Source organism: Esox lucius, chromosome 17, assembly GCF_011004845.1.
Source record: "Esox lucius isolate fEsoLuc1 chromosome 17, fEsoLuc1.pri, whole genome shotgun sequence".
In the NCBI taxonomy this organism is placed as follows: domain Eukaryota; kingdom Metazoa; phylum Chordata; class Actinopteri; order Esociformes; family Esocidae; genus Esox; species Esox lucius.
This window is the reverse complement of record NC_047585.1, coordinates 13602272-13717246: the sequence shown is the minus strand read 5'-3', so window position 1 is coordinate 13717246 and position 114975 is coordinate 13602272. Positions and strand designations below refer to the sequence as shown.

Here is a 114975-nt window from a genome sequence, read left to right as displayed (position 1 = left end):
TGCTGTCTGGCAAGCTGCCAGAGGTTGTAAGTTCCTCCGCGACAACAAGCTGCGTCTCACTGAGGCTTTATCCCCAGAGGACAGGATGGCAAGAGAAAAACTATGGCCCTTAGTCAAGAAAGCCCGAGATGAAGGGAAAAAGGCTTTTTTCCGTGGATCGTTTGCTCTGATTGACGGGAAGAGATTTGATTTTGCCAATGTGAAGTAGTATGCATTGCATTCTTCCATTCTTTCCAGGTTGAGGTGAAATTCAGCTATTGTATTTTAGCTGGTTACGCTTGTAAATTAATGCCTAATATTTAGTCAAAGACTGATTTATTAATGTTTCAGTCTTCAATATTCATTTCTAAGCATGACTTGTTAAGTCTTGTTTTGATTTTTGGTAGCACTGATTAATATCTTTGCACAATTTGCCAGTTCATTTGGCATTTTCTTATTTTTATTTTTCTCTATTTCCATAAAGAATGTTCATTTTTGAATTTTTGGGGGAGAGTCATATTTAAGAAGTGATTATCTGTGTTCAAGATGAGTCATTTGGTTTGTTCTATGACCTCAGTGGGTTGTATATCATTCCTTCCTTTAAAGTAAAGTTTCCGTACAGTTTCTTCAGTTGTTGGTACCTATCATCTTTTCTCTTTTTGTCTTTTTCTACTTGTTATGGATTTCAAGTTTAGTTCATTCTCTGTTATGTCCTTAAATGTTAGAGGTATGCGGGATGTGGTAAAGAGGAAAGCTATTTTTTTTATTTTGTAAAAGATGCAAAACTGATTAAATTTTTCTTCAGGAAACACACTCGTGTGAGTCAGATGTTAAATTCTGGAAGAATCAATGGGGAAATGTAATCTATTGTAGCCATGGTTCTAATTACTCAGCTGGGGTTTCAATTCTTTTACACAAATTTAAGGGGCAAATTCTGGAGGTAATAACTTCAAGTGAAGGTAGATGGATTATTATGACGTTAAAACAAGATAATTCAACTTTTATTATTTGCAATTTATATGGCTGTAACTCCCTCTCTGCTAACTAAATTTTATTTTCTCAAATTACTTGTAAATTGACAGAATTGCTGAGTAAATACCCGGGCTCCTTTCTAATTTTAGGCGGTGATTTTAATGAATGTTTAGATAACACACTGGACAGATTTCCTCCTAGAAGCAATGAAGGTCTCAATATTAATCATAATTCTAATAATATTTTATCAATATGTTCTTCTCTCTCCCTCACAGATCCTTGGCGTTTTTTTCATCCTGACACACAGGACTTTACTTGGTCAAATGATAAAATGTCTTTAAAATCTAGAATTGATTTCTTTTTAGTTCCCTCATCAGCCCTGCAATTTGTTAATAGTGTAACTCATTCGTTCGCTCCCCTTTCTGATCACAAGCAAATCATTTTAAAATTAGGCTGTAATGATGAAAGTCGGAAGATACGTGGTTATTGGAAATTTAATAACTGTCTTTTAAATGATAATATCTTCAATGACAATATAAAAAAATTAATTAACTGTATGTTCTCTGATAAAATTCATGAGTACAGAACCAATTGGGATTTTTTTAAATACAGAGCTAGACAAATGGCTATAAAAATAAGTAAAGATTTAAAAACATCAAAAAAATTTAAATTAACTGAACAAATGGAAAGAATAAATTCTTTATTGATAAGTAATTTATCTCAGGAAGAGGAGTTAGAATTAAGGCAATTATATCTACAAATTAATCAAGCATATCTAGATATTGCCAAAGGTCCCTTTGTTAGGTCCAGGGCTAAATGGCTGGAAGAAGGAGAGGTGAATTCTAGTTATTTTTTCGCTTTAGAGAAGAGGAACTGCAAACGAAATTCTCTGACTGTTCTTAATGTTAATGGTGTCCACTGTATAGATCCCAATTTGATATCTAATTTTGTCACAGCCTTCTATAAAAACATTTACACATCTGTGTTTGATAAACACAATTTCGATAATTTTGTTAAGAAAGTGCAAGCTCATGTTCCAGTTATTGATCCTGACTTTAAAGCCTTATGTGACTCTGATTTGACTATTGAATAAATTCGGGTAGCACTTCACTCAATGAAGAGAGGAAAATCTCCAGGGAGTGATGGATTAACTGTTGAGTTTTATATTCATTTTTGGGAGTTAATCAAACATCCATTGCTTTGTATGTACAAAGAATGTATTGATTTAAAAGAAATGACGGCATCAATGAAACAAGGCATTATCTCCCTTGTTCCCAAACCGGACAAGGACACTCTTTTAATAGATAATTGGCGTCCAATTACACTCCTGACTATTGATTATAAAATCTTAGCCTTGGTTTTTGCTAATAGACTAAAGGTAAAACTTAATCAGTTGATTGCAGAGACACAATCAGGTTTTTTAAAAGATAGGCATATCTGTAACAATATAAGACTTATTTTAGATCTTTTGGACTATACAGATTTTATACATTCTAAAGCTGAAATTCTTTTCTTAGATTTTTATAAAGCTTTTGACACCCTTGAGCATGAATTTCTCTTGCAGACGCTTGGTTTTGGTGAATTTTTTGTTAAAATTATTGAAATGTTTTAGATATTAGCAGCTCTGTCTTAATTAGCTTGCATAAAAGAGATTTTTCATTACCCGCGGTGTCAGACAGGGCTGTCCAATTTCCCCCTTTTTGTTTTGTTTAGTTACAGAACTTTTATCATTAAGTATTATCCATGAAAAAAGCTTGGAAGGTATATCCATCTTTGATAGAGAAATTTAAATATCCCAGTTGGCTGATGACACAACTCTCTTTTAGAAAGATAAGAGTCAATTAGCAAAGGCTATAAATGTAATTGAGCAGTTTTCATGTGCATCTGGGTTGAAACTGAATATGTCCAAGTGTGAGATAATGACGCTCTATAAAAGTGATGATTCTTCAATCGATGGTATCTCTGTAAAAGAGACTGTAGGGTATCTTGGTATTTATTTAACAATAAATGTAACAGCTCGACAACAGCTAAATTTTTCTGGACGGGTCAAGAAAACCAAAAACATCTTTAATCTTTGGCTCCAAAGAGACCTTTCCCTTTATGGGAGGGTTCTTTTGTCCAAAGCTGAAGGGTTATCTCGTTTTGTATATCCTTCACTTTCTCTTTTTGTCCATGACTCTACTGCTAATGGAATTAACAAAAATGTTCTAGACTTCATATGGAAAAACAAACCTCACAAGCTAAAAAAAACAGTTCTTTCAAATTGTCGAAAAGAACGTGGACTTGAAGTCTTAGATTTTAGTGATACAGTGAACACCTTTCGGATAAATTGGATCAAAAAGTGCTTAACAAATCCTAATTCTATATGGTTTTTTTTATCCTGAATCATATATTTACCAAAATTGGTGGCCTTCCCTTTATATTGAAGTGTAATTACTTGTCGGACAGATTGCCAGTTGCACTTTCTAAATTTCATCAGCAGGCCCTTCTTGCTTGGAAGTTATGCTACACCCACAATTTTTCACCTCATAAGACCTTTCTATGGAACAACTCTAATAAAAGAATTAGGAATAAATCTGTTTTTCTCTCTTCTTGGTTTAACAGAAATATAATTGGAAAACTTTTGATAAATCTGGTAATTTTTTATCTTATGAAGAATTTGTCTGTTCATAATTTCCCTTTACCATTTAAAGAATATAATGCAGTGCTTAAAGCAATTCCTTCTGGTCTAAGTCAACTTGTTAAATCTCATCTAACCTTTAATAAGAGTGTCACCAAAGAACCTGATTTGATCTTAGATGGTATAAATATACTTAGTAAGAAATGTAATAATAAGCATATTCGACATATTTTTCAGAGTAAAAAATATAATGTTGCTAAAGGCAAATTTTATTGGGCCTCTTTTATTGAACATATAGACTGGAAGGAAGCCTGGATGTTACCTCATACGTATTGTATCTCAAATAAGACTAAGGAAGTTCATTTTAAGATCTTACATAAAATATACCCAGTGAGCGATACTGTTGCAAAATATATGGATGTTGACAATTCTTGTTCATTTTGTGGGAATGAGGATGAAACACTGATTCATTTATTTTTCCAATGTGAAAAGAACTAAAAACTTCTGGAATGGGTAATATCTTCATATAGGCAAGCACCTTGATTCTTCCAAATCCTTTCAATTAAAGGATATAATCTGTTACTATAAAGAAGATAAAGCTAGCACTTCAATTAACTACATTGTTAATTTTTTTATTTTGTTTGGGAAGTTCTTTATTCACAAGCAAAAATTCTCTAAATCGCAGCCTACTTTTCCTAATTTCTTAACTGAAATTGATGCATGTCTGAAATCTCTAAGGTTAATTAAAAACAAGAAAAGTGACAGATTCCTGAAATATTATGATGATAATTTTGGTAATACCACTGATGGATAATGTTTCCTCTATGTACGTCTTTTATTTTATTTTATAATTTTTTATCATATTTGTTTTATATATGTGAAGCTTTACATATACTTGATTTAATTTAATTCCTGTATATGTTATATTTGTTCTGTTCTTTATATGTCCTTGTTATCTAATGCATATTCAATAAAAAAAATTAAAATAAAAAAGATTTATAATCGCAGTTTATTTCTTTCATTTGAGTTTTGAAAATCCATCACTGGTCGCCGTAATAATCGCTGATTACATTCGCGCGGGTACATAATTTTTTTTTATATGCGTGTGTTCACATTTGCATTCGCGGGCGGGAGGTTACTGCAACATTTTTACAATGTTGGTTGTGGAGCAAATCATCAGACTACTGTAGATTTAGTTTATGCGCGAGAAGGTACAGATATCATAATTTTTATATACAACGTCAGTACCCTTTTCAAATAATTGCCATTTATTTTTCAACAATGTTCTGAAGCAATTAAAAACATGAATAAAACACAAATAACGCAACAGGCTTAAGCATCATTAGATTTTGGGTTATGTTCAGATAAAAAGTTAGATTCTGGAAGATCAAGGTTTATTGAATTAATTGGAATGACTGAATATTTGACAGACCTTTAGCGTGTAATGTAGAAATGTAGCCCAATCATACTGAAGTAGAAAACAATGGTTTAGAAACCCATTTCCAAAGGCACTGTAGCCTACACAACCCATAAGGTAAAATTCGAATTCCGTTTTTGGCTGGCTATGTAAACTCTAACATTGATTGATCCCGCAAAAGGTTTTCAGTTGGTTATAGGCTATTCCTATTTGTTTTCCAATTTCCTCTTAATATGAAGGTAGTCTAAAAGTAATTCAAAGTAATCAGATTACGTTACTGAGTTTGAGTAATCAAAAAGTTACATTACTGATTACAAATATGGACAGGTAACTTGTAACTGTAACGGATTACATTTAAAAAGTAACCTACCCAACCCTGCCCGCACAATATTTACATGTAGTTTGTAGTAGGCAATTTGAGATTCAGACTTAGTTGTTATTTAAATGTCGTATTTTTGATTCTCTCAAACAAAGCTAGTATCTTTCATCTGTCCATCCTTCCTCCTTACTACATTTCCTATGTTCTGTTTTGTTGGGGAGTTCCTCTTTCTACCCACTCCATTGTAATATCTGCAACACTGTCAGGATATAAAGCAGTCTGGAACACCTATTGACCAAATAAATCACAAATATTAATGTTAGGCTTTTGTTTATTTATTCTGAAACCCAAAATATAGGTATAATACAGTTTTTAATGAAATTGATAAATATGCCCTTCTAAAGGGTAATGTTTCATAGGCTATAATGCTTTATTTACATATTTCTTCATAGCTGAGCGAAACCGTTAATGCATTACATTACATTACATATACTGTAAAACTGTTCAAAAGTTTGGGGTCACTTAGAAATGTCCTTAGTTTCCATGAAAACATACAGTAGATGTAGCAACTGAAAGATGAATGATAGAAAATGATAAACATATCAAAAGACAATGAAATGATATCTGGTTGACTGACACCATGCTACCGCTGAATGAATTGCTTCCCCGTTAGATATCACACAAAACAGTTGCTCTCTGTCGACAGCAGACTCTGGTTGCTGTAGTTATCACTTTCAGTTGGCTGGATGTGCTGGCCCACACTCTCCTCCTTTGAAAGTGGGCAGCCACATACATCTTGAGGGGCAACAGAAACACTTATAGTAGGGCTGTTTGCTGTGGAAGAAAGATTAGTTGAAAGTCCTTTGTTAACACATCACTAACTTAACATTTCAGTTCTAAATAGTCTGACATATAGACTCCAAATTGACTTGCATACAGAATCAATGATTTAAAGGGGCACTGTGTAGAATCCTGCCATTTAGAAGACTGAATTTAAACAACAACACAACTTGGCTCCTCCTAGTCTTCCCTTTCCGAACAAGACCGGAATAGTATAAACTAGTCCAGGGTGGTTTAGGTTAGGGACATAGTACTGTGAGTGTATAAATTGAATATGAGGAGACTACAAATTAATACATTTATAGATGGACGCTGCGAGAAAGTTAAAATTGGGAATATCTCAGGCACCCCAAACAATCTTGTACAAAAAATATTGGAAGCATTAAAAGCTTAAGCTTAAAACATTAACTACAGATGTCTTATTGGTATTTATGCTTGTATTTGTACTAGTAGTACAGTAGAAATCTCACATATGGCCCCTTTAACCAAAGGGAATACTCACTAGCTCTAGCTTTTGGCTTTTGCTTGCTTATCCAGAAACAGGCACAAGTAAGAAACATCAGTAGGGAGAAACCGAAGAAGAAGAAGCCAATGGCCATAATCAGCTTAATGGCATCCAGCTTTTCTTTTTTGTCTGAGGTTAAACAGTAAAAATAATGAGAACCCAAATTAATTGGTAATACCTATGAATAGTTTCAGCATATTCGCAAACATGCAATACCATACCATGCAGGCCACATTGGGCGTTGTGTGTCTTGTTCCCAGGGAAGATTGGGACATAGCCACTTGCTTCACACCTGTTGGTCACATTGTATTGCATGTTATGCTGGAGCCTCTAGAAACCTTTTACATGACAGAGGTGCTCTGCTAAAATTGATCTTATACTATTTTTTACATTCCTACCTTGTCAGTGGTTTGCAGGGACCTTCTTCCGTATCAGAGTATGTGTTGTTCGGACAGACAACACATTTATAAGTGTATTCTATGGAACCTGCAATCGGAAAACATGCTTTAGGTTAGCAGTGGTGTGGACATGCCTGTTCATTTGGCTGCATTTGTAAACAGTCAACAACATGCTGTGTTGAACAACAAATATGACCTGTCCGTTTCACTTCCTCCCCCTTGCTGCATTTCTTTTGTTCACATTTGGTGCAGTCAAGGTTTGAGCAGAGGAAACCAGGGTGACATGAACATTTTGCGTTTGCGGTTTGATTGCATTTACTTGTAAAGACTGAAAGAAAAGAGAGAGAGACCATTAGAGGAGAGTCCAGTGATTCAGTAAAGGAACTTCCAAACAGTGACATGAAGTGTGAACCCCAGACAGCACCTCTCTGTCTTTTGCTCTTAACATTCATCATTCCCTTACCCTGTTGACATTCGTGGCATGGTGAACACTCCTTCAGGCGGTCAATGGAGTCAGAGAAGGAATTCTCTGGGCAGTCTCTACAGTCAGTTTCAAGATCAGCTGTACAGTCATTCTTTACAAATTTGCCTGTGAAACAAGACAAGACATAAGAATCACTTCCAGTCACAGAAACGCAATATTTTATTTTAGATTTTATCATCACGCGCTGCACAAAACCACATTTTCATTAAATATATACTTTTGAATTGATCCTACGATTAAAAATACACATTAACTTGATGTCATTTTCAGTTGTTTAATACAATAGTTGCTATGGTCTACTAAGTTGTTGTTAGAGCTTAAAAACTTACCTCGTGGACAAAGTTTACAACATTTTTTTTCTTTCTCATAAAATACAGTTTCATTGCATAGTGAAGCGAATGCTAAACCCATAATCCCAAAATACAGAAGGCAGGTCAACAGGACATACTGAGTGTCCATACTGTCTAGTGTCCTCTGCTTTCTTTCCAGTGATTTTTATTAATGATACATTGATTTCAGACACTCCCCTCTCTGTGATTCTGTCGATGTGTGTATGTGTGCGTGCATGTGTGTGTGTATGTGTGCGTGTGTGTCTGTATGTGTGCGTGTGTGTGCATGTGTGTGTGTATGTGTGCGTGTGTGTGCGGTAAGGTTTCAAGGAAGCTACATTTTCTGTGAAAAGGTGTAGGGTAAATCCATTTGAATTCAATCTCTTTTTGACAAGCCCCATTTTGAACAAAACCTTACATAAATATTTGCAAGTTGTCTATGGGCTCAGAACATTATGTTTCAGACCTAAATGCCAAAACATTAAAGAGGAAAAGTTAAGGTGTTTGGCGTATACTCAATGTTCCAGTAACCATTAATGTGTTTATCATGAGAAAACAAAAATAGCTGAGAATGAATAATTCTATATAATTTAATAATTTCTTAAAAATGAATGACACATTCAGTATTCTTGTTTGTTGTTGCATTGACACCATTTTAAATTAACAGAGACTTTTGTGTTGTGCCTGCCATAAGCTGTGAAAAAACATGCTTCTGAATATGCTGTGGGTGTAATTTCAATCATGGAAAAACAGTAATAGAATGGACATATCTATACAAACGATTGCAATTTAGCTGACAATTCAATTACTTTTACATTTATTTGGCATCAACCCTGGATGTTTTACAGGGATTATCACATAGATCTAATAAAAATCTCTCCATCTTCTGAGTACTTTTACAATGGGCCAATATTTGTATGGGAGATCATAAAATCAAAAGGGGTGGTGTCAATAAAGTATTGAGATTAAATGGATTTACTATGCATTGAAGATGGTTTCAAGACAATAATGTGTTGACACATTTGTAACCACAATGCACTGATAAAAAGATTTTTAGTTTTCCATATTCAGATATTTAAGGTTGTCAGAAGATCAACAGAGTGGCCTTGCTGTTAACCACACGGAGTAAATATTTTAAGAAGTCAGGCTTTACTGCTGCCTATTTTTCAACCCTCATCTCTATCAGTGGTCATTGAAACTATGGACAGTTCTGTAAAATGGTCAACCAGAACACACAAATAAAGGACAGTTTTTTTTGTTTCTTGCGGAAACATTTATTGTTTTTGTCTTACATGAACAAGCTTTCTCTGTAAATGTATCATTAAATCAGCCAGGTAACATTGGCATCATCTGCTTAGTGGGGACAAACAAATGTGGATACAATATTGTGAATGAAGTCAAGATGATTTAACAAGTTGTTTACAACATGAAGAAGAGAATGGCATTGGCTTTTCACCAGGAGGGTTATTTGAATGTGTTTCTTACTGTGCAACATGCACACACTGTGGCCTACGAACACAATGAGCAGTTTTGTGATGACTGTGCGACTGTTGTCTCCTAGTCTCGGCCGTACAGTGGGGTACCTTAGGCTAGGAACAACGGTTTATAGGTGCTGTCATATAAAAAAAAATCCTGGCTTGGTTTTCACACACGTTTTGTGTGATTGCTGAGAGGCTTAGAGGTATTCTTCAAACTTTTATGGAACCTATGTCTTGTTGATGTCTCAAACATTTATGCATTTTCCTGATATTAATGTTATTTAACTAGGTGAATCAGTTAAGAACCAGTTGTCATTGTTGAGGACTTCTGCTCCTCTGGAATGAAATGACCAATCTGCACTATTATTTTACATTTCTTAAACCATTTCATATAGAATGGGAAAATAATGCACAAATGCTCAGTCATGTAAGTCTAGCTAAACTCTAAAGTGGGGTTTTGTTTGTACCAGAGGTGACTTTCTTACATGGGAAAAACATAATGTTTGCAGCTTTAATTTACTTTGTTTCTGAAGGATTAATGTGTGATGAAAGTATCAAGCTTTAAGGTCTTCTGTCATTCATTCAATTCACTGTTGATGGCAAACTGAAATGACAGCCAAACGAAGTTTAGGTTTTTGGAGTTTTTTACCAGATATTTACCAGAGCACATATTACTAGTGGATTAGCACATGTGGAAAGCCTGAGCTGAGATATAGGGGAGATGTACCTAAAATAAAGTTACTTTGGTACCCCTCCTGAATTATTGGCGCTCTTGGTAAATATGAACAAAAAAGGCTGTGAAAATGTTTTAGTAGTGTATCAGCTTGATCTTAAACTCAAAGTATGAATCTAACCTTAAATTGAGTGAACATTTTTCATAGAAAAAAATCAACAAATACTTATTTTCCCAAAAACATGACAGCTGTAATTATTGTCTCACAGGGCTGCACTGCCATTTTCAAGCTCCAGAGATGTTCAGTCTGGTTTAAGTCCAGGATCTGGCTGGGCCACTCAAGGACATTTACAGACTTATCTTGTGTTTCACCATAGGAATGGTATTGGCCAGGTGATGACTAGTGCCTGGTTTCCTCCGTGACGCATGGAATTCAGAGCATAGTGTTCAATCTTGGTATCATCAGACCTGAGAATCTTATGTCTCATGGTTTGACAGTCCTTTAGGTGCATTTTGGCTCTGCCAGAGCGACCCATCAGGTATAGGACGAGTGGTGGTGGTTCCAAACTTTGATTCATGAATGATGAAGGCCATTGTGCCCAGTTCAGAAGTATTGTTTGGGTATCCTTCCCCAGATCTGTGACTTGATACAATCCTTTCTCAGAGCTCAATGGACAATTCCTTCAACCTCATGGCTTGGTTTTTACTCTGACATGCACTGCCTACTGACACATCCTTATATAGACAGGCACAGAGGTGGGGGACTCGAGTCACATGACTTGACTCGAGTCTGACTAGTCACAATTTTCAGGACTTGTGACTTGCTTGATTAAAGTATGAAAATGACTTGACTTTGACTTGAGAACAAGTTACTTGAGACTTGACTTGACTTGAAGTGGAAGACTCGACAATGACTTGAACTTATAATAAACAAACAGCAATCAAATTATTTTATATGTTGTGACATCAGCAGCACTAATCAGCGTATGTGCCTTTAACGCTGCACAATTCAAACCGCGCCAAACATGGCAGACAGTAACATTAGTCAAGCTCCACAAATAGTATCGTTTGGATACAAGGATTTTGAACTGGACCGTGTGAATAAAAAAATATTTGCCAGATGCAAAATATGCAACAACGTCAAATTTCATTCGTCATTTTAAGAACCACAAGGAAAGGTAAGAAAGTAATCTCAGTTTCACTAAGATCTATAACGATTAAGTAATGAATTAATCTTTTGTTTGTCATAATTTGGCCTTGGTTGCATTTTTTATTTTTTTTTCTTGTTAGAAATGTGACCATTATCATTACAGAATACATCTGGTAAATAGATGTAAGAGAATTTGACTATAACAGTGGCATAGCCTGAATTTTAATGTTGATGGGCATCTTAAAATGAGCGGGCATGTATATTATTACACGTAGGCCATAATGTCTGTATTAAATGTGCGCATTTTCAAGTGTTTGTGGACTGCGTGTGGAAACTAAAAAGCATTGTGCTTACACCATAACAGTTACCTTTACTGCATGAAAGGCTAACATGGAGGCGGCGATGTGATTACTAGCACCTAAACATTTCGAAGAGTTTTTTTATTTTTTACTCATACAGACAAGAATAATTACAGCGTAATTATATATTAGGCAGTTTTTCAGTCACAATAATTAGTTGTTATTATTAGACCTTATTACATGTATTGGCTGAATTCCAGTGCAGAATGCGTGTTATTTCTTGATAACAGACCGTTGCCATGAAAAACGGCGCGTTGCTATGGACGCAGTAGGATTCTAACCAGAGACGGAACGGACTATTTTCTTTAGAGGAAGCAATACAATCGTTTTTATATCAATAAATTCCTTTTGAAATCAATATTTTGTGTCAAATTATTGATTTATTTGGAAGGTAGCCATGTAATAAGCGGGATAAGGTATAGCGAGGCGGTTGTTATAGCGAATACAACCCCTTCAGGCTGATTCAAGATCCCCCCAAAAAATTGTACCGCGGAGGAGAAAATTATTTGATTTTGAAATCGAGCTTCGCACCAAGCACGTCAGAAACAGAGGACATTGTGTGTGTGTTCATCTCTTTAGTACTGTGACTTGACTTGACTTGAAACTTATAAGGACTCGACTTGACTTGCTTAGGGTGAACCCTTGACTTGACTTGACTTGCTTGATTTATCTGAACTGTGACTTGAGACTTGACTCGAGACTTGATGGTTAAGACTTGAGACTTGCTTGGACTTGACCATGTGTGACTTGTCCCCATCTCTGGACAGGCATGTACCATTCCAAATTCTGTGAATTCAGTTTAATTTATTGCAGATGGACTCCAATCAAGGATGATCAATGGAAAAAGGATTCACCTCCATTTCCAGTGTCATAACAAAGGGTCGGAATACTATAGAAAAGTGATATTTCTGTATTTTATTTTGCCAAGATGAGCAAATGTATGGCCAAGAAAAGCAAATGTATCTTACTGACTGACTGACTGACTACCCTTTGTTAAATAGTGTAGTGGTTAGAGATGCGAACTGCCATGCAGGCAACCGTTGTTCGAGCTTTGCTGCAGCCAAAACAAATTATGCATTAGGATTTGTTCAGGATAGACAACAACTTTGCTGGCTACAACCTTTAGTAGCTATGCTATTGTAAGTCTAAAATAAAACTTTGCAGTTATATTACGACTATTTCTGGTTGATTTTCAAAGTATGCATGCTTTTTGGAGTAATATAGATCACAATTCCTTGCGCAGTAAAAGAGGAGGGGTTTCCATGATTCTCTCGTCTTTTAACTTGATGACGAAGTCACTTATCGTAAACTTTATTGATAGTTTTTGAATCAATGTCATTCACAAATTAAATAAAAATGAACGTTGTTGTGCCATGAAATGAAATAGCTTTGGCAGTGTAAAGTTAATCTTCAGTCTCGCTAGCAATTGCTAAATTCTTAAGACTATTCCAAGTAGTAAATCTATTACTGATTAATTAGCTGTTAAAATGGACAGTGGCAAAATCCATACAGTTCATAGATGCTTTTTGTAGTTGAAGTAAACTTAACAAGAAATGTAGAATAAGGCTGTAATATAACAAAATGTGGAGAAAGTGAAGGGGTATGAATACTTTTCTGTATGCACTGTATAAAAATAATCATTTTAACTAACAATAATTAATAAATATAAAATATAATGCAGACGTTGAGAAATCCCACATCATCCTAGTACAGTATCATAATGCTGTGAAGTGAGTCAGAGGTTCATGTCAACCCCTCAGAGCAAATTGAAACTATGACAGAGCCACAACTTTGAAAGCAGAGGGAAATACTGTCTCACACTTTCATGAAGAGGCAATCCCATTGATGCGATCATACACTTCTGCTCAAATCCTCTAGACACCCTCCTTAAATGTCTCTAGCCCCCATTCATTTCTAAACCACCTGGGTTAACTGCATCAGATAGGTGCTATGGAAACGTCACTGCTCAAAGTGATGATCAGGAATGCGGTGAGCGCGTGGTGGGTGGGTGTGTGGGGCTCTAAATGTCGATTTGCTTTCGTAAAAAGTTCCCCTGTCTGTGGCGTCAAAGGAGCTCTGTATGCCAGCACACACGTTTACCCACATATACCGAACACTTCCCACAGTAACACGTCACTTGGTCAAAATACCAGCGAATGTGTCTCACATGTTCAGCACATGCACAATATATATTGCTTCTTCCACTTTTTTTTCACAGAGGGGACATGAACAGAAGACATGTCTATAACTTATGTCTTTTGCATTTTGCGTTTTGACTGGCTACAGCAGTAAACCCAAATTTAAAGCTTTTCGAGATCTTGTGAGCAGAAAGTTCTTCATGCATAAAGACTAGCTCTGGGTTACTGGAGATGTTTGCAAATATCCATATTTTATATGTATATATCATCAGTATTTCTATTTAGTATTTGCATTAGCAGTTGTTTAGTGGCAGTTAGTGTCTGATATAACCTTGTAGTCCAAAGGACACAGTTCATTTTATATTCTTTAAAAATCTGTTGATAAACATTAATTATTATAAATCCAAAAATTGATTAGAAACTCTGTTTCACAGAATACCACAGCATAGAATAATGTTTTTATAAAAACCAGACTGTCAGAAAAGCTTGTTGCTGTAGCAAGTTTCCGCTAGGAAATAGCTTTAGTCTGTGGTGTTTCTGAGAAAAGGTGCAAAAGGAAGGAAGCAAGCTTTTCAAGTATTTGATCTGCCAAAGAGTTATGTGTAGCATGTGATCGGAATGGGGAAACTACTGCATTAAGGTCTGGGCCAACAGGGTTCATTGCTACTTTTGATGAGCTAATAGCGTAGGTGCAGTGATAGCATCACTGTACAAGAAATGTTCTTTTTGTTAGATGAGATAAAATACATGTGGCGGGATTGCAATGTGTACTCTCTAGAACACAGGCTTTCACTAAATTGTTAAGAAAGAGTTTCATCAGATCTCTCCCACTCTGGTCACCTGATCTCAGCTCTAATATAGATGATTCTACAACTCACTTCTCTTCAGCATTGAAGGTCATCATCCATGTTTTTATAGAAATAGCTGGCGGGAAGGTGCTCCTGAGGAATTTAAATAAAGTTATAGAATCAAGCCTACTGTAGATTTAGAAATCCACACAAAGAGTAGTCCAATCATTTAGCATTACAGGATCAATAGCTTCTTTTAAAAAGTAGCATACATAGATGTGAATTTAGTGTAGCATGAAGGCTTACAGTTGGGAGCCCAGACCAGCCAATCAGTGTTCAGCCAAAACAGACTTTGCATTGTTGTACAATTGTGGGAAACCTAAACCTAACCTCTTATCTGTCTGCTTAGTGAGAAAAAATAAAGAAAAAAACTGTCTGGCAGGTAAGGAACTCTCATCGCCAGATAGGCATGAATATGTCAGCCGCTACCATCCACAAAAGACAGATCTATTGAGGCTACACTACAAGATTCAAGTCAGTTAAAAACAGGATAGCCAGGTTACAGTTTGCTAAAAAAGTTACTCAAAGAGGCAATAGACCTCTGGAATAAAAGTGTTGGGAACAGATGAGACACAATTACCACACTTTTAAGCACAATTTCCGCAGTCTTAAAGTAAGCTACAACAGTACATGTTCTTTTGTAGAAAGTAGTGCTTTTGCACCGCTGCAATGATCAAGTCATGTCAGTCAGTAGGTGTCTATATGACAATAATACACTACATGTGAACAGATGTTTCAGCATAGCTTGCTTATAAAGCAATTCACATTTCTTGCTGGCTGTTGAAATAAAGGGCACCTGCTTATCTATGCCAGCTTAAGGAGCCAGGAGATTTCCCAGCGTAGAGTCTACGGCATATCTAGATGTACAGTAGCCACCGAAAACTACTAAGCTCATACCTTTTTGTGTAAATTACTAAATATTTTTAGACAAATATAATCTAGTCCTGTTATTGCTGTATTATTACCATAAACCATTTTGTACTTAGACTGTCATTTTTAAGGACGTATCTGGGGGGTCCTCCCTACTTTTTTCAAGATTCAAACATTTTCTAGGGCCCCTCTACACGTTAGGGCCCTATACACTTAGTACCCCCTTTGCCCCGGTCTGACACCTCTGCATATGTGTTTGGATGGGAAAGATCTCAAACAGGTCCCACATTCTGGACCCATAAATACCACTACTCCACCTTGAAAATGTATTGGAAAGTTGGCTAGGAAGGAGGTTGCATGCACTGTGGAGCAAAGGACTACCGGTTTGTGCCATGTGTGGGCATCAACTATTCTATTAGCAGTAACACGTTGATGTTGGTTTCATCACGTTGGCTTATTTTAACATTTTCACCTAGGTTGTAATGTTTAGGCAGATTATATTTTCAAATACACGGGAGGGTAAAGTGGAAATATCTTTTGGGGTGGAGGGTGAGTTTTCTATCTATCCCTAGAGTTTGACCATCCCACCTCCCCCACTAAATAACAAACTATCCCAAACTAATGCTCAATGCCTTCTAATGCTGAATGTTCTGTTTTCATCTTTTTTCAAAATCATTGCTGAATTCTCTTGAAAGTGGTGTTTTATGAATTAAATAATTCTGGAGCCTTTCATTTCCACCTGAATGATAGGTGAAATACCTCTGCTCAAGGGGAAATTGTGAGATGAAGTATCATAACATTAAAGTCATTAACATTGAATCTTTCACTTGGATCTTTCCATTCAAACCTAAATTGAGACTGGGTATTTTACTCTTACAGAAAACAATATGCAGATTATCCACAAGGGGTAGCCCCTAATCATTGCCTGATATTTAGCTTATTGCAGAGTATATTTCAAAATAATTTCTCAACAGTTTTCTTCTTTTAGGCTTTTAAAATGTTTTATTTGCAAGGACTTCAACAACAAAATAATTTAACGCTATATGCATTGTAAACTATTTCCAATATATTTTCATCAATCTTCCCTATAGATATTTACCAAATATATAAAGGAAGTAACATTTCAAATACTTGTTTTGAGAATAACTCAAAACTCATCATTTTCACAAAGCAACCAACAGCCAGAAAAAAGTATTTGTAACTTACTCTGTAAAAACAGAATACAAGGTAATCAAATATTGATAGACACGACAAAGAGGTCAATGGAACTGAACACAAACGAATGAAATGTCATGGAAACATGTGGGGGAAAGATGCCGTTGGGGAAAGATGTGAATCTCATTGAACCCCATCTAAATAAGCCTACATTTAGGCTTATGACAGTCTATGTTGAGGTAAAAATCAAATTATGATGCTGGGGGTAAATGTCAATCGCAATATATTCATATCATCGTCTCCAGTCCTTTACACTGTACCTAGAAATGACCTATCTGAACAACTTGTCTGAATAGGATAAATTCTAAATGTTATGTTGCATAACAAGCGAAATATATCAGAATCGGACTTGGGTTACTACATTGTGGGCATGTTACAACCCATAATTTATGACAGATTTAAAAATATGCACTTTGTAAGTTCTGTTGTGTATCAATGACAGCCCTTTTCTTCTTTACCCCATAGTCTGGGTTCCATTCACCTCTTTACCAGATATGTTTTGCTGTGACACAGATAGCGGTGTCTCCTTCATGGCTCCTCCAAGGTTGGTGGTTTTACCAGGGAGGACAGACTGCTGTCCCCACTTTCTTCCACTGGCTTCCGACACAGTGACTCTTGAGCTGGGGGATAAACAAAATCACAATCTGAATAAACAAACAAAACTACAAGCTCACTATACACTTAATTATATTTCAGATTCAATTCAAACTACAAAACACTTTGCTAAAGAAACTGCAATTTTGTGACCAGCTTTTGTGACCAGCTTCGCTTACATTTTCACATACCTGTTATGATAGTTGGGTTTTTGTAGTCCTTGATGCAAGGAATGATGATCAGTTTGCAGGTCACAGCAGTTAACAGAACAGTAAGCAGTAGGACGACTCCAATAAGAGTAATTACTGAAAGATGAAATATTGGCATCAGTCATACAATGCCCAATAATTATGAGCTGTAACACAATGTTCATCATGGGTCTGTAATGTCATGGTGAGTAGTCAAGAACATCATGCCACCATTTTCATAGTTTTCTGTTGACTTGGGAGCTTTGGGACCCTCGCTGGTAATGACTGGTGTGACAGAAGCAGCAGTGGGATGAGGCGTTGTCATGGTTGATACGGTCTGGGGGGAGGCTGTGGGGGATGTGGGGTGTATTGGGGGGAACTTAGTCCCATTTGACTCTGGGTCATCATTACAGATCACATCTGACGTTTTGTTACCCACAGTCTTCACCCCACTCCTACACCTAAGACACAGACAGACAGGTAGCCCTGAGACAAACTGCAGTTCAAATGTTTCTACATTAAGGACAAAAAAAATAAATCCTTTGAACAAAAGCTAACTAGTTCTTCCACATACGTTTTCCATGGCACACATTCAGAATCATATCTGGCGGTAAAGGATCCCTGCGGACATGGATGGCAAACTTTTTCTGAACCTAGAAATGAAGCAGAATGACACATATTTTCAGTTATTTTCAGTTAGTTTTGAATCAATCCATCAAAACACATTTGTATTAAGTGATTCTTCCCTACCTGATTGTTCCAGGCCAGAGCCTTCTGGACACTTGCAGATTGAAGAGACTGAATCCCTGCTAATGAATCCGCTACGACACTGACATATAGTGTCAGAAGTCTTTGAACAGTTTATCACTACCTTACTTCCACGGTCTGTATCGAAACAAACAAATTGTTTGTGTTACACTGACATATGTTAGATTCAACTCCAGATTGGGTGTGTGATCCTTATATATACAAGACCAACAGGACATTGTTCATCCATCACAATGACAGGTTTCTTTACATAGTTATGTATTAACACTGACTATAACATCTTACAGTTTTAAATTGAACTTACCTACTTTACATTTGGTGCAGGGTTGACATTGCTGAGAGTCATTTGGTCTGTTACTAAAGTAATTCTCAGGGCATGGTTCACAGCCTCTATTCTGTCTACTCATCCTTTCACCTTGAAAATATAATTATTGTTTTCAAAACAGTAATTCTTTCAATTTAGGATTTCAATTATTTTTTAAGTAACATTAATAGTATCATAGGGAAAGGACAAAGGAATTCAAGATACGTTTGCATCTACATACATCGGATTCATACAGAGGGAAGCTATAACACCTAATAATCAATAAAACATACTTTACCTTCTTTGCATGTATTACCAAAAGTAAAAACATCCAAGCAGATTAGCATCCAGAATCTGAACAGGATCATGATATCACTCACTCTGTTATAAAACAGCACTTCTGTCTGACAACATGTAGACTGGAGTAGACTTCTGATATTGGAAAGCCACTGGGGGTTCCCCCACCCCTGAAGAACCCTGATTTTCAATGTTTCATTTGGTTTATTCTAAAAGAGATTCAATTAATTTTGTTCCCCATCAACCTACACTCATTACCCCATAATGATAAAGTAACATTTTTTTTTTTTAAATGGAAAAATGTCTATGTTTGGGGCCATTGTTCTGCTGGAAGTCCCAAGCCACTAGCACTTTAGTGTTTTTCATCCCAGCTCCTGGAGGCACAACGCCCTGCATGTTTTAGAGCTCTCCCTGCCTTATCACACCTGATTCAAATGATTATTATCAGAGATCTAAAACAAGCAGGGTGGGGTCCTTCCAGGAGCAGGGTTGCAGACTTTTTCAGGTTTTGTTCCAGTATTTCTTTGTACTTTGCTGCATCCGTTTTGCCGTCTGTCTTCCCAAGCTTTCCAGGACCTGATGCAAGAGAAGTGATGTTGCCATCACCATTCTTCTGGGTAGGGATGGACAGAATTGGGAATTGTACTAACCAACTCTGGTACCTCCCAGAGACAGCTGTATTTTACCTGTAGTCATGTGAACATATTTCCTGCAGTCAAATCAATCAATAACATTTATTTAATAAAGCCCTAGTAATCAGCGGTTGTCACAAAGTGCTCGTACAGATACCCAGCCTGAAACCTCAAAGAGCAAGCCAAATCGAATGCACAACGGCTATGAAAAACTCCCCAGTAGGGTCCAAACTTAGCATGAAACCTAAAGAGGAACCAGTCTCTGAGGGTTGGCCAGACCATTACTGCTGACGATAAGCATATGGGTTGTGTTATAGTTACTGCTTTAAGCACAATGTATTACCATTTTACAGTCAGTGTCAGTGGTGTAGTGGAGAGTAAGCACACATAAACACTGTTTACCAGCCTCTTGCATTGGAAGTAGAGGGAATGTTCCTAGTTTACCCTTTTCATGGTTGCTTAGTGCAATCACCCTTCTACGTCACTGGTTTAGAATTTCAATTAGCTCAATGTCAACATGTCAGATATGGCCCTGTACATTTAATACTGTAATCCTTCTGTGACAGACCTGTTTTACCTCATTGTTTTCACAAGATTTTTAACTGAGATAATTACAAGATGGTTTCTGGGGAAATAAATACCCAGGACTGTGGGCCTTAATGGAAACTGCGCTGTGCACCATATATTTACCAGTAAGTTGTCTTTGAAATGATCATGCCTTGTTCATCTGCAAGATAAGCTTACAACCACGTAACTTCCTCTACGGAGTTTCTCAACATCTGCCAGACATTTTTAGATTTCTGAGATTGCTCAATGTTTTTCGTGATTACCAACAGATAGAAAACATATAGTTGATCGTGAAAGTATTCACCCCTTGGAAAATAAATCTTAATAAAAAAATGCATCTAAATGAATTACAAATATGAAGCAGAAAATAATTGATTGCTTAAATATTCACCTCCAATTGTCTTTAAACGTCAAATAATTAGTTGAATGGACCCCACCTGTTAGGGTCTTTCACATGATTGTACGTTAATTACACCTGTCTCTGGGAGGTCTCACAGTTGCTTAGTGCAATTCCTAACAGTTCATCATGAAGACAAAGGAACATTGATTGCAAATCCAAAATAAGGTTCTTCAAAAGCACCAATCAGGGGTATGATATAAGAACTTTTCCAAGGCATTGAATATACCTAGTAAAGTTCATCATTAAGAAGAATTGGAGAATCAGTGAACCTGGCCAGAACAGGGTGTCGTACATTTTTTTTTATCTAGGCAAGGCCACCAAGAGGCCCATGGCAACTATAAAGGGCTGACTTGTGATGTGCATGCTGCAGCAATGGCCCGGGTTAATCTATTTGAAAAAAATCTTTGGCCTCAGCGTTAAGGGGTGTGTTTGATGTAAGCCTAACACAATACATCATTCTGAGAAGACCAACCTTACCATGAAGCATGATGGTGTTAGCATCATGCTATGAGGATGCTTTACTTCTGAAAGCTCATGTGTTCATGGTTAAACATTTGCTTTGCAACCACTTCCCGACTGAGGCAACCTACGGAGACATTTATAAAATATTTTGAAATTATGTGAATTTCAACGTAACACAGACAAGCTAATTAACTTGGAGTGGGTTTATGAAGGTTAATGGTTACACCGAAGTTTGGATTGCTATTACAAGGGTGTTTTAATTTAATGTATGCATTTTTTTTTAAATACGTTTTCATTTCACAATAGTTTAAAAGTAAAACGGTGGAGTATGGTATGTAAATAAGTGAGAGGGGGAATCGTTTAAATCCATGAAACTGGTGAAAACATTATTACATTGTTAACCTGGCTTATCTCTCATACTGTAACAAAATTTGTTTACAACTATCATGACTACCAGTCTCACATCATTCCAACTAGTTATGTCCAAACTGTGGTCATCCCTTTTGCTTGTAGGCTGTAAGCACCCCGGAAAAAATAACGACAACAGTTTCAAGAATACGGCAGTGAGAAATTGTTCTTCACAACGAACCCAAAGCTAGCTCTTAGGTAGCTAGTAGTATTTTAGAAGTAAATTGTCATTCTTATCTACATAGAATAGTTAATCAATGTGAATATCTAATGTATAATATTAAGTGTTCTTTATTTAGTGTGTTTATTTAGTGACAAAAACAGAAGTTTGTTCGTACTGAAATTATTTCCACGACATATACTAGCCAACTTAGGTAGCTAGCTAGCGTCAACAAACTTCAATTGACTAAGCCTGGATAGCGTAACGGGTTCGAGAGACCCTGTCTAAACGTGCGATGCTGTTAACCGTTTTCTGTGCGCCGAATGATCGCCCTGAAATCACATTTGCTCTCGATGTGTCTCCAGAACTTGATCTGAGAGATTTTGTGGCTCTATGTGAACTGGAATCTGGAATACCTGCTGTAGAAATCCAGGTGAACCACTAACGTTAAACATGCTACATAGCTAAAACATGCTACATAGCCAATTTAGCATAGAGTGGTTAGCAGACAAGTTGGGTAGCTTGTTAGCTACAACATTACATCTTTAGCCAATATTATTTTATACAGCTAAACTTGATTTGAAATAATCAACAAACCCATATTGATTTCACCTTATGTATTGACTGATCATGTTAACGTTATGTGTCTTGTAGCAACTATCTGTCGTAATTAAATAGCTAGCTGTAGTGCTACACGCTTAGCTAGCATGCTATTATATCAACCGCATGAAAACAACTTTTACTGAGTCATGTAACAATCTGTTAAGCAATCATTTGATTTGCTGGCCAGTATATGGTAACGCAAGGAAGTAGCCAATTTATCTGGTTTTGCAGTCGGATATTTGTCCGCTATTTTTCGTTTATTGTGTAGAGGAAATATTTCTAAATTTGCGTCATTATCTCATTCAGATCACATATGCAGAACAGCCCCTGAAAGACTTGACCCGTGCATTAGGGACCTATGGATTAAAGGATGGAGATGTGGTGGTGCTTAGGCAGGCAGAGAGACGGCCACCGCAGACACAACCAGCTTTCCCAGGTAAGTGCATTTGGGCCTTACCGAACAAGGAATGTGTTCAATGCTAGGGTTGGAATAATTTGAGAGATTGACTGATATATTAAACCATCAAAAAATAAACAGCCCACATTAGTACTTTTTTTTTTTTCTCTCCCTTTCAACTGTTTTTTTCTTCTTTCTTTCAAGCATCATCTCACTAAACCTCTGTCATGTTTGCTGTCTCTTCGCCCCTCCCTCTTTGTTCTCCAGGTCTGCCTCGTATCGACTTCAGTTCCATCGCGGTCCCCGGCACCTCTTCCGGTCCCAGTCAGCGTTCGACCCGCAGGCAGCAGCAACCAGCTGCAACCCCGCGGCAGCAGCTCTCATCCCCGCCTGCCGCGCCCCCCTCCCTACCCGGTTCTTCCCCTCAGGGTCTGGATGACCCTGCCTTACTGCAGCAGATGCTCCTGGCCAATCCCCACGAGCTGTCGCTTCTCAAGGAGCGCAACCCACCGTTGGCCGAGGCCCTGTTGAGCGGAGACCTGGGTGCGTGTGCGACGGGGGGGGGGGTGGCGTCCAACCTCGCTCCCTCTGTGTCGTGTGGCTTGTCATTGTGAAGGCTTTGGTTAGACGGGTGTGAAGTGTTCACCTAGGAGACTTAACCGTTTCTCTGGCTACCTCCCGTAGAGCGTTTCACCAAAGTGCTACTGGAGCAACAGCAGGACCGGGCTCGCAGAGAGCAGGAGAGGATCCGGCTTCTGACTGCTGACCCGTTTGACATGGAGGCCCAGGCCAAGATCGAGGAGGACATCAGGTACACACGCACGCTGTCTCACACACACAACAACCACGCTGTCACCCAGCCAATAAGGGAATGGTTTGGACCGAAGTCGAACACTGCCTCAGGTGGTCTCTTCTGGAAACTGACCTACTCCCGCCAAACTATTCCAGACACCTAGGTGTTTTACGTCAGCGCGCTTTCCAATGGTATATAACCACACAGCGTTTGTGCTGCAGGCAACACAACGTGGAGGAGAACATGACCATTGCCATGGAGGAAGCCCCGGAGAGCTTTGGCCAGGTGGTTATGCTCTACATCAACTGCATAGTCAACGGCTACCACGTCAAGGCTTTTGTGGACTCTGGTAATGCTTGCCCTTCTGTCTTTCTCTGTAGAAGCATAGGCTTTTTTTAGGGCGATGGGGTGGAGCCATTCCGGCAAACAGATCGTCTGTCTTGCAGTGTCCGTTTTAGTTTTGGCATGGCTTGGCTGTCACGATCATGTGTCTACTAATTCACCCCGACATCGTTTGCAATAACCTGTAGGTTGCCACACAGACAAGACGTAGACCCTCTGTGCTCCTCCCTCCTGCTTTATCTCTACAGCACCTCTGACATGTCTTGAGCTAAACGTAATATACTCCAATCCGCTTGCCTGTTCTGAGTAAATGCGAGTCAGGAGCTTGAGCTCCACTGTAAGAAAAGCATCTAGTATATCATTTGGCTTGCAAAAATTAAATGCAGTTTATTTGGGGTTTCAATTCCTGCAGGTTGAACGTTATTAGGTGTGAAGATGTGTAACGTCAGTTTGCTTGTGTAAAGGGTTAGAATTTGGGTACTGAATTATTGGGTGATTAGATCTATGTAAATCCTCATTAAATGCACTGCGTATCCTAGCTAGTCTATTAGGCAGACCGAGTTGAATGGGAGATATCATACATGATGTTTGACTTGGGAAACGATAAAACATCAACATTTTAATGTCTTTGTCTAAAGTCTGGCTATACCAGACTCCTCTTCCTTCGCAGATTAGCCCGCTTCACCATCAGCAGCATATGCAAATAGCATATAGCTTTACATTGAGAATTTTCAGACAAACTAGTTTGAAGTTATGCAAAAGAAAGGACCAAACCATTTTTGATGTTTTAGTATCGGAAAAGTATCAATGCAACACTAAATGTAACATTTAGCTGACGCTCGTCAACGCCTTCCTCTCGACCCTCTCCCGCGGCCTTCTCCCGCTCTCACAGGGGCTCAGATGACCATCATGAGCCAGGCATGTGCCAAGCGCTGTAACATCATGCGTCTGGTGGACCGGCGCTGGGCCGGCATCGCCAAGGGAGTAGGAACCCAGAAGATCATCGGCAGAGTCCACTTGGGTAGGTACCGACGCCTTTCCATTCCAACACGGTGTGAACACCTTGCGCAAGTTTGGCAATCTATCAAAAGACCAGATGTATCCAAACCGGTGTTGACCCAACCCAGCTCAGGTCCAGATTGAGGGGGACTTCCTGCCTTGCTCTTTCTCGATCCTGGAGGACCAGCCTATGGACATGCTGCTTGGACTGGACATGCTGAAGAGACACCAGGTCCAAATCCACACACGCCGCCAGATATCGCACGACCCCATATTGAAACGAGACCTGCTTTTAAACCACCGTTTCCCTCCCACTTGCCTCAGTGCTCTATCGACCTGAAGAAGAACACGCTGCTGATCGGGACCACGGGCACCGAGACCCGCTTCCTGCCCGAGGCCGAGCTGCCGGAGTGCGCCCGCTTGGCGTACGGCCCGGAGGGGCGTGACGACGCCCAGCCGGACGAGATGGCCGACAGAGAGCTGGCCGAGGCCCTTCAGAGATCGGTCCAGGAGAGTGGTAAGTGCGAAGGCGGTGGTCTCTGCCCGGACACGCTCGCGGTGCGGTGGAGGCCGGAGCCTGAATGCACATCTCGCATGGGCCTTTTTGTTAGCTTCTTTACTCCCAAGCCCCGTCTGTGTCACATGGTCACTGCACGTCATCATGTATACGCTCTAACCAGACTAGCTATGAAAGTAAAACCAGATCTAAGGTTGAATTAGCTGTGGGTAGTGCTACTCTTTCAGGTCTGGTCCTGTGAATGTATTTAATTGAACAGTTCTTTAACTAAGTTGAAAAAGAAAATTGAGCCCCCACCCCCAGCCCGATTTACCCCATTATAGGAGGTAAGATTACTGGGTCGCCCTATGACCTTTCCAGGGGTCAGTCACTGTTATATGGGCTGACGCGCTCTTCACCGTAGTGTGACAGCATGCGTTGTGTGCGAGTGCTAACTCTCTGCGTCCCTCTGCATGATGTGTGGTGTGCCGCCTAACTCTGAGCAGGACAGCACTGATGCATTTGGAGAAACAGCTGGAGAGGGAAGCTCTGCCAACCAGGTACTGCAAACCTACACACATCGTCATTGTCCCGTCAACATGTTCCTCTCCGTTTGCTGATTTTGTTTTTGTAGCGCAATCTATTATTTTTGCCTTCGGAAAAACATGATAATGAAGCTCAGTGCGAAAATCGGTTAGAAAGAAAAAAGGCATTTGTCTTTACCGTGTTTTTCCCAGGCTTTACATTTTTTTTTATACTTGGCGACGTAATCACTGATTAAGGTCTCTGCATTTCGATTTCATGTTGGATTTCCGAAGCTGGCATGGACAGAAACAATGCATGTTGTGTTTTGGTTTTAAGCGTGTCCTGATTATGGTCTGACCAGTGTTTGATTTTAACACTCGTCTTTTCCATCAGATACTGCAGATGGACAAACTACCTCACCGGAATCCCAACCATTCCCAACTCCAAGAGCCCTCAGCAGCACGCCCATGTCGCCGCCCCCTCCCCCCGGCCCCCCACGGAGCCTGACCCTGGACCGCTCTCAGTCCGCTCCAGACTACGTGCGCCGGGCCGGTGCCACAACACCTGTTCCGACCCGGCCTGATTTCCAGAGTCTCCCCGTCCCCGGGTCCTCATCCAAGGCCCAGAACGCTGAAGCTCCAGCCGAGCAGCCACCGCTCTCATCCCCTAGTCTTACCGACCTGCCGGAGCCCCTCCCGACCCTGGAGCCCGCAGCTCAGGATCTGTCCGAACCTGCCCCACTTGCTGACAAGACTGGCACTCCTGGCCCGGGTTGTTCAGATGACACAGTCGCTCCTGTCACGGAGATGGGTTCCGGCACTAGGACGGAGAACGACCCCCTGATCCCCCACCCAGAAGACGGCCTCCCCGCGCAGCCCATGGAACAGGAGGAGGACACGTCCGACCTCCCCACAGATCACCAGGCCTGTCTGAGCTCCCCGTGCCAGCCCGGTGGTGACGGGGAACGGGGCCATCTGAGCCCCGATCCCCCTCCGGTCACCCTGGAGCCTTGTCCTTCCGGATCAACCCCTGCCGAGATGGAGTCCCTGCCGTCCCATTCGCGGAGCTCCGCGCCATCGGAGAGGGACCAGCCGGATGGGGAGCGCGGCCCCAACTCGGACCCCATCCCCTCTCTGGCCCAGGCCCTGCTGGAGCTCCACGAGCTGCTGGTGTCCAACCGCTGCGATGTCTCTCGCTCCCCCTCAGACAGGCAGGACGCCGACGGGCTGGACGGCAGCCTTGACCCGCCAGCGGCGCCTGGAACCCCAGCACCCGACGCCACCAGCCAATCATCCACGTCGACTGCTACCGCAGCCGGTGAGGAGAGCTGTGAAAACGAACCTGCCACTGACTCTGGCAGGGGGACGCCTCCTGAGTGTGACCTATCCGGCTCCTATATCCAGGAGCCAAGCCTGGGGGCCAAGGCCGAACCCGGAGATGGGCCGCGAGAAGCGGAACTGCTGTGTCCAAGCAGCTCCAGGAGGGAAAATACAGCCGATGGCTTTGGGTTGGAAGACGTAAGTGAGAGCAGAGGCACTGTGCCGGAGGTCGAGGGTTTTGCTCCGTCCTCGCTCCAAGCAGACCTGGAGGTCAGGGAACCCCCAGAGGGGCATCAGGGAAGGGGCGTGGCCGACGGGAGGGCCTCTGGCAACGACAACCTAGACAACGTCAGCCTCCAGCCTGAGCCGGCCCAGCAGAGCCCCCTGGCTGTAGCTTCGGGCTTGCCTGACGAGGACGTTTCGCCCTGCACCTCACCACCTCAAACTCAGGCCTCGGTCCTCCATCAACACCCCTCTTCGTCCCCGGCCCCCCTCTCGCCCACTCCTCTTCCACTCCCCTTCGCCGGACAGTTTCCGTCTGAGCACATCCAGAGGATCCTGGCGTCTGGTTTCTCTGCCAGGGAGGCCGTGGACGCGCTGGAACAGGCCCAGGGCAGCGTGGAGCTGGCTCTGCTGGCGCTGTTGGCCCGCAAGATCACTGTGCCCACCTAGACCCGTCGTTGCCAGCGTGCGGGCGTCCCTGCCTCTTCGACATCGGTCTCATTCGTACTGTTGTCTTATTGTCAAAGGTGACATCTGGTGAAACTGGGCCTCTTGGCTTCTACCTGGGGATGGGGAAATGCTTTCTGTCCGTTGGCCTCTTGGTTCAGATTCTTTCTTCATTTTTTTTATTCCTGGATTTAGCCAAATATGACCTAAGGTGTGTTTGCATGCAGCAGCTGTTGGTGCCTGAAAATGAACCCGATTTGTCGGTTTCGTAAAATGGGATGTGGTCAAAGAATTTTATCTCCCCCAAAATAACCCCTTGCATATTTCATTCTAAACCCTGATTGAACTGCCCCCTTGGAGAAATCATATAGGTAAATGTTTACATGTGTGAAATGGCATTTTAAAAAGGGCTTAGGGTAACCTAAAACAGTATGTTTAAGAAATAAAATGTCAGGTTTGCGAGGAATGTTATCGATCTGGGAAACTATTCTTTTGTTTTTAATTGATGTTTATTTGAAGTGGATTCAGATTCTGAATTATACCCATCAGACAGTTATACACTGGGAAATGGCTGCATCTGAAACCATTGCTAACTGGTGATCTGTCTTTCCCTGCCAGAGTTCTTGTTAGATTTTTGCCAATCCTGGGGCACTTGATGGCTGTTTACCTTTTTAGACAGCTAACATGAGGTGAAAAATCAAGCAGCACTATTTTTCAAATTACCTTTAATTTCCCTTATTACCTGGTTTATGGAGCAACATCCAAAAAGCTGAGGACTTATTCAGCAAAGAATTATGAGATCAGTACATTGAATATTTCAGAGTAATGTAATTGAGAGATTTTGCAGGTAAAGCATAAGGTCTTCAAACATAACCACATGTTTAATACAAACATCTTTGGAAATGTGATGTGGTCATTTTACATAAAAGGGGTTTGGTAGCTACTGGTGAAACCTCTGTGTCCGATATCTACAACGTCTTACGTGTAGATTTACTCTACAGTATCTGTGTAGATTTAATCAAGCTGCTGGCCGTCAACTGGTAATCTGTCACAGTCCAAGTCTATCCAGCTGTCAGAGCCTTTGCTATCATTTGTCAGTCATATATCCATTATCCAACTTTTTTTTTTAATTGTATCTGGGTCATATTCATATAACATCTAGGCAGATGGAATTATTTAATTTGATCTTGTAATCATTTTAAAGTCCAAAATAAAATTAAACTGGTTCTTTGTATTGTATGTGTGTGATTGTGTGGTTTCTAAAGAATGGGTGTTAAAGATTGTAATTAAAGCCATTTTTTGCTAATCTGCCTTCATTTTTTTTGCCTTCTTGCTCCTATATTTGCTTTCATATATTACGCAAACTGTAAGTAGGCCTATTAGTTGAGTGGGCAAACTACTTTTAATGTCAGGTTCTTTGAGTTGTGCAGATGGGAAGTCGGGTCGCATACAGTCGTATGAAAAAGTTTGGGCACCCCTGACAATTTCCATGATTTTCATAAATAATTGGGTGTTTGGATCAGCAATTTCATTTTGATCTATCAAATAACTGATATGCATCAAAATGAAAGACAGGTGCATACATTTGGGCATCCCAACTGAAAAATCACATCAATATTTAGTAGAGCCTCCTTTTGCAAAAATAACAGCCTCTAGACGCTTCCTATAGCCTCTAATGAGTGTCTGGATTCTGGATGAAGGTATTTTGGACCATTCCTCCTTACAAAACATCTGCAGTTCAGTTAGGTTTGATGGTTGCTGAGCATGGACAGCCTGCTTCAAATCATCCCACAGATTTTCAATGATATTCAGGTCTGGGGACTGGGATGGCCATTCTAGAACCTTGTACTTGTTCCTCTGCATAAATGCCCAGGTAGATTTTGAGCAGTGTTTTGGGTCGTTGTCTTGTTGAAATATCCAGCCCCGGCGTAACATCAACTTTGTGACTGATTCTTCAACATTATTCTCAAGAATCTGTTGATATCGAGTGGAATCCATGCGACCCTCAACTTTAACCCGATTCCCAGTACAAGCACTGGCTACATAGCCCCACAGCATGATGGAACCTCCACCAAGTTTTACTGTGGGTAGCAAGTGTTTTTCTTGGAACGCTGTGTTCTTTTGCCGCCATGCATAACGCCCCTTGTTATGACCAAATAACTCAATCTTTGTTTGATCAGTCCACAGCACCTCATTCCAAAATGAAGCTGGCTTGTCCAAATGTGCATTTGCATACCTCAAGCGACTCTGTTTTTGACCATTCTCACCATCCTTCGCCTTTGCCTCTACGATATTTTACTTGGCCTGTCACTTCTGGCCTTAACAAGAACTGTACCTGTGGTCTCCCATTTCCTCACTATGTTCCTCACAGTGGACACTGACAGCTTAAATCTCTGCAATAGATTTTGTAGCCTTCCCCTAAACCATAATGTTGATTAATCTTTGTTTTCAGGTCATTTGAGAGTTGTTTTGAGGCCCCCATGTTGCCACACTTCAGAGGAGAGTCAAAGAGAACAACAACTTGCAACTGGCCACCTGAAATACCTTTTCTCATGATTGGATGCACTTGTCTATGAAGTTCAAGGATTAATGAGCTCACCAAAACTGTATTTACAGTAAGTTCGTTGTTAGAACCACAGGACGAACTATTTGGCACTACAGTTCTATGAAAACGGCCATGGGTTCGTCCAGGGGACCCAGGATTTTAGGCGATGGGACAGGCACTGTTTTAACTTATTGGCGTCTAGAACAATTTACATTCGCACCTATTCATAAATGAATGGTTACGTAATGTATACAGTTGTAGCGGCCCAATTGTGTACCCAGAAATGTGGCAGTAGTAAACTCCACATTCATACGGGTAACAAACGCACACCTGTACCGAATTGCACTGAGATTGTGTTAATGACGCCCAGCTGAAAGCTTTTAACGGAAAGATCCAGTGTTCAACCAGGTCAGTCTACGGTAAAGCTAGGCTACTTTGTAACGCGTTATTGTGCCTAATTTACGCTACCCTCCCCTTATGGTCAACTAGTCTCTACCGTGCCAGTGTCCTAGAGTCCAACGATACGGGGCCGATCTGCATCCTTCAACTCATGGACTGGTTAACGATGGCTCAGCTGCCTGACTTGAGTGTTCACCTGAGGACCGAGCCCTTTCCCCACACACGTTTCCGTATGGAGTTTACGGCCCAGACCGAGAATAAGCCAATAGAACAGAAGCAATTATTGGAAGAGAACTCAGAACCTCTTGGCAAGTCTGAGATCTCCCCGGCGGCGGAGATGAGTGGAGACTACATAGGCGGTGTGACCGATCAGACTGAAATGGAGGACTTCATCGGGTGAGTTATTTTCCATTGATTGTCATTCTTCAACCCGTACACGTCGAATTTTATTCTACCATAAAATGTACAGGGTGCAAAACGCTTCTAACCCTGTATAAATATAATGTGTCCTCAGCTTTGAAGGTATATCCTCAGCTCTCGTAACTGTGGCCACTTCGCAAGCATGGAGTCTCGGAGGCCTGATACAGCGGTCTATGCCAAAGTTGTTTTGGGTCCCAGGGCAGAATGACATAGTAGAGACTATGGCTTCCCCACTGTTACCCTCTGATAACGATGACCAGGAAAGAGTGTGAGCTTACATTTATTCTGGATTTCTTTTCAGATACTGAATTACAAAAAAAATAAGTCTTTTTTTTCTTCTTCTAGCTTTAGGTCAACAGAGACCTTAAAAGAGGAATGTCAAGACTACAATATGAAGGGACTGTGTGAGTCCAAGTACCTTGATGTCTGTAAGTATATGCCATTGAATAGTTGTCTCATCTGATTATTGTCCCCAACTGTTTTGTCAAAATCTTTAACAGTCTCCTAAAAGCCTTGAGAAAGTGTTGTCTTTGCCTCAATTCTCTGCAGTTCCACTATATCAGCACTTCTGCCTGTATTCGCTACGAGCTGACATAAACCGGATGAGTGGCAGCAGTCTGTCCGAGCTGGTGACTGCCGAATGTTTAACTGGCCTGCGGTCCCCACCGGTCCACTATGTCTGCAGTAATGTGGTCACCAGGCATCTATCACTTACAGGAGAGGACCTATGCAGGTCTTGGCAGGACCTGCCTGAAGTGAAGGAGAGGGGCCTGGTCAACACCTTCTCCCATAGGGAGATCTGTCTACAGGAGGTGGGTGGATGGCCCCACCCATGTCTTCTGATGTCATGTCATCCAAACATTGTGAGGAATAAAGAATGAAAATGTGAATTGTTTTTGCTCTGAAGGCCATGTTTGAGATGATCAGTTCCGAGGCTTCCTACCTGAAGAAACTAGGGGTAGCTGTGAATCACTTTCTTGCGTCCGAGGCGCTGGAACAGACAATCCCCCGCATGGAGCATCACATCCTGTTCTCAAACCTGTGCAGTGTGAGGAAAGCCAGTGAAGCGTAAGGACCTCTAATGGGATACGTTCCCAGAACAAGATGGTCACAATGTTATTGAAGGACAATCTAAAATTACAGCTCTAAAATCCATGTTTGTGATAATTGATACCGGCTTGTGCATTATCTGGGTTCCAATGACCCTTCTGGTATCTGCAGGTTTCTGCTGGACCTGGAGGTTTGCCTGGGGGAGAACGCGATGATCTCTCGGGTTGAAGACGTTGTGCTGTGTCACTGCCCTGCATTCCGATCGGTCTATGTGCCGTACCTAACCAACATGATGTACCAGGAGGCCCTCGTCACCCTGCTAATGTCTGCTTTTTGTCACGGTTCCACTGTTTTGTTCTTACTGCAGCGGCTCTACATACTCCCTGCTCAGTCTCGCTCTTTCCCCTATTCTCAGGCAGGAGAACCGAGAGTTCCTGTTTGCGCTGAAGAAACTGGAGAGTGATCCAGTGTGTCAAAGACAGACTCTGAAGTCCTTCTTTGTCCTCCCTTTCCAGCGGATCACTCGCCTTAAGATCATTCTGGAGGTAACCCTCGGAGGTGGCAGCCTACAGGGGGAGGGAGGAGTAGCGGTGTGGGTGGTGGTGATCCTGGACACCACTGGTTGTGGTTTGGTACATGGATTAGGATATCGTGACGCAGACCTTATGTCATGGTTGATGTTTTGGGTGCGCTTGTAAACCTGAACTCTGTGTCAATGTGTCTCCTTGAATTAATCAAAACGTCATGTTGGGAGTTTCTGCTAGATGGGTTTAGTCTGTTGAGCCAGCTCCTCTGCCTCCTTTCACCTGAAACAGTCTGTTCATTGGGCTCCCAAAAGATTCTTGGGTTAAAAGGCTTGAAAATATAATTGTTAGCACTAGTTTCTGCTGTGATTGTAGAACATCCTGAGGCTGACTGAGCGAGGCTGTGAATCGATCCCTTGTCTGAAAGACGCCATTGAAGCCACGCACAAGGTAGAGGTCACCACTAACACCTGGGGAGAAACGCATCTGTTTTATCCTCAGTTATGGTTCATTCTAAGTCTGTATTCTCTTCTGTGGAGAGCAGATAGTGATGGAGTGTAATGATGGGGTTCAGCGGATGAAGCAGATGGAGGAACTGGTTTATATCCACAAGCTCATTGATTTTGGCAGTGTCAAGGTTTGACATCTCTTTAGTTGTTTCTTATTTCAGTGGCATTGTTGTGCTACTGTTATTGTTTAACAAGATCACAGCTATTAAGAGACAGGCTTGTTCTCCATTTAACCTCTAGGTGGCATTGATGCATCACAGAAAAACCTGAGCTATACGATTCACCTCTGTTTTTCAGTCCATTCCACTGGTTACAAGTGGCCGCTATCTGATCCACAAAGGTCTCCTGAAACAACTCATTCCAGAGGGCTATGTGCCAGGTTCCAGAATTTCCTACCTGGACATTTACCTGCACGTTTTCAATGACCTGTTGCTCATCTCACTGAAAAAGTAAACTTCCTCTGACAGTATAGCTGTGAACTGTATTTACAAGCACTGCATCCGTGCTCCATTTTAATTTGATACAAAGTAGCCGCTCCTTGTCATACTACTGATGTCACCCCGCCTCTCTCCTGCCCTTCTTCAGGGAGCAGCGTTTCAGTGTGCTGGATCATGCTGTGTTCCCCACCCATGTTCACATTGAACAGCTGAATACAGAAGCCCTTGGTCTCCCCCCAGAGTCCTTCGTGATGCGCCTTTCCCAAAACCACACCGGGCATGCCACTGCCTTCATTCTTGCCCCACATACCATTATCAGGTAAGAGTTGTTTTGAACTCCTCGGTCCCCTTCCTCAAATGGGATTTACAAAATGACTGGGTGTGTTTGGGTTTTCAGGTCAGACAAAGAGGTGTGGATGAAAGCTCTGTCTTCACAAAGACCGTGGTAACACAAGACATTTTAAGTGGTATAAGTGATTCTCTATCAGCACAGGCTGGATTTTTTCAAGAGCGGTCATGTTTTGGTTGTCCGTCTGTATTACTGCACCGAAAAGCCTAGTCAAATTGCAGGTTGTGATAGTGCAACTTGACGCAGCCCAGTTTAAATTGATGTTCAGTCTGTTCCAGGATTGTATGCACTCGCATCCTATTCACTTGTGTATTCATATTTAATGACTTATTCGCACAATTATTTTTGTTTGGTTTTCCTGTGTTTGCACTGCATTCAGTTTTGACTGACCACCACAGCACTTGTTCATACATGGGTAACCTGGCCTTATCAATTACCCAGCTCACAACTAGTTAAGGAAATCAGTTAAGAATTGGAATGTACATCTTATGCATGTCATTGCGAGCAAATAGGAATGTAACTTAGCAACTTGATATGATTTAGAGGTTTTACTTTTTGATTTATGAAATGTACAACTTTAACACTGAGTGTTCATATTTGTAAATGCTGCAATTACTTTTGTCGGCTTACCAAATGCTGCTTTGTTGATGGATGGCCTCTAGACTATAGTTACTCGTGCTTTGTCTTGTGTCCAAACAGAAAACACCTCTGGTTGAAGGAACTGCTCATGGCTTGCTGCTTGCCCCCAGGGGCACAAATGTATTTTTTTCATTGTGTATTTTTAATTGTTGGGGTTTTCCTATATTTTCTGTACTTTAATATTTGGTATATTTGACCATACCCTACAGAAAGTATTTCCACAGATAACCATATAAGTTAACCAGCTCACAATTTACAAAATGTTCTGAATTTTAATGTGAATTTTACACATGATAAATAAAATGTCATATTTTAATGTTCCTGTTTTTTATGCTGAAAGTTGTCTCTGGTATATTTTAGAATTTGTTCTTAGACTTTTCAGCTTTTAATGTAGTATATTCCATTCCAAGAATGCTCTTGGGAATTAAAGGGAATTTTAAAAAACATGACCGTATGTATACATTTTGTGAAATAAGAGAAAAATATAGCAACTTAGTGAAAGGACTAGATGTGGAGAGCTGGTGATGGCTACAGAACATGTATTTGGGAAAATGAAGTCCATGTATTATTGAATAAAATGGTCAGACTTTATTTGGAACCATAACTGAAAACATGAAATACTTCATATGTAACATTAGACTTAAAACATTTTAAACATAAGATCCTAATAGTGACTCCAATTGTAAAATAACCCATTTTTATTTTTGAACAATTACAACTACATACTCTAGCTGCCCTCAAATCAATATAAATGAAGATTATCATTTAAATTCAGACAGACCTCATTTTCTACTAAAGTGTTGTTCAAAAACCCAACCAGTGTATTTAAATAAGCTTGAGGCAGGTACATGGAACCACATTAATTGGAGCAAATAGGCTGTCAGTAGCGTGCTGTTCGGTTGTTCCAGTCTTATGTTTTCTGGGACTGCTCTGTCGAGGGTACCGCAGCAGTGTGGGAGGCGGAAACGAGCTGCTCAAACCGTTGATTTCATATACACCGCAGATTCTGGGTGCGTGGGGATTGCAGGGGCCATGGCTGCCACACAGTCCTGGTGCCACAGGTGCTCCGCTAGGCAGTTGAGTAGGGGCGCGACCTCACCGAGGTTACTGGCGTTAGTGACGTCTCCACCCATGCGGAACACTGGCAGGCCACTGACCTCCTGGAACCGGGTCACCTCCCTCTCTGTCACGTCTGTGTGCGTGAACAGGTCAAATCTGAGGTTGCTGTCAAGGACAAAATCCTGGGTGGCTGACCAGAATCTGTCACAAACTGTCCACCACGTACAAACAGAACAATTTAAGGATACTTTGTGCCGACAACCAATTTCACAACTCTGTCACAAAGTTCAGTGCCTCTGGCGATCTGATTGGTCAGATCATCAAATGACACTCTATCAGTGAAGGAGAAGAGGAAGAGGATGGCATCTACCTGCTCCTTACATGACTGAAACACACAGAGGAAAATGGGTATTAAATATATTTTTTCTAGTATCACGGAATCAGTACAGTTTAATGCCATTTTATTGTTGTAGGGATGTGCAAGCTTGTGATATTCCAGGCCTACCGGAAGCAAGTGATCAAATCTGCGTAAGGCGTTTTCCCCACAGTCCCACAGTTGCAAGCGGAAAAACAGCACACGACCGCTCTCTCTCAACTTCACAGGCCAATAGACCACTGAGGTCTCAATACCTATAAGAACAATTGTTACGGGGTCTTTTTCATGTAACATTTATTTAACCCATCACATGCAGCTAGAATGCAAAACCACCCCAGCTGCAAGAGGCCCACCTGTTGTTTCATAGTGCATGTTAGGAATTTTCAACCCAGTGAGACGTGCAGCTAGAACGCTCTTCCCTACTCCACTCTTTCCTGAGATGAAGATCTTGTAGTGGACAGTGTCCACAGACACATTAGGGGGCATTACTGGAGCCTCCAGAAGACCTGAAAATGTTGATTAGATTTTTACAGTATTTAACATTAATATAAGGCTTATAAATGTAGCCAGTAAGGACTTAGTAGCATAGCAGATATTTAAGTCAAGAAACTTACCAAAGTTTCTACGTTTTTTCTTGTGTAGAATCCTACTGAAGAACTCCCTACTATCTGCACTTCGATGCCAGTCGTCTACCACAATAGACCCAGGATCCAGGATTTGTGCCATGATATCGTGTTTTTTTGAAGAATCGACAACGTCAACAAATCAGTCATTTCGCGGTCCCGTCATGTGTACCCGTTTGGATCTTTTGCATCGCTTAGATGTTTATCAGTTATATTTTGGAATTCCGCGACGTTACGGCACAGCTACTTGGTTGACTAACTTGTCTGATAAAAATGCACCAACGTTCAAAACAGATGCTTTATTTCCTTGACAACCAGTTATGGGCAAAGAACAAAATTCGTAACTTCCGGGTACTTTCAGAGTAAAAGTCAAACGTAATCGCTCAGACTACTATTGCTGATATTTGATACGCTTATTTAGGCGATAAACTCACATTAACAGACACAAAATATGCCGTAATGCTATGTTAACATAATGGAAAACCAAATGAATTTAGAATCTAGACCCATTAAAGTGAAATGTTTTTTTTACTGAACTGGCAACAGACTAGGCATGGAGAAGCACCATTAATATTAAATAAAATTAAAACATTAAGTGTAATCTAAATTGTTGCATCTGTGTGTGTGTGGGCGCTCCTGTTTTTCTCTGGAGATGTTAAGTGTCTGAAGCAGGACACCTCATCTGTGATGCATGGTGTAGGTAGTGTCATGGCATGGGCATACATGGCTGTCTTTGAAACAGGCTCACTCATTTTTATTTAGAATTTAAAGAATAATGGCAGCTGCAGAATACATTCAGAATTGTAGAGAAGCATCTTGGCTACCAATGTACAAGAAAATGCCAGCAGACTCACTGCAAGGTGCTTTTACATTCAACAGGACAATGATCCCAAACACGACCAAAGAGTTTATATGGGAAATCATTTATATGCTCATTTTTGGCCTGGCCAAGTCAATCTTCTGAATTAAATACAGATTAACTTGCTGAAGAGTAAACTGAAGTTAGAAACTCTCAAAAATGCAATTGGTCAAAATAGCAACTGTAAAGGCTTGTCAAAGCATCTCAAAGGATGATACCAAGAGTTTGGTGATGTCAATGGCTGGTAGACTCACTGTTATTGCATGCAAGGGATTATTGACTAAATACTAGTTTTCATCGTTCTTACATTTGCTTTAAGTTGGATTGTCCCAACACTTATGCTCTCGTGAAATGGGTGATAGAACTCTGAAAGTGCTGTTATTCTTTGTTGGTAAAGCATGTGTTGAAACAACCAGAAATATAAGGTGACAGTCTGTACTTTTGCCTCATTCATCTTTTAATCATACTTGCATATGCCTTGAGTGTACAGCAAAAATAGCAATTTTGACTTTACTGTCCCAATACTTATAGAGGACTTAGTTCTCAGAAAAACAATACTGAACATTCTATTCCAGAGCACAATGTTCTTGTCTGAATAGAAACAGCCCCTTCTAATGCGCCAAACTTTTTAATTGTCTGAAGGTTGTCAGGCATCACTGTATATCTGAAAAAGGTAAAACAAGAACAATCTTGCGAAGTGAGGACAGTTGGCTGGTCCTCCCTTTGACTATAATTTCTATCTGACTTTGGTTTATGTTTAGGGTTAGAATTAGATTTTGAATCATGATTAGGGATAGTGCTACACATTCCTAAACTAGCCTTTATTGTATTGTCACGCCTAAAAATTGTTGGTTGCCAAACTTTGGATGTTGGTATTTGGAGGTTTTGGACATGCTCTGAGACTGCCAGTGCATGGCCTTCAGATTGCACGATTGACTAAAACCATCATTTTCATCTGTAACTGGATTTATGGATTCAAATGAAACATTTCAACTGTTTGTGAACATGTGTGCGTTCATGCGTGAATGCGTGGAACGTTTTCAGCACTCGAGGACCCCCAGCACCCTTTGGAAGATTACTTCCTTCTGGCTTTGACAGTCAAAGTCTGACGTTCCCCCTTTCTTTCCAGTGAGGTTGTCACTGACATTGGATCCACGTCCTCAGGCAACACACACTTATGGGCAAATGTGTAATTGACCGTACCGTCCTCTGCTAACTGGTGGGAACAAGAACATGGAAAGATGAAGTAAAGGAGATAAAGAAGCAGGAATATGTGTACATTTGCAAACCATTACAACAAGAGGTTGATGTTTTGGAAATTCACCTTCTCTGCATAGATTTCTATAAGGTTGTGCGAAGACGTTGTGATGACGTCTTCTGGAGAGAACTTACTCACATCCACTGTGAACAGGTATATGTTTCCCACGGAGTGGATCTTTCCGGTAGGGTACGAGTGGCCTGGAAATAACAGCCATTTACAACTTGGTTAAATGCAAACCCACTCCTGGTGCAGCTGGTTTCCATCCCCACCACAATAACTGTAGCAGTACACAAACCACTCTAGATCATATCAAAGTCTCCTACAAGGTTACGGTCATGGCATAGATAATACATCTTCTAAACAGACTCACAAGTTTGTTATTGTTGGACCTATTTCAGTAACATGAACTCTTCTGTGAAGTTACCTTGAGTTCTCTCCATGTGGGACTGTGAGGACAGTCGATGTGCGGAGGTAGAATGGCGAAAATAGTCAAGTTTTTTAATGAATCAGTCCAGTGCGTATTTGTGAGAAGACTTCTCGTTCTGCCTCGTCAAACCCCACTATCGGCTTCATCTTCTGTCCTTGAATACTGGTCTTTTATAGTGTTGTGTGAGATTGAGTGTGTTTTTGTTTGAGTTTGTGTGACAGGGCGGGGTAATGTTTTACTGCCTGGATAGCCATGTGCAATATTTATCAAAGAAGAGAGAACCAGAAGGGATAGTGACTGTTGTTCCCTCTTCATCCATATCCTTCCAAAGCAACTAACTGCATATCCTTCCAAAGCAACTAACTGCATATCCTTCCAAAGCAACTAACTGCATATCCTTCTAAAGCAACTAACTGCATTTCCTTCCAAAGCAACTAACTGCATATCCTTCCAAAGCAACTAACTGCATATTCTTCTAAAGCAACTAACTGCATATTCTTCTAAATATGTACATAACAATGAGAACATTATTTGCTTGCTCTTACAGTTTATTATATAGCAAGGCAAACTAGAAATGTTGAATAATGAACATTTAAATGGAAAACTAGGTGTAAATATAAAATGTAGCAAAATTCTGCTGTCCAACTCAAAACTGTAAGTAAATTATATATGCAAGCATAATTATACAGTAAGTCACTTTGGATAAAAGGGTTTGCAGAATGGTATATTATTATGTATAAGTGGTCATTGAAGAAAGATTACTGTGAAACCCCAGATACAAGGTCTGGGAATTTAGGAGCTCAGTAGCTGATTGCAATGCATATTTGATTCAGTACAGTTGAGTGGAGATGTCACATTCCAGACTACCATGATACAGTCACCAGCTGACATTGAAGCTGACTGTTGATGCCAACTGGAGGGTGGGTGTCGAGGAAAATCACACTTAAACTGATTTATTTCAAACAAACATTCTTGCCTCTATTTGTAATATCTAATTTAGATAATAGTCATGAGTGTTATGTGACAAACATGCATTTCTGCTAGTTTATTAAATTCAGTTATTCAGTTACAAGGCAACACTGATTTTATTGGACTGAAATACATTTTTTCACTTTTCCAAACATGTGCCAGATCAGTCTTTTTCATTAAACAAATAAAATAAATATGAAGTACAAAATAAATATTAAATAATGGAAAGTTTGCTTTAAGAATAGTTGGAGCCAACTGTAAACTATAGAAAAATACATAAAAAATTTATGAGAAAAGTATAGCAGATGGATTGCAAACAGAATGGAACCTACAGTACAAAAATCTAAAATAATTCTAAAGAGTATCTAATCTCCTGCCCTGAGAGGAATAATTTCCAAAGACGAACACATCTTTCATTTCATTAGATATGCATTCTCATTCATTGGTTATTTTAAACCTAACTAGTAAGAGTCCAGAAGTCACTGGTGGAATAAGTGAGTGCTTGATGAGGTAGCCCCGGTCTCCAAGTGCCTTGGCTTAAAGGTCTCTTTCTTTTTCAGACTTGCAGTTAATAGAAAAATAAAGTGGAGTGGTCCTTTTCGCTCCTCAGATCTCACACAGCTCCTCCCAAAAGCTGTAGTTTCCCCATCTGCCAATCTATTTACATAGCTGATAGAGTGATTTACATTTATATACATTTCCCTCCCCCCCATTGTCACATCTCGATGTCTCTGTTCAGTTTTATTCTGGTAGGATGGCTGCCAGACTCCTCTTCAGCCACTGAGCAGTCAAGGCCAGTGTACCCATTAGTACGAACGTGTTCAACCCAACCTGATCCATTTCCCCATTCAGTGTGTTTGTGTGTATGAGACAGTGAAATTAGGTGCTCAGTGCAGTCCGGTTGTGGGTGACCTCAGCCCGGGGGCCCTCACACTGCAAATGCTGTGCTGCAAACGCTGAGCGAGCTGGTCTGGTCTTTAAGTCCGACAATGCTGTAGGCGATTCTCTTCATGTGACCTGGTAACCGCACGCCGATGTTCCTGATGTCCCTGCGGGAGAAGACAGACAAGAGGCAGTCGCTGTTAGGAAAACGTTCCCTCACTGAAACCAATCGATCGCATGGAGACAAATGATTTTATCCGCCACTTGATGCAGTGAAATGTGCGTTTTAAGAAGGAGCCAAAGACAATGGTTCTATGGAGGGTGTGTCGGAGAGGAATGGAATGGGGGGAATGAGAGGGGGTTTGGGGAGGGTTTCATTCAGTCAATGAGAGTGTGGCATTCCATAGATGAGAGTGTAGCATACCGGACAACAACTGCCTAACAAAGATCCAAATATTTCTTCAGCCCGTTCCAACGTAGCAGACTAAGGCCTGTCTAACAGTGCTGGTGGTGACATGTGTCCAAAAGAACTTACTCATTCCTCATGGCCAGCACCTGCTCCATGTTTGTGATTCCAGCGCAGGCGAAGCTCTCGGTGTACTGGCTCATCTTGATGGACTCCAGCCATTCCGGCACCGACCTGAAGGGGGAGCCGTCGCAGCCGCTGGTGCTCGGCAGGCGGATGGAAACCCTGTGAGGACAGATGCTGCTAAGTAAACGCTGGGTTTGCGCTACGTGATCAAACCGTCACGTACGCTCGACGGTCATCTTACCGGGGATCGAAGTCGGCGATGGTTTTCAGAGACTCCGGGCTTCGGAGCAATTTTTCCAGAATGTTCATGATGTCTGAGAACCGGGGTCGCTTGGAGCGGTCTTGCAGCCAACATTGCAGCATCAGCTGGTACACAGCGGATGGACAGTCCATGGGCGCGGGCAGCCGGAAGGCCTCGTTGATTGCCTTCATCACCTGAGGGAGAAAGGGTTTAGTCTCTATTCACCTAGGACAAGTGACTCTTGTCTTGTCCTCATCACATGAACACTGTGGGAAATACTTGGCTTCAGGGCCCTATTTGGGTTGTTTAAAGCAGGATAACTACCCAGAAGGCCTGTATTTATCCAAACAGCTGCCCGTCATTTCCCTGAGGTGGGGAGAGAGGAAGCGACGTGACGGACGAAGTGCGGGGGCATACCTCATGGTTGCTCATGTCCCAGTAGGGTCGTTCCCCGAAGGCCATGACCTCCCACATGACGATGCCGAAGCTCCACACATCACTGGCCGACGTGAACTTCCTGTAGGCGATGGCCTCAGGGGCTGTCCAGCGAATGGGGATCTTCCCTCCCTGAAAGGACAAGAGCGAGTCATGAGAATGAGTAAACGGTTTCCTTTACACTAAAACACCATTCAGAAGGGGCTCAGCCACCCGCTAGCGTAACACCCCCCACCGGTTCCCATCCACTCATTAACGGTGGTGTTTTATAGGTCTGACTCACGCTGGTGGTGTAGGTTCCCTCAGGGTCGTCCTCCAGTACGCGGGACAGGCCGAAGTCGGACACTTTGCACTCCAAGTTGCTGTTGACCAGGACGTTGCGGGCAGCCAGATCCCGGTGCACGTAGCTCATGTCGGAGAGGTACTTCATGCCCGCCGCGATGCCACGCAGCATGCCCACCAGCTGGTACGAGGACAACTCCCCGTCGTGGTCCTTCAGGTAGTTGTCCAGGGCGCCGTTCTCCATGTATTCCGTCACAATCATGGCATGTTTGACTGCTTGAAGGAGAAAGCGACCAAAAGGCATATTTAATTATCTGGACAACAAGTGGCAAGATAGAAAAGAGATAATAGTATATTAGTACCATATTTAATTATAATCACTCAGCTATCATGTGAAGCACTCAGTGGCTGAGTTTCGAATGGCACCATATTCCTTTAAGTGCATTACTCTTAACCAGGGCCTATATGGATCTAGGCATAAATAATGAAATACATAGGGCCTAGGCTGTCGTTTGGGACACTGGGTCACAGTGCAGGGACTCACACTTGGTGATGACTCCCTCCAGGCGAATGATGTTCTGGTGGGAGAACTGGCCCATGATGCTGGCTTCACTCAGGAAATCCTGCCTCTGCTTCTCCGTGTAACCCGGCTTCAACGTCTTAATGGCCACGGCCACCTCCCCTCTGCCCGGGACTTTCAAGACACCGCGGTACACCTCCCCAAATTCCCCTGAGGAACCGAAACATGCCAACGATCAAGACCAGTACAGCAACAGGGGGGTGGGGGTCTGAGGGATCTTCTCAAAATAATACAGTTTAAGGTTTTGACGTTTACCTGCTCCGATCACTTTTTGCTTGGTGACCAGACTTGGATTAATCTCACTGGCAAACTTGAGGATAGCGGTGTTGGGGTCCTCGTACATGTGAGGGTCAACATATGTCTTCAGAGGCTTCAGTTGATCTAAAGAATTGTGAAAGGTGGTTAGCGAAGGCAGTTGAGATGCAGGACACACAGGTCCATATTTAAGGTGCTGTGACTCTTACCAGTGCTGGAGAAGTAGGGGTCTTCAGATCGCTGTCTCTGACGGACGTTCTGTCTCCTGGGAGGGAAGATCGCTCATTAGTATTACAGATATTACTATTACTAGGATAACAAATCTACAGACACAACGTAACTTCTTTTATGCTATTAAAACCAAATTATTACAGGCAGTCTTCTGTGTCAGTAACAGTGAGTTTTTAAATAGCTGCCCTGGCTAGTACTGGAATATTTAAAAAGTTGAACTCACAGCTAATGTGGCATTATATTGTCATTCTAATTTGCCACTCAAATACCAAATGCAAACTACATCTTAGTATTGATGTAACTGGATTAGCGGGTTCTAACCGTTTGTGTAGGAGTAGAATGGCTACAACGACAAGCAGCATGACTCCTCCGCCAACTACAGCTCCCATGACCACCGTGGAGTTGTTCTGGACCTGAGGCTCAGCTGAAATACAGCCACAGATGACACGGTCAGATCAGTGTACACTCACAGTCAAAACCCACTGGATGTCAGAGACAAACACAGCGTGGTAACAAGCGTATGAACCGGGAAGCGCTTGAAATGTCAACAAAAATGTGAACCGACTGGTTACCAGGGGCCACACTTACCCATGGGCAAGGTCCTGAACTCGTGTTCCGGGCTGTAACTCCCCGGGGTTCCCTCCGGGCTCAGAGCCTGAACCCGGAACATGTACGCCTTTCCAGGCGAGAGGTCACTGATCTGCACCGAGCTCTTCTCCAGAACCAGGACCGTGTAAGTAGTGACATCTCGCTCACTGTCATCATCCTGAGAGAGAGACACAGAAACAGAAAGAGAAACAGAACGCATGAGTACCCAAGAGGAGATTCATCTCCCAGATGATCAGCACAGGCCATTGTATTCTCCACAAGAACGACGCCGAGTAATTGTAGCGAGGGGGTGAAGTCTGACAGTCGCTCCCACCTTTCTCCGGTACATGAGTTCGTAGCGGTAGTTGACGTGGGACGGGGCCCGGCGGGACAGGGACCAGGACAGAGCCAGGCCGGTGGGGCTCCGCTCATCCAGGTGGATGTCGATCACCTTGGGCGGGTCGGTGAAATGCAGGGCAGTGGTGATGGAGCTGCTGGGTCTCAGGCTGCTGTAGCGCGACACTCCGCTGTGGGCCTCCACGGTGAACGTGTAGTTGAGGTGGGGCTCCAGGTCGCCAACAGTCACCTCGGTGCCCTGGAGGTCCGAGTGGCCGGGCTCGAAGCGGATCTTCTCTCCGCAGGGTGAGCACAGGGAGTCGGCGCAGCGCTCGCATGCCACGCTGTAGCGGATGTCTCTACGGCCTCCCGTCTCCAGCGGGGGCCTCCAGGACAGCTGCAGCCGACCCTCCGCTGATAGGGTGGTGGAAGCCAGGTCACGAGGGGCGCTGGGCGGAGCTACAGCCAGGACAACACAGATTATGTATATTTATTTTCTAGAGAGACACTCCAACACAGCACGCATTACAAACATTGCTCAGATCCCACCATCAATCATAACGACGGTATAAAGTCCACTTATGGTTGAAAGTGACCGCAGTTCGGTTGAAATATTCGAAGGAAAGGTCATCTTTGTGAGAACAGGGTTCTTACCAGAGCAGGCGGACGTTAGAGGGTCTGAAGGGGAGCGGTAGAACCCTTCCATACAGGGACACAGGGTGGCGCCGGATGCGGACGGCTCCGTGTTCTCAGGACAGACTTCACAGGCCTCGGACGAGACAGAAGCCTTAAAGGAGCCTGGCGCACACGCTGAAAGAGGCAGGAGGCAGCCTTTAAGTTACAGTATTATCAGCACAGACCTTGGGAAGGGAGCGATTCGGTTACAATACAATAAAACTATCTGTCGGTCCCCAGGGGCTTGGCAAGGGACGCCGGCTGTGGTTGAACTATAATCACTGAGGCTTTGTATCTGAAAAGAATGGAATTTCCCCCCCCCCGACGGTTTGCCTCCACTTGTCCCGTTCGCCTCAAGTTCCATTCTCAATTCGCACTGACGGTGAACCGGATGGCAGCGAAACACTAAACACAGCAGATAATTACACGGCCCTCCCTTTCTCCTTTGAACTGTAATCAACACTGAAGACAGATGTGGTTATTGTTTGAAGAGTCACTTACAGGAAATAGAAATATGGTTACTACTAGGGTTTTTCTACTAATCTGTAGGATATAGAAGAAAGAAGAAAAGAAAAAAACGTCCATTCCAACTTTTTGGGTAATGTGCTCTAAAGTTTGTGTGTGTGTGTGTGTTTGGGGGGGGGGGCAGGATACAAGGACTGCAAGTTTGAAGCTTTGCTTCCTTCCTCCGGTGGCAAATGACAAGAATGGAGAAGTGGGGAAGGAAGCACGGGGGAGATACGAAAGAGTATAAAAATGTGTGCACTCACTACTTCAACCCACTGTGGACTGGGTAAATGCTGAGCATTCTGTGTGTGTGGGGGGGGGGGTTGATGGGAATGAAGACTGTTTACTTTAGGAACTTGTAAGAATGGCTGCTTTGAGCCATCTCCTCTCTCACCCTTTATTCCCGATTCACCCCAGGGGACCGGCCTTTCATCTGGCCTGTTAGGTGGAGAGGGTGGCCTGTGGCTTAACCACCATGGCAGAAGGACCACTACATTACAACCAGGCCCACAATAGAAGAATGGGATTGGGTTTTGAGTCCTATCGGGGGTGGTGGTGGGGGGGGGGGTCGGGATGAATGGGTGGAAGGGTGGGGGGAGGGGTTAGGGTCTAAAGTGCCGACAGAAGTTCCCTCTGGGGAGTCGGTTGGAGAGCGTGGGGGCGTGCGGGGCTCCTTGCGCATAAGAAAAGGAGGCCGGCCTATTTTATCCGGAGACGGAGCAGCAGGACCCCTGTCCGGTATCAAAGTGCCCCCCCCACCCCTATTCATCCATTGTGAACGGGACTGGACTGAGTGGTGCCATAAATATGTTGGGCTTAATCATTCAAGCCCTAAAACGTTGGCATGTGCGCTGCATTCATATATATCAGTGGCAGGAGAGAGCCTGTTCCAGATCGCCCCGGAGAATGCCGGAATCTCGGCGAAGGGTAACTTGAGCGGACGACGAAGCACTTGACAGAAATGTCCGGTGTTACTTGTGTGTCCGCGCCGTTTGTTATTTGAAATGCGTTTAGGGTGTACACCCCCCAAGCCCCTACGGGACCCAAATAATCCCACGGTTCTGGTTGGTCCCTGGACGTGACAGTTCTCTTTAAAAAAAAAAAAATCAGGAAAAGGAATGGAGTTCCGGTGACAGTGACACGTCAGTAAATGTAATCTGATTTTGCGCTCTGTGTTGGCCCATTGTTCTAATGAGTAGGACCTGGGATTAGGGAGCTGGTTGTGCGTGGTAACGACCGGATGAAACAGGCCATGCCATCCTTGAACAGCTGTCCCACTGCTCTACGGTAATCCCTTTGACTTAATTACACTCCACACCTAACTAAGCACCCGGCGGTCCCACGCATACAACTAACCAACCACTTGTGCCGGCAACTGTCCGCTGAACTCTAACTCCCTCCCTTTAAGACTTCACACAGAGTTCCCTCCTGGTTATTTGAGTGAGCCGGCCTTAAAATTCCCCTCGAATCGCGAGTTCCCACAGGATCTTCTTTGGAGGGTCATTAGATCATAAGTCTTTAGTCATCCAGAGGAACCTGTTTCGGCTTGACTTCTCAGAAATAGATGATGACTCAGTGTCGTAAAACTACAATAAGCAACTGAAAAGGTTTGTCATGTCAACCTTGCTAGATGTTCTATGGGTTAGCCTTAATTTAGTTTTTTTCTCATCTATTTGGCCAAGAGCTCCATCACCATTGTGGCAACAGTTCTGCTTTTTTTGTAAATGCCTCAGGCGTTATGTAACTCCGGTACGATAACCCCTGTCATTTTCTTTCCTTTTTTTCCAAAAAGGTGACAAAAACCTGTTTCCTGTATCCTGATCAAAAGGTTGCAGAGCAGGCTTCGGAATCAGACTTATTTCCTGCCATTAAAATATTCCCTTTTCCTCTGTAGGGCTCCCTGCTTATTTCCGCTTCAGGTGGAGAAGTCTCCCTCTGCCAAGGGTTGGAACATTCTTGAGCTTGGCCTTGTCCCTCCGCCTAGAACCGCCAGCCCCTTTGAAGTACGCCTGGTCAGTCTTTAAACTGTGGCGGACTACTTTCTCAACCTTAAGATAAGTGTAAAAAATGTCTTATCTGTTCGATAAAGGAAGTAAGGTAACGACAAGTCAGGCTATGACTGGTTATCAGACCTACAGGACGCTAACAGCCTATATACCATTCTGTAGATAACCCATGTCGCCCTGCCACCCAAGGTGACTAGGATCTCAAAAACTTCAACAAGGGAGACATTGTCCGGTCATAAACCACAGACTGAGTCAGTATACCCTTCCTTGCAGAGAAGGGCGTGACGGCACACAATCCCTGTAATCTCTGGTTCACCGCAACCATGGTTACGGACACACACACACACACACTTGTGTGTAAGTGGGACCATTCTCAGGTGCTCATCTGTTGGCACATCGAGTCACATGTCTCTCCTTAGTCAATCAGGGCAGGAGGTGACGTGAGGGTGAAAGAATTCCTTTCAGAAATCCCCTCGGTCCACTGTGCATACTGTAACATCGCAACCTGTCTGCTGTGCCTCCTATGCTTCCCCAGCGATAGCTGAACACACCACACCCCGGAATACCAAAGACACAGCGACTTCCATACAAACAATGTGAGCAAACTTCCCATTTCCACGTCCCAGGCGTAGTCGCTTTCTCGAACCCAAAAATAAATAAAGTTTGTTTCTCATTCTACCGGTTCCCTCTGCTTAAACAGTCTGGACATTTCACATTAACTTGCAACATCCTCAAACCACATTCCTCTTCTAACTATTATTTCATACCTTTATGTCCCTATAAGCAACCAAAGATTTCTCTGTTCAGTTTGTCTTTGTCCCTAAAAGTGTATCCTCCTCGCCCCACCTAATTCCTAAGTCCTGAGATAACAGCTGAGTGGAGAGTTGCCCAACAGCAACAGGTAACATCCACTGTGTATGACCGATTACCAAGAGAGTTCTAGAACCACAAATCTTTCACATTTTATCTCTGCAACATTCTCCCACACAGTACCTCTGTCTGGTCCTCTCCCACATACAATTTGGAAATAGTTTTACAATCCTAAACCTCCCACTGTTACATGGAGCCAGTTAGCTATAGAACAATCATAAAAATGTCCAAATACCTTCCACACTTTATCTCTTAACACATTTCTATAAGTCCAAAGACTTGTTTATACCTGACCCATTTAGCCCAAAGAAATGCACCACTTTTGTTTGTTAGGTGCAGGAATTATTTATTTATTTATTTTTGAATCACTGAAAAGACTACAATTAGCATTCCTGTGCAATCATTTCTCCAACCCAACTGGGCTAGTGGTTAGGCCCTGTTCTTCTCTAAATACAGCTGCTGTGGAAATTGAACACTCAGACCTGGGTCGGATCAGCGCTATGACCCGCAGGCTGTTGGCTGTGCAGGGTGATACCAGTATGGGGAGTCCGCTCTGTCTTACCTTGGCAGGAGTCTCGGACGGCTTCGTAGCCCGCACGGCATTGGCATTGTCCCATGGGCACCATCCATTCTCCCTCGGCGGTGCAGTAGATGCGCGGTGTGGTCAGGCTCACGGCGTTCTTCACGCACGCCCCCTCGACCTCCCTCAGGCCATCCGCCACCGTTTCCGGGAAGGCGGCCAGGCTCTTCACGGTGGCCGGGCACGTCTTGTAGTACACCCTCACAGACAGCAGCGCCACGCACGCCCCCATGTCCTGAAAGGCGAGGTAGAAGCCCTTTCTGGACAGCGGGCCCACCAGCCGCGTCTCGACGTTGACCTTGAGCGTGCCGCGGCTGATTTCGTCCGGGGCGATGGTGGCCACTTTACGGAACTGGCCCTTGCGGAAGGCTGTGCCCACGTCGGCGTCGGACTCGTACATGTGCAGGTTGAAGGTCTCTTTGCAGGCGAGGGAGGCGCCGTCGAAGGTGTTGCAGTCACGGACGACGAAGCGCAGCTCCACTGAGACGCGGGTGGCCTCCGGGCGCCGCTGGATGAAGGTAGTGCGGAGCCAGTTGTCCTGCTCGCCTGACTCGATGTTACACACGCTGTAGGTGTAGAGGAGGGAGCCGTTCACCACCGTCTGAACAATCTCCCACTGCAACAGAGGGGAGGACGTAGGTTCCATTTAGCCGAATGTACGGAGCATTGCTTACCGTCTCGACAGACAACAGAGTTAGGGAGAGAAAGACCGTAAAGGGCGTTCTCCGTTCTGGTCAAGTATCGGTTGGGGTTTTATTGGTGAAAACAACTGTTTGCCTGATGAGAAACCTATAAACTGTCTGAGCTTTCAGTACCCACGCTTTTTCCCCACTCACGCCCGGGAAGGGTTTGGTCTGGACACGATGTGCAGTCAGACCTCGCTACGTGTGTGGTTTCAACCGACAGACGTGGGTGCCTCTGTGACTACGCGTGTGCGAGACAGACATAACACTGAAACAAATATGCCTGTGGAACAGCAGGCTTCGAGGCAGTTAAAGGGTTTTTATAAGCTCATGGAAAAGACATGGCAGCAATATTGGCTGCAATTAGGGCCACTTAAAGGGGGAAACGCTTGCCTGGTAGCAGTATTTAAAGGCATCTATTAATTAAGCACATGGCTTTAAAAGAATAATCATTATGAATTCATTCAACACCTCAGATGGCTTCCATTAACAAACATTTCATTGTGCCCACTGAGTGATTCATCCCAACTCTGTCATGTGTACTTCAGACCACAGAGAGACATTCAGAAAATAAGAAAGAAGAGACAATCCGAACCAGTTAGTAGATCAAAGACAGAGACTAAGTGCATAATTATAAAACGTCTAATCCTGAAGTGAAACTTCAACTGGTTTTATGGAGGTTTATTGAGATTATTTGAGATGATCTAACCAGATGGAACTCCTATCCAATACAATACATTGGAGGATACGTAAACTTCACGGGCACAGAAGAAAAAGAGCCAGCACACTGCGATTGACCACGTCCTGCTGCTGTTTTTAGTCAGCCAACCACACAGCTATAGATAGAGGGATGCCTCACTCCCACACAACCCGACTCTTTTCCTTACTCCTTCCCTCAGTTTTATGTTCCACACTGACTGACAGGAACCTCCCAAATTTATATCACCACTTAGTAAAAAAGAGAAGGGTTTTGTGGAATACTGTAGGAATGATAACAACCTGTTGGCTAATTGCAGTAAGGGAATGTACTTCAGGCCTGTAAATTCAGATGCAGCTCTTACCATGACATTTTTATGACAGTCATAGTTGTATTATGAAAGGATCGCTTTAAAACCAGTAAAGGCCATACTGTGCCAAACTTGTGGGAGCTGCCACTCATTCCATCTTTCCCAGAAAACTATTTTAAAGGAATGAAAGCTAGAAGAATAGCTTGCTGATGTTCCTCCGGACAAACCTTTTCAAATCAAATACAGACGCTGGATCTTAATTTCAGCCGTTTTACCACAGCAGGAAAATAATCCTTCATCAACAGGAAATGTGAATTGTGATTATTATGGGATTATAATAATGGAAATGTCTTTAAGGAAATGTCTTGTAGAGGGTTTATAAAGGTATTTTAAGGCAGTCTGACATTTGGAATGGCATTTTGTTTGCCATAAAGAATGCAAAACAGGATGATTAACATACATACAGCATATGTACTTAACATGTGTCTTGGAATCTAGAATCTAGCCAAATGTTTGTGTACCAGTAGAAGAAATAATATACCATTAAGCAGAGAACCCTGCCAGTACATGCACCTTGCTCTGCCAACGTACAGAATCATTATGTACTCACCCCTTCTTCATATGGCCAGGTCAACCAGCCTAACTCTCCTCCAGAAGCTTTCATATCCAGCAGCACCTCTACAGAAAGACAAGCACAGACCACCATTGGCAAACAGTCTAAATTCACGAGGAGCCTTTCCTAAGAACATAATTGGCATAAAGCCTTAGGAATTATAACATACTGAAGATGAAAGCAATGGAAACGCAATACCATTTAACCAGTAGGCCTAAACCAGGATTATCAAAGTCACTTTGTTTCTGAGATACAAATATCTATATAGTTGGCAAGAAATGGCTAAGACTAGATTCACAGAATAGACATAATATAATGCCACCCGCTGATTTGAAGAGACACTGATTTGAAGAGAACATGTCAAGGCATGACACAACCAAGTTAAAGATTTTGTGTCTTAAATCCCTATGTTGTCTACCAATAGCGGCACATAAGTAAAATTATGTGTATCTAAAAATCCACTTTGCGAATGTCATAACTCTCAACTCTCAACCATAACTCTCAACCAATCTACAATGGGTTTGAATAAAAATGTTAGGATCCTCCATAAGAACCTATGTAAGAGTAATACAATCTACGCTCCAATTATTTCTTCTTTTATTTATTTCTTCAATAGCTTATATAAATCAGGTATCCAATGTTGAAACTTTACAATTGTGTGTGCATATACACACGTTATGTACAGTTCACTTTTAATCTTCAAGACACATAACAAATGAAGAAACATTGAGAATAATGTTTCAGAATTATTTTTCTTTTCGTTTGTCCTAGGTCAAAATAGGCTCTATTTTTGACAGGTTTTATGCAATTTTGCATCATCCGTATATGAGAAGGATTAAGATAATAACATCGATGTTACATACATGAACAATTGTTTCATATCATATTGAACAAATATTACTTAGTAAAAGACACACTAAACTGGAAAAAAACTACATCGGAAAAGAAACGTTAAAGTTAACACCATAAAATAGATAATATTACAAGAATGCCGTGTCACAGCCCAATTCTCCCTGCTCATAAAACCTCACAACCATGTGGGGCCACAAAGCAAAGCTGTTTAATGTAATTTTAAAACGAAAATGGTTGTACTTACGCTCTTTTGTTTGGAGAGTAATAAATATATGGTTAATAAATACATACAAAAACAAAGAATAAAAACTAACACGTCGGGAATCCATTTCTTAAACTTTGATGAAAATTCCTCTCTTCACCGCTCTCGTAATATTCCCGAACTTCTGTTAGCACTACGGTCTACTGCCCTTGCTTCAGCCGAAAGTCCCATTGAGAAACAGGTGGCGTCATGTGCTCCGCCTCTGGAATGTTGGCCTCCATATATGGTATGTAGTAGGGGTGGGGTCAAGTGATCAGACAGTAGCGTACCTGTGCAGCGCGGATGTGTATTCAGTGAAATGACTAGACCATTCCCAGAGCATTTTGCCTTTAGAGTCAATGAGCAATATTGAACCAGGGTTGATTCAAAAATGATTTAATGAACACACCAAAAGCATAAATGGACGTTTTGCAGACACACACAAACACACCCATACAGAGCCATATGCACATACAGAATAAACCACAGAACAGTGTTAATTAAATGGGTGTTGTGACTGTATACGTTTCTTATCTGCTTATTCATGGCGATTGCTTTAATTATTATATTTCAATTTAAGAGAAAATTGCAATCTAGCTTTTTCCTGATTCTGGTTGTTATAATTCTGAAAAAATTGCAGTCCTCATCTTGTTGGACAGATGAATAGCTTGAAGCATCTTCCAAAATCCTTGTTATTTCAAACTGGTCTTTCCCACGCTAGGAAAGGGAGGGGTCAAGTGGGGGGGGGTTGACTGGTTTGAATATATGACTACTAATGAGACGGTCTTCATAAAGAACCTTGGAATTCGGGTATGAATATGGGGACACAAAAAAGGCTTGAACAATGGCATCACCTAGCAACTCCTATCTTAAGGAATTTCAGAGTCAAGTCCTCTTTGTGGAGCTGCGTGTACTTGGACAGGAGAGCCCCTTGAGCTAAGAGCCAAACACAGACACCCTTCCTCACAAAGATACCGAAAAATCAACTGAAGAAGACAGTCATTGTCTTGTCTTGTGTTATCATACATGGACATTAATCATACAACAGACAAAGTGAACGTGGTTGGGTAAAAATGCATTAACAAGTTAAGTGGTTACTGGTCTATTATGATGCCTTTTGGACACCGCTATTGGAATTCACACTGTCAGTAATCACACTAGAACGCATAAATTACATGATTCATACATGCCACAACTCATCATAAACTCATGGAGGTCCGGTCATTCTCACTTGTTTGAACACATAGAGGCAAACAGTATATATATGTCATCAGTGGTCGGTTTCGGAAACATGAACACACTGATTCATTTAATCGGGAATGATTAAGCATAATTATTACAAATTTCAAATAAAACAACTTGCATCTATTTTTTATTTTTTTTGTCTTTGCGGGATATTATCTTTTCAATTATGGAAACGCTCCGATACTGAGTGAGGGGGCTTGTCAGTAGTGCCTGAGAGGTGTCAAAGGTTAACACCCCCTAGAGGTATGCAAATGCAGCCATTACAAAACAGTCTTCTTAATCCTTCTATGAAGCATGCGTCCTGGTCGAGAGTGGACTTTGGCTCTCAACAGAATAGCGTTAAACCACCCCCTGACCGGTAACCCCCCCCGCCCCTCCAACCCTTCACTGGTTCCCTGCGTCTTTGAGATCTGCCAACACAAAAGTACTTCACACTGGGGGCTGCGCCTGCATTTCTAGGGTCAGCGAACAGCGGCAGCATCAACGCCATGTCATTCAGCCCAACCCGCCCCCTGCCTTTCTACCACCTCTCGTGCTATCAGCAAACAGAGAGGTGGAGCTCTTTGTGAAGGTCGGGGAGGTTTTGTGTAATGCCCACAAGAAATGCGCCTAGTGTTTTTTACAGTTCTCACGGTTAGGGCACCCAGACACATAGCTAGTCAATGAGGCCTAGCCTTTTTGTTAGGCTGAAGCAAATGTATTGAAGGGGAAGCTTCTCAGCTTATCAAGTCCTCAATACACTTGGGTATAGTTTTGTCAGAAAATATTTTGCTGTTTAGTTTACACGCACATAAGCATATGTTCTGATAAAGATCCTTAAAATGATGACTAGTAATATATTGTCAATAGAAACCAATCACAGAGGCGTTTTATTTTTCACACTGACAAAGCTTCCCCTTCAATACACTTGCTCCAGTCTAACAAATAGGCCAGGCCCATGGATAAGTACCTATGGATGTCCATCTGTGGTATGTAGTAATGGCGCTCACCCTCTTTCTCACACTGAAACCCAAGTCTTTTCACCACCCCTCACAACACTACATCTCACAACTGGAATTTGGGCGGGAGTCATAGTATGTTTTACTTTTTTGGGGAGGGTAGCAGGAGGATAAACAAAGGAAAGAGCCTGTTCTGACATGTTTTCACTCCATGGATACAAAATATGTGAGCATTGAGTTCAAACACACTATCCATTACTCACACATGGGAAATGTTTTACAATGACTTCATGCTTTCAACAGTTTTCCTGTCAGCATCTGCTGACCCTACCTATCAGGACTGATTGGTGGTTTGGGAAATGAAAGACTCCAATGAGTGATATAACTATTTAGACAGGACACAGTCATGGTGAGTGTCAACTTTAAAACCAGGTTAGGGCAACACTTTGAAATCCCCCTCTTCAGTCAAATCTAAAGTAATACAAAATACATAACAAGAAGAAAGGATTACATGACAACACACCCAAATAATAAAGCATAACACAATTCTAAACGAAATGTTCGATTTGAGAGTTAAAATGCAACGCTACAGTTAACAGTTTATTCATTTAGCAAACTCTCTTATCCAGAGTGATTTGTAATTAATGCGTAAGATTTGAGAAGTTAGTCAGAGCACATAACTCAATAGTAATAAATACACTCTAATCAATAAAAGTCAGAGCTAGAAAGAATACCACACAAATTATAAACATAATTAACACAACAGTAGTTATTATTAGTTTTTTTTTAAAATCTTGTCCTTTACTTTATTCCATCATCCTCTCGACCTGTTTGGTTAAGCTGAATAGAGGTTAATGCATTTAGGTGTTTTCCAAACCCCAGATCTGACAAATCCTCATCTGGGAAACAACTGGGGTGTGAAAATCAATGCAAAACTGAAAGTAAAATATGGTTTGGTGGGAGAGTCATAGCACATGTGGTGGGTTTTGGCAAAGGGAGTCTAATAAGGACGAGAGCACCCATTCATATGCGTTGGTCTGTGTGCTCAGCTTGACCAAGTCTGCCCTGAAGCCTGAACAAAGAGGAGGAAGGAAGCCAGGGGCTGGATGGGAGGCCTGGGGGGAGGAGGGGATAGCGCACAGCCGCCTTCCAGCATGTGTCTCGCTCAGGCTCTTCAGTCTTGGGATGTGGCAGCGACAGCTGGGCTAGAAGGCTCTGCATGGGCCCATTCACACACACACACACACACACACAGATACACAGAAACGCATTCTCACACACACTCAGGAAGCTCTGTCCTGTTTACTGTTTACATTTCACAGTGAAAGACCTACACTACTTTGGAGGAGGGGGCTCTGGGTAAGGGCCAATGGACCTATCCTATAGCTGTGAGAGTGTGAGCGTGTGCGTGGGTGGGTGTGTGAAATGTAGTGTTAAAGGCAAATCTGTTAAATAGCGTTTGTACCATTGCAAGTTAACGAGGGGCTTTGAGGGATAACGTTGCATTACGCAGGCTGGTAGTTGTGAAGTATTGCAGACAGGTTGCTGCGAGACTTGTTGAATACGGTCACGTGTTACCAACTGTCCAAGTACTGTAAAAAGTAGGTACCCAGGCCCATGAGCTAACACGCACTGTGGTCCGGACGGCCAGTTGGCCAAAAAGGCACCTGCTCCTGGTCCCATATACACTGAATGATGGCATGAGGCAGCTGATCAGCCGACGAGCTACGAACAGAGACGGCTGTAGCTACATACGAGTCTGGGTACGAAACCAAATATTCTCGTGAATATCTTAAAAGTCATTATTTAGGTTCAGAAAAGGTGTATGTCTCGGGGGGTGGTGGGGGGGGGGTGGGGGGGGGGGGCTTGCGGGGGTTGGGGGGGGGGGGGTTGGCTTAATTGAATGGCTACTTGTTCAGGAGCATACCCGATTACGAATTCCTAAAGAATATGGAATTCACTATTATGCCCAATATCAGTTTGTATATTATTATATGAGGCATGGATCATAGTATATTGTAGTTGGGTTATTAGTATATAAGACATGGATCATAGTATATTGTAGTTTGGCTATTAGTATATAAGACATGGATCATAGTATATTGTAGTTTGATTATTAGTATATAAGACATGGATCATAGTATATTGTAGTTTGATTATTAGTATATAAGACATGGATCATAGTATATTGTAGTTTGGTTATTAGTATATAAGACATGGATCATAGTATATTGTAGTTTGATTATTAGTATATAAGACATGGATCATAGTATATTGTAGTTTGATTATTAGTATATAAGACATGGATCATAGTATATTGTAGTTTGGTTATTAGTATATAAGACATGGATCATAGTATATTGTAGTTTAGCTATTAGTATATAAGACATGGATCATAGTATATTGTACTTTGGTTATTAGTATATAAGACATGGATCATAGTATATTGTAGATTGATTATTAGTATATAAGACATGGATCATAGTATATTGTAGTTTGACTATTAGTATATAAGACATGGATCATAGTATATTGTACTTTGGTTATTAGTATATAAGACATGGATCATAGTATATTGTAGATTGATTATTAGTATATAAGACATGGATCATAGTATATTGTAGTTTGACTATTAGTATGTAAGACATGGATCATAGTTTAATGTAGATTGTTAATTAGTATATAAGACATGGATCATTGTTTAATGTAGATTGTTAATTAGTATATAAGACATGGATCATTGTTTAATGTAGTTAGTTTATTAGTATATAAGACTTGGATCATTGTTTAATGTAGTTTGTTTATTAGTATATAAGACATGGATCATTGTTAAATGTAGTTTGTTTATTAGTATATAAGACATGGATCATTGTTTAATGTAGTTTGTTTATTAGTATATAAGACAAGGATCATAGATGAATGTAGTTTGTTTATTAGTATAAAAGATAAGGATCATAGTCTAATAAAGTTTTTTATAAGTATGCAACACGTAGATCATTGTTTAATGTATGCCAGAACTTTTATCATCTTTGTAATCTAGTTGTTTTATCTTTACTGTGTAGGCTATACTATTGTATAAGAAAATCAAGTGGCCTAAGATGGTCCAGCAGCCTATACTGGATTTCAACTCAACCTACTGTGTACTGTATGCCACCATTTTCCAGTCCAATAAAGCATGAAATGCCTGCAAACAATTTCTTTAAAAAGAAGGCAGGAGGACCTGAGTGACTCAGTTGGATGTCAGATATAACTGTGTATACCAGCAGATGGCAGTCATATGTAGGAGTTGGAGAAATGGGAAATGCAGATGAATAGTGAGCTCAACGTTACATGAATCATGTCCCAGCAGAGAAATTAATGAAATAAACGAATTATATGAATGAATGGGAAAATTTTTTGTTTATTCTCTGAATAGGGTAATTTAATAATTGTTTATCATTTCATTCAATTTATTGATTTTCCAGAAGGAAATTCAGTTACTTCATAGCCTAAATAGTTTCAAATTCCAGTAACCTCTTTCACAAACAAATATTGAAAACAGGTTGGCTGTCATTTTAGTCACACACATTGAACAAATGAAATACTCAGTTTAAATATATTGCATCCAAGTCAACAACCACTCTATTTCTTCGTGTCAAATTTCCATTAAAATCAAATTAAATTAGCAAGACTTGATTTTTACAGGAACAAAAATTGTAATGTGTTTTTGACTAAACTTACGGTTTAGAATTTTTAGATTAAAATGTTATACTATGTTTAGTATATATGCATATACTATATAACTACAGTCAAAACTTTCTCCCAGCAAAGCCTTTCTATCATTGGCATGGAGCTATCCGGTCACAGCCTGCCTGTTAGTTCTAAGGCAGTCCCTAAAAGAGTTTGTCATGCCACACCCTCCTCCTGCAGCTAACAGCCAAATCAACCCCTGTTTCCAACCAGCCGCTAGCCTTGTGCTCCCAACGGTCAGCCAATGACCTTGGCATTCCATACCTTCAGGGTTCTCAAGATATAACCTTGTGGTTAGAGCCTTTAACTAGTAACCCGAAGGTTGCTGGATTGAATCCAGGGCCTGTACAGTGAAATTATGCTATTGTGTCCACGAGTAAGGCAGTGAAACCTAATGAATCAAGGCAGTTAATCTTCCCAGGTCTTTTCTGAAAATAAAGCAGCATTCTGAGTGAATTATGTAAACTCAGTGTGTATTGTGGGACCCTCTGGGCAGTTGCAACCTAGAAAGGTATTTTGTACCACACAATAACATCTGCTGCCAAAATATTACTATCATTCACTAATTTTTGAGTTTATTGGATATACTAATTAACACTTTAATTAGTATATCCAAACTTTGACTGGTACTGCAAATTTTTTTACATGTTCATTGTTTATTTAGCTGCCTAAAGTAACTTTTCTAGCTTTAAAAAGTGAACTGAACCATGGATTGTTGTTTGTCTTTGAACAGATTTTTTTTGACGTTCAAGAACTATTTTACATCAACTGAAAATAAGTGAAATACTCCTTTAAGCCTGTGAAGTCACGTGACTCCTCTAGGAAGTATCTCTTGACACAAATATCGAACGATGCAATCATTCATCGAACTCGGCTGTGTAGGTAACAGGTAGGCTACATTTCTGTTTCCAGATTTTGTTTTATTATTCCTACTAGGTTTGTTTGAATACGTTTTCTGGTATAGCAAGTGGGCTTTATTGTAATGTGTAAATGGCCAGAAAGTCTGTTGTCAAATAACATTGTATTCATCCATGGCGTGCTGTGGCTAAAGCAGGTGGAACTGTCAGACCTATTGTATGGGTCTAGATAGTGATGGCCATGCACATTAGCGCACATGGGTTTTCAATAGGCCCTTCACGTGACAATGCAAAGCCGTATGTTACTGCAGAGAGGACAAGTGCATCATATTTGAGAGGCTTTGTCCCTTTTATTTATTGGATTTTTATAATCCAGAAAATAATAGAAACAATTATCCATCAGCCTGCTATTATTTAGCATTTATTACTGAAGTCTTTAAACCCTGTTTATCCTAAATAGTTTAACAATCATGTGCTGTTCTGGAGTTGAGATCCAGGCTTCAGGGCTTGATTGGCCTACATTTTCAAGTAATTAACAATCTTGAGTTTCTGAGAAGTTACACATGTATTGGGTGCAAGGCTGCTACAGTATCATTCTAGGATGGTATGTTTGTGGCAAGCCAATGCCCATCCTTTGATCATCTGGTTGACTTTTGCAACTCTGTGATGTCCCTAGAGGAAGACTGAATCAACAATGTGAACAGTGTTGTTATTCTGTAAACTGCTAGGGGACATCGTTTTTTGCTATAATATCACTTCAGAGAAATAATGAATTTAATGTTTTGTTAGTGCTGCATTTATCATGAGTTTAAACGTAATACAATAGATGCATTTATAGTAGGGTATTTTGTACTCCGGATGGACCAAGTTCATTCCTCACATTCGTAAATGAGTCGTCCTGTATACAGTTCTATATATTCATGCTTTTTTTTTTCTGGATAGGCAAGTACATGTCCTGAGGAGGATTATAATTTTGACACTTGGGACTTGTATCTATAAAGGTAAATGATTAAGAAAAGGATATCCATGACACTTTGGTAAAGCTTCAAAGCCAACAGAAACTTTGCTGCAGAGCAAGTCTTTGGCAATAATTCTAATCCTAATTCAATAAATTATACATTTACAGGTGTTCATGCTGAATGTCTCTGGAATGGTAATCTTCATTCCAAATGGTTTTATAAGGCTATAAGACTCTCAATCCTCTAGTCAAAGCTCTGATCTAGGTTGTTTGGACAGCACCACTACCAAATCTTCACTTATATCTAAAAACATAAAGAATAATAATTTTTATGTAGGTGTATTGCATTCCAACAATTTCTAAATTACATTACTCCTGCTTGTACCATTCTTTCTTTTTGGGGTTAAGAAAGTATATTCTTACCATTAGTATCTGATTCTCAGGAGAATTCTTTTGTAGAAATGACCTTTGTCGTTTGTTAATCCTGAATCAATATACATACTGTCATTTCAGGTTCAGTTACGCAAACCATTTACGGTAGATGCCTCATTTGTTTGTTTTGTCAATGTTGACTTTACTCTGTTGAGGGGGTTCAATCTAGAAACCATTGTTGATCCCACTGTATCTACCCTTCAAGCTCAAAACATGTACGCACGGTACCAAATATAACGTGCATATGAATAATTTTGAAATTATTGATAGGGAAAATATTGAAGTGACAGTGTGACATTCTCATCCAGTGGCTTTGGAACATATTCAGACACCTTCACCTTTTCCACATTTGGTTGTGTTACTGAGTTTATAATTTTTTCTTGCCACCAATCTACACACACACACACACCCTGTATTGACAAAGCAAAAGCATGTTTTTAGACATTTATGTCATTTTATTGAAAATGAACAACTGAAAAACATATAATGTACGCAACTTCTTCAGACCCTTTGCCATGACACTCCAAATTGAGCTGAGAAGCAGTGTCCTTTGATCATCTTTGACATCTGTAGATCTTGATTGGAGTCCACCTGAAGCAGATTCATATGTTTGGACATGATTTAGACACAAGCCTGTCTGTGTAAGGTCCCACTCAGTGCATGTGAAAGCAAAGGCCAAAAAGCCAGATATGGGAGAAACTGCCAGAAGGACAACCATCTCTGCAGCAACCATCAATCAGGACTTTCCAGTGAGCTATGTTCAGGCTGTAGTCCACAGACGCGAAATACCTCACATTATCGAATTGCAGTACATGGGGTAACAGAACCATAGAATCGTGATCATACTGTACAGTGAGGTTCCCTGGTAGAAATGTTTATTGGCTTGTTCTTTACTGACAAAGTCTCCTCTATTACAATGAATGAAGACTTTTGACCCATAGATTAACCTATGAAACATGCATTTAGAAGGGTAATTGTGGGATTGACTTGAATAGGAAGGTTACCTTACATAACTAGGCCCTGTTCTTCATAATTTTTTTGTTTTTTTGCAAGGCTTTTATTGATAATTAGGAATTAAAAGGCGATTGGTGAAGTAGAAACGGGTGGAGATTGGTATTGAATCTGCATGAAACTGTATATGCATGGAGCTGGTAGTATTATCAGGAACTTCCTGTACTAGGGAAAGCCGCAAAAGGTGGCTTGGTGACGGCAAATATTTATATATCTTAAGCAATATAGTACAGAAGCTGTAGTTTCCAATTTCAAGCTGGTGACGTAAATGGAATGGAACATCGGACAACCAAGCATGAGCTAGCGAAATGTTGTTGGTCAATATTTGCTCATTGTAGTATGTTTCTGTTAGGAAACACCTACTCTGTAAATGGTGTGTGTGCAGTAACTCTGCTTGTCCTTCACTCCTAAACAATGCAATTTTTAGAGAATTTGGCAAAGGGTGAATTCTAAGTCTACCCTGTAACATATTACACTTCTTAGAACAAAAAAACTGTATTGTGATGTTTCATTAGTGAGATCAACCTGAATGTCAGCCCAGTTCCACTGCTTAGCCAATGGGATTCCTCTCTCTTTGGCAATTAGAAATGAATACCTGACGCTTTGCATTTATACATCCAGTGAGTTATCTATCTCCCTGTATCTGGTGACCGTTTCCATATTTTTAGTTTAGTATTTCTGTGGGCAGAAAAGTTTAGTTGTTAACCTTCTCTGCCCACAAACCAAATATTTCACAGTACTAACAGTAATCTATACATCCTGCTTGCATTGGCAGTAAACCAACTCATGACTGCCGTCAGTCTGTTTTAAACTGTTGAATCAGCCGCTGTGGTCATCTGTTCAAAACGTAAATAACACTTAACAATCCAAACCAGATCTGTAGTCAACCTTTTATTGAACTCTGCACATCTTCCTGCATCTACATAAGTATTTGGACTGTGACACAACTTTTGTTGTTTTGTCTCTGTAGCCTACTCCAGCACATTGTATTCAAATTTAAACAATGACTAAGAGGTCAAAGTTCATAATGTCAGGTTTAACAACGGTATTTACATCCATAAACCATGTAGGAATAACAACCCTTTTTATACTTAGTCCCTATATTTTAGAGGGTAGGTAATTATTTTCTATCTTATAGACCCCTAGACATCCCCAGATGCTGGGTATCTTATCTGGTAATTCTACTGCAGTTATTTTCAGTTCTATTTTATATCAGGACATATTTGCTATCAGTGTTTTTCTTCAGCAAGTAAAACGCATGCTCATGTGCATTTAGGTATTTGGCAGTTTAGCAGTTACATGATCAATGAAGACAAGTGAGCCAGTTCCAGTGGTAGCCATGGATGGGTGGGGTGCTGAAGTACAAAGATAAAACTCAAAATACTCATGAACTGTATGGTAGATATACTATTCTGAAACTGTAAACTGGGTGCACTACATGTATATTATATACTAACGTCTCAGTCTCATGATTTTGTATACCATCTCTGTACATGTTGTCTACCAGTAGTGGCACCATCACACCAAGTACCTCACCGATTATGTGTAAACATACGTAGTAAAATAAGTGACTCCCACCAGCATCATTCTGTCGGTTTTTGTGTATAACTAAAACATTTCCTATTTGACTGTGCCCTGTCTCTCTCCTCTAGGAGCTGTTCTGTGCTGTGCCAGAGAATGTTGAAGGTTGTGTGGGCAGCCCTGCTGCTCATGGCGAATGTGTGTGTACAGAGAGTCCAAGCCAATGAGAGCCAGGAGGCCAAGGGAGCACCGAAGCTGGGCCATGTGTCAGTGGTCATCGTCGGAGCCACGGGTGACCTGGCTAAGAAGTACCTGTGGCAGGGCTTCTTCCACCTGTATGCCAACCAGGTGAGTAGTGGCTACACCTTCTCCTTTTATGGCGGGGGCCTGTCGCCGAAGGACAAGGCTGCGCCAATCCTGTTTGAGGCACTAAAGAGAGTGAGCTGTCCCCGGGATCTGTCGGAGGAGCGCTGTGCCCTGGTTAAAGAGCAGTTCCTGAAGCTGGCCGAGTATCGGCAGCTGAAGACCGTAGAGGACTACCAGGCCCTGGGCAAGCACCTGTCCGAGCACCCCAAAGGGGAGGGCATCGCGGAGGCAGGCCGGCTATTCTACCTTTCGGTGCCGGCCTTTGCTTATGCAGATGTCGCTGAGAAGATCAACGCCAGCTGCAGGCCGGCTGAAGGGGTGTGGTTGAGGGTGGTGCTGGAGAAGCCGTTTGGCCATGATTTCAGTAGTGCCCAGCTACTGTCTGCTCAGCTGGCATCCTCCCTCAGGGATGAGGAGATGTACAGGATCGACCACTATTTAGGCAAGCAGGTAATGTGTCAGTCCCACCATAACAGTGCAATTTAACCGAAAACGTTGCCCTTGACGCCGCACTTTGTTTAAATTGAATGGGTTGCTTCTGTACTCAAAAGGTTGTTTCTAAGATTTTGCCATTCAGAAGGGAGAACAGCAAGCATCTGGATCCTATCTGGAACAAGCATCACATTGAGAGAGTAGAGATTGTACTGAAGGAGACCCTGGATGCAAAAGGTGGGTGTGGTCCCAGGAAACTACAGATTACACAGTTTCCTAGGAGCAGTAGCCAACCTACTGAAAGATGATGGTGACCATAACATCATGTCACGACTTTTAGATTTCCCTCTCCTTCGTCACAGGCCGCATTCCCTTCTATGACCAGTATGGTGTGATCAGAGACGTGATTCAGAACCACCTGACCGAGGTCCTGACCCTGCTGACCATGGGGCTCCCAGCCAACCTTAGCGATGCTAAGGAGGTTCTCAAGAACAAGCTGAAGATCTTCAGTGCCTTGGAGCACCTGGAGAGTCACTGCGCTGTCATCGGACAGTACAAGTCCTACAATGAAGAGGTAGAGCAAGAACTGAACAAGACAAAGGGTCACTACAGTCTCACTCCCACCTTCGCTGGTAAGTGTCATCAGATTGTTTGTTTGTCGATTGCAGCAATTCTTAATTCAGTGCCTTGGGACTACAGGTCTACTGGTTTTCACTGCAGCCCTCCAATCAGGGATTGATATAGACCTGGGACTACAGTTGCAACTACCAGGTAGAATAGAAAACAAGCAGTCCTCTAAATCCCCTGGCTCCGAGTTGAGAATCTCTAGTCTAGACTCTATAGGATGTTTTCTCTTTGAGTCTCTTGTGTGTGAATTTAAGAAGTAGCCTGGAAGCAAGGGAGAATTTGTATTGTCAAATAGGAATCACTAAGGTGATTTTAGAGGTAACTGTGATTTGAGTGCACTATTCTTTTCTGTATAAAAATGCAATGAATCATCCCAAAACCATATCCATTAGGTTATAGAAAACAATGGGACCAGGTATTGAGTGTTAATATTAAACCAAAAACGTTCTTGTCAATTACATTTGGCAACTCCATACAAGGTTTTAATAATTTTACAACCCCAGGTAAAACATATAATACACCTGTTGTTTTTTTTGTAGGCAATTGTACTATTTGTTCAAAGTCTAAGTCCCTCCTATTTCAGGTATCATGGTGTATATTAACATGGCCCAGTACGAGGGGATGCCAATCATCCTGACCTCGGGGAAGATGCTGGATGAGCGTTTGGGCTATGCTCGCATTTTGTTCAAGAATGACATCTTCTGTGTCCAGAAACACGACAGCGTCCACTGCAAGCCCAAGCAGATCATCTTCTACTTCGGCCACGGCGCCCTGCAGTACCCAGCCATTCTTGTGAGTAAGAACCTGTTCAAGCCGGACCTGATGGACACAGAGTGGAAAGAAGTGACAGAACAAAAAGACATTAACGTTTTAGGGATGCCGATCTCCAACTACTACATCCTGACACCAATGGTGCAGAGGGAGGCTTACGCGGAGCTCATTTCGCAAATCTTCCAGGGCCGGAAGGACAGCTTCATCAGTGCCGAGAACTTGCTGGCCTCTTGGGGTTTCTGGACACCTCTCCTGCACAGCCTGGCCAAAGCGCCCCCCCGGATCTACCCTGGCGGTGTGGAAAACGGCAACATGCTGGACTTTAAACTGTTGGGACGAAAGGTGACATTCGCTAACGACGCGTTGGTCTTCATCAACCAGGATTTCACGGGCGGGTCTGGGGGGCAGAGCTTCCAGGTGATGCAGGGTAAGTACCGCAACAACGACATGGTATCCGCCTGGTCCGAGGAGCTCATCGTCAGGCTGGCCGACGACCTGCAAGCCGCGGCGGAGAAAGCGGTAAGGGAAAGTGGTCGCTTCCACCTGGCCCTGTCTGGGGGCTCCAGCCCCTTAGCTCTTTTCCAGCGGCTGGCGCAACACCAGTACACTTTCCCCTGGAGGGACACCCACGTGTGGATGGTGGACGAGCGATGCGTGCCTCTCACGGAGCTGGACTCCAATTTCCGCACCGTGCATGACCACCTGCTCCAGCACGTGAAGATGCCCTACTTCAACATCCACCCCATGCCGGTGCAGATGAACCAGCGGTTGTGTGTGGAGGAGGACGGTGGGGCGCTGCTCTACGAGCGAGAGATCAGCCAGCTGGTGAACGGCTCCAGGTTCCACTTTGTCCTGCTGGGAGTTGGCCACGATGGGCACACCGCCTCCCTGTTCCCGGGCAGCAAGCTGGAAGCCCACGGGAACAGTTTGGTAGCCCTCACCGAGAGTCCGGCCAAGCCTCACCAGCGCATGAGCCTCACCCTCAGGGCTATCAACCGGGCCCAGAAAGTTGCCATCCTGACGATGGGCAAGAGCAAACATGAGCTGATCACCCAACTTAGCCGAGTCAAGGACAAACCAAACAGCTGGCCCGTCACCGGGATCCATCCGACCAGCGGCACTCTAGTCTGGTATATAGACTACGATGCTCTTTTAGGATAGGGAGGGACTGCTTTTAGGTCTACGCTACTGCAGCAAAGAAGTTATTTAGTATTTTTACATGGAAATAAAATGATTTGCTGCAATTTTACTACTTTGCTGTATTGTGACCAAGAATGTAAGGTAAATAATTATTGATTCTGGGCAACTTTAGACTAGGAAAGAAAGGGGACTGTTAGGGACCATGGCTTATAAGATTTAGGAAAATACATGTTATGTACCTTGAGAGAGAGCGATTTGTTCTCGCATGGTTGGTACTGTTTTGGTTGCAATTGCAAATATCTTAATCTATAATGATGGTATACTTTTATACCCAATATTCGGAGTATAAAGGTTGTTACCATTGGCTTTCAGTTAGTTACTGTTGGCCACACATGAGTGGATGTATTGTACCAGTTTCTGTGCTTTGGTCTGGATATGTAATTGTTTGGTCATCTCCAGTGCCAGTTCTGAAGTCTTTATGAAGGCTGACATAAGAGCATGTGACAAAGAGCTATGGTTAATATTGTAGTCCTAAGACAACACTGAGCTACCTTGTGTTTTGGCACCTAAAAGTAATGGTCAGCTTTGTCACTGTAATAGTGCCCTAAAAATAAGCACATTTGTACTTTTTGGCAGTTTGGGTACAAATAGTCAGGGTATTTTTCTGTAGCTGTAAATGACTGAACAGTGGTGTTACCTTATGAAGTACCACTACAGATGCCAGCGTCTTTTGTGATTAGCAAACTTGTACTTGACTGTACTTACTTTTTTTTTTTTCAAATGGTCTTTCATTTTGAATATTGTGTGTGTGTGTGTGTGTGTGTGTGTGTGTGTGTGTGTGTGTGTGTGTGTGTGTGTGTGTGTGTGTGTGTGTGTGTGTGTGTGTGTGTGTGTGTGTGTGTGTGTGTGTGTGTGTGTGTGTGTGTGTGTGTGTGTGTGTGTGTGTGTGTGTGTGTGTGTGTGTGTGTGTGTGTGTGTGTGTGTGTGTGTGTGTGTGTGTGTGTGTGTGGTGTGTGTGTGTGTGTGTGTGTGTGTGTGTGTGTGTGTGGTCTAACTATACTCATGGGGATCAAATGTCCCCATGAGTATAGTAAAACCAGAAAAAATTGCCGGTCCCCATGAGGAAAAAGTCAATTTCCGGCTCAGGGTCAAACTTACAATTAATTTTAGAGTTAGAATTGGAGTTTCTTTAAGGTCCAGGCGTTGTTGGTTAAGGTTAAGCATTACATCTAGGTAAGGTTTAGGCATAAATGTTAGTTTATTGAGGTTAGGATTACGGCAAAGGAGCATGCAATTTCTATTTTCTGGTCCCCATGAGGATAGCCATACAAACGTGTGTGTGTGTGTATTTTCCACTGTATGACTGTGTATATTTGCCAATTGAACATCTCAGGAAAGCCAAGTGGATATGAAAAAACTATTACAGTATAAAGAAACTGTATGCTTTAGTTTTACACATTTTATATTTTCATATAATGCTACTAATTTGCCATGGAACAACCATAGAATAATATTGTTGAAATGCAACTTTAAACCTTGAAAAGCATATAAAAGTAGAAATGTTTAAAGAAAAGGCGGCCCTATGGTGAATTGATAATGACTGTAGTGGAAAGATGTAAGCAATAGCAATGTGTTCATTGAGTTGTGACCCTATGACTATAATGTATTGTACAATTTATTATTATAATGCATTGTTCAGTACATTTAAACACCTAAAAAGCTTATTCTGATCCTTTGCTGATTTTATTTTTAATTTGTGTTTGGATAAAAATGGAAAAAGTATGATGTAGCAAAATATCTGTGAACATTTTCCACAGGCTTCCCTAATGTATTTTAGGTTGTATTTCCTAATGAGCCAGCCACAGTATTTCTTGATACTTCCTCTTTTAATGTAAGTTAAGTGGTGCTTACAAGAAGTCTACGGAACTTGTCCATCCAAAACGTAGCTCTTTAATATTTTGTAATACTGCATCTCCTATCTTTTTTGGGTTGCTATTTACTAGCATTCACACAGGTGTGCACCTTATTCTGTCTGATTTTAAAGTCTGTAACTGAGTTCATAGATGTTTTATTTGTGAATTGAATGGGACTTTCATAAAGTGCCTTTTTTAGGATAATGACGTTTAAAAAAGGTTGAATAGGTTTGGTCTAACCTCTACACTGTTTGCCTTAATTCATTATACAGAGAGGTGTATGTTAATATACTTTTATTAGATGAAGGTTATGGTGCCTCAGAAAAACATTTTAATTAGCTTTCAATTTTATGTTTGTACATAAAAATGTATAGCACTTGATCATTCTGAATGCTGTAAGTGAAAGTGGGTTTGTTCTTGATCATTTTAGTGTCCAAACACTATGAATTAAGTTTTCACTATTGTTCTGTGGACCGAAAACACACTTTTCTACAAACTGATATAAAATCAATGTAACAGTCACAAATAAAACACAATAAACAACATCTTTCACAGCCCTTTCTGCAGTGTTTACTTTGATTACAATCTGAAGCATGCTGTAGAAGAACATGGTGGGCTTGCTTAAACTGTGTATACGCATTTTTAACCTGATTGATTATAAAATCAACGTTAGGTTGAGAGCCATGCAAGGATTGTAAGCACCGTACGTTGGAGCCTCCCAGTCTCAACCGACGGGGCATAGTGGCGGTGCTTCAGCTAGGGCCGTAGCCACCGCTGAGGACTCCGCGGTTATGTCCTCTGTATTTCACATTCTTTATACACATAATAATAGTGGGCAACTGGTAAAACAAATATAAAGCTAAGATTTCACAGAATTCATGATCACCAGCTGCTGGCTTCTTTTAGCAGAGTTCATGCAGAGGTCCTTTGACAGTGTTCGGAATAGGGAATAGTCGTTTTGTGAAGTTAGTCAAATTCTGTTGACAAAGAGGTCAAGCCTGATGGGTAGTTGGAGAATTCACATACGTTTTGTTAGTTGACAATGACTTTTCTGTAACCGGTGAAATGTCATTAATCTCTGGATATCATCTAAACTCTGGTGATATTTTTGTATTGTCTGAGCTGGTTGCCTTATTAACTCATTGAACCAAATGGGCTTCAATGAAAACCTTAGTGATAGCTACTTTTATATTGAGCCTCAGTCCATGACATCTTGACTAGTGTCAACTGCATTCCAGTGAATTACAAGGGTAGAATGATACTTTGTAAAATGTCATTACATCAATGCAGTGATTAACACTGAGTTTATTTTCTTGACCGAAACTGGAAATGGAATGAAAAGATTTCCACCTCAAAAAAGCTGCACTATGGGAAAACCAGAGACAAAGTTGGTGATGGACATGAGAGTATAGCAAATATTGTCAAGAAAGACAATTGGATATTTCAGTCAGTCATTCATCTGAATGGACCACTAGATTTAGCCAATACAGACATCATTTGGGTGGGAACTTCTACAATGTTTGTGAAGATGTTAGATACAGTGGGTATAGAAAGTGACCACCCCTTTCAAAATGTTCACCTTTTGTTGCCTTATAACCTGAAATGAAACCACATAAAATCTGACTTTTCCTGCTTTATTTACGCACAGTAACCCACCATATCAAGTGAAAAAAAATTAAAAGGTGTGAAAATTTATTCTAATGAAAACCGTAAAATAGTTTATTTTGATATGGGAACTCCCCCACTCTCTTTAGCATTGCAATTGCAAATTGTCTGAGTTATAACCAAACAACTTCCAGATCACAAATCAAGCTAATTCGCCTCTATCTGTAATTGTAGTGATTTTGATAAGTTCAGAAATTAAAGCATTAATTCATAGAGGACTGCATAATAGTGCAATTCAAAGCAAAGAATCCACTATGGGCAGAAATGTACTTCTACATCTAAGAGATGAAGTTGTGGAAAGACAAGTCAGGGGATTTTTTTTTTTAAAGACTTCGTCTTTCCTTTGGAACACAGTTAAGACCATTATTGAGAAGTGGAAGGCGTGTGGCCCCACCCAGACCTTACACAGATCAGGCCGTCCCTCCTAACTGGATGACTGGTTAAGGAGGAAACTGATCAGAGAGGGTATCTAGAAGGCAATGGCAACTTTGAAAGAGCTTCAGGTCTTTATGGCAAAGACGGGTCAGTGTGTGCATGTGACCACAATATCTCAAGCACTCCACAAATCTGGCCTCTATGGGATGGTGGCAAGAAAAAAAACACACTCCTCAAATAAAGACTACATTAAAGCACGGCAGTGGCAGCGTCCTGTTATGGGGGTGTTTCTCTTCTGCCGGGACTAGAGTCAGGATAGAAGGGAAAATGGAGAGTTCAAAATACCAACAGATTCTTGAGGAGAACCTGCGGCCCTCTGACAGGAAGTTGAAAATGGGAAGATGGTTCATGCTTCAACATGACAATGACCAAAAGCACACTGCCAAAGCAACCATTTAAACTCCATTGAGAATCTGTGGAATGACCTGAAGAGTGCAGCCCATGAGCAATTGTAACAGAGCTTGAACAGTTCTGAAATGAAGAATTGGCGAATATTGCAGTCTTGTCCAATTTTACTGAACATATATTAATTACATATACAGTGGTATGAAAAAGTTTAGGCACCCCTCTGAGGCTGCATAATAATTTACTCTGTCGTCACAGAAAATTATCACAGTGGCATGCCATTCATTTTCGAATAAAAGCTGAGTACTGGGGTATTTTCCAGACAAAGAGTTTTACTGTAGCAATATTAAGTTGTATGAAATTAAATCAATGTGAAAAATAGGCTATGCAAAGATTTGGGCACCCATGTCATTTTGTTGATTTGAATACCTGTAACTACTTAGCACTGATTAATTGGAACCCACAATTAGTTTGGTGAGCTCATTAATCCTTGAACTTCAAAGACAAGTGCATCCAATCATGAGAAAAGGTATTTAAGGTGGCCAATTGCAAGTTGTTGTTCTCTTTGACTCTCCTCTGAAGCGTGGCAACATGGGGGCCTCAAAACAACTCTCAAATGACCTGAAAACAAAAATTATTCAACATTAGGGTTTAGGGGAAGGCTACAAAAAGCTATCGCAGAGATTTAAGCTGTCAGTGTCCACTGTGAGGAACATAGTGAGGAAATGGAAGACCACAGGCACAGTTCTTGTTAAGGCCAGAAGTGACAGGCCAAGTAAAATATCTTAGAGGCAAAGGCGAAGGATGGTGAGAATGGTCAAAAACAGACCACCTCCAAAGACCTACAACATCATCTTGCTGCAGATGGTGTCACTGTGCATCGTTCAACAATTCAGAGCACTTCGCACAAGGAGAAGCTGTACGGGAGAGTGATGCGGAAGAAGCCTTTTCTGCACACACGCCACAAACAGAGTCGCTTGAGGTATGCAAATGCACATTTGGACAAGCCAGCTTCATTTTGGAATGAGGGTGCTGTGGACTGATCAAACAAAGATTGAGTTATTTGGTCATAACAAGGGGCATGGCGGCAAAAGAACACAGCGTTTCAAGAAAAACACTTGCTACCCACAGTCAAATTTGGTGGAGGTTCCATCATGCTGTGGGGCTGTGTAGCCAGTGCTTGTACTGGGAATTGTGTTAAAGTTGAGGGTCGCATGGATTCCACTCGATATCAACAGATTGTTGAGAATAATGTTGAAGAATCAGTCACAAAGTTGACATTACGCCGGGGCTGGATATTTCAACAAGACAACGACCCAAAACACTGCTCAAAATCTACCCGGCCATTAATGCAGAGGAACAAGTACAAAGTTCTGGAATGGCCATCCCAGTCCCCAGACCTGAATATCATTGAGAATCTGTGGGATGATTTGAAGCAGGCTGTCCATGCTCAGCAACCATCAAACCTAACTGAACTGCAGATATTTTGGAATGGTCCAAAATACCTTCATCCAGAATCCAGACACGCATTAGAGGCTATAGGAAGCGTCTAGAGGCTGTTATTTTTGCAAAAGGAGGCTCTACTAAATATTGATGTGATTTTTCATTTGGGATGCCCAAATCTATGCACCTGTCTAATTTCATTTTGATGCATATTGCACATTTTCTGTTCATCCAATAAACCAAATGTGTCCATCAGTTATTTGATAGATCAAAATGAAACTTCTGATCCAAACATCCAATTATTTATAAATGATACGACTATACATGCTCTTCCTAACACATACATTTTAGAACTTATACAATCTACATCTCACATGCTGTATGTAATACAATGAATTTGTATTTAAATATACAGTTGGGAGAACAAGTATTTGATACACTGCCGATTGTGCAGGTTTTCCCACTTACAAATTAGGTAGAAGTCTGTAATTTCTATCATAGGTACTCTTCAACTGTGAGTGACGGAATCTAAAACAAAAATCCTGAAAATCACATTGTATGAGTTTCAGCTAATTAATTTGCATGATATTGCATGACATAAGTATTTGATACATCAGAAAAGCAGAACTTATTATTTGGTACAGAAACCTTTGTTTGCAATTACAGAGATCATACGTTTCCTGTAGTTCTTGACCAGGTTTGCACACACTGCAGCAGGGATTTTGGCCCACTCCTCCATACAGACCTTCTCCAGATCCTTCAGGTTTCGGGGCTGTCGCTGGGCAATACAGACTTTCAGCTCCCTCCAAAGATTTTCTATTGGGTTCAGGCCTGGAGACTGGCTAAGCCACTCCAGGACCTTGAGATGCTTCTTACGGAGCCACTCCTTAGTTGCCCTGGCTGTGTGTTTCGGATCGTTGTCATGCTGGAAGACCCAGCCACGACCCATCTTCAATGCTCTTACTGAGGGAAGGAGGTTGTTGGCCAAGATCTCGCGATACATGGCCCCATATATCCTCCCCTCAATACGGTGCAGTCGTCCTGTCCCCTTTGCAGAAAAGCATCCCCAAAGAATGATGTTTCCACCTCCATGCTTCACGGTTGGGATGGTGTTCTTGGGGATGTACTCATCATTCTTCTTCCTCCAAACACGGTGAGTGGAGTTTAGACCAAAAAGCTCAATTTTTGTCTCATCAGACCACATGACCTTCTCCCATTCCTCCTCTGGGTCATCCAGACAGTCAATGGCAAACTTCAGACGGGCCTGGACATGCGCTGGCTTGAGCAGGGGGACCTTGTGTGCGCTGTAGGATTTTAATTGACCGTCATCTTGAACTTCTTCCATTTTCTAATAATTGCGCCAACAGTTGTTGCCTTCTCACCAAGCTGCTTGCCTATTGTCCTGTAGCCCATCCCAGCCTTGTGCAGGTCTCCAGTTTTATCCCTGATGTCCTTACACAGCTCTCTGGTCTTGGCCATTGTGGAGAGGTTGGAATCTGTTTGATTGAGTGTGTGGACTGGTGTCTTTTATACAGGTGACAAGTTCAAACAGGTGCAGTTAATACAGGTAATGAGTGGAGAACAGGAGGGCTTCTCAAAAAAAAACTAACATGTCTGTGAGAGTTGGAATTCTAACTGGTTGGTAGGTGATCAAATACTTATGTCATGCAATAGAATGCAAATTCATTATTTAAAAATCATGCAATGTGATTTTCTGGATTTTTGTTTTAAATGCTGTCTCTCACAGTTAAAGTGAACCTATGATACAATTTACAGACCTCTACATGCTTTGTAAGTAGGAAAACCTGCTAAATAGGCAGTATATCAAATACTTGTTCTCCCCACTATATTATTTCAGTTGTGTCCAGAGAGGAAACAAAGAGAAAGGGACAGGCAGTGGGCACAGAAAGTATTTGCTATATCTTTGACTTGAACATATATACATCCCAAATTGACACTCTTGTAATGTATTTCTCTACTGTGATTAACTTCAATATTTTTCTTCAAAGTGTTTTGTATTGATTCAAGTGTTTAAAGGGCAGAAGTTTCTCTTTGCATTAATTAAACATTGATATCAACTTTGAAATCAAAGGCATTAAAGCATTGTAGGTAAGTTGAACATATGTTGACAAAACATGATCTACTTTCAATATGATTATAACATTCATAACATTGCTCTCTGAACTCTCAAAAATGATATACATTTAAATTATGGAATTCAAATTTTCTCAGGGGTTGGGTTTCTGCGACTTATGACCTCTGTATTTCTGGGGGGCTAGATACGGCTTTTGCTTCATCAAAGAAATGGGAAGCCCTATATGCTGACTTGATGACAGTGGTGGCCATTTAAACAGAATACAAAGAGATTTACTCTAGAGATGGATACTATTTTGTTCCAGTGTATGAAACAAAATATTTCAGGAGTAAGTCACACATACTACAACATACTGTATAACAATAACACATGATAGCAGTAGCCTGTAAAAGGCATCAATAATGGATGATTGGTTCTGTGGAGTATCTAATAGCAACCTAGAGTAGATTGGACTTGTTAGATATTGTTCCCTCTCTGGCCAAGCAAGGATAGCCTTTGGGTTGTTACCCAGAGTCCTCCTTTCATCAAGAAGAAGGCTGGAAAGAAATATACAAATCAGTTGTAAGTGCATAATTAGTCCTCTCCTAAAAAAAAAAAGTGTGTCGAGTACTGTGACGAAGACCTACCAGTACTCAGGATACAAGCTAACGATAGAATACTGGACAAATAGTACAGCTCCGGAGTTGTTTTCACCTGCAGAAATATTTAAAGGCTTGATGTGTCATTTTTTTCAGAGCAATAAAACCATGAACAACACCACAATAAAACCTTGACCAACACCATAATAAAACCTTGACCAACACCATAATAAAACCTTGACCAACACCATAATAAAACCTTGACCAACACCACAATAAAAGCACTGTGAGTTTGCCTCAATCTACTGGACACTGCTTGCCTGTTGGTGTATTTGCTTGCTACATTTTGGAAACAACAAAAAAGAGGGATTTCTTTCACCCAAAATTAAATAACTGTTTGTCCTCTTTGCATATATTGTTTTATGTGCTGTCTCTATATGTTGTTTACCAATAGCAGCACCATTAGTCACAGAAAAAAATCTGTATGTAAATGTTGGTAGTTGTTAAAGATGATTCTGCTTCTGACAATGGAGAAGATGTCCCATCCCCAAGTAATTCTATTGCAAAAGTGTGTCCAAATATACCAACAGCTGTACTTACACACTGTTGTGCCGTCAGAGTCAGGGCCATGGTGCACAGTCCCTGGCCGAATGACAGAAGTCCAAATGCGTGGTAGGCTGCCCTGAATCTCTGTGGCACTGGATCCATCAGTGTGAATGTGACCGCAAAACCTGCAGCCAAGAGGCATTGTTCCATCAATCAAAAATAATCTTTTAGTATTTGGAAATGTGTGATATGTCATTTGTTTTTTAATGACTTAAACTTGTATACACAGTGTATACTTAGGTAATAAGCCTTTTAGCTATTGTGTTTTGGTAATATTGGATAAAGGAAAAATCAAATCACATCGTATACCAAGGGTATGACAAAACATACACCTTTTTTTTTTTGCTGTTATTACATTGTTAACCGGTGCAACAAGGCATCTCGGGGGTTTGTGATGTATTGCCGATATACCCCAGCTAAGAGCTTTGGAATGCGTTGTGCATAAGAACATCTCTTAGCCATGGTATATTGGCCATCGACCACAGCCCCTTCTTGACATGCATTTATTATTACAACTTGTACTCTTAATATGTTCACCCGGCACAGCCAGAAGAGGTCTGGTCACCCCTCTGAGCCTGGTTCCTCTCTAGGTTTCTTCCTAAATGTCAGCCTTCTTAGGGAGTTTTTCCTACCCACTGAAATTCAACACTATTTTTGTTTGCTCCTTGGGGTTTAAGGCCGGGTGTTTTGTGACAACTGCTGATGTAAACAGGGCATTATAAATACATTTGATTGACTGAATTTGATTGACTTATTGCTTATGTATAAACCATGGGATTTGAATCCTGAATGCTGATTGGCTGATTGCCGTTGTTTATGAGACTGTATCCTCAACTGTCTCCCTTTAAGATTGTTGAAATTAACGCAATGTCCCAATCTGATTCTATTATAAGACCAGAATAAATAGCATATTCCTACAGTAATATCTACTTCATCATAACCAAGTCATCTAATTATTAACCTGGTAAAAAATAAAGATTAAACATTGCTTTTGTTAAAAGCCACACAATTGAGAGCACAACCAATTAAACCTATAGTAAATAGTTATAATAACACTCTCAAAAAAATTAAGGGATCATCACATGTGATCATCACAATATAAAACTAAGCCAATTAAATTCAGGGATATCAATCTGTCCATAAGCGATTGTAAATCAGCTGTTTTGGTGCAAATGAAAGTGACAATAGGTACACTGGAGAGACAACAGCAAGACAACCCCCAAAAAGGGAATGGTTTTGCAGGTGGTGGCCACAGACAATTGCTCTCTCATGATCCTTCCTGACTGATTCTTCACTAGCTTTGCTTTTTGCTAGTGTCCTTGTCACTACTGGTAGCATGAGGCGGTACCTGTAGCCCATTCAGGTTGCACAGGTAGTCCAGTTCCTCCAGGCTGGCACATCCATACGTGCCTTCGCAAGAAGGTTTGCTGTGTTTCCTGGTACTGTCTCAAGAGCATGGAGGAGATATCAGCAGACTGGGCGTTACATGAGAAAAGCTGGACAGGACTGTAGAAGATCATAAACCCAGCGGAAGGACCGGTATCTGCCCCTATGTGCAAGGAGGAACAGGTGGAGCCCTGGCAGAGCCTTGCACAGTGCAGCTTGATTGGCTTTTGCCAGATAACACCAGAATTGGCAGGTCCGGCGTTGGTGCCCAGTTCACACTGATCAGGTTCACACTGAGGACATGTGACAGACATGAAAGAGTCTGGGGACGCCGTGGTGAACTTTATGTTGCCTGCAACATCATCCAGCATGACCAGTTTGGTGGTGGGTCAGTGATGGTCTGAGGAGGTATACGCTTGGAGGGTCGCACAGACCTCCTCATGCTAGCCAACAGTACCCTGACTGCTGTTATGTATGGGGATGAAATCCTCAAACCCATCGTCAGACCTTACACTGGTGCAGTGGGCCCTGGGTTTTTCCTGATGCAGGACAATGCCTGGCCTCATGTGGCCAGAGTGTGTAAACAGTTCCTGGATGATGAAGGCATTGATGCCATTGACCGGCCCTCACGTTCCCCAGACCTGAATCCAATTGAGAACCTCTGGGACATTATGAATCGATGCATCCGCTGCAGCCAAGTAGCACCACAGACTGTCCAGGAGCTTATTAATGCCCTGATCCAGGTCTGGGAGGAGATCCGCCAGGACACCATCCACTGTATCATCAGGAGCATGCCCAGACATTGTCAGGAGTGCATCCAGGCAGGTGGGGTCCATACACACTACTGAGACACAATATGAGTTGCCGTGAAGAAATTCACCCAAGTGGGAACAGCCTGTGATTTCAAATGTTCTTTGGTTTTCGGTGTAAGTTTGAATCAAGCCTTCAGTTAGTTGGTGGTTTTAGTTTCCATTGACTGTTGTAACATAATTTCTTCTCAACAAATTATACAATGCACACTAAAGATTTTGATCTTTAATATATATCCTTCATCAAGAACTGAGGTGTGATTTCAGTATTCCCTTAATTTTTTGGAGCAGTGTATGTGTATAACCCTGTTTCAAAAAAATGTGGGATGCTGTGTGAAGTGCAAATAAAAACAGAATGCAATGATGTGCAAATCATTTATCCCTATTTTTAATTAAAATAGTACAACATATCAAATGACGAAACTGATTATATTTTTTTGGGGGGGGGAAATACATGCCCATTTTGAATCTGATGCCGGCAACATGTTTCAAAAAAGTTGGAACAGGGGCATGTTTACTACTGTGTTGCATCACTTCTTCTTTCAACAATACTCTGTAAGCGTTTGGGAACTGAGGAGTCCAATTTCTGTAGTATTGAAAATGAACTGTATTCACATTCTTGCTTCAAATAGGATTTCAGCTGCTCAACATTTCGGGGTCTCCTTTGTCATTTTTGTTTCATAATGCACCAAATGTTTTCAATGGTTGGTAGGTCTGGAAGGCAGGCAGGCCAGTTTAGCACCTGGTCTCTTTTACTACGGAGCCATGCTGTTGTAATATGTGCAGAATGTGGTTTGGCATTGTCTTGCTGAAATAAGCAAGGCCTCCCCTGAAAAAGACTTAATATGGAGGGCAGCATATGTTGCTCCAAAACCTGCATAATATTGTTCAGCATTAATAGTGCCTTCACAGATGTGAAAGTCACCCATGTTATGTGCACTAATGCTGGCTTTTGAACTTTGTGCTGATAAGAAGCCAGTCTGGCGTATGCGGCATCCATGATTCCTGATAATAATTTATCATTTTTATTTGTCAGACCACAGGACAGTTTTACACTTAAATGAGCTTGGGCCCAGAGAAGGTGACAGCATTTCTGGATGTTGTTTATGTATGGTTTCTTCTTTGCATGGTAGTTTTAACTTGCATTTGTGGATGTAGCGACATACTGTGTTCACAGACAATGGCTTTCGGAAGTGTTCCTCATGCAGAGATTTTCACTATAGAATTGTGTCTGTTTTTAATGTAATGCTGCCTGAGCGCCCACACAGTTTTTCACAGAGTGGTGAACCCTTCCCTTCCTCACTTCTGAAAGACTCATCCTCTCTGGACTAACGTTTTAATAACCAATAAAGTTACTGACCTGTTGCCAATTGACATAATTAGTTGTGATATTCCACCAGGTTACTTTTATAGTCTTTTGTTGCCTCTGTCCCAACTTCTTTGAAACATGTTGCTTACATCAAATTTAAAGTGGGCATATATTTTTCAAGAAACAATAAAATGTCTCAGTTTCAACATTTGATAGGTTGCCTTTGTACTATTTTGTATTGAATATAAGGTTTAAATTATTTCTATTTACATTTTACGCAGTGTCCCAACTTTTTGGGAAACAGGGTTGTGTATATGTGTGTGTGTGTGTGTGTATATGAGTGAGAGAGAGTTGCCCAGTACAAAACAGAATGTACTGTATGATAAGAGGATCTATAGCCTACCTGTAGCCATGAAGGATAAGACAATAAAGGCAGTGAGATTGTTCAGAAGAGGCTGGTGGCAGAATCGAGATGATTTGGGTCTGAGGGATTTCAAATCTCAATCAGGAACTTAACATGAACATACATGTAAGATGCAGTCAAAATGAATTCAAATTGATTGCTTTCAGTAGCAAAATGTATGCATAATGTAATGTCAGGTTTGCTTACCTGGTTAGCACATACAATTGAGGGAAGAGAACTAGTGCCACAAAGATAGCATTAATAATTTGACTGAAAATAAAAGGTTACAACACTACAGTTAGTTTCATAATAATGTGTCAAAAGGCATTGTATATAAACATATACTTTCTACTAGTATGTATATAGTTATGTAAAAACATCCCCCAAATTATTATAATCCTTAACAAAGATTAAAGATTAAAAACTAAATTAAATAAATAACAGTAGCTCAATATTTTACTTGTTTATTTATATGTGTTACTGTTTTGTACACAATTAGTCGATAAGAAAAAAGCATGTCATGTTTAAAGGGCAGTGCAGTTAAAAAACTTTTCTTGATGATATTTCAACGTATGATGAGGTTAACCTGTTCTGGTGGAATGGAACCTTTGGCCTAGATCATTAAATGTCAAACTGAAATTAAAATAGACCAATGGTAATGGGTGTGTGTTGTAGATCATCCTATCAGCCAGTCAGAGCTGTGTATGTAAATATCACCAAGCCAGTTTGGCTCTGTACGCCAACACAATGGATTTGAAATTAAACAACGCGATATGCAATTCAAGTGAAGACTTTAAGCTTTAATTCAAGGGGTTGAACAAAAATATTGTGTGAAACATTTAGGAATTGCAACCATTTTCAGACACAGTCCCCTTATTTCAGGGGCTCAAATGTAATTGGACAAATTAACACAATCATAAATAAAATATTCATTTTTAATACTTAGTTGAGAATCCTTTGCAAGCAATGACTGCTTGAAGTCTGGAACACATGGACATCACCAAACGCTGGGTTTTCTATTTTGTGATGCTTTGCCAGGCCTTTACTGAAGCTGTCTTCAGATGTTGTTTGTTCATGGGTCTTTCTGCTTTAAGTTTTTTCTTCAGCAAGTGAAATGCATGCTTGATCAGGTTGAGATGAGGTGATTAACTTGGCCATTGCAGAACATTACGCTTATTTGCCTTAAAAAACTCCTGGGTTGCTTTCGCAGTATGTTTTGTGTCATTGTCCATCTGTGAAGTGAAGCACCGTTCAATCATCCATCCATCCATCCATCATCTTCCGCTTATCTGGGGCCGGGTCGCGGGGGCAGCAGTCTAAGCAGGGATGCCCAGACTTCCCTCTCCCCAGACACTTCCTCCAGCTCTTCCGGGGGGCCACCGAGGCGTTCCCAGGCCAGCCGGGAGACATAGTCCCTCCAGCGTGTCCTAGGTCTTCCCGGGGTCTCCTCCCGGTGGGACGGGACCGGAACACCTTCCCAGGAAGGCGTTCCGGAGGCATCCGAAACAGATGCCCAAGCCACCTCAGCTGACCCCTCTCGATGTGGAGGAGCAGCGGCTCTACTCTGAGCTCCTCCCGGATCACCCTATCTCTAAGGGATCGCCCAGCCACCCTGCGGAGAAAGCTCATTTCGGCCGCCTGTATCCGGGATCTTGTCCTTTCGGTCATGACCCAAAGCTCATGACCATAGGTGAGAGTAGGAACGTAGATTGACCAGTAAATCGAGAACTTCGCCTTGCGGCTCAGCTCTTTCTTCACCACGACAGACCGATACATCGACCGCATTACTGCAGAAGCTGCACTGATCCGTCTGTCAATATCCCGTTCCATCCTTCCCTCACTCGTGAACAAGTTCAATCAACTTCACTATATTTGGCTGAATCTGAGCAGACAATATTAGAATTAATCCGGCTGCTTCGGTCTTCTGTCACATCATCAATAAACACTAGTGACCCAGTGCCATTGGAAGCCATGCATGATCATGCCATCACACTGCCTCCACCGTGTTTTACACATGATGTGGTCTGTTGTATGCTTTGGATCATAAGCCGTTCCAAGCTTTCTCCATACTTCTTCCCATCATTCTGGTATAGGCTGACCTTAATTTCATCTATCCAAAGAATGCTGTTCCAGAACTGGGATGGCTTTTTTAGATGTTTTTTGGCTAAATCTAATCTGGCCTTTCTATTCTTGAGGCTTATGAATGGTTTGCACCTTGTGGTGAACCCTATGTTTTGCTCTCGTGAAGTCTTCTCTAATTGGTAGACATGGATAATGATATGCCTACCTCCTGTATAATGTTGTTCACTTGGATGGATGTTGTGAAGGTGTTTTTCTTTACCATGGAAAGGACCCTACAATCATCCACTACTGTTGTCTTCCGTGGATGTCCAGGCTTTTTTGTGTTGCAGAGCTAGACTTGGGTGTAGCTCTGAAACACTTCTCGTGATGGCCTGTTTCACTTGCATTGAGAGCTTCTTTGACCGCATGTCGTGGGTTCACAGCAACAGCTTCCAAATGCGAATTCCACACCTGAAATCAACTCCAGACCTTTTACCTGCTTAATTGATGAAGAAATAATGAAGGAATAGCCCACAACTGTCCATGAAACAGTTTTAGAGTCAGCTGTCCAATTACTTTTGATCCCTTAAAAAACAGGGAGCTACATATTAAAGAACTTTAATTCCTAAACTTTTCCTCCAATTTGAATGTGAATACCCCCAAATTAAAGCTAAAAGACTGCACTTTAAGCCCCTTATTCATCATTTAACTGTAACTTGAATATACTTCTGGCAGCCAAAACAGCCAAAATAACAAAACTTTTCACAGTGTCCAATTATTTCTGGACCTAACTGTATATAGTTTTACATTCCTAGTACACTCTCTGGACCCATGGAACATTCCTGGAAAAGTGCAGAGTAAGGATATCAAGGTTCTGGAAAATTCTGTATGAATGAATGATCTAAGATGTCTCCTAATAGGATCTCCAATCTCATAAACGCTCAGTGTTGTTATATTCACAAAAAGAGGATGCTGGAATATTGAAAACCGAGGTTCAAGTATTTTTCTTACCTTAGGTTTTTTTGATTATATATTAAAAAATCTCTTCCTATGACCAATTTTATTAGAATAAAAGAATATATTTCTAAAAGAAATTAGCATTCAGTACATTACTCAATACAGTCTTCTTTCCGCTTCTTTATCAAGGGTGGCAACCATTTCAGACATGTAAAGAAAAAACAACATACAATCAGACCAGTCGACCTACAATACTTACTATTTTAACCTTTGATCCCTTGGAAGCCATCTGCTGGTATGATATGCTACATATACTAAGGCATAATGTAGCATTGTCCTCTAATATTTTGAAGATTCTGTGTAAAAGGCGTGAGAGACGATAGGTTTAGATGACACATCCGTTCCAGTTCTAAGCACTGTGAAAATGATCCCCCTGCTCCGGTTCTCATCATCCCCTGGGTTATGTCCACGTGAAGCCAACAGGGATCAGATTTCTTCACCTGAACAACACAGGAAAATGCAAAAGCCGTGATGATTTCATGCTTAGGTGAGGCCACTGAACAACACAGGATGCATTTTATAAGGTCTTAAGAAAGTACAGAACACTTCACTTTCTCTATATTGTGTTGTGTTCTTATTTTGCCATCTATTTACTGACAGAGTGAAAACATGTTTTCAGAACTGTGTGCCAATTTGAAAACAAGAAACCAGGCAAGCCTACTTCAGCAGGCCCACACTTAGAAGGACAGAATGCTGTTGCCCAAGCTGGATTCGATCCGTGGTTTCCTATGTGACAGACGGTGTTTTTAACCACTACGCTATTTAAACAGCGGATGTGGGTGCATGTGACGTGTGTAGAGAGGAAGTGTCTGTTTACTTCCTGCATTGACAAACCAATTAGTCAAAACTCAAAAGGTATAACAAGATCGCAACACTATATTCAATATATTAAATTAAAAAGAGATTACTGTATATAGCTTACTAATAGCTAGTACATATAATGAAAGGAATGATTCAAATCCCTCCATGGCTGGTTTGTTTCCTTAGAAAACACTAACAGTTCTATAGCCGACCACTACGCTATGTGAACTACACTATGTACATCGAAATGGTCCTTGTAGGCAGTGGTGTAGTGGTAACCAGAGAAGTGGTTATATTGTAATAAAGTGGTATAGTGGTGCCCGGAGAAGTAGGTATACTGTAATCAGGGGTGTAGAATTAGGGGGGACGGGGGGTCATGACCCCCCCCCTCCCCCAATATCGCAGACAGGTCAATGTGACCCTCCTAGAAAATAATGAAAATCCTGGGATTTAGCTAATGACTCATAATTGTATCCTCTATTATTTACTTGGTGTTTGGTAATGAAGGGGCTACTTTGCAACACTGACTCAATGACAGACATTCATAAGAAGACAATGATGGCAGCTTTATTCATAGCAACTCGTTTCTAAGTTATTAATCATTTGATTGTTATTCATAAATATTATAATAAATTATGTGTCAGGCAGTCATTCATGCAATGGTATGCAAAATCATGATCCTATAAAACAGCTACTTTTTAATAGGATATTAAACAGCCACAATTAGGGTACAATCATTTAGCAATCAATTATTTATTTATCAATCATTGAACACCTATTTGGAAGTTGAAAACCAACATTTCAGCACTTTGTCAACAATTATTAAATGATCACTATGTTTTGATTTTAAATGTAGCCAGAAACGTAATCAGAAAGTAGCAACAGAACTTGTCAAGGAGTATTAACCCAACTCCAACGACTGACTCTATTGAAAGATGCAGAATATAAGTATAGAGATACACATTAATAGTGTAGTAAGAACATTTACTTATACTCCCTTAGAGAATACTACCATAGAGAATACTACCATAGAGAATACTACCATAGAGAATACTACAGACCAGGTATTCCAAAACAGTTCATAGGTTCTACCAAAAACAGTCAAACTTATGCGCGAGTGTGGGTGAGAAGGTAAGCATGTGATTGAGTGAGTGTGTGTGAGATAGGGAGTGTACTGAATGAGAGTGTGACCTGTGGCCTACATTGCAGAGGTCTCTTTAGCTACTGATGCCTTTAAGCACAATACATTTTTCAAAAGGTGTTGCATTTAGACGTTGTTGATGGGGCCGGTTGATCAGTCCAGCAAAGGAAAATAAACACTCTACTGGAGCTGAGGATGGGATGATTGTGTTAAACCTCCAAAAAGGTGCTTGATACTGCTCCAAAGATGCCAAGTTCACGTTTCTCACCTTGACCTTCTTCTTCAGGTATGGATGCCTTTTCTGCCTTTTCATAAATACTGCCCATCCCTGTCTAATACCATGTAGATACATTGGAAACAAAGTCTTAGAACTACCCCAACCTACCCTGTTACAGTCTCTACGAATGGAGGTACCTACAGGTGCTGGTCATAAAATTAGAATATCATCAAAAAGTTTATTTATTTCAGTAATTCCATTCCAAAAGTGAAACTTGTATATTATATTCATTCATACAGACAGATATATTTCAAATGTTTATTTCTTTTAATTGAGATGATTATAACTGACAACTAATGAAAATCCCAAATGCAGTATCTCAGAAAATTAGAATATTACATTATATTATAAGATCAATACAAAAAAAATATTTTTAGAGATGTTGGCCAACAGAAAAGTATGAACATGAAAAGTATGAGCATGTACAGCACTCAATACTTAGTTGGGGCTCCTTTTGCCTGAATTACTGCAGCAATGCGGCGTGGCATGGAGTGGATCAGTCTGTGGCACTGCTCAGGTGTTATGAGAGCCCCGGTTGCTCTGAAAGTGGCCTTCAGCTCTTCTGCATTGTTGGGTCTGGCGTATCGCATCTTCCTCTTCACAATACCCCATAGATTTTCTATAGGGTTAAGGTCAGGCGAGTTTGCTGGCCAATTAAGAATAGGGATAACATGGTCCTTGAACCAGGTACTGGTAGCTTTGGCACTGTGTGCAGGTGCCAAGTCCTGTTGGAAAATGAAATCTGCATCTCCATAAAGTTGGTCAGCAGCAGGAAGCATGAAGTGCTTTAAAACTTCCTGGTAGATGGCTGCGTTGACCTTGGACCTCAGAAAACACAGTGGACCAGCACCAGCAGATGACATGGCACCCCAAACCATCACTGACTGTGGAAACTTTACACTGGACTTCAAGCAACGTGGATTCTGTGCCTCTCCTCACTTCCTCCAGACTCTGGGACCTTAATTTCCAAAGGAAATGCAGAATGTACTTTCATGAGAGAACATAAATCAGGAGCAGTCCAGTCCTTTTTGTCTTTAGCCCAGGCGAGACGCTTCTGATGCTGTGTCTTGTTCAAGAGTGGCTTGACACAAGGAATGCGACAGCTGAAACCCATGTCTTGCATACGTCTGTGCGTGGTGGTTCTTGAAGCACTGACTCCAGCTGCAGTCCACTCTTTGTGAATCTCCCCCACATTTTTTAATGGGTTTTGTTTCACAATCCTCTCCAGGGTGCGGTTATCCCTATTGCTTGTACACTTTTTTCTACCACATATTTTCCTTCCCTTCGCCTCTCTATTAATGTGCTTGGACACAGAGCTCTGTGAACAGCCAGCCTCTTTAGCTATGACCTTTTGTGTCTTGCCCTCCTCGTGCAAGGTGTCAATGGTCGTCTTTTGGACAGCTGTCTTTGTCAGCAGTCTTCCCCATGATTGTGTTGCCTACAGAACTAGACTGAGAGACCATTTAAAGGCCTTTGCAGGTGTTTTGGGTTAATTAACTGATTAGAATGTGGCACCAGGTGTCTTCAATATTGAACATTTTCACAATATTCAAATTTTCTGAGATACTGAATTTGGGGTTTTCATTAGTTGTCAGTTATAATCATCAAAATTAAAAGAAATAAACACTTGAAATATATCAGTCTGTGTGTATACAGTATACAAGTTTCCCTTTTTTAATGGAATTACTGAAATAAACTTTTTGATGATATTAAAATTCTATGACCATCACCTGTAGTCCTTACCATGGAGGATCCAGTTGCTTTCAAAATCTTTCAAATTCTGGAAGGGCACCAGCAGAGCTGGCAGTTTTGTCTGCTGCCCGACGATGTTTATTTGGTTGGACAAATGTTTTTTTTGATGAGTTCGTTTCATAATGTATTTCGGAAGTAATGTTAAGCCTATGGAAATATAATTTTGCTTTGGGGGGGGAGGGGGATTGAATATTCTGGCAGGCAAAAATATTTGACTGAAGTGAAGTAACACGAGGTTCTAAATAACCAGCAAATCAGAGCTATGTCATACGTTGTGTTTGTAATAAATATGCGATAGGCTTTTGTATGCTACTTTTTGCATGCTTTATCTACCACAGAAATGATGTATATTGGATATATGTTCACTGTACTACATTCCTACGCATCCATAAGAAGTCAGTATACGCTACGCCCGCTGCTTGTAGGTGCAGTTCGTCCATCATAATATAACCGTAAACAGAATATACTTGATGTAAATGTACATGCTAGCGGCCTTTCATGTCTACATTGTCATAATACGCGATTGATCGGAATTATAGATTAATAGATCAGGGCCAATTTTTTTTGGGGGGGGGGGGGACATTTGAGATCTGGGGCAATTCATAAAAGATCCAGGGCTAGTGCCCGAACGCCCAGGCCTAACAACGCCACTGCTAACAGCTGTATACTACCTATAATGAAAATAATGACTTGTTGGTGCAGTTCGTCCATCTCAACTTAACCGTAAACACTTTTCCTTTTGGCTTACTGTAATATAGCTACTGAAGCAATCCTAATGCCTACTTAGTTTGGTCCATAACAAGGATCAAACCCCAGTCAACTGAGTGGCAGTCCACATCTCTAAACAATACACTATTTAAAAATAGGCATTCACTCAATAAGAGACATTCGCGGCCTGGCAAAAATGGAGAAAGAAAATTCAGACAACACTATACAGGACTGATTGATGGAGTGCTGCAGAGATGGTTGTCCTTCTGGCAGGTTCTCTGATCTCTGCCAAAAACACTGAAGAGTTGACATTGGGATCTTGGTCACCTCCCTGACCAAGGCCCTGCTTGTAGGAAGTCTAGGTGATTCCAAATGTCTTCTAGTTCACTAGGGGCCCACTGCGCTCCATTATGTCTGAATGTGTTTTTTGACTCACTCCAGTGCAATGCCTTGATGACATCTTTGAGGACCACAGAGAGTTCATTGGACCTTGGTTTGTGCCTTTCTAAATCATATCCAATCAATTGAATTTTACACATTCAATCTCTAGAGAAATCTCAAGGATGATCAATGGACAGAGGATGTATCTGAGCTGAATTTGGAGTGTCAAATTGTCACAAGTGTATAGAATTTGTTTCTGCTTCATCAATTGGATGCAAAAAATTGATATTTTCTAAATTAAAGTTTTATTTCACAGCTGAAAACAAAACCTGAAGAAACTGAAGGGGTCTGAATACTTTCCAAAGACACTGCATATGGTCCATATTTTTGAAGGCACTCAAGTTAAAGTACAGTGTTCTCTTAATTTTTGTTATTTTTAGTATTTGGTTGAATATCCTTTGCCTGCAGTAACTGCCTGAAGCAACGCATTAATCTCACCAGACGCTGGGTATCTTCTCTGGTCATCTAACAAGTCTTCTTCATATGTTTTGAGGTATTTTTGGATTTAAATCTGGAGGAATGCTTGGTCAGTTAAGAACGTGTGCAGTTTTTGGTCCCAGAAAACAATAGTTACTTTGGTAGTATGCTTGCATCCAGATTCCATTGTCTATAAAGAATTTTGAGTTTGAAGGCCAAGAGTTTGGAGGCATTTGCTTTAGCAGAAAATATGTTTCTCTACACTCTAGACTTTTGCTGCTCATCAATAAGGATATGTGAACCAGTTCCAGTGGTAATCATAAACAACCAAACCATAACACTCCTTTCATCATATTTCAGAAATCAGTTGGAATGCTGAGATATGTTTTCTAATGTGTGCAGAATACCTTTTTGTCAGAACTCCGTAGGATTTTTGGGTATTGTAACAACACTACTGTTGTTTGCTCCTTGGGGTTTAAGGCCGGGTATCTCTGTAAAAGCACTTTGTGACAACTGCTGTTTTGTAAAAAGGGCTTTATAAATACATTTGATTGATTGATTGATAGTGGTTTGCTTTGCACAGTAGCCTCGGTAGTTCTGTATGTAAAGTCTTCTGTGTATTTTAGTGTCTTAACACATTCAATTCTACTTTCAGTAGATTGTTCAGATTTTGTTTCTCATTGTGGTGAGCATTCAATCACTGTACATGTCTTCCTTGGCTTACAAAACCATTTGCCATTGCTCATTTATCTAGTGGTTTCTTTTCAATAATGTACCAAACTGTTGATTTTGGGAAGCTTACGGTTTTGGCTAGGTTTCTGATTATTTTCAGCATCATAATGAATTTCTTCACTTTAATTCACCCTTGTACAGACAAAAAGTAAGAAAAGTTACAGTTTTGTCCTATTTTGGTACATTTTAGAGTTATAGAGTTGAATTTGAATGTGTCTGCTTTAACAACCTTGAATTAAACTGTAGGCCCAAGTCATTCCTTAAAGCGACCCTTTACATAATTGGAGAGAGCAACTGAAGAGTGTGCTCATATGCTTGATGCATTAGGCCACAGCCCATTATATTGGCAGTGATTTCTTATCACAAATGTTGTTATTTCCTCATACATTTGTGCAAAAGGTCATATTCCACCCACTGGGCTTTTTCCACTCTATGGTCCAAAATAGAAATCTAGTACAAAAGTTAACCCCTGCCCTATTTAACACACAATGGCACAAGACATCCCACATCCTTTAAATGGATTAATTTCAACAGATACTTTCAATTGAATTCTTGACAGTCCTACGCCAGCATCCACCATGCCTACCAATTTTAGCGGAACATGGGACATTATTAGTAATGACAACTTTGAAAGTTACATGGTAGCACTTGGTAAGTTACATTTTCTGTTCATTTAAATAATAATATTTTGAATAACTTATTTTTGTCAGTAATTCAAAACGCATTTAATAAAATGTTTCTTATTACCGGTATATGGACTGGATTTTAAAATGACATGTAGGCACAACTGGGGCACCTGTGTCACAGTTACCTTAAATGTAAATTTCCTCAATATTCAGCCTCTCTGCATATAGTCTATTTTTGTCACATGTAGACTGTATGTCCTTTTAGGAATTGATTTTGCGACACGGAAGATTGCAAACATGTTGAAACCTCAGAAAGTGATTGAACAAGACGGGGACTCCTTCACCATCAAAACCTTCACCTCCTTCAAGAACTACACAGTCTCATTCAAGATTGGGGAGGAGTTTGATGAGGTGACCAGGGCAATGGATAACAGAAAGGTCAAGGTAAAACGTGTAATTTACTGTTCTGATAATGGTATGTCTTTATTTGGGGTTACGTATGTTTTACTGTTCTGATAATGGTATGTCTTTATTTGGGGTTACGTATGTTTTACTGTTCTGATAATGGTATGTCTTTATTTGGGGTTACATATGTTTTACTGTTCTGATAATGGTATGTCTTTATTTGGGGTTGTATGTTTGTCATGATAAATAGAACTATTTTGTAATGTTGCTCTTTGCAGCATTTTGAAGTGTTCGGGGGGATATTCAGGGCAGGCAAAATTCAGTTACTGGTAAAGTAACTACAGTACATAATTCCTTTGCAACAGACTGTGGTCAACTGGGAAAATGATAAACTGGTGTGTGTTCAGAAGGGAGAGAAGAAGAACAGAGGGTGGACACACTGGATAGAAGGAGATAAGCTCCATCTGGTATTTTGCATCTAGGCTCCTCATATCTAAGTTTTAACCACATTTATGATATTGGCTAGTAGGACTGACTGTAATGCATCACATCTCTTTTTTAGGAAATTACCTGTGAGGATAAAGTCTGCAAACAAGTATATAAAAGAAGTGCTTGATCATGCTTTTACCATATTTTGAACTTCTACCACCTCATTTTTATAAAATACATATTCTCCAATCACAAATGTCTGTATTGAGTATCAAAATAATTGTGAATCTACAACACTGTGTATTCTGTGTATATATACACTAGATTTCTTAACAAAAACCACGAATAAAGAATTTGACCAGAAACGTCTCTTGTATTGTATTAATTCGAAACTCCAACCCAGCAGGAGGTGCTGTAGGTTAACAGGATGTTAAGCTTGATTTAATGACACCATCCGCCTGTATAAGCGCGCAACTTTCTAACTGTATTTGTCTTTAAGGTCCATGTTCACAGCAGATGAATTATTTAGCATTTTCAAAAGTTTTCTGTTTTAACATATCTGGATGAAAACTGTATTCCTCTAGTTAACCATATCCAATTATCTAGCTAGATTGCTAACGTGGCAGTGTTATGAGAAAATGTCAACAAATATGGACGAGGAGGAAAGGCAACTTCAGGTACACCTTTGGCCTTTGCAACTCATTGCATTGCTTTATGCTGTTTTTTATACTTGTCTTTGAAGTACGTGGTGTTTTCAGCGAAGTAAGGATGAACTTATCTAACATTTACACATTTTCACTATAATTGTACTGTAGAGACTGAAAGCAGCAGTCCACCATACAGTTGGAAGACTGTGTCAAAGCCTTGGTGAGAATCACCAGATGGAATTCAGTCGACAGGTTATAGCAGCCATATCTGAAACGACGTTCCGGCAGTGTGGTAAGTATATTTTGTCTTCTATTGTCTATGGTCTCAACTTTTGGGTTGGCAGTGTCAGAAACAGGGAGAAGAATGTAGAATTCTCATTCGATTCTACATTCTCACGGTTGTCATGATTACATTGCTATTGCGATTCTGTACTGTGATGTTATTGTATAACATATTCTGTGTTTTAAAATCACTCGCAATTTGTTTGCTGCAGGTGGATGAGAAAAATTATTTTGGTCAGTCATGAACTTAAAAGTGATGGAATAAATATTTCCTATTTAAAAAGATGGATAACACGTTTTGAAATTAAATGTTTTGCTGCCTATACGGTAACGGAAATATATTATTGCGTCTTCTCCAATCGATTCATGCGCATGCCAAGACATTAGCATGTGTAACAATACTTGCATATAAAATATAAATATAGTATTCATAGTAATGTTCCCACATCACCATTCCATTGAATGATATGCATGCATCATCTGGGTATGTGTACAAGAAAAACGTTAACCGTTACCGTCATTTCCTCCAAGCCGTCTCCTTACACATTTCATACATACATTCAATGAATCATTCATCTATCACCGAAATACTCATCAGTGTAGATGTAGGGATGAGTAGTTATGAGACTTGATGTAGTTAGCGTCGTCTTCTTAGTCGCTGTGGGATAGATGGCCTGTTACTGAAGCTACTACATAGGGAAACTGTTCCTTTGGTTCTGACTGACCAGTACTGTATACAGTATCTCACAAAAGTGAGTACATCCCTGACATTTTTGCTAATATTTGGTTATATCTTTTCATGTGGCAACACTGAAGAAATGACACATTGCTACAATTTAAAGTAGTGTACAGCTTGTATAACAGTGTAAATTTGCTGACCTCTCAAAATAACTCAACACACAGCCATTAATGTCTAAACCGCTGGCAACAAAAGTGAGTACACCTCTAAGTGGAAATGTCCAAATTGGGCCCAATTAGCCATTTTCCCTCCCTGGTGTCATGTGACTCGTTAGTGTTACAAGTTCTCTGGTGTGAATGGGGAGAAGGTGTGTTAAATTTGGTGTTATCGCTCTCATACTGGTCACTGGAAGTTTACCATGGCACCTCCATGGCAAAGAACTTTCTGAGGATCTGAAAAAAATTATTGTTGCTCTACATAAAGATGGCCTAGGCTATAAGAAGGTTGCCAAGACCCTGAAACTGAGCTGCGGCATGGTGGCCAAGACCATACAGCGGTTTAACAGGACAGGTTCCACTCAGAACAGGCCTCGCCATGGTCGACCAAAGTTGAATGCACGTGCTCAGCGTCATACCCAGAGGTTGTCTTTTGGAAATAGACGTGTGAGTGCATTGCTGCAGAGGTTGAAGGGGTGGGGGGTCAGCCTGTCAGTGCTCAGACCATACGCCGCATACTGGAACCATGTCCTGTGGTCTGATGAGACCAAGATAAACGTATTTGGTTCAGATGGTGACAAGCGTGTGTGGTGGAAACCAGGTGAGGAGAACAAAGACAAGTGTGTCTTGCCTACAGTCAAGCAAGGTGGTGGGAGTTTCATGGTCTGGGGCTGCATGAGTGCTACCGGCACTGGGGAGCTAAAGTTCATTAAGGGAACCATCAATGCCAACGTGTACTGTGACATACTGAACCAGAGCATGATCCCCTCCCTTTGGAGACTGGGCCACAGGGCAGTATTCCAACATGATAACGACCCCAAACACACCTCCAAGACGACCACTGCCCTGCTAAAGAAGCTGAGGGTATAGCATGTCTCCAGACCTAAACCCCATTGAGCATCTGTGGGGCATCCTCAGAGGGAACATGGAGGAGCGCAAGGTCTATAACTTCCATCAGCTCCATGATGTCATCATGGAGGAGTGGAAGAGGACTCCAGTGGCAACCTATGAAGCTCTGGTGAACCCCATGCCCAAGAGGGTTCAGGCAGTGCTGGAAAATAATGGTGGCCACACAAAATATTGACCTTTGGGCCCAATTTGGACATTTAAACTTAGGGGTGTACTCACTTTTTTTTACCAGCGGTTTAGACATTAATGGCTGTTTGTTGTGTTATTTTGAAGGACAGCAAATTTACACTGTACAAGCTGTACACTCACTACTTTACATTGTAGCATTGTTTTCAGTGTTGTCACATGAAAAGATATAATCAAATATTTGCAAAAATGTGAGGGGTGTTTTCACTTTTGTGAGATACCTAACTGGCCAGAGAATTATTGAGAAGTGGGTGACCCGGTCAGAGGGGACACCAATCATGACACTCTTTCTAGTCCTTGTCATGTTGGACCTTGATGGGGAGCAGGTGGCAGCTGGTACCATTCCTGGTTGCAGTTTACCTCTGCAGTGGGTGGATGCATGTTAGCCTCTCCATAACACTGCAGTCAGAGTACATCATCGGTTGCCATGGCACCATTATGGCAGCCTAGGCTGATCACTGTTATTTCAACAGCTTTTTATTGGTTCATGTATTTTTGTGCATTTTTCTTAAAATATTTTTTTATTTACCTATGAAATGCTGATCAGTTGTATCTTATTTTCTTTCATCTGTAAAAATTTAACAGAAATGTTAATTTTCTGCAATCAACTAATTGGAGCTAGTACATTTTTTTCTTTTCAACAGTTGCACTGAGCTTTCACCTATTATCTGGACATCTACAAAGGACTGAAATTAAGGACATTCAGATCCAATCCGGAATGTATCTGTAGTTTTGAGAGAATTGAATGGTTGTGATGAGCTTGTTGAGCGACTTAGAGTCCTTCAGAATAGGGCCAGACTTCAAGGAGGATGGGATTTGAGTGGAGGGTGAACAACTTTGGAGAGGTCACTGTTGGATGGCAGTGTGCTGGTGAGACCAAGAACTGGATGGGCTGCTCCATTGTTGAGCCGATTTGTCCTCTCTCCGCTCCGGCCATGTTTCTCTTGATGGTCGCTCTGACAACTGGGGGCCTTCAGCTCTGTCAGAGGATTTTAGTCAAGACCTACTATTGTAGTCATTTTTGCTTTTTCCAAGCACTTTGTGGTTATTTTTTTATATTGAAAAGTGCTGTAGAAGTTGAATAAATCACAGCATGTTGAAAATACTTCATCCAAAATAACAGACGAGGGAGGAGTGGAAGTCAATGACACTGGTTCGGTTTGTATGATTCAAATTTTAACCGCATTCTTTTTGTCTTTCAAGATGTTTTTGCGAAGGACTTGGAGGCCTTTGCAAGGTAAAATGTCTTCATCCAGTTTACATCGATTCATCTTTGTTTATTTCGACTGAAAAGATGCCTGTAACAGGTTTGATTACCAGGCCCCCCCCCCGGTAATTCAGTGTGCAAGTTCTTATATTATTATTCAGGAGCTATGAAAAAGTGTTTGGAATCAAATGGTTTGCAGGGTGTTGTAAACAGTGAGTTCATTAGAATTTCACATGTATAACCAATATTAAGGCAATACCATGTTTCATAATTTATCAGTTGTTTCATAGTCCATGAGTACAAATGGGTCATTTCTGTAGGCATGCTAAAAGAAGCACAGTATCTATGGAGGACGTGAAGCTAGTGGCTCGTCGAAGTACAGCACTGGTGGGTAATGGCTCCTACTGTATATAATGTCAGTTCATATACATTAGCTTTTCCGACTGTTTTGAGAGTAAAAATGTTACCCTCCCTCTGTGTTATTTAGAATCAGACCCCACAGTATTTCCAGTGATACCATATTAAGTGTCAAACTTGGTGCATTTATTTTTTCTCAGTATGACTTCATACAAAGGAAGAGTGAAGAGATTACCAGCACCAACCAAGAGCAGAAAGACATGAAGAAGAGCGGAGTGAAGAGGAAGAATAAGGACACAGAGACAGAAGCAATGGAGTAGAAAGGAACTACTTGCTAGAATGACAGGAGGCTACATAGCACTAAATTAGCAGGTTATTTTTTGCAGTTATGACCAAATAATAGCTTGTGTACTTCAATATTGCACATTAAAGGGCATCCAATGGCTCAACCAACTTGTAGAAAAGATTTATTGAACTCATCATCCATCATGCGGTACAGTGAGATTCTTTATCGCCTGAAAACAGCAGTTCCCAACTTTCTCTACAAATACATATCTATACATAACTGTCTGATTTCATGGACACAGATTAAGCCTTTTCTTGGACACTTTTTCCCCCTTTTATGCAGGACTAGGCTTAAATCTGTGAAATCGACCCAAAAATGCTGAAAACATTTTGAAAAGACAACTAGGTGTTTTCCCCACATAGCGTCAGCATTGAGGCATGCTGGAACACATGGGCACAATTTCAGTGAGAACATCTGAAATACTACGCGTTTGTCACATCAGAGTTCCTGGCCCTGAAATAATTCCTCTTTTTTTAAACGAAGCCAATTCCACTCAACGTATGTTATCAGGACTGACAGATTAGGACACATTATCCAAACTTACTACCCTTTTTGTTGGCAAAAAAAAAACGAGACCCCATTTCAAGCCTGTGAGGACTTCAGTCTTCATCCTTCAGGACACTGACTCCAGTCTGGGTTCAGATGGAAACCTCGCCCAGCAGTGTCCAAGGTCCCTAGATATGTGAATTAAATTAGATTTTTTGGGGGGACAATTCAAATGACACCAAGTAACCAGTATTCAAATAAACATATCTATTCAAAGTTTTATTAGAGAACTCTTCATGTGACATGTCTAAATCACCGTTGGAACACACGGAGAATCACGCCGGGAAACATTTGACAACCACACCACTCCACGTTCTCACACCAACACTCACGTCCCCAGTGTCCTCAGCAGGTGTCATCCACATCAAGTTCACAACTTACAGAGCATCAATGACAAGGAAAGAAACCACACACCATACAGCATTCAGGTCAGGTAGGTTATATAAGCAAGACATATTCAGCACAACATTCCACACTACATTTGGGTACTACTTCCGCACTTGATAAATATAATGAGGGTAGGAAAAATTGCAAGATAAAAAAAGATCTTGAAGTACTAGTAAATGAAAGTCCATTTTTAGGGGGAGGAGCTCGTAGCATCTGCAGCTTCCATTCACACTCACAAAAGCAGTCAAAATTGGGCTCTTTCATCGCACAACCAGTCCGTTTCACGCTTTCTTTTTCTCTCCGTTCGCTCACTCATCGATTCACCCTTCGCCACAAGCCATCCTCAATCGCACTCATGAGTTCTTAAAATGTCAGTTGCGCAGTTCTTTCCATTAAAAAGTGGATAAAAATGAAACACCCACCGTCTCTTAGAACATGCGGAGTGAAGCCGTTCTTTGATGGCAAAGCATTTACAGATGGGGAGAGTGATATTGACATCACCCAAAGAATGCTGCCAAAGAGGAGCTTCTTCCCGGGAAAATGGAAGAGAGGTAAACTGCAGAAGAGATTGTAGTGAAGGCTTTTCCATTGAACTTGACTGAAAATAAAGTTGCACTTAAAACATTTCAGTTTCAACCAGATTCTTTCCAATGCAAGATTGTTGTCAAATATATGGAAGGATAGTGAACCATAGTGATTTCTCATGCACTTTTCAGAAACATAAACTCACAATACATGCATTCAAGAATCCAGTTGAAAATAATTCTGGATATAAACTTAAGAACAAATCAACTGGAAAAAAGTAGCACTGAAGCTGAACACCCTGGCAAACAATTCACTTCAAACACTTTCTAAATTAGATCTTGAGCACTTTCTCCCCGAATGTACAAAACCTCTTTCACAAAAGCGTTTAGTTATTAGATACGTATAACACCAGAAATGGAGTTGAAAAAAAGACATCTCACAATACTTACCATACAAACTATTTCACTTACATACCCCACCCGGAAGACTTGGACTCCATACTGGAGCCAAATCCTGAACTAAACCCACTACCACTGGTTGTTGAGTTAGAACCCGTACCCCACCCTAAACTGGCTGAGCTGGTGCCATAATTGCTGTTGCCTGCGCTGTAGGTCTGATCCCTGGTGGAGCTGGCCTGCCCTGTGGAGGTGGTGCCTGAGGTGGCGGTCTGCCCTTGCTGGCTAGCCAACATCCCCATCATCCCCCAGCTGCTCTGCAGGGCAGCCTGAGCCGCAGCCATCATGGCAGGGTTCAGGCTAAAGTTGCCAAAATTAGCCATGTTAGTGCTGGCACTGCTGCCTAACCCTGTGCGGTTACTACCGAAGCCCTGAGCCCCAAACCCGTTCCCGAACCGCCCTGCTCGCTCCATCATCTGCCTACTGCCGTGTTTTGGCTCAGCGTTTGAGATGTGCACGCTGACCCCCTTAATAATCAGGTCTTCTCCACATAAGGAACTGGCCACCTAGAGAGGACAGACATGTGTGTCAGGGTGACATTACCAGCAGGCAATTCAGCAGGTGGCAAATAGGAGTTCCAATTCGCCGCGGCTCTTACTTGATCATCGGCAAAGCTGACGAAGGCAAAAGCACGGAAGGGCTTAGGGATGAAGACGTCTGTCACCTCGCCGTACTGCATGAAGAACTGCCGCAGCTCATCGGCAGTCATGTCTTCAGTACACCGGCCTACAAACACTTTCCTGCTCCTCATGGGCTCATCTGGGCCTTGCTGTTTTAATAAAGGTTAAAAAGGCTTCCACTTTAACACAGTGGCAATGGGGGAAGAATTACGACTTTGTTACATGGTTCCCTCTGTCTAAATATAATCCATGGGCCAAGAGAAACAAATCCACAGTTCTGTTATTTAAATAGCCATCAGATCAAATAACTTCAGCCTCTGCTAGCTAGAAAAATTATTAATGGAAGGAATGGGGGAGTGAGTATGTCGTTACTATTTACTGTTAAAATATAAAATCGCCATAATTCAATCTCATATCTGGACCAATGTCACCCACGTTACTTGCCATTCATTTTGGTATAACATTCTTTAAAAAAAACACTCATTTTTGGCTAGCAATGATGGCTTAAGTAAACTGAAGTTCATAATGTATTCAAGATTATTAACCCACAGACAATGATGAGGGCTAGGAACCATCTAAAAATCAAGCTTAGAATGTGAAAAGGTCCTTTAATGACCAACGTTCCACAAAGAAACAAATACTGACCTTTGAGTTAGGAAGTTTGCAGTCGCACCATCTCCCATCAATCATGTGGCGTTGAGAGATCACTTTGTCTTGGGTTTCATACTCCGTAAACCTCACAAAGCCAAATCCTTTTGAGTTTCCAGTCTTTACGTCTCGTTTCACCTGTAACAAAGGACTGTTAAGTGAAGGCGCCATACATGTACCAGGATAGAAAGGGTAGCTACCTAAACTGCACATTAGTCATCTGCAACACTTGAATGTCTAATGGGACACTACCTGCACCATGATCACTTCTCCAAAGGTGCTGAAGTAATCTTTCAGGTCCTGCTCCGTTGTCTTCCATGGCAACCCCAGTACAATAAGATCAGATGTCTTCATGTCACCCCTCTTCATTTTCACAGCAGATGCAGCATCAATCTCTTCCATTTTCCTTTTGTTGTCTGAAACAGGGTGGTAGGGATCATCATTCAATCGCTGTTGGAACACTTGAGACAAACATTCTATTAGATACTCATTCCATGTTTTACATATACAGTAACTAGGTAATATTTTCTATACTGACAAATTGAGTGTACTATAATATAGGGTAGTAAAAAAATGCCACCGAGGTATATATCAAAAGGAAACGCCAACATACCTTTAGGATAATTGACGACATAGACCAGATTGCCCCAACCATTCTCCGGAGCATGAAGAATCCCTTCAACCAAACGGACCCCTCTCATGCACTGCGAAACAGGACTCCTGAAACGCAGGCCGCAAGCCCCAGGAAACTGAGCCGCTACCGTAGAAAGCAACACGGTACCATCATCCTCGGATGGAATTTCCATGGGCTCCTCATTCTCCTCTTCGGCTACGCGAATGTACACCTCTGCCATTTTACCCACAACGCCTTTCCTTGGTCGGAAAAAACCTTGTGCTCAATATGAAAAGTTAGCTCCTAAACCCCTTGTTTATACCCGACGATGTGTGCTGATAAAAAATATTCGTCAGTAACGCAGTTACGCAAAAAGAAATACAGTGTTACAACGAACACCGCTTAAGTGAAAATGTATTATAATGACGTAGCTAGATGTCGTATGAAGTAAGCACACGAACCTCAATGGTTTCCACAGTAATGTACTCCCACTAGCGTTCCTTTGTTAGGTTACACCGGACGACGACCTCGTATTAGCAATGTAGCTTTGGATGAGCTAACGGCGTCTCATGCCGTGTTGCCCCTAAAAGTTGAAATTATGTTGAGGAAAACTGAAACAGCGCAATCTTACAATTATCTTTAAGTATTAAATGAGTAATTATAATCTAGTATGTATGCAGCATAACGATTTGAAAGCAAATGTATACGCTCAAAAACATCTGCGACGAAAATAAATACCGCTGTTGTTTCAGATCAAAATGGCATTATCAAAGTCATGGAGGAAGTACGTCATTATTGCATTTGGAGGGGGCGTGTTGAACATCTAGAAATAAAAACGGATAAACCCGAAATTCCGTACAAATTCTACCATATGTTTACTGTGATTTCGTAAAACATATTTATATTATATATATTAGTCATTGCGTAAATGGTAACCACAGATATCCGTAGTCTATCAATATTACGGCCTGGCCTCACCTTACTCCCTCGCGAACGAAGAACAGCTCTTTATCTTGAACATTGGGAACCCAATTGTATTGGTGAATAGAGCGGTTATTTTGACTCCATATGAATAGCTTTTTTTTTTATGTTTGTGCAGTTATCCCAATTATCCATGAAAAATTGCATATCATAAATAGAGAAAAATAATCTTGGGCGGGGCATCTTTGTGTTTTTCCAGTAGGATAATGTCAAGTAAATAAACTGTCAGTCAAACAAAGTATTAGGGGCAGGTAAGGCTAGTAGATTTATTTGAACGTGCATTGTACTCAGTCATATAAATCTATCCGTATTTTACTGGTTTACATTTGAGAGTTGTTATTTTTAGTAGCTAGTTCTGTGGTTGTTTCCAATAATTTAGAATGGGGAGCCAAACGAGCCGTCGACTCACCGAAAAGATTCGTAATGCTTACCATATTGAATTAGACCAGTATTTCTAACGAACCACTTTACGCCTTCCTGTCTCGCAAATGGCTTTCATATAGCCATCAATTCTGAACTCCACATTAGCTTTTAGCATTAGGTTAAAGAATTAGGTTGAGGTTGGTTATGTTTTAAAGTCGAATGGAAGACCCACGTGGTCAAGTCGGTGACGACAAGACAATTCAGGAAAAACCATGTCAAGATAACCGACAACATACCTAAATGTAATCCAGACCCGGAAGACAAATGTTATTTCTGTGTTCTATTGCTTTTGATTCAAAATGTGATTGTTATTTCTCAATTGCATTTCTAAGAATAGTGATGGTAGAAATTTACTTACGGGTACATGCTTATACAGTAACTGATTAATGTGTTAGGATCAAAATAGAAGTGAGCATTAGTGATGGCCAAGCGAGGCTTCATTCGCGTTATTTTAGCAGCAGGATATTATGCTAGCAGCACTCAGGTTGTTTTTTTCTAAATAAAAGCCATAATTGAAATTTACACGGCAATATAGTTAATCTAGTCTGTTTAAAAGAACAGACAAGAACAACATTGGAACAGTCAAACATGAAATGTACCGACAAGATTAACTATATTGCCTTATATGTTTACATGATAGCTTTTTTTTTCGAAAAATAAAATCTGAGTTAGCGCTGCTAGCATAATATCCTGCTGCTAGAAGAACGGTAATGAAGCCTCGAATGGCCATCACTAGTGAGCATAGCCCATGCAGAAGAACCTGCCACACATTTATGAAATCCTAAAACCAGGTTAACTATTTTAAAGAATCAAAAGGACAAACATTTTAACACCAAAAGACATCAACATTTTCCCAAGAGATAATCAGTTTTCCCAAAAGAGCCTCCACAACGATTTAAATCTGTTAAAAATAGATATTCCAATTTACTGAGAAATTGACAAAAACAGTGGATACATTTTAGATTAGGAGTTGTGCAAAGGTATCAGATATTTTTCCAAATGTATAATGACTGTCAAATGCGCTTTCAGAATGAAATAACCCTCAGGTATTAAAGACAATCAGTGCATTTGAAATTTTGCATTTCTTAGTCATTCTGAAATATTTTCCAAATGAATCAGCATTGAAAACGTGAATTATGCACATCTTAAACACTACAATCTTTTGAATTTTAAGACAGCAAAAATACACAAGGTGTAGACTTTCACCTAAAGTTTGTCTTACTCAATTCTTTTGTTGGAACAGTAATGTTTGATTTAGGATTCTTTTATCTTATCATTTGCAATGGTGAAAATGTCACACTGGATATGTGCATCTGATAATGTACATGTAAAACATGTCATGGAAATAAGTTAACAAGAAAGACGTCTCAAACAGCTTTTTATTACATTTTTTCAATAACAGTACATTTTAGTACAGTATCTATCTTGCATCCAGCTCGCTGTGGAACACCAACATAATGAAATAAAATACAAAAGGTGAAAAGGGTACAAGGGTGCTGAGCTCTACCTTATCAATGGAAAGCGAAAAGGGAATCCATCTCAATTGAATTGCAATTCATTTTACTTGTGGCCACACACAAATACATCACATTAATTGTACATTAGAGAAAACAAAAAGTGAAAAATGTCAACTATTAAAGAAAGTGCTTCTGTATACAGTGAAAAATGGTCTGCCATTAAGATGCTATTTGAGTTAAGACCAAAAAAAAAATTACATTACATTTATTATGGACAGAAATCTGAGAACATGTTTTTGTTAAACTGGGTGTAAAAATTTAAGTGAGATTGTGAGGTCTGTTCAAAAACAAGATGGGGTTTTCGCAATCATTCCGTTATGAATTATAAAAGTTGGCATTAGAACTGGTAAGCATGTTTCACATGGAGCCTGCAGTCAATAGGAAATTCATTCTTCACTTTCACTTACTCTGGTGCATAGCTTTGCCAGTATAAGTACATATTGTATGCAGATTGTAGCCCAAAATAACTTGAAAAAAGATAAAATCGAAGTTAACAGGTTATTATCCTTATGAAACAGACAGATGCCTTACATCTGTGCACCTTGGAAAGCAATTCTACAGCATGCACACCTAAATTAATCCATGGCAGACAAAAAAAAAAAAAATATCAGATCATTATTTTCAGACATTGATTTGTACATTTCATTCACAGAATAGCAACTGCAGTTCCAAGCACAGGAAAGGTGTGAGCTGTCACCGAGAATAAGTGTACACCTAAAAAATCCAATCCATTTAACCAAATCCTGACTTGCCACAAATCACAGAACCCACCCTAAATCCCTAGTCCCCACCCAGATAAGAAAAGAGTTAAGGGGTTAACTGAAATGACCTTACTCATAACTCCTTTTGTATTGGAATGAGCATTCATCACAATTTATAGCATGTGGTCGGTTAGTTAACACAGTATTAGTTGAGAAGCAAAATTTCTTTTTGTGCAAAAAAAAAAAAAAAAAAAAAAAAAAAAGCTGTGATGAAACAAAAACAGCTAGTATATAAATACATCATTGAAATTTTCTGAAAGCTGCTCATGTAATCTGGTCTAGCTTTTGCTTTCATGCTTTCTGCTTGTTTTATTTTGTCTAATCTTTCTTACATGATTAAATTGGATTAAAATGACAAGCTTTAATTTTAAACATATCTAAAACCACTGAGAAAACATGACATGAACAAAAGCCATTGAATAAAACTAACAAACCATCAGAGAATAATTCTTCAACAACCAAAAAAAAAAGTTAAATAATTTGTACAATTATGCTCCAACATTTGCTTTCAAGACACATACATTTGCAGGGGATGATAGTGTTGTTTTCTCATTTCAAGGTAACATAAAAATGGTCCAAGAAGAATGCACAAGTTTTTTGATTTGATACCACAGGACATCAATCTTTTTAACTAGGTGAATAAACAATTGTGCTCTTCTTTGTGTAGGAAAGGCATTGGTTCCCTTTCGTTTTTGTGGTGTCCACGTCAGTTTTAAAACGGTGGTTGTGAAGAAGATGCTGTGAAATTTAACATTCTCAAGTTGTTGCAATTGGTCTTCCAGTCAACTTTGGAAGTTCAAATGACTTCTGAAGAAAAACAGAAATGGGTCAGAGCTCAAATATACTGAATCAGAGCTGCCCAACCTTGCACCTGCCACCATGTAGCTTTCAGACCAACCCTAATCTAGGACACCAAAGAATTAGCTGGTTGATAAACTCAAACATGCAACTTAAAACTAAGGTTGAGGCAAAGGGTTGGGGGTCCAGTGAAGAATGCTTTACTTAAATGTTTCTCAAACTTGTTTACCACTAATCAAGCACACCTGATTCAAGCGCATCAAGCCTTCAATAAATTAAATCTGGTGTGCCATTTTAGGGTTAAAACAAACCTTGTGAAACATCTGGCAGGCCCTGAGACAAGTCCAGGGAAACTGCACAGCAAACAGGTACGCACCTTCAGGAATCAATTCCAGATCTTCAGAAAACTGTCCCAGGATCCTGTTGCAACAGCCATGCCATCATCAGTGACACCCAGGCAGCTCACACGGTTGTCATGTCCAGCCAACACACCTAGAACAACATAATATTAGCCTGAGGCATTGGCCAAGGTCCCACCACACTATAACGTAAAATAAATATATATACACACACTATAAATATATATAGTGTTCCTATAAATAATGAGACATTGCGATCTGAATAAATATTTGAAATCTTTTGTTTTCAAAAAAATCTCTCAGTTCAGGCTGTATATAATGCAGTGTACAACTTCAAATGCTGATTGTAGCTATGTTCCTGTCCTCCAAACAAAAGCTCTAACAAATCAACCCTCTTCTGAATCTAGTTGTCTACCCCTGGCCTAAGGAATGTGCTGGGATTCACACAACCCTGGGAATGACGCAGTTCAATTATGTTATATTGTAGATACTTTAAATGTAAAGCATGAAACATGATTGTTTATGGTAGATGGATATAGTTTTTCAGAATGTTTGCACTTATGAGATAAATGTTTAACAAAAGTCCTGAGCTTTTGTTAAAATCAGAATTGTGTTTAGTAGTTCATTTTGCATCTGTTGTCAAATGAAAAAGCCTAAATGGAACCACGTGTTCATGCAAGTCATTTTTAAGTGGAATCAGACTGTCAGTTTTAAGTGAACTGCGTGCGGAGACCGTTCACACCAGTCCAAACTGATGAAACAAAGTGGCCACTCCCGGAAGAGTTCAAGGCAAAACCTCTCCTAACTAACTGCAGTGAAAACGAGACTCTGGTGTCTCTCTGGGGTGTTCTCGGTGACCCACCAGCACGGTCTGCCTTCAGTGTGTCCCACACATTGCAGTTGAAGTCGTCATATCCAGCCAGGAGGAGACGACCACTCTTGGAGAAAGCAACAGAGGTGATGCCACAGATGATGTTGTCATGCGAGTAGCACATCAGCTCCTGGTCGGCACGAAGGTCAAAGAGTCTGCAGGTGGCATCATCAGAGCCCGTACAAAAGGCATTGCCATTGGGGAAGAACTACAAAAGACCAAAAATACAACATCTGAACAAACTGAGATATATTGTAAAACAAATCAAAATGTAACTGAACCATAATTTGTATCAAAGCACAAAAAAAATTATGGGACCAAATAACTGATATTTAATCTAATATAGACAAAGTCATATAAAGGCCAACAGGAGAATAACAGGATGCTGCCCTTACACATATGGCATTGATGTCAGACTCATGCCCAGTGAAAGTCTGTCTGCACATGCCCTCTCTGACATCCCACAGTTTGGCAGAGGCATCACAGGCCCCGAGAACAAATAGCCTGGTGTCAGGGGCCAATGAGAGGCTCATGACGTCGCCACTGTGCCCAGCAAATGTGGTTGTCTGCTGGCCAGTCTCAATGTCCCAAAGGGCACTGAAAAAAAACACATACATATATGGATAAATAATTTCTATACAAATTCCACATGTAATACTTCAGAGGAATGAAAAGTGGACCAGTGACAGTAGCGCTGCCTCCCTACAGAAGGAATTCCTTTCCTTACCAGGTGGTGTCTCCAGAGCTGGTAATAATCTGGTTGTCATCAACAAAGCGACAGCAGGAAAGATACCCTGGAATTTAACATGTAATTTGGTTGTTATGAAACTAAACAGGAACTAAAAATGTGGTTAAATAGAAAAGGTATGAAAGAGATTTAATGAGGTACAAAACATAAAAGATGCCCCCCAACATAACCCATCATTACTCCACCTGTGTGCCCAGCAAGCTCCCGGCTCACGCGTACATTCCCCTCCCTTGTCTTCAGGTTGTAGATGGAGCAAATGTTGTCCAGACCTCCACAGGCCACATAGTTTCCTGACGGTGCATATGAGCAGGTCATAACCCAGGAAGAGCGCAGAGGAATGGCATGGACCTGATGAGGAGAACAGCCAGTCACCTCAAATAATAATCGATTGTAACAGGGAGCAAACTAATACAGCAAGTCAAAAGTTTGGACACCCACTTGTTCAAGGATAATTTTGACATCAAAACTATGAAATAACACACAGAACCATGTAGAAAACAAAAAGTGTTCAAAACAAATGTTTTGTTCAAAAATCAAAACATTTCACATTGGGGATTCTTTCAAGTAGACACCCTTTGCAGTGATGACAACTTTTGCATTCTCTCAACCAGATTCATGAGGTCATTAGCTAGAATGCATTTCAATTAACAGGGGTGCCTCATTAAAAGTTAATGTGGAATTTTTCCTTCTTAATGCTTTTGTGCTAATCTGTTTTGTTGTGACAAGGTAGGGTTCATATACAGAAGACCATTATGTATGTATTGTTGTAGTCCATATAAGAACAGCTCTAATAAGCAAAGAGAAACAGTCCATTATTACTTCAGGACAGGTCAGTTAATTCAGAAAATCAAGAACTTTGAGAGTTGCAGATGCAAAAACACATTCAAGCGCTATGATGAAACTGGCTCTCAGTAGGACCGCCATACGAACAGAAGACCCAGAGTTACCTCTGCTGCAGAGAATAAGTCAAGATCTGCTACTATTAACAGCACCTCAGACTGCAGACCAAATAATTTGCTTCATGGAGCTGAAGTAACAGACAGATCAACTGTTCAGAGGAGACTGCGTTAATCAGGCCTTTATGGTAGAATGGATGCAAAGAAAACACGATTGAAGGACACCAATAAGAAGAGACTTGCTTAGGCCAAGAAATATGAGAAATTGACATTTGACTGGTGAAAATCGGTCCTCCGGTCGCAATGTTTGAATGGATGATCTTCAGAAGTGTACTTTTCACAGTGAAGCATCGAGGTGGTATGATGGTGTGGGGGTGCTTTGCTGGTGACACTGATTTATTTAGAATTAAAGGCACACTCAATCAGCATGGCTACCACAGGATTCTGCAGCGATACGCCCGCCATCTTGTTTGCGCTTAGTGGGAGTATAATTTGTTTTTTAACAAGTCAATTAAACAAAACACACCTCCAGGCAGTGTAAGGGTTATCTGACCAGTGATGGAGTGCTGCATGGAGTGGTTGATAATGATAAGTGTGCAAAGCTGTCATCAAGGCAAAGGGTGGCTACTTTGAAGAATCAAAATGATAAATATACTGTGACTTGTTTAACACCTTTTGCTTACTACACGACTCAATGTGATATTTCATAATTTTGACATCGTAACTATTACTCTACAATGTGGAAAATAGGATAAATAATATCTTTGACTGAATAGGTGTGGCCACTGTGTGTGTGTGTGTGTGTGTGTGTGTGTGTATATATATATATATATATTTATATATTAAAAAAAGTATAACTGTTGAAGGGACTGAAAGCAATGCCTATAAGTGCAACAGAAATGTTGTTCTCCCAACAAGCAATGACATTTGAGCCCCTGAGTCTGACCTTGTTTGTGGTGTAGCTGTCCCAAATAATGAGTTTACCATCTTGGGAGGCACTGACCAGGAGCCTGTGAGAAAGAGCAGAATGAGTTAGTCATGGAATAACGGTTGCCCTATAAGACATTGTTGTTTAAAAAAGAACACATTTGGAACAATAACTACATTATGTACAGAACAGCAAACTAACAGCAATTGATCAAGAAGGCTTTTGCCTTGTAACCTGGGGCCAAATCTAAGAAATGACAATAATAGAAACATGCTTAGTCATAACACCTACTTACATTTGAAATCATATCACCCATTCAAGCCAAGGGCCATCCAAATATACATGCTACCACACCAAACTTTACATCTGACAAATTGAATTATTTTGTCAATGCAAAACCTTAAAAAGGAAGACTTTTATAGAGAAGGAACTACCTTAAAGCCCTAGTTCAGTAAAAAAACTATTTCCCAATAATTATTTACCATATGGACACACCAGAATGTGAATCGGATCATATGGGAGTTAGCAAACAAATGCAAAGATTTTTACGTACAGAGACTAATTGGCTAACATAACGGTCTGAAGACCAACCTGTACCCAGGTGAACAGTAATTTGTCTGTTCAAAGCAAATCATCTTTGTGGTTTATGCAGTTGGCTAAAGGAAACACCTGACCCAAAGAGGCTGAAATTCCATGCGCCTACAAACCGCTTACAAACAAAAAGGGCATTATCATAATTGTAATTTCAGAGTGATCTATCGAGCATCGATTTTTACATTTATATATTTTCAAATACAAAAACCCCTGAAAACACTGGGCCTTTAAAAATATGTACTTGTGTTTACCTGGAATCAGTGCCCCAGTGCATGGCATAGATCTTAGCCAAATGTCCCCTCAGTGTTCGCCGTGTACGCATCTGAATACGGCCAACGGGATCAATATTGGCTGTGATCTGCAGAACATAAAAACATGTTACATAATGATATCACTAACAGATCGCACAGATATTCCTCGATCAAAGAGACAGATTCATTAGTACCTGTGATAGTGTGGCATCGGCACATGCTTTCCTGGCATCCTGCAAAAGTTGGATGACAATTAAACCCTCACACCAACTGGTTGACATAACATTTTCAGAAAATCTGATGGCTTTGTTTTGATACCATTGTCCCATGGTTAGGACCCTGCCCATTAATGGTAGATGGGGAACAGACAACTCACTCTGATCTGGTTTTTGAGCTGCTCAGCCTCTTGGCGTAACTGGTCAAGTTCACTCATTTTGGCCTGCTAGTATTTCTGCCTTTCTCCTGCTGCCGGGACACTTGATCTGAAAGAGGAAGGAAGAAGAGTTTCAGTCTCACAACAGAAATTACATCCTTCAGACATGGTCTACGATACTAAACAATGAACAGTAAGTGAAGTACAACATGAATAAAAGTAGCCTAACTTCAAAATGAATCCACTGTCAATATCAAACAGATCAATTAAAGTGGCCTAATTTAGCCAAAAGACTGACAAGTCTGTTCCAGAAAAGAAAAACACATGATACATGAATTCACCTGTCTTTCAAAAATAGGCCAAAGTCGGTCAGGAAGCAGGCTTACTTTTCAAGGAATAAGATATTGACACCTATGCGTGATAGATGCACATACGGACTACATTGGCAAAAAATACATTCAGAAAAATAACAGCCAGCACAGTAAACAGCTATCCAGAAAAGAAGTAGGAACCACTTTCACATGAGAACATACCGTGTAGTAATTTGGCTACATGACAACTATTGTGCTGTAGTTACATAGATAAAACTACATCAGCACTGATCATTTTGCTTTGTCTTTGGCAAGCCCACACTCCAATAGGCAACATTAGTCGCCCTTTTTGCCTGGCCAGTGTAGCTCTCCCAGAAGATTACAGTACAGATTGTATTGGAAACTAAGGGGTGTATTCACACAGTGAATGATTCATTGAGATTAACAATTTTGAACAAAATACTTGAACATTTTACAATTATGGCAAAGGACAGCACAGAGACCATTTCTTTATATTGGCAAAGCGCTCCACGTGCATGTGTCACATCTATGGCCAACGTTTTACATTGCCTGCCAAACATGTGAATAGTAAAGTATAAATATGCATTATTCTAATGTTATTGGGATGAAACCTTATTGTATTTGTACTGGTTCATTATTATTTCAATCAACACGTTGATAATAAACCTTGTTAATGTGAACAGGCCCAAAGCATTATGATAATTTCGTATCATGAGATCCCTGGCAATTGCCGGCCCTACTCATTACATCACCTTACCGGGCCCCTACAGTCACAAACGTGATGAAGGCTTATAGTCCCATCTTCTCACCTCAATGTCATTGGCATAATTCTGACACACTTCATTTAGCCCCTGCAGCCAAATCCTGTAAAGACATGACTGTACCGATGACCTGAAAGGCATCCATTATCCTGACCCCAATCCACTGGATGCTTACTGGGTTTGGCAACTGTCGTCCCAACCGCCAAGTGATTAACAAATCACTTAGATCGATCCCAGCTGATCACATTTAGGGCACTTCTTTTTTTAAACCAAAACATTAGTTTAAACATTGAGCTAGTGTTTTTTTTGTTGAGTAATTCCAAACATGGTTGTAGAAAACATACACTGATAGGCCCTAGTCCTTGAGCCCAGCTAAGGCAGTAACCATAGCACTCAGCAGTGTCTGATATGCTGGCACTGCCCATCATCAATCTGATTTATTATAGGGGAAATACTGCACCAAGATAAAGTCTCCTAAATAACTGCTAGCACACATTGGTAAGGCAACATGAATATCTGATTACAGAAGTACATTTTTCCACCATTCAGGATATTTGATAGAGAATAAAGCAGTGTGAATTACAAAAAGAGACTATCCACATCTGCATTTGTGAAGGAAACCGAAATAAGCATGTCCCATTTTATCCCCAATTCATCCTCCTAGTTAAGGCCATCACTTTAACTTATGATTTCACTCAGTACAGCCTCCAATTGTTTATTTCGTCTTCAATGGCCCTCTCTGATTGGCTAACCTATAGTCTCTAGAAATCTGGGTTGCCTCCCAACTTTTCAATGTCCCAGCACAACACGCATGTATGTAATAGTTCCACCATTTGAAAATGGACATTCTGTCACAGCCCATTTGACTAGATTACAACCATCATTGAAATGCTAAATAGCAGCTAGATCACAAAGCTTTTTTTAATGAGAGCATTTCACAAGTTACTAGTTTACACAAACTACCTTCATTAAAACCACTGCAAAAGGTTTTGCCTGCAAGTGCATTTTTTTTTTTATCAAGACATTCTGCCTTGCTTGCCCCATAATTGGTTATGAGAGGGATCTGTGTGAAGATGGCCCATCCACGCCATTGTTTTCCTGACCGATTGTCGGGGTTTACAAGAATACCTAACGGTCATTTAGTTAGCTAATGCCCATTTATCTTATAATCTTGCAGATGTACATTTCATTGTTAAGTCCATTATTCATTTTCTGCACATCCTTCCTGAAGACATCAAGGAGGAACCTTGGCCCGATATGATCCATGTAATACGAGAAGAGTGAGTAACGTTGCAAATCAAGAGGGAAATGTTAGACCTAGGGCAAAAATTCATTACAAAGCACTAATTACTGTTATATCAGAATGTGGGTCATGGGATGTCACCATTAATTTTGCCGTGATAAAGTGTACTTAAAAACTTAATTTGTCCAAGGACCTTGTTCATGGAGTTTCATGTCAAAGCCTGGTTGTCACGTTATTTTGAGCCTGTTTAGGCACACATTTCAGAAGGCAAAGCTTAAAAACCTAGGTCGCAGCCACTTCGTCTCTGCACTCAACCTTAAGGTAAGAAAACAATAAACAATGTGTGCAATGTGAGTGAACTACATGCGGAGTCCACCCATAATTCCTTACTGTAATGGGTGTTCTTCTGCCACTTGATTATTTCTCAAAGCGCCTGATCGGGGTCAGCTGACTGCATGATGGTAAACAGGGAGTTGTGGCAAATAGCCTGGAGGTGTGGCTTACTGACTGCTGGAGTCTGCTGTTCACCAAAAACAGCAGTAGTTCCAAAATGGTTTGGGCGGAGGAACAGTAGAAATGAAAGCAACAACTAAGGCTTTTATGAAATTTGAAAACTTATGATAACAGCGTCTTAAAAATAATACTTCCAGTAAAAGGACATTGTTTCTTTTAACCATTAATGTTTTCCTGTCTTTTTCCCCATGCATGCAGACTTCACCTTTCAGTGCAAAATCTTTTTCAACACTGTTTGGGTTTCTTTTTGTCCATTATCTTTTTACCAAGCAGCATTTCAAATTTCAGATCTTTATTTAGCCTTTTCTCAAATAACTACTTTCTAGCCATTGCATAATAAAGCACTTAGAGAACACATCTAGGTTTATATGTTGTTGAGAGCTTGATAGTATAATATCAGTGCAACAAATTTCATATGGCTAAAGCTGGATCATAGAAAATACCATAACCAGCAGTATCACTGAACAAGCCTTTAATCCTAAAAGCTCAAATCCAGACAGTAAATCTTTAATCCCATCTATGCACACTAACAGGAAAACAGCTGTCAAAAGCCAAAACCGGGGTCAACAAGCTGTATTCAACTGAGGGGGAAAAAATGTACGCATTAGTCATTTCCACACAAGATACAAAAAGTAGAGTTAATTCTGGCACAAAACGGCTATCAATGTGGTCCTTTATCAAAATGAACTGATGCTTAAAAGACCTAGGGTGGCATGGGTGGTGGGGGTTAACTTATGTTAGTCATGAAAATATGATTAAATACAATACACATACAAGCTACTGAACATTCACCCTGGTTTGGCAGACCATTCGTTATGGTTCTACACTGAACTGTTATTAAAAGGAAAATGTTTCTGCATACGTTTAGGAATTCAGGCATAGAAGAAAATTGACGCAGAAATATATAGCTAGCTATTAGATTGTTTCTAGGTTCATTGCTGCCATGAAATTCCATGTCGCACAGTACAATATTTAGATACAAATGGGTGTAGTTTAGAGAGCTGTTCATGCACGTTCACAAGACTTCTGTTTAACTATACAGCTTTTAGTTGATATTTTGGAATTAACACACCTAGGCGCACCAATGGAAAATTCATGTGTTTCTAATTTGGTTGCACTGAAGGAAACAGTAATTTACTCAAATGTAGTGGTACCAAGATTTGCCTGCAACGCAAGAGTATTATTTGGATCGAATTTGAATGCCATCTGTAAATAACCTGCTGGAGAATTCTCCGTTGGTTATCAGATTAGGTTGCCACATTTGTTTATTGTTGATACACTTGCAAATGCTAGAACTCCCCGCTCTTTCTGAACACTGATCCAACTTTCTCATGTCATTTTCATCGAAATACTATTTCGCACAATTGAACAAAAGAGTGGAAAGCTACCAATACCAATCCAGTCAACTGTCCACTACTAAAGCCCCAACAGATTGCATTGGAATTGTCTTGCATCGATGCGATGGAAACCTATGAGACAGGCACCAAACGCCATCTTGTTCGCTGCCGCTTGCTGTAGGCCTAGGGTTGAAGAACTGAAGCTAACTAGCAATGGTCTAGTGTAATGCATGTTAAACGTGCAAACAAAGTGCATGTAAATCGAAATATTTAAAAAATGTGAATATGCCACGAGATGTAGATCCAAACAAATGTATTTCATAAAAATACGTTTTTAACCAAATAACCGAGTTCTATAACTGACATACTAGCCAGCAGCATAAATTCACAAGCTAGCGACAGTAACGTTGCATCCGACGAGTAGTTTTTCAGCAGTGTCCGCTGGGGATTTTCAGAAAGTAGTGTCGGACGAGAATCGCACCAAAATATAGTATAGAACAAAATATAGAACTGTTCCCGCATTCCTATCACCCAGTGCTGGACGTGTGTCGCTCAAGGAAAACGTATCCAAGTGTTGCTGGCAAGAAAATCCAATTACCTTGTTAGCTAATAGTAGCCATCTCGTTAAAGCCAGCAGTAGGAGTCATTTAATTTGATTAAGATGTACACCTAGAACATACCAAACCAATTGTATTAACTATCTACATTTAATGTGCAGGATAAATGACACTACTTGAGCTAGTGTAAGTTAACGGGTAACCATCTAGTTAACTAGGTAAGAGACATCTAGCTAACATTGGCTAGTCAGCTGTGGTGCTAACAAACAAATTAAGGTAGGTTGCCAAATGCAAGTGGTCATACTTTAGAACGACCCTAGATACCTACCGTTATTAATCATGCATCAACTTGTTTTAACACAAGAGCTCAAACATACGCACGGGGCCGGGGGAATGGCAAGATAGCCTTCTAATTAACAAGTCCGATGACGTTAGCTATCCAAATTGGCTCGATAACCAGCTAGCTAACGTTAGCGGTTGCATTTAGGCCACAATTAACTTCAGGAGAGCTAGCTAAAATTAGGAAATTACTGTAGCGAGAGCTTGCTGTTAGTCACCAGGTCCCCTGCAGTCCGACAGGGAAAATGGAACTACTATACCTAGAAGCTGTACATTTAATAAATATTACTTTTCTGAAGCATTTTAATACACATGCGGGAATTGGGTTCGACAGTAATGTAACGTTTTAACTAGCAAGCTGAGTTTGCTAGTTAGCTACCTTTCAACTGGAAAGCAGAGTTCTCTTGGCTAAGCTAAATTTAGCCAACGTTACCCCCACCCCAGGCGGTCGGCTAATCTCGACAAATCGACCAAGAATCCCACTTAGTTTTTTTAATGTTTATTATTGCACCTTCTCTTACCCTTTTCTCAGTTGACGTAGGCTTTGGGTTTTTTGGCATTGACTGGAAAAGGTAACGGTGTATCCCTCCAATCCACGCATCAACGAACACCCGTGAACCGCTAGCTTGCAAACTAGCTAGGTTTCAGAGGCGCAACCCTTCCCGAACGTACCCAGCGAGCTTTTTCAACAATCTGGACCAACCCGACAGGGGTAAGACAAATCACACCACTCCCTGATGATGACGGGACACAGATCACAGCTGCGGGTACAGGCACTCTCAATAATCGGTTTCCAATACTGCCTTTAACCGATTTATATTTCATTCCCCTTAACCGCCTTAGAGTCTTTCTCGGTAGCTAATCACTCTCTTCACCCGGCCATCGAACGGCGAGATGGGCGCGGTAACCCTGCAATCAGCTATGGGAAACCCCACGCTCTGCAGCAGCACTCGTTCAAAATCAGATTTAGCATTCGTTTAGAAAAAAATAATACAGTAGGCCCATTAATCAATGGAAATTATGAAATTATTTTCATATTCTGGTTATATTACTTCCTGAAATATATATTCTATACTCAGCTACTACAGGTATATATATATATATATATATATATATATATATATATATATATATATATATATATATATATATATATATATATATATAAATAAAATATAAATATGCACGCACACACACATGTATGTGTGTATTTGTATATGTGCCTGTATTTGTCCGTATGTGTAATATGCCCATTAGTGTGTGTGTGTGTGTGTGTGTGTGTGTATATATATATATATATATGATCGCTGGGGTATACAGTTCAAAAGTTTGGGGACATTTCCTGGGTTTTGAAATAAAAGTACATTTTTTATCCATTAAAATAATATCAAATTGATCAGAAATACAGTGTAGACATTGTTAGTTGTATATGACTACTGTAGCTGTAAATGGCAGATTTTAATAGAATATCTGCATAGGCGTACATAGGCCAATTATCAGCAACCATTAGTCCTGTGTTTCAGTGGGACCCTGTGTTTACTAATCCAAGTTTATTATTTTAAAATGCTATGTGATCATTGGAAAACCCTTT

General features: G+C 40.9%; 13 protein-coding genes across 24 annotated transcripts; 5 read left to right on the top strand and 8 right to left on the bottom strand.

Moving 5' to 3' along the window:
* Positions 1-5695: 5695 nt before the first annotated feature.
* On the bottom strand, positions 5696-21127 carry tnfrsf18 (tumor necrosis factor receptor superfamily, member 18). 4 transcript variants are annotated; one of them, XM_020044686.2, is made up of 7 exons: positions 20822-21127; positions 7514-7639; positions 7247-7378; positions 7051-7138; positions 6874-6944; positions 6650-6781; positions 5696-6141 (listed from the first exon to the last, which is right to left on the bottom strand). In XM_020044686.2, the coding sequence occupies exons 1-7, from the start codon at positions 20829-20831 to the stop codon at positions 5984-5986; spliced, it is 717 nt and encodes a 238-aa protein (XP_019900245.1). In that variant the 5' UTR covers positions 20832-21127; the 3' UTR covers positions 5696-5983. The 4 variants fall into 4 exon arrangements, with proteins under 4 accessions (XP_019900245.1, XP_012988400.1, XP_012988402.1 ...); XM_013132946.3 differs by lacking the exon at positions 20822-21127 and adding an exon at positions 7864-7986; XM_013132948.3 differs by lacking the exons at positions 6650-6781; positions 20822-21127 and adding an exon at positions 7864-7986 and having other exon boundaries at positions 6831-6944.
* On the bottom strand, positions 16404-20344 carry si:ch73-361p23.3 (tumor necrosis factor receptor superfamily member 10C). 2 transcript variants are annotated; one of them, XM_029114084.2, is made up of 8 exons: positions 20068-20344; positions 18747-18802; positions 18449-18559; positions 18127-18261; positions 17951-18029; positions 17608-17837; positions 17380-17493; positions 16404-17214 (listed from the first exon to the last, which is right to left on the bottom strand). In XM_029114084.2, exons 2-8 carry the CDS (start codon positions 18793-18795, stop codon positions 17123-17125), a joined length of 810 nt encoding a protein of 269 aa, XP_028969917.1. In that variant the 5' UTR covers positions 18796-18802; positions 20068-20344; the 3' UTR covers positions 16404-17122. The 2 variants fall into 2 exon arrangements, with proteins under 2 accessions (XP_028969917.1, XP_028969916.1); XM_029114083.2 differs by lacking the exon at positions 20068-20344 and having other exon boundaries at positions 18747-19791.
* Positions 21128-21418: 291 nt separating the features above from the next.
* Positions 21419-28756, top strand: ddi2 (DNA-damage inducible protein 2). Of its 2 annotated transcripts, XM_010896103.5 has the most exons (10): positions 21419-21807; positions 22284-22413; positions 22642-22917; positions 23059-23185; positions 23389-23516; positions 24402-24530; positions 24637-24740; positions 24833-25025; positions 25511-25564; positions 25923-25980. In XM_010896103.5, the coding sequence occupies exons 1-9, from the start codon at positions 21670-21672 to the stop codon at positions 25519-25521; spliced, it is 1236 nt and encodes a 411-aa protein (XP_010894405.3). In that variant the 5' UTR covers positions 21419-21669; the 3' UTR covers positions 25522-25564; positions 25923-25980. The 2 variants fall into 2 exon arrangements, with proteins under 2 accessions (XP_010894405.3, XP_010894404.3); XM_010896102.4 differs by lacking the exon at positions 25511-25564 and having other exon boundaries at positions 25923-28756.
* Positions 28757-30417: 1661 nt separating this feature from the next.
* si:ch73-15b2.5 (rho guanine nucleotide exchange factor 19) lies at positions 30418-34705 on the top strand. 2 transcript variants are annotated; one of them, XM_010896100.3, is made up of 12 exons: positions 30418-30857; positions 30976-31149; positions 31227-31309; positions 31431-31693; positions 31789-31949; positions 32103-32255; positions 32347-32476; positions 32831-32905; positions 33000-33092; positions 33262-33413; positions 33550-33720; positions 34450-34705. In XM_010896100.3, the coding sequence occupies exons 1-12, from the start codon at positions 30613-30615 to the stop codon at positions 34583-34585; spliced, it is 1836 nt and encodes a 611-aa protein (XP_010894402.2). In that variant the 5' UTR covers positions 30418-30612; the 3' UTR covers positions 34586-34705. The 2 variants fall into 2 exon arrangements, with proteins under 2 accessions (XP_010894402.2, XP_010894403.2); XM_010896101.4 differs by having other exon boundaries at positions 30422-30857; positions 33799-34542.
* A 254-nt stretch (positions 34706-34959) lies between these two features.
* On the bottom strand, positions 34960-36781 carry cplane2 (ciliogenesis and planar polarity effector 2). Its single transcript, XM_010896099.3, has 5 exons — positions 36439-36781; positions 36178-36330; positions 35954-36078; positions 35697-35833; positions 34960-35604 (listed from the first exon to the last, which is right to left on the bottom strand). Exons 1-5 carry the CDS (start codon positions 36548-36550, stop codon positions 35364-35366), a joined length of 768 nt encoding a protein of 255 aa, XP_010894401.2. The 5' UTR covers positions 36551-36781; the 3' UTR covers positions 34960-35363.
* A 482-nt stretch (positions 36782-37263) lies between these two features.
* On the bottom strand, positions 37264-39111 carry LOC109615420 (heat shock protein beta-7-like). Its single transcript, XM_020044678.3, has 3 exons — positions 38992-39111; positions 38631-38764; positions 37264-38522 (listed from the first exon to the last, which is right to left on the bottom strand). The coding sequence occupies exons 1-3, from the start codon at positions 39005-39007 to the stop codon at positions 38382-38384; spliced, it is 291 nt and encodes a 96-aa protein (XP_019900237.1). The 5' UTR covers positions 39008-39111; the 3' UTR covers positions 37264-38381.
* Positions 39112-40008: 897 nt separating this feature from the next.
* epha2a (eph receptor A2 a) lies at positions 40009-52536 on the bottom strand. 2 transcript variants are annotated; one of them, XM_010896097.4, is made up of 15 exons: positions 52363-52536; positions 51264-51331; positions 48946-49579; positions 44980-45135; positions 44324-44784; positions 43990-44167; positions 43723-43825; positions 43380-43435; positions 43171-43296; positions 42880-43065; positions 42337-42611; positions 42036-42185; positions 41619-41812; positions 41381-41536; positions 40009-41012 (listed from the first exon to the last, which is right to left on the bottom strand). In XM_010896097.4, exons 1-15 carry the CDS (start codon positions 52445-52447, stop codon positions 40892-40894), a joined length of 2949 nt encoding a protein of 982 aa, XP_010894399.1. In that variant the 5' UTR covers positions 52448-52536; the 3' UTR covers positions 40009-40891. The 2 variants fall into 2 exon arrangements, with proteins under 2 accessions (XP_010894399.1, XP_010894400.1); XM_010896098.4 differs by having other exon boundaries at positions 42337-42608.
* A 6537-nt stretch (positions 52537-59073) lies between these two features.
* Positions 59074-66495, top strand: h6pd (hexose-6-phosphate dehydrogenase (glucose 1-dehydrogenase)). 2 transcript variants are annotated; one of them, XM_010896094.4, is made up of 5 exons: positions 59074-59160; positions 63182-63866; positions 63968-64085; positions 64211-64480; positions 65059-66495. In XM_010896094.4, the coding sequence occupies exons 1-5, from the start codon at positions 59123-59125 to the stop codon at positions 66405-66407; spliced, it is 2460 nt and encodes an 819-aa protein (XP_010894396.1). In that variant the 5' UTR covers positions 59074-59122; the 3' UTR covers positions 66408-66495. The 2 variants fall into 2 exon arrangements, with proteins under 2 accessions (XP_010894396.1, XP_010894398.1); XM_010896096.4 differs by lacking the exon at positions 59074-59160 and adding an exon at positions 60090-60129.
* An 8233-nt stretch (positions 66496-74728) lies between these two features.
* LOC117592947 lies at positions 74729-82763 on the bottom strand. The gene is made up of 6 exons (XM_034287506.1): positions 82651-82763; positions 79581-79643; positions 79374-79453; positions 75461-75591; positions 74909-74975; positions 74729-74818 (listed from the first exon to the last, which is right to left on the bottom strand). The coding sequence occupies exons 1-6, from the start codon at positions 82722-82724 to the stop codon at positions 74739-74741; spliced, it is 495 nt and encodes a 164-aa protein (XP_034143397.1). The 5' UTR covers positions 82725-82763; the 3' UTR covers positions 74729-74738.
* A 6465-nt stretch (positions 82764-89228) lies between these two features.
* rbp7b (retinol binding protein 7b, cellular) lies at positions 89229-90545 on the top strand. Of its 2 annotated transcripts, none has more exons than XM_010896090.2 (4): positions 89229-89371; positions 89612-89790; positions 90159-90218; positions 90314-90545. In XM_010896090.2, the coding sequence occupies exons 1-4, from the start codon at positions 89299-89301 to the stop codon at positions 90365-90367; spliced, it is 366 nt and encodes a 121-aa protein (XP_010894392.1). In that variant the 5' UTR covers positions 89229-89298; the 3' UTR covers positions 90368-90545. The 2 variants fall into 2 exon arrangements, with proteins under 2 accessions (XP_010894392.1, XP_010894391.1); XM_010896089.3 differs by having other exon boundaries at positions 89233-89371; positions 90117-90218.
* Positions 90546-90619: 74 nt separating this feature from the next.
* Positions 90620-94982, top strand: cenps (centromere protein S). Its single transcript, XM_010896091.3, has 5 exons — positions 90620-90857; positions 90996-91119; positions 94302-94335; positions 94626-94692; positions 94863-94982. Exons 1-5 carry the CDS (start codon positions 90819-90821, stop codon positions 94980-94982), a joined length of 384 nt encoding a protein of 127 aa, XP_010894393.1. The 5' UTR covers positions 90620-90818.
* A 125-nt stretch (positions 94983-95107) lies between these two features.
* Positions 95108-100269, bottom strand: tardbp (TAR DNA binding protein). Of its 3 annotated transcripts, none has more exons than XM_020044685.2 (6): positions 98803-100269; positions 98442-98650; positions 98187-98327; positions 97520-97690; positions 96364-97427; positions 95108-95682 (listed from the first exon to the last, which is right to left on the bottom strand). In XM_020044685.2, the coding sequence occupies exons 1-5, from the start codon at positions 99041-99043 to the stop codon at positions 96933-96935; spliced, it is 1257 nt and encodes a 418-aa protein (XP_019900244.1). In that variant the 5' UTR covers positions 99044-100269; the 3' UTR covers positions 95108-95682; positions 96364-96932. The 3 variants fall into 3 exon arrangements, with proteins under 3 accessions (XP_019900244.1, XP_010894395.1, XP_010894394.1); XM_010896093.4 differs by having other exon boundaries at positions 98442-98605; positions 98803-100227; XM_010896092.4 differs by lacking the exon at positions 95108-95682 and having other exon boundaries at positions 95747-97427.
* A 2932-nt stretch (positions 100270-103201) lies between these two features.
* On the bottom strand, positions 103202-114299 carry gnb1b (guanine nucleotide binding protein (G protein), beta polypeptide 1b). Its single transcript, XM_010896088.5, has 11 exons — positions 113906-114299; positions 108306-108411; positions 108124-108162; positions 107930-108036; positions 107103-107166; positions 105446-105608; positions 105240-105306; positions 104908-105109; positions 104504-104720; positions 103659-103774; positions 103202-103291 (listed from the first exon to the last, which is right to left on the bottom strand). Exons 2-10 carry the CDS (start codon positions 108360-108362, stop codon positions 103668-103670), a joined length of 1023 nt encoding a protein of 340 aa, XP_010894390.2. The 5' UTR covers positions 108363-108411; positions 113906-114299; the 3' UTR covers positions 103202-103291; positions 103659-103667.
* Between the last annotated feature and the right edge of the window lie 676 nt (positions 114300-114975).

Bases quoted from the DNA above. Each gene is read 5' to 3' on its own strand.
- tnfrsf18 (XM_013132946.3), bottom strand. From the start codon at position 7,945: ATGGGTTTAGCATTCGCTTCACTATGCAATGAAACTGTATTTTATGAG. The intron at 7,379-7,513 runs GTAAGGGAATGA...CTTTTCTTTCAG, and splicing joins ATGCCACGAATGTCAACAGG to TCTTTACAAGTAAATGCAAT. The intron at 6,782-6,873 runs GTATGGTATTGC...GTTTAACCTCAG, and splicing joins CGCCCAATGTGGCCTGCATG to ACAAAAAAGAAAAGCTGGAT.
- si:ch73-361p23.3 (XM_029114083.2), bottom strand. From the start codon at position 18,816: ATGATCCTGTTCAGATTCTGGATGCTAATCTGCTTGGATGTTTTTACT. The intron at 17,494-17,607 runs GTGGCATGATGT...TTCATCTTTCAG, and splicing joins AACAGAAAACTATGAAAATG to TAATTACTCTTATTGGAGTC. The intron at 17,215-17,379 runs GTATGTGAAAAT...TTTATCCCCCAG, and splicing joins AAACCCAACTATCATAACAG to CTCAAGAGTCACTGTGTCGG.
- ddi2 (XM_010896102.4), top strand. From the start codon at position 21,670: ATGCTGTTAACCGTTTTCTGTGCGCCGAATGATCGCCCTGAAATCACA. The intron at 23,517-24,401 runs GTAATGCTTGCC...CCGCTCTCACAG, and splicing joins CAAGGCTTTTGTGGACTCTG to GGGCTCAGATGACCATCATG. The intron at 25,026-25,922 runs GTAAGTGCGAAG...CTTTTCCATCAG, and splicing joins GAGATCGGTCCAGGAGAGTG to ATACTGCAGATGGACAAACT.
- si:ch73-15b2.5 (XM_010896100.3), top strand. From the start codon at position 30,613: ATGGACTGGTTAACGATGGCTCAGCTGCCTGACTTGAGTGTTCACCTG. The intron at 31,150-31,226 runs GTGAGCTTACAT...TTCTTCTTCTAG, and splicing joins AACGATGACCAGGAAAGAGT to CTTTAGGTCAACAGAGACCT. The intron at 32,906-32,999 runs GTAGAGGTCACC...TGTGGAGAGCAG, and splicing joins CCATTGAAGCCACGCACAAG to ATAGTGATGGAGTGTAATGA.
- cplane2 (XM_010896099.3), bottom strand. From the start codon at position 36,550: ATGGCACAAATCCTGGATCCTGGGTCTATTGTGGTAGACGACTGGCAT. The intron at 36,331-36,438 runs GTAAGTTTCTTG...CAACATTTTCAG, and splicing joins GAAAAAACGTAGAAACTTTG to GTCTTCTGGAGGCTCCAGTA. The intron at 35,834-35,953 runs GTAGGCCTGGAA...TGTGTGTTTCAG, and splicing joins GATTTGATCACTTGCTTCCG to TCATGTAAGGAGCAGGTAGA.
- LOC109615420 (XM_020044678.3), bottom strand. The intron at 38,523-38,630 runs GTGAATTTCCAA...TGTTCCCACCAG, and splicing joins TAGAAATCTATGCAGAGAAG to TTAGCAGAGGACGGTACGGT.
- epha2a (XM_010896097.4), bottom strand. From the start codon at position 52,447: ATGGATTCCCGACGTGTTAGTTTTTATTCTTTGTTTTTGTATGTATTT. The intron at 43,436-43,722 runs GTTAGAACCCGC...CTTCCCTCCCAG, and splicing joins ATTCTACTCCTACACAAACG to GAGACAGAACGTCCGTCAGA. The intron at 41,813-42,035 runs GTATGCCCCCGC...TTTCTCCCTCAG, and splicing joins GGGACATGAGCAACCATGAG to GTGATGAAGGCAATCAACGA.
- h6pd (XM_010896094.4), top strand. From the start codon at position 59,123: ATGCAATCATTCATCGAACTCGGCTGTGTAGGTAACAG. The intron at 59,161-63,181 runs GTAGGCTACATT...TCTCTCCTCTAG, and splicing joins CTCGGCTGTGTAGGTAACAG to GAGCTGTTCTGTGCTGTGCC. The intron at 63,867-63,967 runs GTAATGTGTCAG...TGTACTCAAAAG, and splicing joins ACCACTATTTAGGCAAGCAG to GTTGTTTCTAAGATTTTGCC.
- LOC117592947 (XM_034287506.1), bottom strand. From the start codon at position 82,724: ATGCTACATTATGCCTTAGTATATGTAGCATATCATACCAGCAGATGG. The intron at 79,644-82,650 runs GTAAGTATTGTA...TTTTATTTTCAG, and splicing joins AGGGATCAAAGGTTAAAATA to TCAAATTATTAATGCTATCT. The intron at 74,819-74,908 runs GTAGGTCTTCGT...ATTTCTTTCCAG, and splicing joins AGCTTGTATCCTGAGTACTG to CCTTCTTCTTGATGAAAGGA.
- rbp7b (XM_010896089.3), top strand. From the start codon at position 89,299: ATGCCTACCAATTTTAGCGGAACATGGGACATTATTAGTAATGACAAC. The intron at 89,372-89,611 runs GTAAGTTACATT...ATGTCCTTTTAG, and splicing joins AAGTTACATGGTAGCACTTG to GAATTGATTTTGCGACACGG. The intron at 89,791-90,116 runs GTAAAACGTGTA...CCTTTGCAACAG, and splicing joins TGGATAACAGAAAGGTCAAG to ACTGTGGTCAACTGGGAAAA.
- cenps (XM_010896091.3), top strand. From the start codon at position 90,819: ATGTCAACAAATATGGACGAGGAGGAAAGGCAACTTCAG. The intron at 90,858-90,995 runs GTACACCTTTGG...ATTGTACTGTAG, and splicing joins AGGAGGAAAGGCAACTTCAG to AGACTGAAAGCAGCAGTCCA. The intron at 94,336-94,625 runs GTAAAATGTCTT...TCATTTCTGTAG, and splicing joins GACTTGGAGGCCTTTGCAAG to GCATGCTAAAAGAAGCACAG.
- tardbp (XM_020044685.2), bottom strand. From the start codon at position 99,043: ATGGCAGAGGTGTACATTCGCGTAGCCGAAGAGGAGAATGAGGAGCCC. The intron at 97,691-98,186 runs GTCAGTATTTGT...TTATTAAAACAG, and splicing joins GCAAACTTCCTAACTCAAAG to CAAGGCCCAGATGAGCCCAT. The intron at 97,428-97,519 runs GTAAGAGCCGCG...TGTCCTCTCTAG, and splicing joins TCAGCTTTGCCGATGATCAA to GTGGCCAGTTCCTTATGTGG.
- gnb1b (XM_010896088.5), bottom strand. From the start codon at position 108,362: ATGAGTGAACTTGACCAGTTACGCCAAGAGGCTGAGCAGCTCAAAAAC. The intron at 105,307-105,445 runs GTGGAGTAATGA...GTTAAATTCCAG, and splicing joins GGAGCTTGCTGGGCACACAG to GGTATCTTTCCTGCTGTCGC. The intron at 105,110-105,239 runs GTAAGGAAAGGA...GTTTTTTTTCAG, and splicing joins AGCTCTGGAGACACCACCTG to TGCCCTTTGGGACATTGAGA.